We start from the raw sequence: 144,179 nt of genomic DNA on the forward strand, positions 1-144,179 counted from the left end.
ATGCGCAGCTACGGATCCGTACCCAACTGAGCAATCCTTATCCTACAAACACTGCCTAATATTTGAAGCAGAAATGCGAGCGGATCAAACTGGCCCTCGGCCTGTCCGTACTTAATACACCCCGGGTTTAAAATTCACCTGCCACCGGACAAACCCCCCCCCAATAGCCTTGGCTTTCCTCCTCTAACACTCCTTTACCCCTATCTAAGGCTGCACTATCCCCGCGCATGTGCTATGGAGGAAACCAAAAAAACACTCATATTGCACAAAAACCCCACAAACGGGCTCAGTAAACAGAGTGTGCTGCCTTGCGGGCTCCTTACCCGTTTTTTTCTTCTTTTCCACTCCTACCTCAGCGACAACACCATAGAGGGGGGGATAGAGTCCTGGACCGGTCCCTCACAGCTGCACTGGCTTCGTGGGACAAAACACCAGCTAAACCTTTCTCCCTATGGTCCCCAGCACCGGCATTGGTCGAGCACTCAACGCTGTGAAGGAGAGAGCGAGCTGCCGGGCCGGAGAAGGGACCGCCGAGGAGGACGTCCCTGTTCTGTTTTCTTCAGGGAAAGCACAGCTGTCTTTCCAATTCCCTCATCTCTCCCTCTTGTGTTCTCCCAGTGCATTCCCGCCCGAGGCTTCCCTCAGGGCTCTTTGCTCCCCGGGGACATTCCACTAAAGTTCACCAGCAGGGGAGTTCCCGCTGCCGCTGAGGTAAAACTACTCACGGCACGGCCATCTCCCCCTGCTGGTGGATCATACCATGTCAGCCAGAAACATAAGCTTGGTGCTGAGAGCGCAAAACTTAATGACAGGAAGAAATAGAAAGGGCAACAGAAAGCAAATGCTTGACAACAGTGACACCATGCTCATTCATGCACATAAACCCACAATAAATGCTGGTTTACACTCACCCTCTCACCTTTACAAATCCTTGCCCCTAAGGGTTTGTCAGCTCCGGAGGTGCATACGATATAATTTGACATTTTTACATTGCATAACAACGGCACATTCAACCGTTATTTAGTATAACATATTGGTTCATTTGCATATGCCTCGGTACATGTAGTAGCATGAACAGGAATCCCCTTCTGATCATTTCAGTTTGGGCCCCAGGGGCGTCATAGCTCAGCATTGTAACTGGCCTGACCTCTCTGCGAGATCGGCGGAGCTCCCCATATACCTCAGAGGGATCATCAGAAGCAGCTTCTTGAGGGCCCGACTGAGGCAGGCGGCCTGTCCATAGTCACAGAGTCTGGCTTAGGTATGCAATCCTCTTGGGTTGGTAAAAAAATATCAGTGTCCCTAACAGGGGATACCTCTTCTCTGTTCTCAGCTTGTCCTGAGGGACCTGGAGGTATATCCTCACTTTCATTCCAGTAGGCTATGGCTGAGCCTTCAGACCCTTCATCTCCTTCCTCTTCTTCCTGACTGGACTGACTGTCTGCAGGCCTTTGGGCTCCTTCAGTGGTGGAAGTCTGTTGACCTGCTGCACTTTTCTTCTCTCCCGAGGTAGAAGTTACAGACGGCACAATCCTTGGGTCTGCAGGGTGTAGGCCTTCCCCGTGGATCGACTTCTGTGAATGAGTCCTGGTGCTGCTCTCACTAGGGGAAAGAGGAACTTCAGCAACAGTCAGATCCATTTCTACACCATCCCCTATGGGTAGGAGGTGGTTTCGGTGGAGGGTCTTGACATCCCTCGGGGTGCCTTCCCGTCTCAGTCTGAACACATGCAACCCTGTCAACTGTTGCTCAATAGGGTATGGCTGCGATTCCCAGCGGTCCCCCAGCTTGTTTCTGCCTCTCTTCCCTAAACTTCCGGATGATCACCCGATCACTGGGTTCTAGGCTGTGGAACCTGACCTTATCATCATACCTTTTCTTGTTTTGCTGTGCATTCAGTTCGCCAGCGGCTTGCGCTAGTTGGAAAGCTTGAGACAATTGGCCTTGAAGGTCTTTTACGTACTTGCAGTAATTTTATACACCTGTTCCATCAGAGGAGACCCAAAACTCAAGTCTATGGGTAGCCTGGCATCCCTTCCAAACATCAGCTGATATGGGGTGAACCCAGTGCTGACATTCTTTGTGCAGTTGTATGCATGCACTAGGGTGGACACATGTTGGCTCCACTTCAGTTTCTCTTTGGCACTAAGCGTCCCCAGCATACCCAACAGTGTGCGGTTGAAGTCCTCAGCTTGCGCATCCCCTTGTGGGCGATAGGGGGGATGACCTGGTTTTCTTTACCACAATCAGCTGCCTGAGTTCTTTGATGAGTTTGTATTTAAAATCTCACCCTTGATCGGAATGTAGGCGAGCAGGCTAGCCATAATGCACAAAGAATTTGTTGCAGAGTACTTTTGCTATGGTAGTTGCTTTCTGATCTCTGGTGGGATGCTTGGGCATATCGGGTAAAATGGTCTGTCAGTACCAAGATGATCTGGATCCCACTGTGGTCAATTTCAAGGGTCAGGAAGTCCACACAAATTAAGTCCATGGGACCAAGGATCTGTAGATGTTAAAGTGCTGCAGCTGGACAACTGAGGGTTTTCCGGGCAATGCTCAGGCACAAGTGCAGCAATACTCTTCTACTTCAGGGCCTAGGTGCGGCCAGTAAAAGTGGCTTTGTGCTAACTCTATTGTCCGTTCACTTCCAAGATGTCCATGTTGGTCATGAAGGGCGTGCTGGGCCAGTGGACGTAAAAAGCCTGGCAGCACAAGGTGGTGTATAAGTTGCCTTTGGATTTGACTCTCCTTGTACAGCACTCCTCCCATCATCACTAGCGATTTCCATTCTTTGCGATAGATCTGTTGATTGGGCAGGTTCCGGTTGTCTGGTGGCCCTGTCATGCCATTCTCCTTGTCTTGCAGCATTTTGCGTAGTTCCCAGTCTTGCAATTGTTTTTGTCTCAGGTCCGCCTGGTTCAGGTGCGGCAGTTCCGGAGCCATTAGACTGGTTGTGTCGCAATAGCTCACGGGACCCCTTTTTCGGTCCCCCCAGGCAGTCGATAAAACATGCTGGTTCAGCAGATAGACCAGTTCCTTTCCTGAAAAGGGCTTTCATCGCGGCCACAGAGGCCATCTCGATAGGGAGGGACTTGGAGCTGTCGTCCGTGGGGGTCTTCGGGACAGTGCATCTGCATCTATGTGATTGACTCCAGGGCGATATTCCACATGGAAGTTGTACATGGACAAAGCTGCCAACGATCGATGACCAGTAGCATCCAATTTGGCAGACTTGAGGATGTACGTCAGTGGATTGTTGTCCGTCCTCACTGTGAACGTAGCTCTGTATAGATAGTCATGCAATTTATCGGCACTGCCCACTTCAGGGCCACAACCTCCAGCTTGTGAGTGGGGGTAGTTCAAGGGCTCAGTCGGCGGCTGGCAAAAGCCACAGGTCGGACGGTTCCCGCCTGTTCTTGGAAGAGTACGGCACCCAGCCCATCACAGCTGACATCCACATGTAAGATATAAGGCAAGTGTGGATCAGCATACGCCAGGACCGGCGATTCATTAAGATTTTTTTTAGCTGAGCAAAGGTGTGCTCACACTGTGAACCATCGCAGGCCAAAGTTCTCCTTGGGATGGTACTGGCTTTTGGACTGAGTCTTCTGCTGGGCTGGATAACCCTTAGTCAATTCAGTGAGGGGTCGGGCTATGTTGGCAAATCCTGGCACGAACCTGCAGTAATAATTGCAGAACCCCAGGAAACTTCTCATCTCTCGCAGATTCTGCAGACAGGGCCAAGTCTTCAGGGCTTCCATCTTGGTGGGTTCTACACACACTCCTTCAGCCGACACCACATGGCCAATATATTTTACACTATTGCAGCAAAACTGGCATTTTTCTAAAGATACTTTCAGTCCCTGCTGCTGTAGATGATCCAAAACCTTCAGTAACCTTTGGTGATGTTCTTCCAGGATCCTCCCAAATACAATCACCTATCTCAAGTAAGTTCATATCACCAAACATTCTCTCCATCAGGTGTTGAAATGTGGCTGGTGCTCCCGATGTTCCCTGGGTCATTCTAGTGAACTGGTAGAACCCCAAGCGGCAGATGAATGCAGTCTTCTCCCTATCCTCGGGTAACATGGGAATCTGACAATATCCACTTTGGAGGTCTAAGATGGAGAACCACTTGCTCCCAGCCAGACAGTCAAGGGCCTCATCCATTTAGAGGGTAGTATATTGGCCTGGCATCGTTCTGCTGTTTAATATCCTGTAGTCAATGCTGCCATGACCTCCCCCAGGTCCCAATCACTGGTTGAAAGCACATCGGACCTCATGGACAGCTAGTCTTACAAATTATCTTTTTCACGTTCTGACAACAGGGAAACTCCAAAAGTTATCTTTCCCACATCCAAAGGAGGATATACGCCTCTGCTACCAGCTGCCTGTGCCACCGAGTCATCAATGTGAACCTGTGCGATTGTCCGCCCCCCTGGCAGATGCATGGTTTTGTCAGTAATATTAGTGATATGGACTCTAATATGCATTACTCCTCGGCCAGTGGCACTGACCAACGTGCGTTGGACCATCAGACCTCCAGGCAGTTCCTCACCTTCCGGCGCCTCCATCACTAACCTCCTGTATCGGTTTCAGATAATCACATAATCAGATAATTTCTCTCCCAGCTTCAGGGAGGTGGCATGGAACCTCATCATTAAGTCTTCCCCCAGTACGGTTGTGCCAAAGGCTCCTTCCAGGGTGCCCATCACACTGCTCGAGCATTCGACCCTGTGAAGGGGAGAGCGAGCTGATGCCCCGGAGAAGGGACCGCTGATGAGGACATCCCGGTTCTGTTTTCTACAGGGAAAGCGCTGCCGCCTTCCCAATTCCCTCGTCTCTCCCTCTTGTGTTCTCCCAGTGCTCTCCCGCTTGAGGCTTCCCTCAGGGCTCTTATGTTCCCTGGAGACCTTCCTCTAAAGTTCGGCAGCAGGGGAGGTCCGGCTGCCGCTGAGGTGAAATAACCTCACAGCACAGCCCGCTACCCCTGCTGGTGGATAGTACCATGTCAGCCACAAAGATATGCTTGGCGTTGAGAGCGCAAAACTAAATGACAGGAAGAAATAGAAAGGGCAACGGAAAACAAATGCCTGACAGCAGTGACACTGTGCTCATTCATACACAAACCCACAATAAATCCGGGTTTACATATATAAAGATAGGTGGTAAAAAATCAAGACAGTCGATGGTTGGAATTATAGGAGGCAGGATAGGTTCAGGTTTTTTAGGGAAGGGATTTGTTCTATAGTTAGGTTAGAGTAGGTTTCCATCAAAAATAGGGCCTAAAAGGACTAATGGAATTAGGTTGGAATTTTGTTTGCAAGGGGTTTCAGGGAAACTGATTTGTGGTGCTTTTGGGTGTGACTTGTGGGTGGAGGCGAAGGAAAATGCACAGGATGTCTGTAGAAGTCCAACCCTCTGCGAACCCCATGTGCAATTACCAGGCATATGAGAAGGCCAAAGCAATGAGGACCCCCATGTGAATTTACTATGTATCGAGAAGGCCGAAGCACTGACAACCCCATACATGAGTATGCCAAATCACTGAGAGCCCAAGGTGCATTCAATAGGCTGTGAAGAAGGCCATCACACATAGAACCGAATGTGCATGTTGAAGGCACAGAAGACCAAAGCACTGAGAACCCTACGTGCATTTGATGGGTGGAGGTGAAGGCCATAGAAGTGAAATCCACACATACATGTACTACGTGTAGAACAAGGCTAAAGCACTGAGAGCCCCATGTGCATTTAATAGGTGGAGGAGAAGGTTATAGCGAGAATAACCTCCTATTCATTTACTAGGCATAGAATCAGGTTAATGCATTGAAAACCAAATGTGCGTTTACTGTCAGAAGAAGAAGGCCATATCACTGAAAATCACATGTGCATTTATTAGGGAAAGGAGAAGGCCATAGCATAGATAACCATTTGTGCATTTCCTAGACATAGGAGAAGACCAAAGAACTTAGAACCGTAGGTGCTTTCCTAGGCTGAGGAAACACGTAGAACCGAATGTGCATGTTGAAGGCACAGAAGACCAAAGCACTGAGAACCCTACGGGCATTTGACAGGTGGAGGTGAAGGCCATAGAAGTGAAATCCACACATACATTTACTAGGTGTAGAACAAGGCTAAAGCATTGAGAACCTCATGTGCATTTTCTAGATGTAGGTAGGAAAAGATTAAAGCACTGTGAAACCAATATGCATCTACTAAGCATAGGGGAAGGCATACGCAATGCAAACCCCACGTGCATCTTGTAGGCTGATGAAAAGTTCATGGTCCTGAGTATCCATGTGCATTTAGTAGGAGACAGAAAAGTCCAAAGCTACGACTATGGCTAAGACTATGCACATTTAGTTTGCAGAAGAAAAGGCCACTGGGAAACCCTAATACATTTATTGAAGCAAAGTGCTGAGTTGAATTAACATGTCTGAATCTACTACAGTACCCAAACATGGTAGGGAAGTGTTGGATATTTTTCATCTGCTACAGCAACATCTGTTTGCATTTCAGAAGCCATTTCAGAAGCCAAGATAGTGTGTGGATCTCTATGCCAGACATGTTTTTCTAATAACAGCGGCAGAGCTCTCCTTCATCAAAACAGGGGCATCTGTCCCAAATAAATCCGATATATTAAGAAGGAATGTAATTTTGCATGCAGTGCCTTTGCACATGCAACATATGCCAGAGGATGGGGAGTGCACCAGAAGAAGGCAGTTGAGCCACACAAGAGGGAGAAGATATGACATCAGCTCAGCAACGAAGATAGAAATCCACAGATGAGAAAGAAGAGGTGATTCCTGAAAAGTCTCACCTCTGATTTCTCTGGAAACAGATGGTAATGAAGAACATGTCAAAGATTATACCCCATCCCTTTGTTCAAGATCGAGACTGAAACACCTCTTCCTTGACGATAGCACAGATAGCAATAGAGACTAGACAGAAGAAAGGGGTGCAGGCAATTGTCAAGTGAAAGCAAAATGATGTCCAAGTCACCTATAAGGATGCTCTACAGTGATATTTTAAATCCTGACTTGAACAAGACGAGGGAGCAAAAGATTGGAGATCAACAACGAAGCTTAGAATTCCACCACTGTAAGGAAGTTCGTCTGACAATGCACACCCCTTCTCCACAAGTCTTGACCATAGTTGAGACTGCAACAAGGCAAGCTTTCAGAGAGTGGAAAACCGTAAGAGGCTGTGGGATAGACTCCTCACCCAGTCTGGATTGCTATCTGCATTGGGGTCACCACAAGAATTCAGCAGGCCATTTGACACACGCTGGTTGATGGGAAATATACAAAAATGTTGCCCTCATTTGTGCGCCCCAACAGTCACTGCGACTTTAGGGGAGCACAAAATACTGACTCCCATTACTTACCATTGTGGTAAGTGGGGGAAAAGAACATTAAAAAAAAGAAAGAATATGCACCCTACGGCATCAACTGTGACCCATGCAAGTGGGAGGAACCGACACCACTGGGATAGCGGAGAGTTGGTGACGCAAACAGAAGTGTGCTGCCCTAAAGGTAAGTGGGGCGGTGGGGTCTGGTAGTAGGGGACGTGGATAAAGGGATCTATTTTATCACTGCGCTGCGCCATAAATGTCGATATTTTAGTTGGCCCAGTTATGGGCGGCGCAGTGATCACATAGATTTGGTTGATGCCTAGGTTACTGACAAAAGACAACTGGTTAGTGATGAAGATTTGCGCAATGTTAGGTTGGGAAGCAGTCAGTGTGACCATCTATACTTGTTCCCTTAGCTATGGAAAGCCTAAGTTGCTTCCCACATAGTATTCATTTTAGCACTGCTTGGTCTCTTATCGAAGGCTACTCAAGATGCCTCAATGGCACACACCTGGGAGAGCTGGCTTTCATAAAAGCGAAGGCGCATCTTATCGCCGAAGACTAAACCGGAACAATACATCCAATAGCTTGTAAGATCACACATCAGATTGATCAGATAATGAAAATGTGTGTGCAAGGTAGCTCCATCACATGGGTGTAAAAGCAAGAGGAAAGGCTGTGCACACTTTGGGCCTCATTACGAGCATGGAGGTAATGAAAATAGGAAGGCGGAATGGTATTACCGGCATCGTTAACGGGTTCGGGCCATTACGACCTGACAAACCGCCAATACCGCCACGGCCCGTACCGTGCTTCTTCATACCGGCTTGCGCGCGTACACGCGCCCCTTCACGGATGAAATACCTGGATGCTGGTAATAGGAGGACATCACAAGTTACACGGGCATGCACTTACCGGCATCCCAAAGGCACTAAATAGGGCCTGCACGACGGCAGCCATACAGGCATCGCGGAACACCCGTAAATAGCAACCTGCAGTCAAGGCAACTGCCACAGGTGCACACAATCACCACAGGTGGAGTCAATGGAGCCTGTACTAGTATACAAGGAGTACGCCCACACACCACACCCCTTCCCACACCAAAATGATACCACTAGCTGTTGCAATCATGGGGCTGGAGGACATGCCTGTACTGCTACAACTACAGCAACAACAGCAACTACAACAACTACAGCCACAACAACAGGCAGCACAGAGGAGACGCAGGAGGAGAAGGAGGGTGAGGCAGGCCCAGCAATTACCATCAGTGCAGCCAGTAGTACCTCGTAGGCAGCCACCAATCCCTTGCATCATACCCAGTCCATTCAATCTAACCCCTGAGCAGATAAACACCCTGCACCGGTTGGACCGGGACACTATCACCACCATTGTGGACATGATAAATGACATTGTCAGCCTCACTGAAATATGCACTGCCATCCCCCCGCTACTAAAGGTGGTGTCTGTACTCCACTCCCTGGCACAGGCACTTATCAGCACACAGTGGTCCAGCTGCATAGTATATCACAACCACTCTTTTCATGCTTGCTGACCCAAGTGCCCGATATCTGTAAAGACTGGAGGGGGGGTCTGTACTTCTGCTCTCTATATGGTAGAGGAGAGGCACAGAGGACCCCAGCCAAGATTCTCTATTGCAGTAGCAATGGACGAGCAATCAAGGCCTAGCTTCTTAGGAGGTGATGCAGGCTGGTTCTTAAGTACATTGTAGTCCCCAAGAACCCACAAAGGAATGTCCACACACTGTATCGGTTAAAACACAGTCTTTATATAATTAATATTCAAGGTTATGTACAATATCACAATAACTCACTTTGTACTTAGTTATCTATAATGGCAAATATATACAGTTCAACGTGGTACCACAATCACTATTGGACCTCTTTAAAGTGCATCAACTGTGCAGTTAAATGGCACACAAATCAGTTCATAAAGGAAACCAACAATAGAGGTAAGAGGAAAGCAGTTGGTGAAAACCATAGGCAGAATACTGGCCCCTACCACTAGACACAGTTCTGTGTGGAGATCACACCCACCTGCGCAACCTGTAGAATAAAGATATATCACAAGCCCAGTCCATATATTGTTCACAAGAGACTTATCAATAGTTCTGCAACCCCAAAGTACCTGGCGTTGTAGCGTTCCTCGTCAGGGAATCGACGGCCCCTCTTGAGTGCCCTCCCTTTAAGGCAGGAGTCATGGGTCGTTGAACGTCTGGCGAAGAACAGGGTGAACTACGGCGGTGAAGTGGCAGCTTCTTTCCTAGCGGTGCTCGTCGACGGGGAAGCGTAAAAGTCCTGCAAGGAAGAGGCGTGCGGGGTACCTCGAGGCCGATAGTTCTGGATCGCAAAGAGTTTGAAGAACTGTGGCCCAGCAAGGGCGTTGAGTCGTCAGTGTCTCTGCGGTCTTTGGGTGGCGGGAAACCCAGCGGATACTCCTCGGCGCGTCGACGGTCTGGCCTTCTCCAGCGGGATCAAGCGGGCAACAATGCGGACTAGAGCGTCTTTGAATCAAGAGTTCTTAGGCAAAACGGGAGCACGGCGGCTCCGGTCGGCGACAGCGGTCCTCGACGGTGGCAGACAACAGTCCGGGCACTTCTCCTTGTGATTCCATGGCGGACCCCGTCTCGGGTCGGCATCCTGTCGAAGGTCTGTCTACCAGGGAGCTTTGGCAAAGATCAGCTGGTGCACGATGGTCCCTCTTAGCTCGGGAAGAGGGCGCCTTACCAGGTCCTCTCTGGGTCAGTCCTTGGAGACACAGCAGCTTTCAGATTGATGAAGGAGAGCAACAGCAATTCTTCTCTTCCAGCAGGGCTTCAAGGTTAAGCATCAGTTACTCCAGTTACTCGTTGTAGTGGACTTCAGCTTCTGAACACAAATTCTAGCAGTGAGAGGCCCCCAGATATACTAGTTGGTCTCCCATTCATTCTGCTGGGTCACACTCAGGCAACTAATCGGTCAGAAGGGCATTCATGCAGGCAGGCAGCCAATCAGGTGCATAAAGCATTCGGGCCATTCACTTCTCTCCAGACACTCACAACAAGTTATGTGTATTGGTACAAGTACCCAGCCATTCAACACTCCACACTGCATTCATACCAGTTTCGGGCAGGGCTGTCTCAGTCATTGTGTCAAACATCAGATACTAGACATCCACAACACGGAATGTGTATTCGTCACACACTCCATTCACCCAGGTCCCACCCACAAGCGTACCCACAACATACAGTCATTGGGAAGGCTCCAGCCAGTCTGGCCTGGACTTCACAACAACAGCATATATGGAACTTCCACCCAACAGCCGGTCAGGGGGAAGGGACAGAGTCAAGGCTTCCCAGGACTTTGGGAAAACAAGGTAACAGGCAATAGAACGCAAGAGGCCATAGGGGCCATCTTGTTTCCTATCAGGAATCAACTGATTCCAAAGGCAGGGCCTGGGTATCCCAAAATGGAGGATGCTCAGGGCGAATTCAGCATGGAGCTGCCACCAGCCCATACCCTGCTCTGTGGGCCACCCACAGGTGCCCAAAAACATACACTAGGGGCACAGGGTTGTACCCCCGACCCATGGGTACCATAAGGGTATCCCATGGGTTTGTTCACCAACAAAAGAGAGAGCTGCACCGCCAAGAGTCCCACATGAACTCCTGCGTGGAAAAAACGACAGAACACACAATAAAAAGCAGTAAAGGACAAGGATACGGAGGCCCTGTCCCTCCGATGCATTTCCAGCATCACAATGCCCTCCTGAAGCACGCTAGCACACACATATCCCTACCACAGACTGCCCAAGAGATTGCTGACACCAAAGTAGGCTTCCATGCAATGGCAGGCATGCCCAATTGCATCAGTGCCCTTGACTGTACCCATGTCGAATTGGTAGTCCCTCATGCCATAGAGGCGGTTTACCGCAATCGCAAGCAATACCACTCCATCAATGTGCAGATGGTATGTGACTCCAACAAGATCATCACACATTGTTGTGCCCGATATCCTGGATCCACACATGGTGCCATAGTGATGCATAACTCCACGCTACCCCGTCACATGGAGCGACATACTGGACGACGTGCCTGGCTGCTTGGTGAGTTGCCTGACTGGCCCATGGCAGTGCATCAGGGTTGTGATGTGGGTGGATGGATACTCCACCTGGGTGGGAATGGGCGGTGAGTGGACAATGCGCTCAGAGCTAAACAATTCTGACCTGAACCTCCCAACCCAAACATGACACATCACTGCCACACATTGGTCCAATGCCGTAAATCCATGACAACATGTAAGATGCACAACCAGGTCACCATGGGTATGCCAAGCGATGCATGACTGAACATGATTACAACTGTGCCAATGTCACTAGCGTGACAAGGCACAGAGTAGCATACACTGCAATTATGTGAGGCAAGACATCGTTCTGCATCCACAGTACATCCGCATCAGCATGCTAGCAGACCATATTGCAGTACACTATGCATCCAAATAATCTTTGTGCATACGTACAGGGACATGTGCATGTCACATGTCAACAGCAAATAGCTGCGGCCATGGCTGTGAATCCTGAAGGTGGCAGCTCAGAATGACGCACACATACCTCTTTGTACTCCCATACAGGTGACGGAGGATATCCCTTGAAGCCGTGGCTACTTACCCCTGTGCGGAACCCGCGTAAAAGGCATGAAGAGGAGTACAATCAGGATTGTGGTTTCGCTGCCTAAGCAGGTCTGGTGGAGCACTCCTTTGTAGGCCTGAGAAGGTGGCAAAGTTCACCATGGACTGTGTCATGCTGCACAACATGTGCATCCGGAGAAATGTACCACTGCCACCTGACATTGACATGCATGCACCGGGTGAGGATGATGAGGATGACGATGGAGGAGAAGCAGCACCCCTGCCAGTACGTAATGCACAAGATTGCTGTGCTGTACGCCAATCACTGATTGACGAATACTTCTGAACCACAGGGACGTTGATGGATATGTGTCAGTGCTACACTGAGCACTGGCTCCATGTGGACATCCACACGGGGTATGTGGGGAGTTGGGCACTGTGAACTGTCATGAATAAAATGAATACACACGAAATGAACAATGTCCAGGCATTAAATGATTTTTTACACAACAGGTGTATTAATGAAAACTACAGAAAAGTGCCTCACCCCTCCACCACTCACATGCCCTCACCCCTCCCCCCAACACACTAAACATGCCACATGTATTGCGCCTTCTTGGTCCACGTACTCCTCCGCTCCGATGTCAGTGTCACTCAGTGGGGCTGTGGCTGCTGCCTCACCCACTGAACTTGTTGCAGCAGAATGGGTGCCACTGGCCTCCCCTTCCACTGTTGTTGACAACTCTGTGCTTGCAGTCTCATCCGCTGCTGTGGGGCCCTCATGTGCCGGCATGGCCTGTACACTCGCCCTGGCTTGTACTGTGGGCCGCGATGCTGCCCCGGAGGTGGTTTTGCCAGTTCCAGGTGGTTTGGCCCGGGACGTGGATGGCCTTGTGGCTGGGTCTTGACTGCCATCTTCTCCATCGGTACCTGGGGGGGAAGGAGAGATGCAGGGCATCAGTGATGGTGTTACATGCAAGATGCATGAGATGGTGCTGTGGAGTTTTTCATTTCTCATGCATTTATTTCTTAAAGGTGTGCCACACAGAGTAGTTTGAAGGGGGGGCATTTTGGCATTAGCCGTGACGTCTCAAGTCGGCAATGCTGCATGCCAGGTGGCATGCAGTTGTATTGGGGTTTGTGTGATGTATGACATGGGAATTGCCTTGTGTGTTGGCTGTATGTTGGTAATGGGATTGGCACTCTGCGTGCATTTCAGTGAGGCAGGGTTTGGGCCTCCAACTGGACAGGGATATGTTAATGTGTGTGTGTGATGGGACATGCATTGCCTTGCCTAGGCTCTATTGCACATCACTTGTGCTACATCGTGGTTTGCCCTACTGGGGTTTGCAGGGTCACTCTCCTCCATCTCCAGATGTTGCAGCACTTGTCTCCTTCTCCCCGAAGCCCTCAATCAACTCCATCTGGATGGTAGCGCTGCATTTCTCCTCTCAGTGCAGTAGTTTGACCAGGGAGTGGGCACCCCCGCCTGTGGCCATGGCCTCCCGACAATTGCTGGCCAGAATGTTGCGGACCCTGAGGTGGAGGTCATCCCACCTTTTCTTGCAGTCTTTGTGCGTGGGGTGGTGCCGACTGCAGACACCCTGCGGGCTACCTCCTCCCATATCTCCTTCTTTCTCTGCTGCGCCTCCCTTTTGAGGTTATGGGTATTGATCACATCAGCATGGGCAGCAAGGGTGTCTGCCAACATGTTCAATTCATCATCTGAGAAACGCTTCTTGCGCAGGCGGGGGTTGGTTTTTTCGGGTTGCCTTAGACATGTTCTTTTCAATGGCCCTGGTCTCTCCTATGCAACACAGGTGGTTTGGGAGGATTGCAATAGATTGTGTTTTTAAAGATGGCCGCCGGCACATTTCCCATTCCGACACGATGACGTTACTTCAGGGTCTGGTATTACGAGCACGGTATTTACATGGTGTTATTACCGGGTCTATATTAAGGGGTGCCTCCTGGCGGAGGCGGTATCGGCAGGTCCCGTGATGCTGCTATCAGGGGGTTGGAAGGCCTTTAGCGGTATGGCCAGTAACGGCATGGGGGTTCGCGCGTGCTCGCGCACTCGTAATCAGACGCTATTAGCGGCATTAAACGAGCACGGGCCTGTTACTTCCTCCATGCCGGTGATGGGCCCATTTTTAGCGGGACTCTCGTAATGAGGCCCTTAGCCTCTGATATCAGAGGTTGAAAGCATTGCACAATTAAATCTCTGGTTTTGCCAACATCATAATTTTATTTTGCTCTATCGGGTTAACCACTCCCAAAGTCCTAGTACCATTTCTCCCAACTGGGAGTTCTGTCTTCATATTTTTGGCTCTACCAAGCAGCATAGCCTTTTTCTGTGTCTTAGTATCACACTGACAAATTTGAGGTTCTGCTTCATTTTATTAGGCTTGTCAAGGATTTCAATCAGGCGACACAAACCTTGGTCTCGGCCTAGTATGCAGCGCACGACTGAAATGCTTATCTTTTTAATATGATTCAATATTGAGATGGTACACCACTCACATCACACACCCTTTTCAAATACCCCAGGTCACAATGGACCATGAACCAGGCTGGTTGGTAAAATACAATATTTATTTATTTTAAAATTCAAAAGAAATCATACACGTTTTAATATAGGGCAGCAATCACCAATGGGGTGATAATTACAATGAAAATGTGAGCAATGCACTGGGTGTAACTTTCATGGGGAACATATACACATCACAGCATAATAGGAGCACTTTTCGATTTAGGACAGATAGCACCTAAGTTAGAATTTCCCCCTGCAATGTCCCTCAACCCACAAATAATCAATTCTGAGTGAATAAACAGAAACAGCAGGTAATCAGGAATGAGAAATAGGAAACAGAATCCAAATCTGATCTTCCCTCCCCAAATAAGAGAGAAAAACAGATCTTAAACCCCTTGCAATGTTATAAAATGACACTCGAAAATTGACAAATAAATAATGAATGTGTGTTGAAAACCTTGAAGCAAATACAATTCCTCACTAAAGTAACAATGCAAAGACACTAACAATCACAAAGAATGGATTACCAAAAGCATACAATTTGAAAAAACAGATTGCAGCAAAATGACATGTGTGAAAGTTGCATTTGTTTGGTTTGCAAGAATGTTATCAGGATAAGGATAAGGATAGGATGACTTAAAGAGTGAGATATGGACAAATGCAGGGCAAGGTATACTATGGGTTTCTATGGGGTGGTGATACATACAGTCCACTTTTAGCTTGGGATTTAGGGACCGTCAAGGGTTCTGGTCACTACATGGCAGGGCCCCTGGCAAACAGTTGGGTCAGTTCTGGTCACTGGATGGCAGTAGACTGGAATTCTGGTCACTGGATACTAAAGATCAGCTGGATGGCAGGTTTGCAGGATGCATGCAATTAATGGGATCAAGATGCTTCCCAAAACACCAGAGCTTTCCCCTTTTTAACGGGAGATTAGTGGGGTTTGAGAATTGAGGCCTTGCTGAAGCAGGATCAGCAATGCTTGGGTTTTGCAGTGGGCCATGGAATAGGGCCAGCAATGTTTTGGCCTTACAATTGGGATCTGGAATCTGGTTGGATGGAACAGGACGCCGGCGCAGGAAAATCAGGAAGAGCGTGTGTCATTTATAATGCCTAGTGACATCATCAAAGTATATGACTGGGGCAGGCTTAACTAAACACGCCTCTAACAACAGAATTGGACAAGGGTGATAGTCTCTGCCTCGCTCTCAGCTGTTTGGATTTCAAGAAAATGATGTCAGATTCATGGTGTGAGTTTTACAATGTCCAAAAACCTCCCATAGTTACTTTCACTAAAATCTGATTTTGCCACAAACATACATTTATACAATTGCAATCTCTTATCAAATTATCTACACAGGTTACACATTTTGTGCAGCACATTGCAGTCGAATCCTCCAGTCTGTGAAACCTTGTTTCATCCTTCTACCAGTTTTTCACGCTTTTCAATGAGATTTATATTACTCAAAATTCTAGAAGTTTCTAAATGGGTGTGGATTATTATAAGGGATATATGTACAAAAATGTGCATTTGCAACATGGCTGCTTTTCTGGTAATCTGCCATATTTTGCCATTTCTGTCCCCAAGGTTTTGTTTGTTTGTTTGTTTGTTTGTTTTAACATTTGTTGTGCGAGCCAGAACCAGGGGTATCAGGGTGCAATAGGCATCAAGAGGGTTGTTAAGCTTAAGTTACATTGCTGTAGAGTATCATACATTATATACAGACAGTAGTGAAAGGGCAATTTGTACAGGATAAGCATGAGACTGGCCAGTTACATATTGAGAGACACAGCCAGAGCCAGTTACACAATAACAATACAGAAGACAGTATATACAGTATGTGCAAGAGAAATGAAAATTCTAGTGTATATATAATGAGAAGTTAGATGTAATTTTCCTTGATCCAGTGGATGGCTTTAGATCTGAAGCGAGGGTAAGGTTAGTCATCCCTCAGGCCGATGGGAGGGAGTTCCAATATTGGGCAGCTTTGACTGGGAAGCTACTCCAGTTCAAGGTGTCCACGAATTCTACCAAGTCTTAAAAAAAAGCCCATAAAATTATATTTAAAACTGCAAACCTTTTTACATTTTTACTAATTCTTGCTGCAGAGATAAAAGTATTTACAGTTAATTTATAAAATAGTCTTTGGAAGCAAATGACAGTCCATGTCACTGGATCATTTTTCTTTTCTTCCTTCAACTGTTACCAAATGTCATTTCCTTCAAAGCAAGGTTAGGGTTTCTCAGCTTAATTGAAGGTTTTATTGCCCCTTCACACTTCAGAGGTTAGTGCCCCAGGACTTCTATTGTCCCAGCCTGGAGAACAGACGAATTAATAACTTTTTTTTGGGAGCTTGCAAATTCAGCCCATGTGATTTAAATCTTTATTTTCTTATTTTGGGTCCGGAATGAAAACCTGTGGAATAAAAATAGCCCCTGTATGTATTTTCACCAACCACAAACCCCTTCACATTGCTAGGTAAAGGCAGGCTTTCCTTCAACAGTTTACCTTTTAAATGGGCATTTTTCTCCTTTAGTTTTGCAAAAGGCCATTTTAACACATGTGTTGAAAAATGCTAGCATTTCCTTTCAAATTCAATTTTGCCATCTGCCTTCCCAATAGTGCCTTGCAGTCATAGTTAGTTTCTTGTACCCAACAGTCTGTAGAAGGCAAAGGTCTCCTAGAATGGACATGTGCACAGAGCTATGATTTCTTTTGCAGGGTTCATTCCTTTGACACTTTATAGCACAAAATAAAGTGTTTCCGGTGCCCAGCAGAAAGTGAAGTTTCTTGTTGATGTCTCTCAGAGTTGGTTTGACAGGGCCTGTCATTCAGGGATTATGCCTGGTTTTGGTGAGGCACAATGAAATATCCTGGGCATGGCAGGGCCTTTTTACTCACAGTGGTTTCGAAATGAGCAGATGGAATTAGCGTCAATGCAGCATTTTTAAAGGGTGAAAAGTTTCATTTTGAAGGGGAATTTTGGGTTTTCAACAAAGCAGTGCTGCCTTTTCACTTTATTCCATTTATATGTTTCAGAACACACTGGCACGCTCCTTTAGTGTGGCCACTTGTTCCATCCTGCCTGAAGTGTGCTTGGCAGGACTGTGCAGCCATCTTCTTGTTGCTGCAAAACGCAGTTTTGAGGTCCTGGTGTGCACTGGAGCCAGCACAGCCATTTTCTGTTTTCTGCAAGCAGGCGGCTTGGTGATGTGGTGAAATACTGTGGATTGGGTCAATATATCCCACAGGCTTTACCACACAACAAACACTTTCTGCTGTATAAGCGCCATACAAATGTTCAATAAATAAAAAAAAGAAAACAGGGCTGCTAATGTATTTTTCAGCACTCTGTTCCCCCTTTCTCAACCCTCTGATCCAGTCATCTAGAAGAGGATAGGGTGATGGTGCAGGATCATGTGCACCTTCATGGCATTTGCTACTACTTTGTCATCCAGCTCACACCAACTGATAGAGATCATGCATGCATACAGTGTATGCCTATATTCCTCGTTGCTCTGTCTTCCCAAAATGGCACCACACCCTGAATTCTCCCACTACCTGCTCATTGATGGTGCAACTAGGTCAGGCTGTGTTGGGCCAGGCATTGACATTCTGGAGATGGTTAGGGTGGCACAAAGTAAAGGGGAAATGGGGGTCACTTGCTATAGTCTGCCTGGTGGACATCTGGAGTGTCATCGACACTCTATTGCAGCCACCATCACTGCTTGAAAGGGGTGCTGAATAGCTGCATCTGTGGCACGCAATGTGTGCTCCTTGAATGCATCATCCTCTTGCCATCCACCTCCAAGTTCAACTTACTCACCCACCTTTAGCAGGTACTCCTCTAGTCACTCTGCAACTACCACAACATTCCCCACATTGGTAGCAATATCCTCCTCCTCCCCATGCTATGCCTCCCCATCTGGTGTTCCATCTCATTATGCTCTGTCCCCATTCTACAACCACTGTCTCCCTCTCCTCAGCCACCATTTTCTCCTCTTCAACCACTGTCTCACCCTTCTCTACCACTCTCTCCCATGCCACAACAACTTCACGCATTACTTAACTTATATCTTTGCCTCATCAACCAGTGTCTCTGCTAACCCATGCTTTATCTCAACCTCTGCCTGCCCCTCCTCCTCTTCATACTATGTCTTCCCCTGCTGACTGATTCACTTAGCCTCTGACACAGAGGAGGAGCATCCCACCTCCTCTTTTTCTCCCCTCACCATTACCACCAAATTAAATGATATGATGCCTAAGGTCCTAAAAAACACACATGCTCCTAATGTTCCTAATGTTCCTAGGGTGTTCATGTTCAAAACTCAAAGCAAGTGATAATAACACACCAAGGGATTCTCACAAGATTCCCATGATTGGGAAGGTTTCTTGAAGCATACAAACAGTAGACTAGGTGAATGAGCACAGTGCTGTAAATCTTTATGGGTTCACACACATAGGTAAATCTACAAACACAGGTAAGGAAAGTTGTTAGGAAACTTTTGGTTTGGTTATTTTTTTGGTGAGGCACAAAGACAACAGTTAAAAGTACAAGAGGAACCTTTTTAAATTTTAAAAGGTAGTACGGCAAAACGGAAAGATTGGGGAGGAAATATAAAGATCACAGGATACATGTAGAAGAGTATTAAACAACAATCAACAAACACTCAATTGTCAGAACCTCACAAAAACACTCCAAAACCACCAATTTGTGAGTCTGTTCTGTTCACTCCTAACTTGACAGCCAATCAAAAGCCACAAATGGAGTATGAAGAAAATGTGGTCTTTCATAGACTCTCGACCCTGCTTTAAAATGGAGCAAGACCTCTGCTTGTCTAGTCGAACTCTCCTCTTGATTCTTGGGACAGCTTTGAGACTCTTGGCAGGGTTAATCACTCAGGAAATCCTGCCAGAATACCACAGGGCTGTTCAACTATGGCTAGAAAATCTTGACTTTCCCGCAAGGCACATTTTGGGAAATTCAAATGCCTGTACCTGGTGCAACAGTGTAGACATGTTGACAACTTCCCAAATGCTCAGGATTTAGCCAAGGAAGCATTATTCCATGGCAACAGAGGGAAACCATGTTTCAGTCTCCCGGCATGTCCAATGTAAACATTGAAATGGAGCATTCAGAAAGCATACCAAATGTTTTTCTGCTTATAATTCATAAACTTGAACCACAGAAGTCTTCCGGTGAGTAAATGAAGCACCAAAGGAGTCCAACTGACATGCAAGATGGGGGCAAGGGCAATTATAGGCATGTTACAGTCCCTTGACATCACTCAGGGATAGAAGCCAATCCAAACCACACCCTCTTTAAAAAAAACACAGGTGCAGACTCTCTCCTAAAGTCCAACCTAGGGGGAGGAGAAAACACAGCATAAACATGTTCTGCGCCATTGCTCAATGTGGGTTGCAGAAGCAGATGGTTCACATTGTGAGACAGCTGGAGACTGGAGAGTGGTGGAAGGAGCAGAGGGTGAGGAGACAGAGGTGTTTGGCAAGCTGGCCGCAGTGGGAGCAGGAGGCGATGATGAATGGTAAGAGAGTCCATGAGCATGCAATAACATCAGAGGGTGAGAATACACCAAAGGAGGTGGTTGAAATTACTAAGGCGAAGGAGATCACAACAACAAAGAGAGGGGGATAATAGGAGAAGGCGGTGAGAGTAAAGGGAGTGAAAGAGGAGGTAATCACATCATGGCACAGGAGTAACGGTCAGGGGGAGGTGATTGGAATCAGTGTGAAAGAGCAAGTGGTGAAGCCCAATAAAAATAAGGAGGTGATAATAGCAAAGGCTGACACAGAGAAGGTGGCACCGGGAACAACACTAGGTGAAGGTGGTAGTCAAGGTGGTAGTCAAGTGGCACTGAGGAAATTAAAGTGGTAACTTTACAGGGAGAAGATGATAACTGAATACAGGTTGTGACTCAGAGATAAGTGGGCAGAGAATCCAGAGGGGGAGAAGAGATTACACTATCAGGAGGTAAAGAAAAGATTGATTTGATGGGAGGTTACCAGGTCCTAGATAGCTAGATTTGGAAGGTCCTGGTTGTGCCCTTTGGCTTTAGGCAGGGCCAGGTGGTGGTAGGAGAAACAGGACAGCATCAGAGAGATCACAGAGCTGAGGGGGAGAAATCAAGAGGAAGCAAATACAAGGCCTAGGGAGTCCTCTAGTGCTCTCCCTAATGGCTACATTAACGGACCCATCGGCTCACAAAACATTATAACCGGGTGAGTTATGACGACTGAACCCCAGAAAGACTCAGGTCAGTCTGAGAAGAAGCATTCAAGTCCTCCTAAAGCCTGGAAGTTTGATGTAGCCCCTTTCAAACTGAACAAACTTTAACACTTGTTTCAAATGCCAGGGAGGCTGTAACAGCAAAAAAGTCTCTAGACAGGATTAGGGTTTCAGAGGAAAAGAGCAAGATTTCGGAAATGAAGTGTTTTCTTGGGCTCACCGGGAAGTTCCATTTAGCATTATTACTTATTCTTAAATTAAGTGAGGTAAGCTCAGCAGGAACAGATCTTAGCAACAGACACTGGCTCCCATCACCCAGGCAGGAGCTCTCCAACTGCCTGGGCTAGAGCCTTCATCACAAGCATTCCCTCACTCACACCATAACATTCCATCTCTCATCCCGGACGTCTACATTCACTGCCAAGCACATCACAATCATTTCCTATAGAAAGAAACAATTCAAACTAGGTTTTGTTTGGGCAGATCTCATTTTCTTCTGAGTTGCCCATTCTTGTGAAATTATTAGACCCTAATAAAGATAGGTTATATGGTATTTTCATTCTTCTTGGTCCTAGTAGGAACCCAGGGACACGTCTAAAAGGTTACTCTAACACCTAACATATAAACAAGCTTCACGAATACATTGGAGCACGACTCAATCTCATCATACAATCACCGTCTAAACATGTCAGCACCCTTTAAAGTTCTCAAAGCAATCATTCTTAGAGCATTAGGCATTAGCCCTTTTTCTGATCAACCATATGTTTTGATTGTGCTTTACTGATGTGGCAGACAAGCAGACAAGCACAATCTTCAACCCTACCTTTCATCCCCTCACTAACCTCTACAACGTGTTCATATTTCTTTAACCCTACTCCCCCTTCATCCTACCTGTATTCTGATGCCATTTTACATTTCTTTGCAGAGTAACACCTGGATACCCATGGCGGGTGCACAATATGCTACTTTCTAGTAAAATCTTGGCCCTGTTAGAGCACTCTGGTGGTGACTTGTACAGTATAAAAGGCTAAAAGGCTCTGGGCCTCATTACTAAGGCTATGGGCCTCGATACAAGCATGCCGGTCTGGTAAAAACGGTGCCGGTAAGCCTACCGGCACCATTGTTACTGGACCAGCAAACCCCAAGTCTGCGGGCGGCTGCCGTCCCGCCCACCAGGTCTGACCTGGCGGGCGGGACGGCACCCGCTCGCCGACTTTCCTGGAAGCACCGGTGCGTCTCTCATCCCACTTCCCATTTGAGTCCTATTGGACTCAAATGAGAATGGGGATTAACATTTTTCCGCCGCTTGACTTCCATGAACACCGGATCGTAATCCCCCGGTGTTTCCGTAGAGACAGGCGCCAGAAAAATTGACAAGTCTGGCCGCAGCCTGCCGGTTTTACTGGCACGGCTACCGCCGGACTCGTAATGAGGCCCTATGTATCATGTCTATCTGTATGTATCGGATTTACACTAAACAAACCTAGCTATGAAGCAATAGACAGTTTGAGGAAAAAGGAGGAGACACCAGAGAGAACACTGAGGAAACTAGGGGGCAGTGTAGTAACTTTGCTGAACATGTTGCGGGGGACATGACACCTGGCGGAAAGGAGCGGGGTGACAGTGGTGCTGAGGGATATCACTAAACTACTACACCACAAGAGTCAATTGCTGACACTCTGTTATAACTATCAAAATACTGGTGGGTTTCTTTAAAATGAAATTCTAAAGACACGCCCGTCGTCTGAAACTTATAACACCACAGTTGGTCTTTAGAGTTCAATGCATTGACAACAGTAAAAACGCCAGAGCCCCCTCTAGCTAAAGAGGGCCTGCAAGCAGGCTAAAAGGAGATGGTGTTTGATTATTGCCACCAGGGCACTATTAGATATTGATATTTGGATTTTCCTTCACCATGTTAGGACCTGCTTTTCCCCTTTCTTCGTGCTGTGTCCCTTTTCCCCATGGTGTTTGTATTTGTGAGGTCATCAGTGGAATGTTGGTATAAGTGCTGGAATGTTTAGTATGCTTGAGACCCTGAGTTTTCCCCCTTTGGAAGTTACCATGATGTAGCCTGGGTGATGGGAGCCAGTGGGCTCTATTCCCTTAGCTCCCTTCTTATCTCCAGTACAATGCACTTGATGCCACCTGAATGTGAAGACTGTGAATAAAGGAGCTTTCTGAAACTACCGTAGTCACCTATATCAGATTAGGCTAACTACTGGCACAAGCTGGTCTTGAGAGTGAGGAAGGAGATAATGAACTGCTGCGGGGGTGCAGGTGGAAGGAGCTGCATGAGTGAAGTATGGGGGTGGCTCACTGCCCCACAGGCAGGCTTCTGCCCACCAAGTGCGAAGAGATGGCGCTATGCTGGCAGTAGAGAGACTTACCTGTCTCACAGTGTTTGGGCCCATCCAACTGAACTCACACAGAGTTTGTCAGCTGAGCAGTGGAGCTTGGCCCAGGAGAGATAGCCCTATAGTAACTGCAAAGAGGGACTGCTGATTTTGCAGTATATGCATCGCAGACTGCCTGGGTCCCAGTGCTCCGTCGGAAAATGACCTCAGTTTACATGTGACTGTGTGAGAGGGCTGAGTCACGTGGACAATAGTGGCTGGTAAACACTTTCCACGCTGTGTTAGTCAGCCCAGGGAGTACTGTGACCTTGGAAGTGATTGCAGCTCATGGCTGTCGTGATCCCACCTGCGATGCCTCAGGAAGGCTGGGACCATTGAATCCGCACCTCTCCTAGATCTCTTTTGGAATGGTGACATCATCCGGGAGGCTGGGAGGTATGGCGGACAACTGAATGCCGAGTCCAAGGAGTATTCTGTCATCTGCAGTGTGACAGAGGCATTAGAAGAATGGCCCTTCAACGTGCATTGTCAACGTGCAATGCTGGTCCGATAGCACAGCGAGTAGAGCCCTCGCTTTGACATCTGAGTAGAGCCTTCTGACGCAGGTTCGAATCCTGGCAAGTGCCAGACTCAGCCTTTCATCCTTCTGAGATCGATGAATGAGCACCCCACACCGTGGGTAATAATAAGCAGCTCTAAGATACCTGAGGGTTCATAGCGCTATATAAATGCTAAATTATTATCATTTTATCATGATTCACAGTGATGCCGGTTTCCACGTTGTTCAAGAATTTGTGGGGTGCTCAGAAGTGGATATGAAGTTCGGAGCAGTTCTATGAGATCCCTGCTGGTGATCAATAATGCGGATATTCAAAGGCTCTGCGATCGTGGTTATGTTTTGCGCAATGGTTCCTGCTGAAACGAGGCTCCGGCAAGCAGGGACATAGTATGCTGTGTCGGGTTGCCATGGTCGCTGATGACCTAATTCTATTCATATAGATGAAGCAAGGTACTATGGTTACAATGTGTTTCACAGAGTGTCAGTAACCTTGGGGTAAAGCTGGCAAGGGGAATGTGTTAAATTGTGGGTTTCACGGTTCAATGAGATGCGTTGGCTCGGTATTATGAGTTTAAGGCTTTACTCAGTTTCAAGGTCAAATCACAGATGTAAGTACACAAGGAGAAACAGATAGGTACATTGAGGGGAGGGAGACATCTACCGGCCCATCATCTGCAGCATTCAGGTCCCAACTGACTATGTTGGAACATATCACCCATCTCACAAGCAAACATTCCATGCAAACCTTCTAACCAGCCAGGCTCATGCAGACTCAATACAAAGGGCAGGATTAATACAACACAACACATCTTCCCCCTCACACAAACCATACAGCAACCCTGAGAATTAACACAATGGGGAAGAAAATGACAATACCAAAAAAAAAATTACCACCAATACCCATTCCAAACACAGCTCACAGCTAAGAACTAGCAGCTCACCACACTGAACCACTTCTAGCTTCATACAGTTAACACCATTAAAACACTCAACTAAGATGTGGTAGGCCATTACCACAACTACCATTGCAATCGAAAGGAACCAGTCCTAACAACACTCTTCACGCACTTAAACCACCATCACAACTTCTAATCCACCGTCATCATTCTCTTTCAATAAATATAGCAAGAACACTATTCTGAGGTTAACAACCCCTAACCTACAACATCCAGGAAATAAACTCCAAGCTAATTAATTGAAAGCTAGAGTTAAATTTACTCCAACCCCCAAACTTACTGCACTTTAAAACAGGAGAACGAAAACACCAGAACTAACATCCTGTTATAGTGATGGTATTTCGACTCTGAGTTTCACCACCAAACCCCCGAGAAACTTCTACACAAAGTGTCACATTGGCGCTACTGATAATGCATCACTTGACACCAAATTTACAATATGGCGACGAACACTGAGAATCCCTCTCAGCAAATCCATTGGTGCCACTGGTAAACTTCCACAAAATTGTCACGTTGGCGCCACTGATAATGCACCACTTGACACCAAATTTCCATTAAAATCAACGCCCACTGAGAACCTTCTCTCAGCAATTACGTTGGCGCCGATCGTCTTACACTACAAGACACTATGGGTCTCATTACGAGTTTGGCGGTAGCCATGGAGCTGGCTGCCGCCAAACCGTGCTCTTTTACCGGGTTCCTTCAATATGGAATAACCGGGTTATTCCAACATTGGAGGACCCGGTCATTCCTCCTTGCAGGAACCATTCCCCATTCCCATTTGAGCCCCCATAGGGCTCAATGGCAATGGGGATGGAGGTAACAACGGGCACATTATGAGTGCCCCGTTGTTACCTTCTTATTCCCCTAGCGGGACCCGGAAAGCACGCCTGGTTTTACAAGTGTGCGATCCGGGTCCCGCGATGGGAAGCTTGGAATCAGCCCTGTCGGAATGAAGGAGGCCGGTCCCGTACCGGCCCCCTTCATTTCGTAACTGCACGGGTCATAATGAGGCCATATCTATTCAAATGTCTAAACCTTCCAAATAGCAGTCACAAATTCATTTTTTACCAAAGATCACCATACTCACTCACATGTATTCATCCACCACATATCGAACAGCAAATTGAATTTAAACATGGATGATAAATAGCAACATTTCCCGAAATAAATGTCCATAGTTTAAATCGCAGAGCTGAACTAATAATTTGCCTGTGGAAAAAAACAAGATTAGAGTAAAACATGGCATACCTCACGGCTAAATGATCTTATTATAATGCAGTGTAAAACAACACATCACTCTTCCAAAGTAGTGTCACACACACATCAATCACACATATGCGAAAACCTAGGCCATTTTTAACTTAAACACAATAGTGCCATAAACTATGTCTCAAGTCATGTACTGCTGGACCCTAATGCAAAACATCAAAAATAGTGAGACATCCCTCAATTCATACAGTCCAAAATGAGTAATTTCCATATTTCACAGCAACCCACCACAAGAACTAATTGGACCCTAAACATGGTATAAAATTATAATCAAAACACCAGAGTCAAGTCCCAAGTCCCATAGAATAAAGCCAGCAGAACTCTTATGATAAAATCCTGTGGAAAAATGAATAATTAATTCTGCACTATAATACCTTAGTACTAACCTTGTACTTGTATTGAAACATCACCATAAAACATTAGCGGGAAAAACTTTCCCCCAACATTGGCCACAGCATATCGCACTACATTTAATCTGTGTCTTATCTCCTACCGACTTTAAATGAACATTCCCATTTCCAAACAACATTGCAGCAAGTGATGGCTTTCGCATTTTCAACATTAAAAAAATGTTGTGTCGGTACAAACTCATAGATGATCAATGAAAAGGATCACTTCCCTGATGATCCAAACGGAAGAAAATAGACTGCTAGTAGAAAAAACAAAGCACCCGCGACCCTCAAGTGGAAAGCATTGAAATCCCTCAAGATACACAAGTGCGTATTTCCGACATTTCCCTTAGACTACTGGTACACGTTGATACACGTCAGAAGGTCTGTTACTCTGAACTGCCTCCTCTTGTCATTGCAGTACATATAACGTTCCAGTATTCAAGAACGTTAGCATCAACATTCCTTTCAATCTGTGTCCATCGCCGATAACCCACGTATCCAGATGACGTCACTATTTCAGTGAAAATTGCGGCCACCAACACATCTCTCCGCACCAGGGGAGTTTATAGGTCTGGAAAAGACCCGGGGCTACGCTGATGTCGGAATTGTTGGGACTGGGGGCTAGCTAGTCTTTTGGCTGTAGCTCCTGAAATTCTATCCGGGTCTACAACCAAAAGAACAGGGGCTATAGCCCCTTTAGCCCCCCCTAGCAACGCCCCTGCTCCGCACCAACCATCACTCGTGCTATTAGGAACGTGATGTCTCCAAGCCAAAGCAGGCTGAACTTAAAACAACACCACGTTCAAGCCGTCACCCATGAGAGTTTTTCAATAAATACTTTACTGGAACTGCGGATTCATTCAGTTGCTTCAATGATGTTGTAGGCTTAACTCTAACGCCCACGCACATCAAACACAAATTGCTGGTACAGTCTTTACGTATCTTTAACAATGAATGCTCTTCATCTGCTCCTCTTAATTGTAGCCATCACGCTGACCGCACACAGTCATTCAACTGTTCCCCGGCCCCATTAACACTGCCAACCGCCAAACCCCTCAATTGCGCACTCTCGCAACTGCTTAGCAGCTCACATACACGTTTTCGCATGCTCGTTGTGGGGAAAAGAGTTTACTGGTTCTGTGACAGCACGACAATTGTGCGCAGCGCTGCCCTAATAAGCTTCAGTTGTCCCTACCCACTCCAATTATGCAGGGCACGTGGCGCGCTAAACAGGGTGCCAGGGGGGGGGGGCGGGCTGTGGATATCTCTTATTCCTCTTAGCTTCCTGGTTGGTAACTTGCCACACTTGTCTCCTGGTCCCAGTATCTTTTTAGTACTCCTTGCTCCTTTTCTGTTCGTGCCTCACCACAGTGTCCAAGAATCCTCGTCGCCATTGTTAAATCGTGGGTTTTCACGTCAATGAGATGCGTTGACTCTGTATCATGAGTTTTAGACTTTACTCAGTTTCAAGGTCAAATCACAGAGGTAAGTACACAAGGAGAAACAGATAGGTACATTGAGGGGAGGGAGACATCCACCGGTCCTTCATCTGCAGCATTCAGGTCCCAACTGACTATGTTGGAACGTATCACCCATCTCAAAAGCAAACATTCCATGCAAACCTTCTAACCAGCCAGGCTCATGCAGACTCAATACAAAGGGCAGGATTAATACAACACAACAGAACGCAAATATCGTTTTTTAAAACACAAAATGGTTAGGTCAGAATAAGGTCGTCCTTTCAACTCCACGAAAGGAAGTTTGACTCCACAGTGTCCGTTTAACCATTTTCCTCGCAACGCACACCAGCATTAAAAGGTACTGTACTGTGGAGCAGTATCCTTGTTTTGGTGGCAGTATGCTTGCCGTCTTGCAAAGAGCTGCTCATTCTATTGAAGATGGTATGCTGAAGACGGGAAAAGGGTTTCCAACAGGTCTTTCAGGAACACTTTTATTATTGGCATGCTGGCCTGCTATGACACAAGGAGATGATGACTGTTATTGTTGTCTGCGAGGTATGAGAAAGGACCTCTAACACATTTTCAGCATTTTCAGCAGGAGATCAATATTATTGGTTGCACATTTTCAGCAGGAGATTCATTGTAATGGTTGCTCATTGATACATTTGGGATGGATTAGGGCACCTTTTAGATGCTAAAAAATGTGAGGAAATTTCAGTGCTGAAGACGTTCCAAAGGCAACAAAGACCTATAGAAACTTTTTTAATGCTATTCGGTGAGTTAAAGTGAATATGCTGTGTTTGAACATACTGTATCACAGTAATAACGTTTCAAGGATTTTGCAGCACATATGAACCCAGAGAGCGGGTCCTTTAAGATGAGGTAACAGTATCTGAGATGGATGGGGATGCAGATCTTACTCAAACATCAATAATCAGACCGACGCAAGAAGTTGGCAAAAGTTGGAGCTGTTTTAATAACTAATCCTTAAAACAGGGAGTACAACGGACATCAATGGACACCGCACAGACTTATCTTGACATAATTCATAAAAAACAATGCCTTTAAACTAAATATTCATCATGAGTGATGTCAGGATACGTGACAAAATAAGAAAACCTACTAGGGGTTGTGGTTGGTCAATGGGGAAAATCTACATATACTTCCTATGGGATACAGGGACGTGATTGGATCTCTAAGGTTAGGTGGGCAACTAGGCCAATCCCAAGTGCGAGTCATCTTCCGTGTCATGAAAATATACAACATACTATTGGTTTATCAAACTATAGGGTTGTTTGCTACGTGGCCCTTTATAATTGGTTGGCACGCTTGTACCCGTCTGGAAGATTCCACACGCTAGAAGCACGCAACTGGGACTCCAGGTGCTAGGGGGGTTTGGCCTGGTCATGCCTCCCCCACCCAATTAGCCGAACATCCATCATCACTCCTGCGGTCTGCCATTCAATTACTACCTTTGAACTCGGCCTTGCAGAGGCTCACTGAGCCTGGGAATAAAAGGGAGTCCCAGTCTTATCTTCTGGTCTCGGTGTAGCTGGATCCAACGTCTATTCTCATCTGATCATGTGACTGGAGACCACGTTTTCGAGCTCTGTGTTGTATTTTAATACCATTAAATGAAGAAATATTGGCACCCTCAATGGTTTTCATTACACCTCAAACAGGAGCTGAGCTAGCTTCTCACGTTTTTGTATCTTCTCGAGTACATGGCAAGGCTCTCTGCGGCCTGACTCTTGACTCTAGGCCAGTTGAGCCTTTCTCAAATCTTCCTTCACCGTCAGCTATTATTCTGCTGCACCACACCTCCAACTCTTCCATTCATGGGGTCCAAGTTTGCTAAAGTGCGTTTGTGGAACATCCACATTCTATATATTCCTATGTATATACATTGGCACATCACTGCCATCTATTCACTACGTAGCCAGCTTTATGATTATTTTGTCTACTTGCGTTACTGCATCTGTACAATTGTAAAATGGTTTTGCATTTCCTTCGGTGCCTATCCACACATGCAATGTTCATTTCAGGGGCGAAATGTTACATTCTTCATTACTTCGCCATCAGTTCTATAAGGTCTATGTTCTTACTTCATTTATATTTCTTCTGTATACGTCACCTCAGCTTCATGTGACGTCACCAGTTCTTTCTTCATTCATTTTCACATTTCTTCCAGAAATTCCTTCAGAAAATCAACATTTTTTTGTGGATACATATACAGCTTTCTCAATGGATACCTTATTTCAAGGGCTTTGCACGGTAATGGTATTCTTATTGTATTGCACATGTTGCAATTTCTGATTGCCAACATATAGGCAGAATAGGGGCGGAACTTCTGGTAGAGGTACCTGGCTCCTTCTCTACACTTACGTTACGCAAACCAACATACATTTTTAGTGCTGATGTCTTTATAAAAGTATTCATGTTAGAACTAAGAATTTTCAGGGGATTTTGCAGCACTTGCATTGCACAAAGCAACACAGACCTTTGGTGCTGATGTCTTTGTAAAAGTTTTAATGTTAGAATTAGCCAAAGGTTTTGAGGTTATGCAGCATGTTAGTCCCCAAATGCTACATGGTCTGTTTAGGATGTTTATGGTCAATGTTTTGTTACAGTGGGCATTCGCGGTTTTTAGTGTTTATTGATTTGACACCCCATGTTACTGAAATGTCTGGTATGGCTGGTGCAGGAGGGATGCCTCTTGTATGGCTGGTGTGGGAGAGACGCATCTTGCAGAGTAATTGTGTAGTAAGTGTTCTGTCCTCTTGTGGGTTTGAACATGCCTAGTATTCAGGACCAGCTGCGGCTGACTGAATTTGTAGTTTTCAGTACTTTGGTGAAAGAGGACAGGGTTTGGTCTGGTCACCATTTGTTGTCCCAGTGTGGATGGTTGAACTAATTTAATTCGAGTGTTGTTATGATTGGGTGTCTGGTTTGATTTCCAGTGAAGTAGGTTGACCCATTTGAACTTTTACCAATTTTTTTCAAATGTCACAGTTGTGATGGAATATCCTTCAATTTTCCCTGTAGTGAGCCTAATCTGGTGTAGATGACAACATTTCTTTCACCTGTCATCATCACAGTGCATCTGGTTGCTGTGGGGCTTTGTTTTGGACTTTGGGTTTGAATGGTCTTGTGAGTTTGGCCAACTCATTAGAACTTGATTGTGGCACCATAGTCCCATTGGGGGGACCTTTTAGATGGCCTGGGCAGTGTGTATGAGCTTTGTCACTGATTTATTGGGTGTGAGTGGCAGTGAGTGTTGCCCTGTGAGTGTGGTGTTGTGCGCCCAGCCTCTGTTCGTAGTCACCAGTCCCCTGAACTTGGTTACTGGAAAGTTAGTTTGGTTCTTGGCCTGATGCAGTTGGTTCCCCGTCATGTCCACTGTGGGGCAGTCTGTTCTCAAGGGTGACAGCAGTGAGCAGAAGGAGTTGTGTCTTTTTTGATGGCCTGGATTTTTGTGTTGGCAGTTCTGTGGTCAGTTCTCAAAGATGGCAGCTTTGAGACTCTTCTGTTGCAGGAAGAAGCAGAAGGGGTTCAGTTCCCTGTGTTGGTTAAATTGGTAGGATTGTGTTGAGGGTCCTGCCCATGTTTGTTAGTTATGCCCTATTGGATACTTGGTTCAAGTTAACCAGGCTGATGCGGTGTGAGTGTCGCCCCTGTGTGTGTTTCCTGCCGGATGGTGAGTTTGGTTTAAGATTACTGTAATTTCTCTGTGCTGTTGGAAGGGAAGTAGGTGTTGGGATTTGGTATTTGGATTTCCCTTCACCTTGTTAGGACCTGGTTTTCCCCTTGTTCCTGCTGTGTGCCTGTTCAGCATGATGTCTCTATGTGTGAGGACATCAGTGCAATGCTTGTATGAGTGCTGGAATGTTTAGAATGCCTGAGACCCTGAGTGTTCCACTTTTATCAGTTACCATGATGTAGCCTGGGTGGTGGGAGCCAGTGGGCTCTATTCCCTTAGCCCCCTTTCTATCTCCATTACAATGTACCTGATGCCACCTGAATGTGAAGACTGTGAATAAGGGAGCTTACTGAAACTAGCTGATGTCTCAAGCACCTACTCTCAAACATAACAGGCACTGACTCAAACAAGCATGCAGACATAATACAAAATGGATGCCTGCAAGATATTAACCAACACGACAATAGTAATTCATGCCCTTGAAAACCAACATTTATAGTGGAAGCTTGCATAATTTCATGTTCACACTGCAGCTGCTGTGTTGAGCACAGGGGACATGGGAGATCGGCTGCTACGTCCTCCCACTAAAGCATACACAGAGAAGGTTATGCTCAGGGCTGTCCTTATCTCATTTAGCTCAGCTTCTGTCTTACCTGTTTCTCCTCTGCCCTTTTTTCTTTCTTGTTCAATAAAGACGTTCTTGAATGTGCACAAAGAGGTGACTGTAGGACTTCTGCAAGCACCCGTTCTTTCCTCCTCACCTAAAGATTATTAACAAATAGATGTGTGAGCTACTTTAGTGCTTGTGATTCAAATGTACTTCAATCCAAATAACATTGTGTAAAGGGGCACCTCGTGAAAGAAAGGGGCCAGTATCAGGCATTAATAGCTCAGCCTGGTCTTGTTTTTGTCACAGTTTTTTCTTCAAAAAAGCAAAGTAAGACAACATGAAATCTTGCAGGGTACACACTTAATATGCTAAGTCAATTTGCTGACATTAAGCACCAAAGTCGTTTCTTTAGGCAATAAAACCACTCTTTTACCTTTGATGGCATACACCTTTGGCCGTGGATGTTACTTTAATTGCCCATTTGAATTGTAGCTATTCCTGTAGCCAATTCATCAAACTCAAAACTTTAGGATGACTAAGTAAACTCAATCGGAGTCAAACATGTTCCTCGCAGATTACTCACATGTTTATGCAGCAGAACGCCAACACCCACTGAAAAAAGCAACCACCACCTAATCAAATGGCCCGGAAAAGGGTTTCTAAGCGAGTCGGAGGGATCATAGTGACAGTTAAATGAACACTTTGTGAGCACAATGGAATTCTATGTGAGTCGACAGGCGCAGTTTGTGTGGGAACACTACTGGTAATATTCATTACACCAATACATTACAAGGTGCCAGACTTGGAAATCCAAGAGGAGCTTTGAAAACATTTTAAATTGCTGAAACCAGCAAACATAGGTTTCGCCAGAAACACTGCCACGTGTATTTTCACAAAAACAAGACTAAAAAACACTCTGACCTAGAGTTGCTTTGGGAAGGCACAACATGTGTGGCAACGTACTGGAAAAGAGGGCTGATCCCCTGATCTCACTATGCTACAGGGGCCCAGGCTTTGTGCGAGGCAGTGGGCCTGCCCACAGGCTCAGACTGGCCTTTAGGGCAATAGGCTCGTGGCTGAAACAAAAACGCAAAAGGCTGGTGTGGGCCAGTTTCTTTGGTCAAAGTGGGCCAGTTTGATGAGCTACTTCACTGTGGGGCTAAAAGTTTTATCAAGTGTTGCTGAATAAATATTCTTTAAAATGCACAATTTTAGTACCTGCACACTCGCACAGCAGGAAGCTCACTCACGCTCACCAATACTTAAAATTCCCCGACATTCTGTTCGCTGCACCCACGGTACTACATGCACATGATCATAATTAATATTATGCAAATGCAATTTGACTGGAAAACACAACAATTTGAGGACCTGAAGTAGCGTAAGAGATAGCCACAATCTATTTTCAACGATAGTCACAACAAAACGATTTAAATTTTGACAGATTTAGAAGCAGCTACTGGACCCATGTTGTAATAGCAAGAGCAGGTTCTGGCGTAGTACGTGCTCAAAGAATAAGTAACCCGTCATGTACATGCAGGGATAACGCAATTACGTATGTGTATTACATTCAGAGAAATTATCCCTGGAGATGAATATGTGCACTAAATTCTGCGGGCTTGTTTCCAACATAAAGGGTATTACAGAAAATCAAGGGCGCATCTGTCACTGAATACTCAATGCATTACACTTCTGCACAGGTCAGCACAGACATGCAAGGGCAAATTGTTCTGGGATGATAGAAGTATCTTTAAGAAATATATGATGAAAGCGACATCCGTGATTGCAAACAAAATGAACAGCCAGGAGTGAGCAGAGTGTTACATGTTAAAAATTGTCAAAAATGGGCCACAATTGGGTATAAATGAACTGACAAAGGAGAAGAGTCTGCCTAGAGGAAAGACGTTTGGTGGGCACTAGATACAAAGGTCAGAGCGCCGGAAACGGTGTGATGGGAAGAATTCCTACCTGAGTTTTAAAGGCACCCCGTTAGAATGCACAGGGCACAGTGGGCAAAGTACTGTGCAGCAGTCTGCCAGCTTCCGAGGTGAGATTCTTCTGTTGTGCTTGTGAACCTCACTCTCAGTGACCAATGAGTATTAAATTAGGTCTAGTGTCACTGACCAATGGGTAACTGCCACGTTAGTGTGAAAAAGGCGCAACGCTTGTATTTGCTTCTTGTTTAGAAATGGGCAACGGACGGTATTTATAATAATCAAGTATCACATGGATAACACTACATTTCATAATTCGGAACATGAAGAATTCTCAAACGATTCTTGCAAAAAACGTTATAAATAATGGATTGGTAATTGCATGATGAACACGTGGGAGACTGAGAGGTTAGAAAGAGCTAAGCATGAAGTAAAAGGTGTATATCTGTGTGTGGAGTCAAAGTAAAACTAATTTGGTTGGAAGCAATTTATTTCAAACTCTGATCACTGGACAGGAAAGGTGAATGGGAGCTTTGCAAAAGCATCACTCATCCACGAAATCACCAAGGAAGAGCCTACTTAGCTACTTTAAGATGCACTGGCGACCCATGAACATGGTACAACGGCAATACACGAGGGTGAGATCCCACACCCATGATGTGACTGAGGGTGTACCTGCTTCGCTAAAGAAAAAAAGATTAAGATTATCTCAAACAAAGGGGCATGGCATGAGTGCATGACAACGTTTAAAGTAAACTAAGGCGTACTACAAAAAAAATGTTTTCACAACTAACACACTTGATTATATTTCTGTATCAAAGATGAAATAATAAAGAGCGGGCCATGCACAAACTAGGATTACAATCGTACGTGCTGTGATTGTGAATCTTCAGCAAGCCAAGGCAAGGCTTAATTCACTTAATTCAACTATTTAAGAAAGGTGACAAACTAAATACAGCAAATTACCGACCAATAGCACTTTTGGACTCATCTAGTCAAATCTTTGTGCCTTGATTCTTGTAGAACTACAGTGGCCTGCGAGGAGAAGAAGAAACGGACACAGGTTAGCTTTAAATGGACAATAAAAGAATGCTGATCTTCACACTATCTCTTACCTAAATCGTGCATCTCCACCAGGCACACTTGCACCAAAAGACATTCACACCTGCAAAGAAGGAAATAAAGACATTAATGAAACTTTTGCAAACCACCATATAGGAATAGACAAAGACTGATAAAACATCAAACTCAACTGTCTACAGCAGACTTGGGGTCACAGCAGGCCTTGACCCGAAGGAAGGTGCACTGCACCAGTGAAGTAACTCTGTCGGAGCACCAGCAACCACTAAGCGCCACTGCACAAGAAACGCAGGACGGATAGCTCACCATGCTCGAAAATAAGGTGAGAAAGACTCAGTGAGAGGGGAACCAGTTTGAGGGAGGTGGGAGATTCACCCACTAAAGACAGTTATTACAAATCCTCGGTCCTGTACTGCAGATCCATTGTTTCCACATTGGGCAACTACTTATCCAGGGTTCCAGAACTCAGAGCTTCCTAGACTCCCCCAGGAATTATCACGTGAGCGTAACATGGGGCCCCATTTCATGGAGATCCTCCACATCATCAAACACATCAAATAATGGATTTAGCGTAAATGTCTGGAGCCTAGTTCTTAACGGTTCTCTGTATGTTCTGGACACAGGATTACCGGGTGCAAATGGTCTGGATTCATCAATCACAGAAAAGGTGTGAACTTGCAGCTGTGTAGCTGGGCCATTAAATGTCTTAAACAATGACACCCACACCTGACCCATAGTTAGAAAAAACATTTGTATTGAGGCTGGAGTTCCTGGCTCTTCGAGCTCTCTTTTCTCTAACATGTGTGAAGAACTTTAAGGCTTTAGAACAACTTCTTTGCTTGCAGGTAGAGTGGAAACCTTGCTCAGAAAATGCCCGGAAGTCAGTGAGATGAAGAATAAAGTGAGGCTCAGCCATGGTAGGAGAAAATATACTGCCAGCATTTTATAACACTGTTTCAGAAAGTCTTTCCAAAATAATTCTTTCATTACTTTAGCAATTGGAAAGGCTTTCTGTTTCCAAATTGGCAGACCTGCAGTACTTCCCTGAATTGTGGACGTGTAGTCAAGGGTGGCATATTCTTCCTCATCTTGAACGCCTATCAGCATAATTTGACGGATCTCCATCTCTTCATCTTCTGTGGACTCCTCACTTGGAAGCGGAGGATTGCGTGTGGAAACATTGCGGTAACCATCTGGAGCGGGTTTCAAATGGTCCACAGAAACTTGCCCAGTATTTCTATTGGTTGTTAATGCAGGTAGGACAGCAGTTCTGGAACCTTTCACTCTGATTATTTGCACTGCTGGTCTGTTAGAGAGGCCAAACTGAGTTCTATCATGGATCTTCTCCAGGACCCAATCTCCTGCTTTGAGAGTGGTCTCAGGACTGGCCTCAGCAGCTTCCAGCTGGAGGGATTCCCTCAGCAGCATTGTCGCCAGCAGTTGCTCGTGCCTGGAGAGGAGGCTGGGAAGAGTATGCAGATCAGGCATAAACATCTTTCTCCCAAACAAGAGTTAAAATGGAGTCTTACCGTTGCATAGAGACTGGTGTGGTAAATTATTTAAACTCCTGATCACTAAGGGCACACGATCTATCCAGTTACCTCCAAGTGACAGAATGACAGAATACATTTAGTCAGGCTCACTTTTATGGACTAGTTCGCTCTCTCCGCAATCCTGTTCGTATGAGGCGAAAACAGGTGTGAGAATTTCAGCTCTGTTCCCCGTGCTTCCCATGCCTTCTTCAGAGCCCGCCCGAAAAAGCTGGACCATTGTCACCATGGAATGATTGAGTTTCAGTCATCGCTACTACACCCCTAAGCGCCTGGATGACTGATTTGCTTTCTTTTGAGGAATCATCCAGGTAAACCTAGTGCAAGAATCAACTATTACTAACATATACTTGTACTTATTTATTGCTGGTAGTGGGCCTATATGATCCATATATTATCTCAAAAGGTGAGGTTTCCTTTCTAAAAGGAACCTCCTTAGGTTTTTTGCTGTTATCCACAGTTGTCTTCAAACATGTATCACAGTTTGCTATATATATATCTTCACCTCTTGGCGTAGCCCTGGCCAACAGTAACGGTCAAAGAGGAACTGTGGAGTTGCACTCACCCCAAAATGGTCAGATGCAAGTCCAGGGTTTGTGGCTGCAATCAGCTTTTCCCTGTCTACTCTATTAGGGATTCATCTTTGAATAGGATCTCCTTGTTTCATAGGAATGGTAACTATTGATTTGTTATTTTCAATGTCATAAACATAATAACCTGGGGAAACCTTTTGGCCTAGGTACCACACCTAAACAAGCCTCTTTTATTTCCTCATCCATTGCAGTCACTTAACAAGTTATGGCGGCTATCGTCTTTCTCACTGTGTGCTCTTTGGCATATTTATCTGCCAATACATTGCCTGTGCTATGAATGTGCGCTTTAGTATGTGCTCTTGGTTGCATCACCCATAGCAAGAGGCAAGTCTGTTTAAGATCCCAAACCTGCTTCCAGAGTTGTCTAATGCCTCTGAAGTCATTTTGAATCCACCTGTGCAAATCAATGTTATAAGCTCTGACAATTTAATCTGAATCTTAGACTACTAGTGTGAGCTTCCCTGAATCTGCTTGGCGCAATGCAAGCAGTAATCCATGCAATTCAGCAGTCTTCCAGATGCTTTGTTGCAATATCAGTGTGCTTCTTCATGTGAAAAATGTCCTAGAACTGCAGCGCAGGCGGGAGCACAATTGGAACGTGCCCCTACGCCGGTATTGCGAACCGTCACAGTAAAGTAATAAGAATAAATCAAAAAATGGTATGACAGGCCATTAGGTGTCAGGCTCTGTGTCCATTGTCCAAGTCAATCCACTCAGTCTTTGCAATTCTGCTTTATAATGGTACTTTACATCTGGAGCATGGTGAGATGCTGACCATTGAATCCATCTAGTATGTAATGTCTTTGCATTGGGCACGCTAGCTTTTGTGGCAGCCTCAAGTTGAGCTAAAGGTGTGTTTTTTGTGTATAGTTCTATTTGCTGCTAATGGTCTCTCCTTCTGAATAATCATCTGAACAAAAGCCAGAATTTTCTCCTCAGGTGTACATTTTAACACAGGTGTAGAATATACATGTGACTTATATGCAATTGGTTTAGTTTCACCTAGATTGCACACTGTGTATGTGAAAGCATTATCTCCCACCAACAGGTTTATCTCTAAATCGTTATCTCTATTTCTGTCCTGCAAAGGACCAGTTTGAGTCATTAATGAATACACATGGTGCTGTAAGAGGATTCAATTCAACACTACAGCTAAGTCAACGCCTAGTCTATAATACTGAATGAAAACCCTTATTGATATATCTTTAGGTCCAGTTCATGCGTTCTGGATGACTACCCCTATATAACACCCCTCTCTTGGAATCCCCCTGACCCCACTGAGCCAAGAAGTAGTTCTGTTTTGCAAGTTTAAAAGGTTTATTTGATAAATTAAAATATATATCACACTTTTTAATAAATTAAGAATTGAATATCACACTTAATCTGATATGGTAAATATTAACAACGGAGAATCTGGCACTAACACGCTTCTCTATAATCAATAAGGAGTTGACAAGAAATGGATAAGGTAGCACACTGGTAAATAGGTACAGAAGTATAATGTGGTAGAGGATGCTTTATGTAAGCTCAGGTGGATGCAATATTCAATGAATGCAGTACAGAAAATACTCAATATGATTTCAACCAAACAATGTAATCACTTTTCTCTGGCTATTCACTCCCCCCCTCTTTATGCAATGCAAGGGAATGGGAGGAAAGCACACAGTTCTCAGAAATGCAATCAATGTAATCAGTTCAATCCAGCAAGCTTAGACAACAGAAAACAGGTAGGAGTTTTGAAAACACAGGCCCAAATGCTTTTATATGTGTTAGCAATGGATGAGAAATATGCTGGAAATGCTGTTAATTCCCTTTCAGAGGTTCAGGGTGAGTGGTATCTAGTTAATATTAGTCCAGGCTCACACTAGCAATGATGCAGGGATAGTTAGCAGGTTAAACGAATTTCTGGCCAATGGAAAGCAAACAGCAGCAGTTTTTACATGTGAAGAAATTGCAAATCGCGGTAAAATTCGCGGATGCGCCGAGCGCTATTACAAAGGAACCGCAAGGACTATCTCTACCGTTTTGGGGTCCTAGAAAAGCCTGGGATCTCAGCTTCCAAATGAAAGTTATTGCAAGTCTCTAGCCCAAACGGTTGCGGAGATATGAGTAATTTAGTAAAGGTCGTTTTTGGTTTTGTAAATTTTAAACGCACACTTTTTCAAAATGACAAGTGACAAATTTTTGCAGCTAGAATGACAGGTGACAGCTAGGAGGCAGTTCTACTTAGGTTAAATAGATTGAATTAGATGAATTTAAACTAAGAGATGTGTTCTGAGTTTTGCTAAGTACTCACAAGAGATTTTGAACCGGAAAGCGGCTTTGTCACGATCTGGTCAACAGTCTGGTCAGGTCTTTCCGGGTTCTGCTCACAGCGCCTGGTCTGGTCTCTGCTAGGCACAGCACTGCTTTCTCTCTAGTCTGGTCTCAGCTGGGCACAGCACTGCTTTCTCTCTGGTCTGGATAGATTGAAGTCTCTAGTTTGGCTTTCTGGAGTTTGATGGAGGTAAGTATGGATTTTTCCGGCAGGGCTTCCAGCGGCAGATGGATTTTGAAGGGCCTATCTGTCCTGTCTGTCTGCTTTTATCTGTTTCTTGAGAGTGGGTGTGTGTGTTACATCACTAGACTCGCCCCTCTCAATCGTCATTGGTCAGATTTCATTCGTCCCCTTGATTGGGGGAATGAAATGAAGTGTCATCATGATGAGGTCTGTTTATGATACAGAGAACCCACCCCTGTCAACTTTACACACAATCTATATCTGACCTAAAAACATATTTGCACAGGTACACATTTGTTTAAAATTACATATACATGGTGTGGCTGAATTTAGCCATGTCTATGTCCAAATCTGCTCATTCTCGGAGCTTGCATTCAAAACTGGCACATATTTCACTTTTTAACTGCTTTTTCAATTTCCGACATGGACCCAACTTTACATACATGTGTGCAGGGGGTAGGGACATTAACTGATGAAGTTTCAGATTTTTAACATGCACACATTTAGAGTAATATCCACTTTTCCGCTAAAACCCCCCTGAACATACCACCGGTTCCTACCACGTCTTAAACTGTGGGCAGAAAAATCACAAGAATTATGGTATCATTTATAAAATTTTCACATGTCCGCACTATGAATTATCCCCCTTTTTATAAAACCATATCCTTGCTGCAGGGGTGTGTCTTTTCAGGTCACATGGTACAGAAACCAGTCTTTCCAGTTTCTGCCAAGCCAGCTTGCTTCTCACAGGCAGTGCTCCTCCCAGCTCCTGCCAAGAGGAAGCTACAATTTACGACTGCGGTAATAAAAAACCTTTGCCTGAGTGGAGAGGGCTTTGTTCACTCTCTGGCAGAGCACAGGAAATTCAATTATCAGATAGATGGCATATCCTTAGCCTGGGCAGCAAAAGGAAGGTTGGCCTGGGAACACAGTGGTGACTCAAGTTTCACTGCTGATGGGTAGTTGCTAGGCAAAATCAAGTTCCTTAAGCCAGACCTTCAGCTAACTTTTTGTTGCTTTTAAAATAACTTGTAATTTTGCACATGCAGCTAGAATGCTGATACTAAGCGCAAAACTATGACATTTCAACAGTTACAAAGGCATGTGACACCAAACATAGGTCACTCATTTAATTTAACATTTTCGATTTTGGTGGTTTTAAATCCAGTTGCAGTTAGGCTTAAGCTGCTGACTCCATAGCATTTTTGTTATAAGCATTGTTTTTGGGCTCTTCATTTCCCAGATTTTGTAGGCACACAAAACTCCATTCTGCCAAATGTCTGCTGGTGTTCAGTGAATATTTTGCACATGTTGCAAGGTTTGAAATAGGCATTTTGCTTGCCTTCAGAAAAACACACAGAGTGGTTTTAAAACGCCGGCTTTTGGATAGTGGTGAGTACTGGTACTGCACCCATTTTTGGGATTTAAGAAATGAATTCCCCACAATTCTAGGTTGCATTTGGCAATCAGCATTGCCATTCCCAATGGTTTCAGACTACTGTGCGGGTAGTCCAATGGTGGTTTTAAAGCGCTTTGAAGCTAACCGGCGCTACTGTTTTTCCTTTGGCAACCCATTTCCCTCATGGCAACCCGGCCTTTCATTCTCGCACTGGTGGGTGGCAAGTGAGGCAACCATTTTGGTGGGCGCACAAACTGCGCAGCTTTCCTGGATTTCAGCGCACATGTGGGTTTTCCGCCATCTTGAATTTTCTAAGCCCACAGCACCAAATGTTGTAGCAGGGTAGCTTAAACGTGGGTCAGGACACCCAACAAGTCCCCCCCACGCGACTGCACTTTGAATTTGAGTCGATGGGGAGTCGCGTGCACAAGGGTTTTGACCCATGCACCGGTCTGTCCGCATAATCTTCTTCCTCTTCTGTAGATGACACAGTTCAGCGTTTTCTTCTCCATCCGGTACTGATCGATCGGTTCTCCTCGCCGGTCCTGATGGGAAGATTGGGCGGTACCCCGGGCCCGTTGTGTCTTTGCTCCCGGTCTCCGGATCGTCCTTCTTGGTCATCCTTCATGGTTTCATCTCTCCTAGGATGATAAAGCAAAAGCGGCAATATCTACTCATAGGCGATTTTCCACCACTGTTGAGGTAGTGGGGCGGCATATGCATTTCATCATAACGAAACATTACATTCTTATTTTGAAAAAAAAACAGTATCACTAGAGACAGTTTCATGTAAATCCCAGTATGTTAGAGACTAGATGTGGTATGTTTTATGATTGGAACTGAATTAGTCTGAGACAGTACCCGCTAGGATTCCAGAGGATTCCTCCAGTTGTTGCAGAGTGTGCCTGGGATGGCAACATTTCAACTGGTTTATGTGGACCCACTTGTCTTCCCCCTCTGCCGAACCGCCTTTGGGGATGCGGATCTTGTAGGCCACAGGGGAGATCTTATCGACGATCTCAAAGGGTCCCTTCCATGTAGGCAAAAATTTGCGCTGCTTGGCCTGGTTCCTTTGGAAGTTGTATAGATAGACCCGGTCTCCCACCTGATATTCCTTCCTGGAAGTTTTCAGGTCATAATGGGTCTTCATGCTATCAGCTGATCTTTCTAGATTCCGCTGAGCATAAGCAAAAGCATGTTGGAGGTGTTTCCTTAAATTCTCTACATACTCATGAGTAGTGGAGGCATTTATCAGTGTCTGCTCCTGGGTCCTGTAGAGCAAATGCTGAGGAAGCACCATCTTGCGCCCAGTCATCAACTCAAATGGTGACATTTTGGTTGCAGATGAAGGGGTAGATCTGATGGCCATTAGGACCAGAGGTAATCGGATATCCCAACTTGGCCCAGAATCTGCCACAAACTTCTTTAATATGCTCACAATTGTCCGGTTATATCTCTCTACTGCCCCAGAAGAAGCTGGTCTATAAGCAATATGCAGCTTTCTCTGGACCCCCAGTATCTCCCACATCTTTGTCATTACTTCACTGGTGAAGTGGCTACCTCTGTCTGACTCAATCCTTTGAGGTAGACCAAAACGGGAAAAGATGTGGTTAATCATCAAGGCAGCTGCAGTTTCCGCCTTGCAATTTGGGGCTGGGAGACATTCCACCCACTTGGTAAACAAGCATGTCACAGTCAACATGTACTTATTCCCCCTAGCCGAGCGAATCACAGGGCCCACAAAGTCGATTTGTAAATCTGACCATGGCAGTGTCATTCCCCTCTTTTGTAAAGGCGCCCGGTGCGTGAGGGATGATGGCTGAAATTGTGCACACACAAGACACCCCTTCAAGTATTGGTCGAGGTCCTGCCCCATGTGTGGCCAGTATGCAACCTCTCTTAAGATTTCCAATGTTGTGTGAAACCCCCTATGACCGGCAGTGGCCGCATCATGGGCGTGACTTAACATCAGGCTTCGGAATGAGGTAGGAACCACCCACTGATCGTGGCCAGCTTTGGATTTCCTTACCAACAAACCGTCTTGGATCCGGAACATTTTTGGACATTTCATCAACACTCTTAGGTCCTCTTTCCCAATGTAATCGGTATCCGTCAGGGGAAAGTTCTCAGGGTCCTCAAGGTGCTGGTAAAATTTACCAATTATTGGATCCCCCTTCTGAGCGGTAATCAAATCAGCATCAGGGGTCTCCTTACTCCATTGTGCAATTGAAAGGTCGTTGTGAGCATTTGTCTGGGACCTAGTGATGGCAGTGACCTGGATTTCCCCCAACAGGGACTCAATCTCAATTAGGTCCCCTTGGATGGCCCCGGTTTTGGCCAGCTGATCAGCTAAGTCATTTCCAGTTTTGTCTGGTCCCTCTACTTTGGAATGACCCTTGATCTTTTTCCAATAGATGGTCATCTCATTCGAGGTGACCAGATCATCAATGTTTTGGATCAACTTCCCATGTTTCAAGGGTTTGTTGTTAGCACATAACATGCCTCTGGTTTTCCAATTAACCAGGTGCTCCACGAACCCGTTCCGTACATAATCCGAATCTGTGATTATGACCAGTTCGTGGAGTTGATGCTGGACAGCAGTGAGGATGGCATGATGCACAGCCATCAATTCTGCCACCTGACTACTTCGGGGACCAATTTTGTATCCAGCGGAGGGTTCTGGTGCCTCATTCACCCATGCATTCCCTACGCCGGCCACCAGTTCTTTCTCCCCGTTGTTGTCAACATGGTAAGAGCATCCATCCACGTACACAGTGGGCATTCCCTCACACTTGTCTTCTTCAAAGACTTTGTGGGGGGACTTAAGGTATGCCTCCATGTTGTCCTTTATTTTTAGACTTTCGTCCTCGAGACAGTTTTCTCTGGCACAATCATGCAAGTCAGCCAGACCTTGCGCGAGGGGACTCTTCTTGTTTTGGCCATATCTGACCTCCACAGGAAAGCCTTGCATTGACAGAATCCAGGAAGTAATTCGGGAATTACTCACATTTCCGGCCCGGATTCTATCACTTTGGAGATATTGCAGAGGCTGGTGTGGAGTCTCCACTATGATGTGTTCCCCCTGGATAAACGGGCGGTAATTCTTCAATGCCCACACCGTTGCCAGGAGTGCCTTCTCACAATCGTTGAATTTTTCCTCCACAGAGGATAAAGTTTTGCTCGCATAGGAGATTACTTTATTGACCTTGTCATGCTTTTGATATAATACTGCCGTCAAGCACGTATTAGAGAACCCCGTCTCCAGGAAGAACTCCTTGTTTCTGACAGGGTAAGCTAGGCAAGGCGCTTGTGAGAGGCTTCTTTTGAGTTGTTTTACTGCCTCGGCTTGTTCTGGACCCCATTCCCACTTGACCCCCCCCTTCAGGAGATGAATCAGGGGTCTGGTGATCTCTGCGTAGCCCTCAATGAACTTTCTGCTGTAATTAGTCAGTCCAAGGAGGCTCCTTAGTTCCCGCAGAGTTGTGGGGTCTTTCAGTTTCTGAAGTGCTTCCACTTTCTTTTCCTGGGGACAGAGACCCTGAGGAGTAATCTCATGCCCCAAGAAATTAACACGGGTTCTACACCACTGTGCTTTCTGAAAGGAAAGTTTTGCTCCGGCGGCCCTCAACTGTGTCAGAACATAACGGATCTCCGCTATGTGTTCCTCCACAGATGAACTTTTGATGAGGACATCATCTACATAAGCCAGGTTACCCCTTGCACCCAAGTCGGGCATGGCCTTGTGTAGAAAAATGTTGAATTCATTGCCGGAGTTGAGGTATCCGAAGGGAGTCCGTGTCCATGTATACTGCTGGCCCCCAAAGGTAAAAGCCAGTTTGTATTGGTCCTCCCTACTGACAGGCACAGTCCAGTATCCATTGGTCAGGTCTATTGCAGTGAATACCTGTGACCCCTGGATCTGGGCCAGCCCTTGGTCAATGTAGGGCAGAGGCCATCGGGAAGTATGGACCCGTTTGTTGAGCTCCCTGAGGTCGGCGCAGAGTCTCCACTGGCCGTTCGGCTTCAATATTCCCAGCACCGGATTATTGAAGGTGCTGTGGACTGGACGGATTATTCCCCGGGACTCAAGGTTCTGGATTATTTCAGTAAGGGACTCCATTGATGCGAGAGGCAAGCGATATTGCTTCACAAACACAGGAGTCATGCCAGGGTCCGTGGGGATTGTTGTTGTGTGGATGTCAGTGCGACCACAGTCATATGAGTCTACCGCAAAGAGATCTTGGAAATCCAAGAAAACTTGTTTCAACTTTTGCTTTTGTTCCAGAGTCACACAGGCATCAGCTAGGTTGACCCTCTCTTCCACCATCTGCCTGAAGCCTGGAAAGACTTCTGGTTTGGCTATCTCAGCGGCCTCCTCCAACTGGGTGGAGAAGTCCCTGGTCAGAGTGCTGATTTGGACCGGAGGCTTCAGGTGGGAAAGGCAGCCCTCATGGACCTGGAAAATCACCTCATCCCTCCTGAAGTCACAGGTCACATCTTCCTTACCATAGGGGCAGGAAGTGTACACCAGGAAGTTCCCCCCATGCCGGGTAAAAATCCTGTCTGGTGTTGCGTTGTCATCACTGTCACTGTCAAAACAGTCCTTGGGGATGGGTCCTAACAGTTCATTTACAAGATCAATGGAGAAATGTCGGTCATCAACCGCCATTCCAATAATGGTGCCTGCGGCTAGAGTAATACTCTTTCAGTCGCTGTTATCCACCTCTATTAGAATGGGGTCATGTTCTATGTTGACTAATGGAGTCGGGTTTACCCCCAACCCTTGCTGTTGGAGAGAAGCATTTAGATGTATGTAAGCATCAGGGTTTTTCAACTCTTGTCCCCTTTTAACTTTCACTTCCAGGGAGAATTGTCGGGTCCTTTCTGGGATGGTGACTTCCTCTTTAACCTGAATTTCAACTGCATAAGGTAGCAATTGAGCCGACCTAAATGCTTTTTCTGGATCATCAAAGCCCATGGGATTATCCGCTAATCGGGACCAAGCTTTGAAGTTTATTAGGTCCAAACTAATGGCAAAGCGATTGAGAATGTCACTGCCTAAGTAAAAGGCGGCAGTGACGTCTCGCACGACCCAACAATTATGGACTATGCTCTTGTTGCCAATGGAGATTTTGAGCATACACCTGCTTGGCAGGAGATGTTTGGAGTCAGGTGCTTCCAGGTCCATTTCCCATTTGTCTATCAGTTTGAAGGTGGGAATGGCTGGATCTTTTGGGAGTTGGCGGAACATGGCTTCGCTGATGAAGCTCTTACCGTTGTTCACACACACTCGAGCGAGAACAGAGTCCTTCCCATCATTTAACTGAACAGGGATGAACAACTGCTCTCCAATTTGCTGAATATCAGCCAGGCTTTGAGCTGATTTCACATCTTTCTGGACTATAGGAGTGGGGGTTTCTGATTGTGGATTAGTATAGAATTTCAGAGTGTTTCCTTCCAGCGTGGAATACCACTTTAGACTGGAAGGAAGGTTGATTTTCAGAAATAGAGAGGACCCCCCATCACCAGTCTGTTGTCCTACTGCTATTACTGTCACGTCTGGAATTTGGTTGTTCTGGAAGTGAAATTCTACTTGGTCAGATTTTTGTTCAACCATGTGGCATGTGCCGTTTAAACTAACATGGTTGACACTCTGTTTTAATTTTATTGGTCGGCTAGTCTGGGTCCAGAGGACCTTGTTTACGCAATCTATTAGGGGTGACAACCTTCTCAGGAGGTCATTCCCTAGTAAACAAGGGGTGCCCTCTGGGGTCACAACTATGACCGGGTGTTTCAACTTGTGTCGCCCAATTTTAATGTCCAAGTCTGCAGTCCCCTCAACGGGAATTTCCTTCCCGTCAAAGTTCTGTAGTTGTCCCGGAAGAGAGGTGAGAGGAATTTGGTAATCCTCTCCCCTTCCTGCATTCAGTTCATCAAAGGCCCTTCTGGACAGAAGGGTAGCTTGAGATCCAGTGTCCACCAGTGCCGAGATTGTACCCTGCCCCTGTACTTGTACCGGGGCATAATATCTTCCCTCCTTCTCCTCAAGGGGGCACAGATAATGTACATTTTTGGACAACTGGTGGGCTAACTTTCTGGTTTTGGACATCGCGAGAGAAGAATTTTGGGCAGAATTCTGTGGAGAGCCTTGGGAATCTGAAAGAAAGAGTTGGCAACTGGAGATCAGAGCCATTGTGGGTTCCCCTGGCTCCGGTTCCGGGCCGCCCCCCCCTTTTTGGAGGCAGTCACCAGGATGGGTTTGAACCAGGGGATTTTCTTGCTGTTGGTTCTGGGATGAGATGGTGGGCGGCGGTAGCTCAGTCTCCACATCTCCCCAGTCTGGATTTGCATCCCTAGGGACCCATTTTTCTTTGGGAGGAGTTCCCCCCTCTCTGAAGGAGAAGATCCTTTTCCCAGGATCCTCTGAGGATCCCTCTCCCTCAAATTGGAAGATCTGTACCTCCTCCTCAAACTGAGTCTGTTTGGGTCTTTTGTTTCTCCTACCCCCCCTCTGCTCCTTAGGAGGCAGACTTTCAGGGGCAAGAGATTTTGTTTCCGGTTCCTGGGTTTCCAGGGGCTGTTTACAAGTGAGGAAGGAAGCTTCCTCCAAGGCTTTACACCCCCCTTCCCTTTGTGCCTCCTCCCTGGGAACCGGTGATTTATCGGGGTGCTGCCCCCGTCATTGTTCTGGAGCACCAGGTCCAGAGTTGGGTGCGTTCTGCGCCGGCATGCTGATCTGAGGGTTCTGCTGTGCCCTCAGTATATGACCCATATCCCGCGCCATGTTTTGAACCTGGCGCTCTAACTGGGAAACCCGCTCAGGCTGATACGGGGCCCTGTTTTCTCCCCTGGGCTGATCCCGGGAAGGGTAGCTGTCCCTCCTCTGGTAGTACCCCTGGTTGGGAAGATTTTGGTACCCCTCCACCCTTGGCCTCCCCTCTCCCGGATTCAGTGGTCTGGGCTCAGGGAATTGAGGAAAGAAGGATGGATGATTTTGGGGTTGGAAGTCGGGTGGATATCTGGGGAAAAAGTTCTGCCCAGGGTTTGGTAAATTTCTGCCCTCCTGTGGGAAGTTTGGAGGGAAGTTCCCTGGGTTAGGTGCTTGTCTGGATCCCCCCCCTTGGGCTGGAGGAGTCCACACATAACCCAGGATGGGTCGATTACCTTTGTAGCGAGGACTTACATAGTCAGGAGAGCGAGGGACCCCATTTGTGGGGCTGCCTCCCTGGCTCCCTGTCTGCGACTGGCCCGAGGACCTTCTGGGCCTAGCATTATTAGGTGCAGGTAGGTTTTTAGGCCCCCCCATCTCCAAATCCAAAACGGGGGTGACCTTTACCTCTGCCACCTTGGCAGCAGCAGGGGTGCTGTTGGCTTTGGGATTTTTCTGGGCATTGCTTTTATTTTCTATGGGCTTCTGCACCTCATAGATGCGGGTAGCCTGTTCAATGACCCAGTCTAAAGATCTTTTCTCGTGAAAATCCCTCACGAGCTGGGTCATGATATATTTGGGCAAGGCATGGAAAAACGTGTTTATAAATTCACGGCTATCCGTGCGCACCCTTCTTGTGGTCTGTGCAAAAGCCCGCTTTAACTCCTGCACAAATTCTTGTGGGGCCTGATCCTCCCCACATTGCAAATTGTAGGCTGCCTTGCGAGCCTCTTGAGGATTTCTGTGAACAGAAAAATGTTTCAGGATGGCCGCCTTATAGGTGGACCATCTTAAATGATTTTGGTCCTCCAGCCCCGCAAAGAAACTGGAGTATTCCGGGGAGAAGGTCCACTTTACATATTGAATGCAGCTTTGGCTGTCCTTCAAATGGAAAGTCTCCATCATTTGTTCAAACAACTCTAAGTGCTCCCAAACAGAATACTTAGCGTTCTTATGGTAAGGCGTGATGACGCTCCTGATCGCCTTAATCTGCTTTAAGGGGTCCTTGAGCAAGGCCCTTTTTGCCTTATTGGCCTTTTTGGTTCGGGTAACCCTTGTCCATTCTTCGTCGGACTCAGAGGCACTGCTCCCAGAGGTTCCCGTCTGTTCTTCCAGGTTTTCCCGGATTCTGCGAGCCTGGGAATGGCTGGCAGAATGTGGGGACCTGGTCTCCTGTGTCCTGCGCAGTTCAGAGGAGTCTTCAGATTCCTCCTTGCTGTCAGGATTTGATGGGTACCCCCTCCACTGACCTAACTGGGCAGAGGTTTTCAGGATGCCCTTAATGGGCCTACTCTCCTGGGGTTCCCCACTGAACTGTATTGTACTTGGGTGCCCATACCCGGATGCCCACCCCTCCATTCCTGGATGGTACCGGCCTATGAGCCCCATACTCTTAGCTGGATAGTAATCTGCCATCCCTGTGGCCCTGTGCTCATGTGCGCCAGGGGACATGGGGGTGGCAGAGTCCAGGGACTGGGGGAGATGAAGGCCCCTGGGGTTAGGGCTCCTGCGGTTATGGTCAGGAGTCTCTCTTTCCCAGCGGACCTCATCTCTATCCGCCCCTGCTCCCTGTTGCAATGCAAGAGCCTGCATTTGTGCCTTCAGTTCCTCTGTTAAGGCCTTACTCGACTCTATCAGTTTCTCCTGCATCGCTACCTGTTGCTGGAGCCTATCATTGTGTTGACAGAGGGCCTCATTCTCCCTCTGTGCTTCCTGGTTGGTCCTGGAGAACTGGGCCAGTCTTTGCTGCAGGAGGTTTACCTCCTGGGCAATGTCCCTATTGGCCTGCTCCTTTCTTGCTAGAGCATCTTCCACCCTTCTGGTGTGCTCTACCAAGTTCTGGTTTTCTTTTTGGAGATCTCCCAGCCCCTGGAGGGCCAGGTGATTTTCTTCCATTTTTCTTTTTAAATGGCAGACTTCCTGGCCTAAGGCGTCTCTTTCCTGACTAAGAGCCTGCATTTGTGCCGCCAGGTCGTCCCTTTGCCTTTGGAAGGCACCAGCTTTTTGGCGCTCCTCATCAAACTCTGCCTGGGTATCCAGGTCTTTCAAGATCAGCTTGTTGCTCTCTACCTTCACTCTATCTAGATGACTTTGCAGGGTGGCTACCTGCTCCGTGCATGCCCTGTTAAAGTCTAATTGTTGCTCCAGCTTTTTCTGGCTCTGCAGTAAGGAGTCCAAACTGTCTTGGTGCTCCTTCTGCAGGGCCAGAAATCGGGTATCCTGGTCTGTCTTTTCCTGTTGTAGGATGCCCATATCCTCTTTTATTTTAATGATATATTGCCTACTATTATTTTCTGCCTCCTGGCTCCTCTGCAGCCTCTGCTCAGAAGAGTCCAGATCAGATTGGGCCTTCTCTAACGCCATCTGTTGCCTTTTTGCCAGATCATGGCCTTCAGCACATTTATTCTGTATGGCTCCCATGTATAAATATAAATATGCCGCTATCCTAACAATCTTGTCGTGCTCATCTTTGGCCTTAGGAGCCATATATAGTTCACTCAGGGCCACGTGTAATGGACCCTGATCTCTATATATATCTGACCCTGTTTCCGTGACCTGTTGCATGATGGCCTGCAACCAGACTGTTTGGTCCTGGTGAGTCCACTCACCTCTCACAAATAACTTATGTAAGAAGTGCTCTCTGGCTATTTTCATATCTACCAAGGTCGTCATTCTAGAGATTGGTCTCTGTCCTGACTTACAGAAGTTAGTATTTTAGTTTTGCAGAACAGAACTTTTCTTGGAGTGTCCCTTTTGAGGAATGCTTCACAGCGTAATGCAGCGTGGTGATCCGACTGGATGTATGTATCCCGTCAGTTAGCACACTGTATTAAGCTGCACAAGTGGTATTCTAACCCAGAATCCCGGATACGAGCCCCCACTTTGTAAGAGGATTCAATTCAACACTACAGCTAAGTCAACGCCTAGTCTATAATACTGAATGAAAACCCTTATTGATATATCTTTAGGTCCAGTTCATGCGTTCTGGATGACTACCCCTATATAACACCCCTCTCTTGGAATCCCCCTGACCCCACTGAGCCAAGAAGTAGTTCTGTTTTGCAAGTTTAAAAGGTTTATTTGATAAATTAAAATATATATCACACTTTTTAATAAATTAAGAATTGAATATCACACTTAATCTGATATGGTAAATATTAACAACGGAGAATCTGGCACTAACACGCTTCTCTATAATCAATAAGGAGTTGACAAGAAATGGATAAGGTAGCACACTGGTAAATAGGTACAGAAGTATAATGTGGTAGAGGATGCTTTATGTAAGCTCAGGTGGATGCAATATTCAATGAATGCAGTACAGAAAATACTCAATATGATTTCAACCAAACAATGTAATCACTTTTCTCTGGCTATTCACTCCCCCCCTCTTTATGCAATGCAAGGGAATGGGAGGAAAGCACACAGTTCTCAGAAATGCAATCAATGTAATCAGTTCAATCCAGCAAGCTTAGACAACAGAAAACAGGTAGGAGTTTTGAAAACACAGGCCCAAATGCTTTTATATGTGTTAGCAATGGATGAGAAATATGCTGGAAATGCTGTTAATTCCCTTTCAGAGGTTCAGGGTGAGTGGTATCTAGTTAATATTAGTCCAGGCTCACACTAGCAATGATGCAGGGATAGTTAGCAGGTTAAACGAATTTCTGGCCAATGGAAAGCAAACAGCAGCAGTTTTTACATGTGAAGAAATTGCAAATCGCGGTAAAATTCGCGGATGCGCCGAGCGCTATTACAAAGGAACCGCAAGGACTATCTCTACCGTTTTGGGGTCCTAGAAAAGCCTGGGATCTCAGCTTCCAAATGAAAGTTATTGCAAGTCTCTAGCCCAAACGGTTGCGGAGATATGAGTAATTTAGTAAAGGTCGTTTTTGGTTTTGTAAATTTTAAACGCACACTTTTTCAAAATGACAAGTGACAAATTTTTGCAGCTAGAATGACAGGTGACAGCTAGGAGGCAGTTCTACTTAGGTTAAATAGATTGAATTAGATGAATTTAAACTAAGAGATGTGTTCTGAGTTTTGCTAAGTACTCACAAGAGATTTTGAACCGGAAAGCGGCTTTGTCACGATCTGGTCAACAGTCTGGTCAGGTCTTTCCGGGTTCTGCTCACAGCGCCTGGTCTGGTCTCTGCTAGGCACAGCACTGCTTTCTCTCTAGTCTGGTCTCAGCTGGGCACAGCACTGCTTTCTCTCTGGTCTGGATAGATTGAAGTCTCTAGTTTGGCTTTCTGGAGTTTGATGGAGGTAAGTATGGATTTTTCCGGCAGGGCTTCCAGCGGCAGATGGATTTTGAAGGGCCTATCTGTCCTGTCTGTCTGCTTTTATCTGTTTCTTGAGAGTGGGTGTGTGTGTTACATCACTAGACTCGCCCCTCTCAATCGTCATTGGTCAGCTTTCATTCGTCCCCTTGATTGGGGGAATGAAATGAAGTGTCATCATGATGAGGTCTGTTTATGATACAGAGAACCCACCCCTGTCAACTTTACACACAATCTATATCTGACCTAAAAACATATTTGCACAGGTACACATTTGTTTAAAATTACATATACATGGTGTGGCTGAATTTAGCCATGTCTATGTCCAAATCTGCTCATTCTCGGAGCTTGCATTCAAAACTGGCACATATTTCACTTTTTAACTGCTTTTTCAATTTCCGACATGGACCCAACTTTACATACATGTGTGCAGGGGGTAGGGACATTAACTGATGAAGTTTCAGATTTTTAACATGCACACATTTAGAGTAATATCCACTTTTCCGCTAAAACCCCCCTGAACATACCACCGGTTCCTACCACGTCTTAAACTGTGGGCAGAAAAATCACAAGAATTATGGTATCATTTATAAAATTTTCACATGTCCGCACTATGAATTATCCCCCTTTTTATAAAACCATATCCTTGCTGCAGGGGTGTGTCTTTTCAGGTCACATGGTACAGAAACCAGTCTTTCCAGTTTCTGCCAAGCCAGCTTGCTTCTCACAGGCAGTGCTCCTCCCAGCTCCTGCCAAGAGGAAGCTACAATTTACGACTGCGGTAATAAAAAACCTTTGCCTGAGTGGAGAGGGCTTTGTTCACTCTCTGGCAGAGCACAGGAAATTCAATTATCAGATAGATGGCATATCCTTAGCCTGGGCAGCAAAAGGAAGGTTGGCCTGGGAACACAGTGGTGACTCAAGTTTCACTGCTGATGGGTAGTTGCTAGGCAAAATCAAGTTCCTTAAGCCAGACCTTCAGCTAACTTTTTGTTGCTTTTAAAATAACTTGTAATTTTGCACATGCAGCTAGAATGCTGATACTAAGCGCAAAACTATGACATTTCAACAGTTACAAAGGCATGTGACACCAAACATAGGTCACTCATTTAATTTAACATTTTCGATTTTGGTGGTTTTAAATCCAGTTGCAGTTAGGCTTAAGCTGCTGACTCCATAGCATTTTTGTTATAAGCATTGTTTTTGGGCTCTTCATTTCCCAGATTTTGTAGGCACACAAAACTCCATTCTGCCAAATGTCTGCTGGTGTTCAGTGAATATTTTGCACATGTTGCAAGGTTTGAAATAGGCATTTTGCTTGCCTTCAGAAAAACACACAGAGTGGTTTTAAAACGCCGGCTTTTGGATAGTGGTGAGTACTGGTACTGCACCCATTTTTGGGATTTAAGAAATGAATCCCCACAATTCTAGGTTGCATTTGGCAATCAGCATTGCCATTCCCAATGGTTTCAGACTACTGTGCGGGTAGTCCAATGGTGGTTTTAAAGCGCTTTGAAGCTAACCGGCGCTACTGTTTTTCCTTTGGCAACCCATTTCCCTCATGGCAACCCGGCCTTTCATTCTCGCACTGGTGGGTGGCAAGTGAGGCAACCATTTTGGTGGGCGCACAAACTGCGCAGCTTTCCTGGATTTCAGCGCACATGTGGGTTTTCCGCCATCTTGAATTTTCTAAGCCCACAGCACCAAATGTTGTAGCAGGGTAGCTTAAACGTGGGTCAGGACACCCAACAGTGCAGAATGTGAGTGTGTTCTGGCAGCCAGTGAGCTGCTTTGAAATTCGGTTTAATCAAAGCATACAATGGTTTCACTAGCTCAGCAAAATTAGAAACATACGATCTACCAAAATTCAACAGCTCTAGAATAGCCTGTAACTGCCTAAGCATTGAGGGTGGTGGTATCCTGGTGCACTTCTCAAGAAAACCTGCTGCCAAGCCTCTGCCCTCATCTGAAAGAGTGAATCCTAGAAAGGTAACCTCACAATGAGCTATTCTTGATTTTTTGAAGTTGATCAGGTATCCTTTTGCAACCAATGAGTGAATGACTATGTCTACTTGTTGCAAGTGTTCACTGAGATTCTCATGGTTAATGTAAATATCTTCTAACTATTGCCAACAGTTAGGAATGTCTGCAAGCAAGATCCGTATTCTACTTGAGAATGTGCTAGGTGAATTTCTATACCCCTGCATTATTCTAGTGAATTGGAAATGTGTTCCCTGAAACGTGAATGCAGTTTATTTCTGGCTCTCTACACTTAAAGGTTGTGTGAAATACACATTGACTAGACCAAGGTTTGTTTTATATTTACATCTGTGTAAGTTGGCTAGCAATCCAGAACTGTGTTGGTTTTGGACCGCCTCTGTTTTACAATGTGCATTCAAAATTCGAAACATCCACAATAAAACGGTAAGTACCATCAAGTTTTAAAACAGGAAGCACTGGACTATTATGTGGGCTAGCTTGCTTTATAATCATCCCCTGGTCCATTAGCTGGCCTACTATGGTTTGCATGTGGGCAGCTTCCTGTGGTTTAACTGGATACCGCCTCTGTGGCGGAGGTGGTTTCAGTACTGGAATCACATGCGCTGGACATTTCCTATTATGTCCTACATGATTTTTAAACAGCTGCACTGCTGCCAGCGCTGACCAATTTCTTGCATATTTTTGCATTAGTTCCCCACTCACTTCGTTTGTAAAAGCAGGCCTTACCAGCTCTTCACCTCTTGGCGCTTGACGCATGTATAATGGTGGCCAATCTTGAAATGCTAACAGTCCTTTATTTTGAATGTGTAACTGTGTCCAAAATAGTGCTTCAATCTTTTTGGGGTGCTCACCTTCCAGCTGGATTATTACAAAATACACTTCATTATGTGCTAATGTCTGCTCAGTGGGTGAAGTGATTTGCACATTTCTGTGTGCCCTTGTGTGCTCCAATAGTGCCTTGTGGCTGCATTCAAATATGGAAATGTCAGACCCGGAGTCTAATGGGACCTAGATCAAATTTGTGTGTTGCTTAGTCTTGGCAACGATTTGATGAGTGAGTGGACTCTGCATTCTGTGAAACCTGTAGGGCTGCTGTGTGCTTTTTCTTAGCCTTCACCTCCTTCCCCTCAGTTTTAGAATGATCTGGCGTCCTTGCCTGTGGGGAAGGAGACGGACCCTCATCAGTGCCACACTTCTGTGGACTTTTCATGTGTTTCCGATCTCTAAAATCATAGTCACTAGGTCTGAAATGGGACTGCCCACCAGGCTTACCCCATGATCATCTATCTCCTGTAGCTTTCTCATTTTTAGGCCTGTGCTCAGGATATTTTTCTTCCTCTATTGGCGTTAACTGTCACCTCTGTGGTCTGTTGCCGTTTTTACCATGGAACGATCCTTGTCCTTTCGAGGTCCTCCCTTCGTGGTGTGTTTCGTTATCTGGCTTACCATCTTTGTTAACCTTTTTCTGTGTCTCTGCAGGTCTCCTGCCTAAGTGATAGATAAGTGGATGTCACTATTTCCCCAAATTGCTCCCTTTCTTTTCCTCTTTCAATAGGGACAATTTCCTATGGACTTCTAACCTTGCAGCCTCTCCTTTTAATAAGGGTAGAATGATGCTCTCAAACATTTGATAATTATTAGATGTACGGACAGGCCTAAATTTAAGGCTGCTGTGTTCCCATGATGTCTGCTATTATCAGTGCTAGCGATGTGATGGACAGTGTGCCTATCAGCTGTAAATAATGGCAACTATAAATTGAGATGCAGCTGTCACAGCTCGCTAAAGGCGGTGTGCAGCCAGGTGGAAGGAACATGGCTAGTGCCCTATGTCTGTGCTGTGGGGTAATTTGAGGGTATGCTGCTTGCAGTTGTCCTAGTTTCTCTGAATACCATTTGGGTATGTCTACATTTATGGATGGGCAGGACCCTAATATGATTCTTGTACCCCACCTGCATCCAGCTAAACCTGAGGCTGATGAGCCGGTGCTATACCCTGCTGTGCCGCATATTGTAACGCAATATTGCGCTCTGTGTCAAAATGGGTGGCTAGCAATTGGTAGTCAGTCTGCAGATATGGACCTTCACGGTTTGGATGAAACCTGGCCAAGAATTCTAGTGACAGATTGGGTATGGCTAACAGTCCATGCCTAACACTTGTTTGTGGCTAAACTAGATTACCTCCAAAAGAGTTGACTTGATTTGTATGTGTGGAAGCCAATTCAGGAAACTGGTATGGGCGGTGCTGGATGGTGTCTAAATCTCCCCTCACCAGGAGAGTTGTATATACATTATTTGTCTTATTGGCTGGGGTCTTAAAGTAAGTAAGAGCGATTCTGCTGGCAATCCATCTAATTATGCTACTGCTACTGTGAAGTTGGTATTCACTGCTTGGCAGTGCGCCGATCGAAGCCATTCATACAGTGCCATTCTACAATGGATGGGAATATTGATTTCCTGATGAGCCATCTTCTGTACTCACTCTAACCTCTGATTTAAAAAAAAAGCTTTTTCGCTTTTTTTGTCCTGTCCTTTTATCGTGGCTGGGATATGAGGTTATTTTAACTATTAGCAATGCTATGGTCATCTCTAAGATGTCCCATATGTGTGAATGCCACCTGACTTAATTGCTTGTGGTCAAGCTTGATTCCTGCTCCTCTCCTCCACCTGAGTTGAAGCTGTGGGAAGTGGACATGGAATAAGAAGTCATGTTTTATGATAATACGCACCTCAGGAGGTGACCTAGCACTTGGGACAGCCTTCCAGAGTGTTTGTGCTCATTAGCATAATTTAACAAATACAGCTAGGAAATGTGTGAAGTTCTTTTGGACTCAAAGAGACACCATTATGAAGCATTACTCAGAAATATGCAATTGACGATGAGGAAAGTAGGTTCATATATTTTAAATATCACATCTATCTTCTGCAAGCTCTAATTTGCATTGCACATGCTATTACAAAAGCATCTGCGAAATAGCACATTACCGTACATATGAAAAGGACTGCTATGTAACTGAAGAGCATGGTTACATTTATCTAGAAAAGGACAAGTGATCATTTTTAGTTTAGCAGCTTGAGTGACCTGGGATTTATACTATGTTCAGCTATGCTATGGAGTGGTGGAACATACCAAACGCCTTTAGTCTCAAAATGCACACAGCAAGACTTCCACATTCAACTCACACTGTAGGACAAGATGTGCTGCACACGAATCGACCATGGCTTCCTGTCCGTCGGGACCTGCTTATCTCTCTCTCTCTCTCTCGCCTCTACTCTAGGATCTGAGATGGCCAATCTCTTCCCAGCCCCCAAGATCTGAGTCTGCTGATTGCTGTGTGTACCCCCATCAGCTTGTGCTTTATATCTAAGATGGGACTTAGTCTGTTTAACATGTGTGCATCATTTCTGCCACCTGGAAGGTTAAGGCCTAACACTTCAGAGTGTTCCTTTGCTTTGCTTGAACATACAGTGTCCAATATGTACACTGTAAAGACATGTCGTGTCTGTTGTTCACTGACTATTCCATTGCATTCAATGGTTTTTGGGTCAGCTCAGGACTAAAGCCTGTCATCTGCTTCTTGGCGAGGACGGTCTATTGGTGTTTCCTGTCCTTTGACTGCTTATCAGCTCCAAGTGGTGTAAAAGGCATCTCTTGACCTTGCTACGTGCCATTTAAGGCAGGAAGTTGTCGCTTGCGGGTAGGTTTCGCTGCTGGAAAGGGGAAGCTACGATTTCCTGATCATCGCCTTTTGCTAAAGCCAAGAAGCAAGTGTTATTATAAACACCTTCGTTATCCATTCAAGGAACTATATTATCTGAAGCAAGTGTCTGCTTTTGTCCATTGTCACCAGTCCTTTGTATTCAACAAACACTTGTAGTCTCTTGCTGTTGCTATTAACCGCTTCCTCAATAAAGTTGGCTGATCTGTGACCAACTGTCTTACCAGGCTCATTGTCAATTATCTATAATCCACGACAGGACCACAATACTTCCAGGCAAGGGTGATCCCTCAGCCTACTCAGTATATATCTATAGGGGGCCCAGATTAAGTACCTCACTTTGGCTGGGTGCATGTCCATATCTTCCAAATATGTCCAATACGTCTCTAGGTTATCTCGCATATGTTCCAAGATCATTAGCAGTTGGGCCGCCTTGTGATATAAAGTCTGAGAAGCCGAAGCCTCCCTCTTCCCTAGGAAGGGAGAGGGTAGATCTTTTGATCCTCAGGGTCTTTTTCTGCCAGACAAACCTCTACACGCTGCGATGGAGGTCATTGATTTGAAGAAGCTCTCTGGAATCCTTTTGGGTAGGGCCGTAAACAGGTATAGAAGCTGTGGGAGAATGTTCATTTTTATTGCTGTCATGCGCCCATGCGTGGATAGTATCATAGTAGCGGTTCAAGTCAGCTTTTATGGCCACCAGAAACAACTCAAAGTTAACTGCTGTGAGTGTCGATAGGTTTCTGGGGAGCTGTACCCTGCAAGTACGTGATAGCTTATTTCTCCACTCTTACCCGTAACACGCGATTCCTTTGGTCAAGGGCTGGGTCAGTTGCACGGACTGGCATCAGTACCGACTTAGACTTATTAATTCGTAGGCCAGAGAAGGCCCCAAAGGTATCGATAAGAGAGAATAGAACTGGGAGCGAGGAGGGTGAATTTGCAAAGTATCCCAGTATGTTGTCCGCAAATGTGGTAAAGTGTAAACTCAACTTTCCCTCTCCGAATTCCATGTATTCCCTGGTGTTTTCTTATTGCTATTGCCAGGGGTTCCAACATGAGTGTGTACAATAAAGGGGACAAGGGAACCCCTGTATTGTGCCTTTAGATATCTGAAAAGGTGCTGTCAGTTCGCTGTTGACCTGGACCCATGCACATTGAATCCTATAGAGAGCACCCACCCATTTCTGATGTTTTTCCCTATTCCCATTTATTCTACGAGGATAGCCATGTACTTCCACTCCACCCTATCAAAAGCCTTCTCCGGGTCCAGCGAGAGGAGGCACACATCAAGGTTGGTCTCTTGTGCATAGTGCATTAAGTTGATTGTCTGATCCCTGGTGGCTTCTAATAAAGCTGACCTGTTCGCCGTGGATCAGGGATGGCATTACCCCCTCCAGCCTCTTCCCCAGTGCTTTCACCAGGATTTTTACATCCATATTGAGTAGGGAGATTGGTCGGTGTGATGAACATTGTGTTGGGTCTTTACCCTCTTTTGGGATTACCACTATAATGGCCCCCACCACTGACTTCGTTAGTGCCCACCCCCTCCAGAACCACGTTAAAAACTCTCACCAGATATGGAGCCAGTGTGGATCGCTATGTCTTAAAAATGTAACCAAGAACCTGTCTTCCCCCGGTGTTTTGCCCCCTTTCCTTGCCTTGATTGCATGGGTAAACTCCTCCTCTGTCACTGGGGCTTTCAGCTCAGAGGTAGTATCCCAAGCTAATCGTGATATGGGTAGCTGTGCCAAAAAATCCACTATGTGAGATTTGTCTCCGTCAAATTCTGACCTATATAACAGTTTGTAATATTGTTTAAAGGCCGCTCCAATACTCTGTCGGTCCTCACAGCCCTGACCATCTGACTTTTACCAATAATTTGTCTTACTTGTCACCCTTGTCTTAACATGTTATACAAACAATAAATTCTTCTCAGTCTTGCTCAACAGCGTGTCTTTTAGTTGGGCTTTATAGCTCTCTAGTTTTGTCATCTCATCTAGGGAGAGGGAGCCTCCCAGGGCTCGTCCAGGTCGAAGCTCAGCAATTTCCCCTCTCTCTTCTTTTGGGACCCTATCCATATTAACACACTGTGAATCGTGGCCTTAAATGCATCCCATAGGATGTGGGGGCCCACCCCCCTGTTGTCCTTTAGTTTGAAGTATTCTAATATGTCAGTGAGCACCATGCAGGCTATCCCCTTATCTTTCAGGAGGGAGTCATTACACTTCAACCTCCCTCTATGCCGGAATCCCCAGCCCCCTCCCATTGTTAAGCGCACTAGATCGTGATCCGATCACTGTACCGGGTCTACTCGGGAATCCCCCATGGGACCAACTATAGAGCTGTCAACTAGGACATAGTTGATCCTTGAAAAGGATAGGTGAACACTTGAATAGTATGTGAAGCGGGTTCTCCCAAGGTTGGAGGGTCAGTAGATCCTTCAAACCCAGGTCTAAGTTAATCCTATGAAAATTCCATAATGTAACTTGGTCTAGCAGGGGAGGTCTCTGCGAAGCCACCATCTTCCAATCCTTGGATGGGTCCAAGACCATATTGAAATCTCCTCCCAGCATGAGAGTACCCACCACAAAGAGTTGCAGCTTATCCCTACCTTTCTCCCAAAAGGGTTTCTGACCTAAGGACGGGCAGTAGACCACTCCGAGAGTTAACGGGCTTCCCTGGATATCACCTTTAACAAACAGTTATCGGTCCTCCGGGTCCCTAAGGGTGGCATCCACCTTAAACTCCAGGTTGCTGGACATGATTATTGACATCCCTCTTTTGTTTTACGTGAACAAGGTTTGATAAACCACCCCACCCCCACGGAGGGTTGGCTCCTTCCCCCTCACCCAATATTTTTCCTGTAGGAAGAGCAAGTCCAGCTTAGCACGAGAGAATTCTCGGGCCATGAGCGATCTTTTCATCAGTGAATTGACTCCCCTAGCATTCAACTAGCCTAAAACCAGGGCTGGTAACATATAAGCCATTAGGATTTAAGAGACAATGGCCCTCATTACAAGTTTTCCGGTCCAGAAACAACAGTGCCGGTAAGCTTACAGGCACCGTTGTTTCCGGACGAGCAAACTACGAGTCTGTGGGTGGGTGCCGTTCCACCCGCCAGGATCAGACCTGGCAGGCAGATCGGCACCCGGCCGCAGACTTTTAGGGAAGCATAGGCACCATTATTAACAATGCCGGTGCTTCCTTGGTCCCTACTCCCAATGGGAATGGGACTCCATGGGAATGGGGATCAACATTTTACCGGCGCCTGACTTACCAGACCGCCGGGGTTCTAATGCACCAGTGTTTCTGGCAAATCAGGTGCTTTTAAATCATTACAGGTCCAGTGGCTACCTGCCCGTTTTACTGGCACGGTTACCGCCGGACCCGTAATGAAGGCCAATCTCTTCCTGTGTACACCTTGAGAACCCCACAGTTGTTCCAGAATCTATCCATTTCTAATTGAGGCCCCAAATATGGACCATTCCTTGTGCAAGAAACTACCTAAACCATAACCCACAACACCCTGAGTTCCCCTAACTGAGCCCTCAATCCCATTTCCTGTAATCCCCTTTCCCCTTCCCCACATGAGGAGTGAAACCCCATCCTCTCCCCAACTACCTCCCCAATTCCGTCCCCAACACCCCCACTGTCTTCCCACCTCCCCCCACCCCAGGCATTCAGTAAGGAAATCTCACCAGTCCTGGTACCCGACTGGACCACCAACCCACCCGGCCCTCCCGGGCTAATCCTCACCAATGCTCTGTGGGTTGAGCCCCCACAACCATTCTGCTAAACAATAAACCTCATTCTCCCCCTCCCTTCCCATCATCCCTTGCACAGCACCAAATAGCACTCCTTTTCAATCCCTATTTCCACCGCTCAGTGTGCCCCCACAGGTTGCCACAAGTACGGGGGTACACCCCCACCTCCACCCCCAGCACCCAGTAGGCTGTGCAGTGACTGGGACAAACCAAAAGAGTCATCTTCCCCTAGTTGGTATCAGGAGCCACTGTGGTGCAGAGGGATGTTCAGCATCTTAAATTTCCTCGAGCCCAGGACCCCTCTCCTGTCCCTCGGGGGCCTCCACCTGGTCCTCCCCTCAGTAGCTTCTCCAGAAGGCTATCTCTGTCATTCCGGAATGTCCACATATTCTTGGATTGCACTTTAATATCCTCTTCAGACACCAGTTGGGACTGCTGGCCCATATATTCAAATGTGAGTGAAAAGGGGAAACCCCAATGATAACATACTCCCTTTTCTCGTGGGCATTGCATCAATGGGGCACACATCCTCCTCCTGGCCAGGCTGAACGGGGAGAGTTCATGAAAGATTGTGATTACTGCATTTTTGTAGGTAATAGATGAGGATTTCCTGGCTTCCTCCAAGATCTTTACTTTTTCTGCATAGTAGTGGAAGCTGACTAGGACAGAGCGCGGCCCACCGGCTCTACCTCCTGCCCTTTGCGCTCTATCTATTGTGGGTTCGTTTGTTGCCTCATCGTCGTACAGTAGGCAGACCACATCCTTAACCGTGCAGCAGATATCTCTTTCTGTCTCCCCCTTCACCTCTGGAATACCGAAAAAACTAAAGTCATTCCTTCGCTCTCTATTCTCAAAATCGTCCATTTTCAGGGTCTTCTCCGCTTCCCTTTTCTCCAGGGCAGACAGTTTGGTGTCGATCTGTGCCTCTAATATGCCCACCAAGGATTCGTTGGTTTCCAAACCCTGAATTCTATCCTCCATCTTATCCATTCTTTGGTCCTTCTTTTCCAGTCTGGCCAATGTTGGCCCGCATTTCCCTGATTTCTTGCATCACTGCTGCAATGTCTCTCTTTGTGGACATGGTGTCATCTGCTTGATCTGCCATTTCACAGGGGGTGACGCTTTCTGGTTTGATTTGATTTGATTTTTTAATCAAAGAGAACCTGGCAGCTAACTGCATTTAGGCGCTGATGGATTAATATAGTGCTAGCAACTTAGATTATGCCAAATAGGTCAGAAAACTATGCAAACAAATAAGTTTTCTGATGTTTACAAAAGATAGTTAGAGAGTTTATTTGATGTAGGTGTATCGGTAGAGAGTTCCATGCTCGAGGGCCTGCAATGGAGAACCGTCTGTCACTCCAAGTGGTAGTTCTAGAAGAGGGGACTACCAGCAGAACTTTATCCATCAAGCGCAATGCAGAGGGGGTCGGTGGTTTACAATTTTGGATGCTAGATAGGCAGGTGCAAGGCCATTAATGCATTTAAAAACGAGGCACAGCAATTTAAACTGTATTCGCTCCTGCAAGGGGAGCCAATGAAAGCTCCTCCAGAACCCTGATATCAATATTTTCCAAGGCAATGAGAATATCAATCAAACTGCGGAATTCTGTGTAACCTGAAGCTGCTGAAGTTGGTATTCAGGTAAGCCAACTAACAGGGTATTACAGTAATCCAGCTTGCTGTTTGTAAGGGATCCCACCACAATAGGATGGTCCTTCTCAGAAATGGGCGGGAGTAGTGGTTTGAAAAGTTTCATCTGATAATAACATGCCTTAGGTTATCTAGTTTACCTGTAAATTACAACTCATACTGGTGTGCCATTCTGGTCTCTTTGGGTTTTCCTGGAAGCGAAATTCCTGCAGGGCTTCCTTCCAGCTCATCTAGACGGGCCAGGGGGGTCACGGGCACTATCCCACGTGAAGGGCTGCAGTGCGTCCCCTCCTGGATTTCAGGGCAGCTGGTGCTCTATTCCCCTTTGTCTGGGCAGTGCTCTGTGCTGTTTATCCTCGGTTTCGGACTCCCCACCACTGGTTTATTTAGGGCATTGTGAGGCACTCTGGTGGGGCTGGACCCAGTCATCCCAATCCAGCGAGACCCATGTGTCACCAAGCCCATCTGACCCACCTTCTCCTGGTCTTGGGTGGGGGCAGGTGTGCATTTCTGCTAGACGCACGGGGGCAACCTCCTGACTCACCCCCTGGCCCTCTGGCTGTTTCAAGGGCCAACAGGATCACAGCTTCCTGCCATCCTCTCCTGCGAGGTTGTACGGATCCTCTCCCAGTCTCCATACCCCGGGGGGGGCTTTCCCACCTGATCTTCAGGGACTGAGTCTCGAGGGGGGGCATCCTCAGGAGTGGGGGTCTCACAGCTGTGGTGCTGAAAATTCCCGTGTGCGCCACATTGGGGGGCTTTCTTCTCAGGCCCAGCTCACCCATCCACCATACCCCCACACTTTCTACCCTCACCTACCCATTCTACCACACCCTCTGTTGCCCCATACACTGTTCCCCATCCTCTATATTCCCATGTACCCACTACATCCCCACTATCTTTCTTCCCACCTATCCATCTTACCTGCACCCACTGTGGCCCACACACTGTGTTCCTATCCACCCTACCTCCTTCATCTTTACCTCTATCTATCCCATCACCCTGTCTGTACTATGTGTACATCCACTGTCTGTATGCACACTAAGGGCCTCATTAGGACCCTGGCGGAGAGGGTATTACGCCAGCGTAGTGCATGGCGTACCTCTCCGCCATACTACGAGTTCCCGTAGCGCCATGGAGGTTTTCTCCGCCTGGTTTTACCAGCCGGAGAAAACCATGGCGCTACGGGACCTCGTTGTTAATTACGCCACCGTATTTTACGGTGGCGTAATTAACTCCTTCCCCACTCCCATTATACCCTATGGGGCGAAAATGGGAATGGGGAAGGGCAGAATGGGGATTGGGGATTTACCGCTCCGCCGAGGTCGGAATGGGGCGGTAAATCCGCCAACCCCCATGGCGCTATCGGCGGCTTTCCGCCATGCTTCGCGGTGCATTTAGCACCGCGAAGTCCGCCTGGGTCGTAATGAGGCCCTAACTCTATTTCTACCCCGTCTTCCTCCACCAGGTTTATACAACACCACCCAATTTACACCCTCTCTACCTAAACCTAATCTGAAAATGTGTGTGTTTTAAACATAGTTGTTCTGCTTCAGTGTATGTTACCCTATTTTTATCTATGAGAGAAAATAGATTGCATTATTTGTTCTTTGTTGTAGTTTTGCTAAATAACTTGATTGATTAATTCTTTTTTTTCCTTTACGTCAATGTACATGTAATAGTGATGTGTATTCATTTACACATGTTAATGATTTTGGATTGATACAGTGACTTAATTTTGACACTTTGCTGCTTATAAACATGTAGGCTTTTACAACCTGGATATCTGTAGCACAGGAAAGGAATTCCTGACAAATGTAGACTTTCTGCATATGTATTTTATTCATTCTTTGTATCCCTGTGCAGGCATTCTACCCTCAATCTTTGTACCCCATTGATCCACCTTATCCCCACCATTTGTTTTTGTCTATATGCCACCCACTCAACATTTCCTATTGAAAGTACTGTCAGAGAAAATATAAAAGTAAAGACAGGTACTACACTCAGTGCAGATTTAGCTTTTCGAAGCCTGTAACACCAGTTGGTCGAGCAAATAGTCTAATGTCATCTGTTTGACACCATGTTACTGGTAAGTCCCCCAGGAGTACGTACCATTAAAATAGATAAGGAATACCAATTCATTAATGATTACAAACCTGTCATAGCTCAGCTTTGGAATGCAAATACTGATTTACTGTACTTTACAGATGATACAACAGATGTTGTTCATGTTACAACATGCATGACAAAAGCTGAAAAGAGCAATGATGCTGAAGTATGGGCAGACTTTGTCAGAAACATCTCAGCTTTGGTCTCAAGATGCTCTCATAGAGAGTGTAGAAGCTACGAAGCTACAGATTGGCTAACTAAGCCTCTCAAAAATGGCTGCCAGCAATCCCACTTTGCCTCTATGATGCTCTCATAGAGAGTGTAGAAGCTACGAAGCCACAGATTGGCTAACTAAGCCTCTCAAAAATGGCCACCTGAAATCCCACTTTGCCTTCATTGTTGTGAACTTCACTATCAGGTCCCATCACCTATCTCCATTGGTTGCCAGCCTTTACCATCCAATAGTGAGCCGGCAGGCTCGAGTCGGCATACACACGAAGGCACTCACATCAAGGCACCTACCTGTCATGAGCCTATCTGGAGCCGGATGGGCTGTGGGCCAGTTATTACCTTACCTTAACCATCATCGCCGCCTCATCCCGCGGCCGCACGCTTGTGGACAATCGGTAAGACCTCGCCTCACATCTATTCTGACTCTCTCTTGCCCTCCGAACGCTCTTGTCACATGGTCCCCGCGGGCTTTGATGCAACGTCTCCCCTCCTAGACACGATCTACGCCTTGGCCTAACACGGTGTGACTCTGTAATGTGCCCGTGATTTGACTGCTGCCCTATTTTCCTTTGTAATGCCGTCTCACGGAGCTTAACCTGCAGTCAAATGCACGCGTTATCTAATGCCCTGCACATGTATGCGTGTTCTGTTCATTACGAAACCCCTGCTACTAAACTTTCTCTCGCTACTTGCACATGACTCTCTATGCCGTGTGATGTATGATATCAATACCGCTATAGTGCAATGTGTGGCCTTACATCCTAACCCCTCTGTACAATGCCCTATACACCACTCCTAGCGTTCTACAAATGCTGTTCCAAAATGTTCTTGCATCTGCTGTAATTACTGATTAGGCGTTTATGCCAATATGATTCTGCTGCCTGTAATGTTACTTAGCAATGAGTGCTAACCCAGCCTGATTACTAGCCTGCATTATAGACTACTGCGCCCATGTTTACCCTAACCCTCTGTGAACAAGTTGTTAAATCTAGCCCACTGTGCCTTTGCTCAACTTAGCCTACTGTGAATATATTGAATCTAGCCTACTGTGACTATATTACATCTAGCCTACTCTGCCCATGTTGGATTCTAGCCTAGTGTCTAGCCTACTGTACCTATGCTTAACACAGCCTACTGTGAATATATTGAGTCTAGCCTACTGTGAATATATTGAATCTAGCCTACTGTGACTTTATTGCATCTAGCCTACTCTGCCCATGTTGCTGATTCTAGTCTAGTGTCTAGCCTACTGTGCCTATGCTCAACTTAGCCTACTGTGAATATACTGAATGTAGCCTACTCTGCACATGCTAAACTCAGCCCAGATGAATCATTGTGCCGAATCTGAACATAGACTATCGTAGCCTACCATATATACTCTAATCTAACCTGACCTAGCTTACGCCAACTAGGCTTTAGCTTTAGCCCACCTGAACTAATCTACTGTAGCCAGTACTAACTGCCGCACAATGTATGTCAGCAAAACCCTGCTGCTATCTGTAAATTTGCTGTTTATACAAATGATCTCAACAAACATGGATCAAATTAAATATGTACTTTGTATTACACTGAACAGAAATACTAGGCTTCGAGCTAGACTCTCTTCCCTCTACGAACCTAAAATGACTAGCAACATCCGCTTAAACCACCGTACCGACCCTAAACATACCACTCTGGATATGGCACAAGCCCATATGCAAACTACTTCAGTTGCCAAAATGAAAGAACACATACCAGCCACCGAAATAACCGATATTCTAACATCTGACAACCTCGACCTCCCAGAAACCAGGCTGAATGAGGCAGCAGGCCACATTAGCGATTCTAGAAGATTATCAACTTTTAGGAATGGACAGACCTAATTCCACAGGGTGCGGTTTAGCTATCATTGCTAAAGCTAACCTGGACTTAAGACTACCCACACTACCCCCACTAAAATCTTGCAAGATACTCTTGGCAAAACTGCCTATATCCCCATGCCGCACTCTAACCATCTACCTTATATACAGGCCACCAGGACCCATAGGCTCATTTGAAGAGGACATATCTAGCCTCTTAGCTAACAATATAAAAGACTCAGATAATTATCCTAGGTGACCTCAACCTAGGATTCAACGATCTGGATGACAAACAAGCTCAAGCGATAGCTACCATGCTTGCTGAGCATGGCCTCATCCAAAAAGTCCTCGCCCTTACCCATAATAAAGGCAGAACCCTAGACTGGGAAGCCACCCTAAACGGCACAACAACAATAACTAAAATTACACCCCAACCTTGGACTCACCATTATCTAATTGATTTCAGTTTAACACTTAATAAACAAACAAACAAAGAAATAATTCTGGCACCGTCTCTTCCCACTAGATCGAAGAAAAACATCACACCAGACAACATCCTACTTCTCTTCCTGCTATTAATTCCTTGCCAAGCAATACCGATCCAGATACGCTGCTGGACTCCTATAATGACACTATGGCTAAGGTCCTAGATACCATTGCCCCACTTAAGGTACGTAAGAGTAAACAACAGACTCACCTTAACACCTGATTCACACCGCACCTTAAAGAACTTAGACTGTAAAAAGAAAGCTAGAAACCACATGGCAACATTCCCCAACGGAAGAAAATAAACTAAAACTTTGTGCCAATAATTACAAGAAAGAAATTATCCAAACAAAAAAGAAGTCTACAATGAAAGAATCTCCAAAGCATGTTCCAATACCAAGGAATTATTTGTGATCCTACGACAATTAGAATCACCCATACCTCCACCGGACAACGTACCTTGAGACAAGAAATGGTGCACTACCATCCAAAATGGCCTAGCAGATAAAATAAAAACATTGCAAACTAAAATTGCAGTGAAAAAATCCTCTCTCCCCTTTGTTAAAACATCTAATACTACCACTCCTAATGACAAGCCTGACTTAGCGCCATTTAAATTCTCCAAAGTCTCCATTCAGGAAACTGAAAAAATCATTGCTTCCCTAAAACCGTCAAACTGTAAAGGTGACAGCTGCCCAGTCCAAATAATTAAGGATGGGGCCAGAGATTTAGCCCCCTTTATCTCTAAACTCATTAATGCCTCCTTCTCATCCAATACTGTCCCAAGTAGCCTAAAAGAATCTTGGGTTCTACCCCTTCTCAAAAAACAAACTTTAGACCCCTCCATCCCAACTAACTACAGGCCTATCACAACGGTCCCATTGCTCCTTAAAATAATAGAGTGACCTATCTACAAATTCAGAAGTACCTTGAGACCAACCAACTTCTAGGCTCCCGCCAATCAGGCTTCAGACCTCAGCACGGCACAGAGACAGCACTAATAGACCTTAAAGCTCAAATTGACGAGCTCAACGACAAAGGAAACACAACTATGGTACTCCTTGATCTGTCAGCAGCATTCGGCTTGGTGGACCATGCAGTGTTATGCAAACACCTAGCATCGGCTGCCCACCTTTCGAGTGAAGCTATAGCCTGAGTCCGGTCTTTTCTAGATAACAGAAGCATGCAAGTCCTCTCCACCTCAGCATCAGCAGACCCTATTCAAACAACATGTGGCGTCCGTCAAGGCTCATGTGTCTCACCAACCATGTATGATATCTTTACTAAGCCTTTATGGGACAAATTGGACAGACTGGGTGTCACCTACACTAATTACACAGACGACACCCAGATCCTCATTCCCCTTTTGGGCAATTTGACCTCAGATACAGCCTTAGTAAATGAAATATACATCCTCATTCAGGCATGGATGGCAACCCATGGTCTCTGCCTGAACGACGATAAAACGGGGATCTTGATTCTTGGCTCGGCCAGTAACCTAAAAAAACTTGACACTAACTACAGTGCCTTCAATATTGATGGCACCATAATTTCAGTTGCAAAAGAAGTGAAGACAATGGGCTTCTATCTGTACTCCAAGCTAACTCTAAAAAAAACAGGTAAACTCCTTGGCCTCATCTACGGCTTACACTGGCAAACTCATCAGAGCATGTAGACCCTTCCTCTCTCTAGCAAGCTGCATTATTTTAGCTAATGCCCTCATCTTATCAAAACGGAACTATTGCAATGCACTGTACTTAGGAGCCAATAAATACATTATTAACAAACTATAAACTTTAAATAATGTGCTAGGAAACAGCCCTAAACCTCCCCACCAGAGAGCACATATCTAATGCTAGGAGAAACCATCACTGGTTGACAATTAGCGATATGATCCTCTTCAAAAATGTGTCATTAACCTTCAAATGTCGCAACAATGCAGCCCCTCCATGCCTGAAGGAAAGAATAATTAGAAAAACCTCTGTACGACCCACTAGGTCATCCAATTCCTACTGCCTCCAAATACCTAGATTCAGACTTAAAAAAAACAGGAGGCAACAGCTTCTCAGTAAAAGCATCCCAGCAATGGAATGTGCTACCAGTTGAGCTCAGAAGGGATCAGTTTTATTACAGTTTCAGACGCAATACCCGCACCTGGTTACGCCTTAACGACGCCTAGACCAATGACTGCAGTTCTATGTTTACGTGTATGCTTCCTACCTACACCTGCCGACATTTGTAACTAAGCCTCCAAGTATTCTCTGTATCTGTCTATTCTTGTAACTAAGCTTTAAGTATTCTTGTGATGTTGTGCACCCAGCTACCTAAGCGTTTGGTGCCCCCTACAAATAAACAAACAAATTAGTTTGCCTCATTATGGATGTAGCATTAATTTACTATGGTACAGTCTTGGCCCAGCTACTCCAAGAAATCGGGTACTGAAGCCTTTGAGTGAATTTCAGGAGTTAACAGAAAGAGTACCCATAGATCCAAGATTCTCAAAATCAACTTGATTGATACCTATTATCCAAATAGGTCTGCAGAGTTGGAGGATGTTTGTTTGTATAAAGTAGCAGAACACTACTCATATCGAAATATTGAAGCAAACAATGACTTGTTAGAGTAGTTGATGTGCTGGTTGTCTAGTGAGACGTGAAAAGCCAAGTCTCATCAACCACATGAAAATGTCTTGCGAGACTGCAGAGAAAAAGGAATGATTTTATTTTTGGCTTTCAGAGAGTGATTTGCTTGGAAGTTTTGAAACATTTGAACAATCCTTTCTTGCACAAAAAAAAGAATTAATGACATATTCAAAATGTGAACAGTACTTAGAGTTTATGGAAAAGGAAATACATCAAGAAGTACTTTGGCAGCAGAATTGGCAAAAGAGACTCCTGAGGGCACTCAAGATTCTGCACAAGGAAGTCAAAATGTTTTAGGCAAAAAGATTATTCAAACTGATGTTGAGCTCGCCATGGAAGAAGTAGAAAGTGCAATGCAACAGACTAAAGTTGCAGGTGCAAATTATGATATATTAGTGAGTGAACATAATATAGAATAGAAGGAACTGTATTGTAAATTCAAAGATAGGTTTTTACATGGTTTACACCATGACAGACCTCTATTGATGTATGTTAGTGGACACGTGGGAACTGGAAAATCTTTTTAAAATCATGCATTGAGAGCAATGATACAAAATGGAACCGATTGCACTCTGTAATGTATTGTAACTACTCCAACAGGTTTAGCAGCATTCTGCATATGGGATATTACATTGTTTGTTGATTCTACCAGTGGAGCATGACAATACACTTGAGTATCGAGAACTTGTATCACATGCAGCACAAGAAGTAGGTCAAGTTCTAAGCAAATGAAATACCTTCATTGTAGATGAAGTAAGCATGGTGTCTAACCTCATGCTAGCTTTCATTCAATTGCAAATACAAGGGGTCTTCAAGACCGACTATGATGTTTTGTTTGGAGGTAAACATATCCTTGTTTTTAGAGATTTTTTACAATTAACTCCTATGAAATGTCAACACATCTTTAAGATGCTACAATCTAATGATAGTAAATAAAAAACCTATAGGTGTCATGGCCACTGGACAGGAACCCCAGTTCACATCCCCTAAAAGGTCCAGTTGGACCCAGTCCTGGCGACTTTGGCGTCAGGCTCATAAGAAAGTGTACTCGGCACACTTTTTCCCTTGGACTTGTGTCATAGCATCTCACATCAGTCAAAACCATTGTGTGGAAGCATCTTACCTGTCGTCCAGCGAAACCATCGCGGAGAAGCATCGCCAACCAAACCATAGCGGAGGCGCTACTTACCCATTTTCTCCATCAGAACCAGCTGAATCATCGCTGAAGCGTCTCTTACCTGCTCACAGTGAACCCATCCGCGATCGTCCAGGGTGCACTTACCTTGCTCATGGAATACAACCACCGACTGCACACCTTGTCTGAAGTTCTACACGGCCAGCTTCGTCGCGGTCGCAGGCATCCTTCAACGGCCGCCAGCTCCACGCACTGCAAGACTTCTCCAAACACCGCCAGACTACACCTGCAGGAGGAAAGTACAAATAAGGTTAGCAACCTAATAGAGACATTCGCAAAGGTCACATGCCATTGCATCTAGCGCTTACCTTGGGATTCCAACTGGTCATCTTCTTGGGAACACTTCGAAGTCCTCCACCGGCGCAACAGCTCCGCTGGGCTGCCATCACCTATAAGGGAGAAAGAGACACTATTAAGAGTACAAACTTAAATCATGTGACAAGACATTAATACTTATATGAACAATAATCATCATAAAGACTCCTACCTTCAAAGTGGTTCGGTCACAGCCGGGCTGGTCCACCACATCTATGGACCAGTGACGCAACTGGGTCTTCTTGAAGCGCCCCTGCTAATGAGAAGCAGGACGGAGAGCTTGACCTAACTATATATCAGGTGAGCCTATATGGTTAAACGCTTACTTACCTCAGTTTGGCACGAAAGGTCAGAGGGGAGTCACAATACCTCCACACCCTCCTCATTGCCTCTCGTGTTCCCGCAGGGGCAGTACCAGCATCCAGAACAGCATACTTGGCAGCAGCTGGGGGTGAGAACCGATTCCAGGGAGCCGAATCCAGGGAGGGCTCCAACCGTGCCTCAACATCCCCAAAGAGACCAGGTGAGCGTAACAATAGGTTGCATTGGTAATTTCAACCTTTGGAATTTTTTGAATTCCAGGAACTTACCAATAATATGAGGCAATCTGCAGACTTAGAGTATGAATAAATGCTTGATAATATTTGTATAGGTATCCTTGAGGAGAATATGAAAACAGTCTTAAAAGGGAGACTGATTTTTAACATGTTTCATGCAGATTGCACTGCACCTGATGTCGTGTTGACTCATCAAGAAAATAACATGTCTTGTGTTGCTTTGATGTGCACAAGTGTGACAAGTTCAGCACTACAATGTTGCTCTCTGAGAAGCAAGACATTGTAGGGATATAATTGTGCTGTGTTTTAAATGGCGACCCTATACATTTAGAGTTAGATAAAAGAGCAAATGCATGATTAATTCAATTATACAGTTCAATTTCTAAAACAGCAGGTCTAGAATTGGTTTTAAAACTGTGCATCAATGCATGAGTAATGTTAAAGAGGAGCTTGAATGTAGATATTGATCAAGTCAATGGAGCAATGGGAAGAGTGGATGCATTTCTCATTTTTCCTCACAGTACACATATTGAACATATTCAGGTAAAGGTTGATCACGTAGAGGAACCTCATGTGATTTCTCGGACCTCTGCACACTTTATGCTTTTTAAGGATACCTTTGGGGAAAGAGCAAAATTCTGCATATGCAATTACTATTCATAAATCACAACAGTTGACTTTAGAAGCAGCACCGATTGACATTGGTCATACAGTGTTCAAAGAAGGAATGTTATATGTAGCACTGTCATGTGTAAAACATATTGAAGGTTATTTTTAATAACTTTGATGAATCGATATTGACAGCTGACATTTCCTGCATTTAATAATATAATAGTTTAAGTGTACTGAATGCTCCTCACCTTGAACTTATACCTCTTCCTGCTAAGCAAGAAAACATTTGCAAACAGTAAACCTACATTCAAAGAAAGTACTTCCTCTTAAGTCTGCAAAACAAGAGAATCTAGCAGTGTTAGAAAGTCAAACAAATATGATATACTCCCATTGTAGATTTAGTAATCAATCAGGAGTTGAATGCTATTCAAATGCAGCTTTGTACAGGCTGTTTCAAATGACACCACTGATGCAAGAAATAGCTTCAACATTAGAGAAACAACCATGTGTCTAAGTTGCAATTCATAAAGTATCTCTTTATGATAGACCACACAACACATATTCGGCAATGTCAATCTGAAATATAGTACCTGTTAGAAGTGGAAGAGAACATTTCTCTCATAATACACAGGAAGATGGTCAAGACTTTGTCATGAATATTTTTGAGGTGCTAGTTTGTGTAGATAGATATGTAGGAATGTCTTACGAGTGAAACCATGAGTGTCCACAATGTTACAAAGAGCACATTACTTGAGATGTTACAGAAAGGTTTTTACACCTTCCTGTCCCTGATCAGGAAAGAGAGATTTAGTTTTTATCTTGTAACAAAAGCTTTTCATGATATGCAATGCAGTGACTGTGTTTGTAATTTACAGTCAGCACTGCAATATCTAATTTTTAATAAGTACATTTTAATAATGATTCAGAGATATAGTATAGATGGTAGGAACATTAGCAGGTTGGTTATGAATTTTGTAAACAGTCAGGTTATCATTTGCAACACAAAATTTAAAACACGCGCAATTATGTTTCATGAGGGAGCATCCATTTGCTATGGTCACTTCATAACATGGGTGCGTACAGAAGTAGATTGGCTTGTCTGCAATGCCGCTATAGTTACACACCAAGCTAGATTGCCAAAAGGTTTAAAGAATGCTTACTTAATGTTGCTAGAACCAAAGTTATAACATGTGTTTCATATTCTTTGTGAATATAAGCATGCAAAATTGATGTTTGGTAATAAGTCTTTTATGTGAACTAAAGGATAGTAATTTACTAGGTTGAAATATAAAATCACTGCACAACAAATGTATATATTAGATTGTTAAGAGAATATACATTCCAAAAAAACAGCAGTTTTCAATCTTCTACTTCTGTTTTATTGTATAAAACACTGTATATTTTAATATGTACAATTGTTCCCTATAACTACTGGGTTATATATGTCTTTCCAAGTAGATTATTTTTAGTTCTAGTGAGTACAGATAATGATAACTGTTTACATCAAAAACAAGTAAACAGTAGGAGATACAACAAAAAAATGAAAAGTACAGAGTTTAAAAAAAAAATTAGTTCTCATCACTACTAGAATTCTATGGGGAAATGTGGATGTATTGTCATTTACTTCGTATGTGTGTAGGATGCATACCAATTGTACAAGAAATATTGTAATTAAATCCAAAAGGAAATAAATCTTCTTTTAGTACTAGTTGTGGATACTCTGAAGTACTGTTCTGACTTGAGTGTCGTGTAGACCGATGAGACCTCCGTCCCCAAGTGACGCACAGGGGAACGAAATAGAAACCCGCTGTGCGACCCTTGAGGCCACAGGTGAGAGATGTCTTCCCAGATCCACGGAGCCTCTGGAACACCGATGCTGCTGTCAAGAAGGAATGAGGTTAAGCACCAGGCAATCACAATACAGGCAGGTAAACAAAATAATCTAAAGTGTCTTACCTATCTGGTGTAAGGGAGACCCAGGTAACCTAGTAGGGAGGTTCGAGGCTCAAAAAGATGCAGCGGTCCCTGGAGTGGTAGAACCGCAGGTAAGCGTGGATACCGGTAGGCCACCTGTAAGAAAGGGCTTGACTTGGGCGTAGAAGTACAGCAAGATATTCAGGGATGATCCAAAGACAAGTCGATATGCAGTCCAAAAATCCGGCAACAGGTAAACAGTTCCGAGCAAAGGTACAAAGGGGTGTCCAAGAGAGTCCAAGATAGAGTTCCGTGGTCGAGGTAGCAAGGAGCAAGTATAAACGCCAAACAGGGTCCGAAGCCAGCTGAGAAGCAATGATCGTCCTGCCTCTCAGTTCTTTATACTGTGTGTCCCTGGGTCATGTGACGTCTACCAAGATCACGTGCGGAACGCCACACTGTATCACGTGACCGACGTGATGACGTATCGCCGTCCCTTCTGCGATACATCCTCCAAGGCAGTTGCCAATGCAGGAAAGGCTGTAAGCGAGCCCGTACACCAAAGAAGGAACAGTGTTTTCGGTTCTGTGGGTTCACCGAATCCCTTGAGCCTCGAAGCTGGGGTGGAGGTGTATGGGGAAGGTGAGCAGTGTTCTGATGTGCTAAGGATCGCCTAACATAGCCCCTCCCCAACGGCCCACGACCCCGTGGGCAGGATGGATGGTCTAAATGGAAACGGGCTACCAAGCGAGGGGCATTCAGGTCAGAGGCGGAAACCCATGAATGCTCCTCCGGGCCGTAACCCTTCCAATCTACCAGGTACTGGATCCCTCCCCTAAACCACCTGGAGCCCAAAATGGCCGACACCTCGAAAACATCAGGAGAGGACAAGGATACCGGCGCAACAGGGGTACGAAGACGGACAGAGTCGGGACAAGGTTTGAGGAGGGAGACATGAAACACAGGATGGATGCGCCAAGAGCTGGGAAGCACTAGACGGAAAGCCACCGGATTGATAACCTTCGAAATCACATAGGGACCGACAAAGCGAGGTAGCAATTTCCGGCAACCCACTAGGCGAAGATGACGGGAAGACAACCAGACCCTGGAACCCACCACCAGAGGGGGAGCAGCCCGGCGCTTGCCATCCACACGGGCCTTCATAGCAGCCTTTGCTTCAGTGAGATGAACCACTGTACTAGCGTGTAAGGCAGAAAGATCCCTAAGACATGTCGTGGCCGCAGGGTTCGCAGAATCAGAAGCATCAGGGACCGGCAAGACCTTGGGATGTTGGCCATAGAGGGCGTAAAAGGGAGAATAACCAGTGGCTGAATGAGCCGCATTATTATATGCGAACTCCGCAAGCCGCAAAGCGGCCAACCAAGAGGTCTGGTGTTGCAACATAAGGCAACGAAGGTATTGTTCCATAGATTGGTTCGTCCTTTCGGTCTGTCCATCGGTCTCAGGATGGTAGGCCGAAGAATACCTGGTATCAATGCCCAATAGCTTCGTCAGGGATCTCCAGAACCGGGAGGTGAACTGTGACCCTCGGTCAGATATAATGACCGAAGGAAGGCCGAATAGCATGAACACATGTTCAAAAAACAAATCCGCTAATACAGGAGCCGAAGGGATACCTTTGCATGGAACAAAACGGGCCATTTTAGTGAACGTGTCCACCACCACCCAGATGGAGTCGAAGCCCTTCGACTTGGGGAGATCAGTAACGAAATCCATCGTCAACGTATGCCAGGGCCTGGGAGGTACCGAAAGCGGAAGCAACAACCCAATTGGTCGACCCCTTTGATGTTTAGCCTGAGCACATACTGCGCATGATCTAACGTAACATTCTACATCGCGCTTCATAGAAGGCCACCAACACCAACGCTTGAGAAGATCTAAAGTGCGCTCTTGTCCGGGGTGAGCGTTAAAGGGAGCGTCATGAGACCACTCAAGGGCCAGATTACGTGTGTCAGGTGTGGGAAGGAACAGGCGTTCATGTACGAACGGTAATCCATCAGAGAACACTGGGTCCCATTCTCGCAACTGGTCAGAATGATCGCTAGCCCAGGATCGAACCGAGTCTATCAGTGACAATGAGGGAGTACAGAGACAAATCACATGAGTCTTTCCGAGAACAGTGTCGGGGTATGTAGGCAATTGGACCCCCCCCGGGGAACGTGACAAGGCGTCCGCCTTCCCATGTGCCGTTCCAGGACGGTGCATAATACGGAAGTCAAAGGAGGAAAAGAAAAGATGCCATCGGACCTGCCTGCTATTAATGCATTTCAGAGAGGCCAAATCCTGTAGATTCCGATGATCGGAGTATACTGTGATAGGATATTTAGCCCCCAAAAGATGATGACGCCAAACACGGAAAGCGTCCTTGACAGCCAAGAGTTCTTTTTCCGTAACGGTATAATGAGACTCAGTACTGGAAAACTTACGGGAGTGGTATGCCACTGGATGTAATTTGCCTGTATTAGGACATGTTTGTGACAGTACCGCCCCGAGGGCAAAGGAAGAGGCATCTGCCTCGACTATGAACGGAAGATCCGGATTGGGGTGTTGGAGTACCGGTGCGGTAGTAAAGGCGGTTTTCAAAGTCTCAAAAGCCTCCTGCTGTTCTCTCTGTCACTGATATGGTACCCGAGGACTAGTCAGGGCCGTGAGTGGGGCTACAATCGTGGAAAAGGAAGATATGAAACGCCTATAGAAGTTGGCGAATCCTAAAAAGGCCTGCAAGGACTTGAGTGTTTGAGGTACTGGCCAATCTAAGACTGCTTTGACCTTAGACTCGTTCATGGATAACGCCCCAGGGGTGATGTGGAAACCCAAAAACTCAACAGAGGTCTTATGGAACTGACATTTCTCAGGTTTGGCAAATAAAGAATGTTTGCTTAAACGGGTTAATACTTCTCGGACGTGTTTTACATGGTCATCCAGATCACGAGAGAAGATCAGGATGTCGTCCAAATACACAACCATGTACACATCCAGAATATCCCTGAAAATGTCATTCATGAATCGTTGGAACGTGGCCGGGGCGTTACATAAGCCAAAGGGCATGACAAGATATTCGTACAAGCCGTAACGAGTACAGAAAGCGGTTTTCCACTCGTCTCCCTCGCGAACGCGTACCAAATTGTATGCGCCGCGTAGATCGAGTTTGGTAAAAACGGAAGCATGTGTTAAATGATCTAAGAGTGGAGTGATTAGCAGGATGGGATATCTATCCTTCTTGGTGATCGCGTTAAGACGCCGATAATCCACACAAGGACGTAAATCCCCCTCCTTCTTGGGTACAAAGAAGATAGGACTTGCCGCTGGTGAAGTGGAGGGGCGGATGTGTCCTAAACGCAGGGCGTTCTGTACATATTCTTTTAACACCAGTTCCTCCGAAGGAGACAAAGAGTAGATCCTGCCCGAAGGAACAGCGGAATCAGGAAGCAATTCGATTGGGCAGTCATAAGTTCTATGTGGAGGAAGTACCTCAGACGAGCCACGATCGAATACTGATTCGAAAGCCCGATATTCTGGCGGAATCCCAGACACCAACCCCCCAACAGTATGGGACTGTATGACTTCCGGATCGTCAACTGTCAGTGTGAGTTGTGCTAAGGCTCCCAAGACCCGAGAGGGTGTGTCAGGGGCTTGAGGGATCGGGAGACAATAAGTTTGACAAATATCGGACTCAAAGAGTACAGTGCCTGCTTGCCAATTGATCAGTGGATTATGTTCATGTAACCAGGGAATCCCTAGTATGATACCGAATTGAGGTGCGGTGATCAAATCAAAACACAAGGTTTCTGTGTGTATGTCTTGTATGTTCAACAAGAGGGGTGCAGTTTGGTGTCTAACAGGACCAGAAACCAATGCGGAGCCGTCTACGGCTTGGACATGTTCCGGTCGTGTTTTTACCACTAAGGGTAGATTGAGGGAATGGGCCAAATCAATATCTATGTAATTACCAGTGGCACCGGAATCTATAATGATATTGACTGAATGTAGAAGGCCAGTAGAGGGACATAGAGTGGCCTTTACGGAGATGGGTTGAACACGAGCAAAGGCAAGAGGGGTTCCCGGAGAAGATGATGGGACACTCGACCTGGTCTCCGGTTCTAAGGTCGAGCCATCCGAAAAACCTGACTCTTCTTGGGACGTCGAGGACACTCTTTCACGAAATGTCCAGTGGTGCCACAGTAAAAGCACGCATTGTCTACCCTTCTTCGTTCCCTCTCAGATGTTGTAATAGGACTGCGTACCCCTCCCACTTGCATAGGTTCTTCAGTACCGGAAGTGGGAGTATTAACAAGAGTATGAGAGGAGGAGGCCCCCAATTCAGCTCTACGCTCCGATCGGCGTGCATCTACCTGCAGGACGAGATCAACCAATTCCTGATACTGAGTAGGCATAGAAGGGATCACTGCTAAAGCGTCTTTCATGGTGTTACTCAACCCCCTATAAAAGACCACCGCCCGCTTGTTTTCTGGCCATGATGTTTCCGCAACTAGCTGATTGAAACGGGTGATGTAATCTATCAGGGTTCTTTTGCCCTGAGTCAATTCCAACAACTCCAAATCCCTAGACTGTGCCTTGTGTCGAGTATCGAATACTCGGGACATCTCTAGGACCAACAAATCAAAGTCATATAGAACCGGGCTGTTGTTTTCTAACAGGGGATTAGCCCAAGTGGCAGCTGTTCCAGCTAAATGGGAAAGGGCGAAGGCGGCCTTAGCAGTGGACGTGGGAAAAGCCAAAGGCCTGCATAAAAAATGTAACTTGCACTGGTTAACAAAGGTTCTGAAGTTCTTGGGATCACCCTGGTATCGTTCAGGGGCAGCCAGGGGGGAAGGAGTTGGGAGGATTATTGGAGCCGGGACTGGGGGTGTAGTGGAGGAGCTGCCATCTCCAAACTCCGGGTCTGCAGGAAGGGAATGCTGAACGCTCTGTATGGTATCCAACCTTTGATGGATCACTGTGTTCGCGGCGGCCATATCTGCCCTTAATATTGTAATTGCCTGAACTAGAGCAGTTATGGGTTCGTCCGTGGATCCCTGCATCGTCTAACACGACTATACGGCTTCTCAGTCTGTTCTGACTTGAGTGTCGTGTAGACCGATGAGACCTCCGTCCCCAAGTGACGCACAGGGGAACGAAATAGAAACCCGCTGTGCGACCCTTGAGGCCACAGGTGAGAGATGTCTTCCCAGATCCACGGAGCCTCTGGAACACCGATGCTGCTGTCAAGAAGGAATGAGGTTAAGCACCAGGCAATCACAATACAGGCAGGTAAACAAAATAATCTAAAGTGTCTTACCTATCTGGTGTAAGGGAGACCCAGGTAACCTAGTAGGGAGATTCGAGGCTCAAAAAGATGCAGCGGTCCCTGGAGTGGTAGAACCGCAGGTAAGCGTGGATACCGGTAGGCCACCTGTAAGAAAGGGCTTGGCTTGGGCGTAGAAGTACAGCAAGATATTCAGGGATGATCCAAAGACAAGTCGATATGCAGTCCAAAAATCCGGCAACAGGTAAACAGTTCCGAGCAAAGGTACAAAGGGGTGTCCAAGAGAGTCCAAGATAGAGTTCCGTGGTCGAGGTAGCAAGGAGCAAGTATAAACGCCAAACAGGGTCCGAAGCCAGCTGAGAAGCAATGATCGTCCTGCCTCTCAGTTCTTTATACTGTGTGTCCCTGGGTCATGTGACGTCTACCAAGATCACGTGCGGAACGCCACACTGTATCACGTGACCGACGTGATGACGTATCGCCGTCCCTTCTGCGATACATCCTCCAAGGCAGTTGCCAATGCAGGAAAGGCTGTAAGCGAGCCCGTACACCAAAGAAGGAACGGTGTTTTCGGTTCTGTGGGTTCACCGAATCCCTTGAGCCTCGAAGCTGGGGTGGAGGTTTATGGGGAAGGTGAGCAGTGTTCTGATGTGCTAAGGATCGCCTAACAAGTACTTCTATTTCAAGTGTGGGTGTTTCTACAAAAGTCTGGGCATGTGTTCCCTGATTACACTGTGGACTGTTTTTTAAAAAAAAATGATTTTTTTAAATTATTATCGAATAGATTAAACAAAATTGTTATTAACTTATTATGTGTGCAGGTGGCCAAAAAAAAAAGCACACAGATTTGAAAAGAAGTATTTTAATGACAATTTAGAGATAATTAGAATATTTGAAAGTGAACATTTGGTTAATAGAACAAAGGGGATTCCATACTCCATGTTGGGACTCTATTGTTGTAGAAACACGTATTTGCATTTTTTTGTTAGGTCTTTTTTTAACTGAAAAATCAAGCTAACTAGAGGTTATGATGTTCACTTTAGATGGCCCTTTGACCTACCCCATTTTTGGCACACTGCATAGTTTAAACATCAGTTTGTGGTGTTCCTGAGGTATTTCAAAAATGTAGTTTACTATTTGACTCACAACTTGAGGATGGTATAATGCAGATATAATCAAGCCTCCGTACAAATAGAAGTATTAAAAAACTAGAGAATTTTTAAGAAAATGTAAGTGTGGATTAGGAAATGTCCTTATTAACTTCTTATGTTTATAGGTGGCCAAAACAAGGACACAGACAGATTTTACAAGAAGTATTGAAATTACATTTCTAAGATACTTAGGGTCTCATTACGAGTAGCGCGGTAAAATCACGGTCATTACCGGCATGGCGGAATGAGCGGGTCCGTGCTCGTATGACGCCGCTAATAGTGGGTGATTACGAGTGCGCGAACACGTGCGAACCCCCATGCCGGTAATGGCCATACCGGCATGCCACAAAAGGCCCTCCAACCCCCGATAGCGTCATTACGGGACCCGCCGATACCGCCACCGCCTATGAGGAACCCCTAAATACCGACCGTCTGAACGGGAAATGGGCCGGTGGCCATCTTTAAAAACACAATCCATTGTAATCCTCCCAAACCACCAGTTGTTTCCTGGAGAGCTCTGTGCCAATACTTCCATAATGTCCAAGGCAACCCGGAAGACCACCCCCCGGCTGCGGAAAAAGCGCTTTTCCGACGCTGAATTAAATATGCTAGCGAACACCCTTGCTGCACATGCAGATCTCATCGAATCCCAGAACCTGAAGCGTGAGGTGCAGCAACAGAAGAAGGACATCTGGCAGGAGGTAGCCCGCAAGGTGTCGGCTGTAGGAACCACCCCACATAGTGTCAAGGACTGCAGGAAGAGGTGGGATGACCTCCGCTTGAGGGTCCGTAACATCATGGCAAGCAACAAGAGCCACAGGCAGGGGTCCCCACTCTCCTGCCAAAATGACCACCTGGGAGGAGACCACAAGCACCTTCATTAATCCAGAGTCCATCGAGGGATTTGGGGAGATGGAGACGGGTGCGCCATCATCACCAGAAGGAGGTGAGTGACCTTGCAGATCCCTGTAGGGGAAACCATGATGTAGCACAAGTGAGTTGGAAGAGAGTCTAGGCTAGGCAATTCATGTCCCAACACCCACATGAACACATCCAAGTCCAGATCGCGCGCCAAACCCTGCCAGACAGAAATGCATGCTGAGTGCCAATCCCATAACCAAAACACAGCCAACACACATGGACCGTGCCCATGTAATACATCACACAAACCCCAAATCAACGGCATGCCACCTGCCATGCAGCAAATGCCAAAATGCCCCCTCAGACTACCCTGTGTGACACACCTGTAAGACATGAATGCATGATTGAATGAATAATGAACAGCACCATAATGTGCTTCTGGCATGTAACACCATCAATAATGCCCTGCATATCTTATACCCCCCTAGGCACCGATGGAGAAGATGCCAGCCAAGACACCACCGCAAGGGCATCCACGTCCCGCACACAGAAAAGGGCTACCGCCACCACCACCTCCGGGGAAGCCAAGCAGGCCACACCTTCAGCCAGTGTGCCTGACACAGCCGAGACACAGCTGACAACACCTACTGCCAGTGTGCCTGGCACACTCGAGACCCAGCAGCCCACACCCACACCAGTGGAAGGGGAGTCCCTAGTAGCACTGGCCACCACTGAAGATGACTTGGAGGAGAATGTGGACCAGGAGGTAGTCACGGAAGTGACATGTCCACCCACCCCAAGCCCCGTGTACACCCACGCCCCAAATTCAGCCCTCACCCACCTACAGCAGTGCTGATCCCTGCCTCCATGATTCGGACCTGAGCCCCTTCCTAGAGGACAGCACTGAAAATGCAGGCCCCGTGAGTGCACCACCCACCACTCCTGCTCCCACCAACACCCTCGAGTCACGTCTGGCGAGGGTGGAGGTCCGACAGGAGTCCATGTTGGAGCTCCTGCGGCAATACATAGCAGATGGCGAGGACACCAGGCGGGAAATAGCCACTGCCATAGCGAGGACCACTGCCGCTATTACCGCCAACACAGCCGCAGTGAATGCGTCGGCAGTGCTGATGAGGGACTGTCTGGGGCAATAACACAGGTACTAACATCAATCCTGCTCCACATGCAGCGGCGACGCCTTGCAGCAGGCGTGGAACCTGCCACCGACTCCTCATCAGCCACCACCCCTGCTTCCTCAGTCTCCACGAGCCCTGTGCGTTCTACCAGAAGGAGTGCAAGGCACACCGAAATGCTGCCCCCGGACAGCAAAAAGTCCAGCATGTAGTGTGGGCGGACAATGGGAGTGGGACACATGGTTGGGGGTGAATGGGAGCATTTGGTGGAGTTCATTAGGGGGTTTGGGAGTTCACTGGGGGGTTTGAGAGTTCACTGGGGGGTTGGGAGTTCACTGGGGGATTTGGGAGTTCACTGGGGGGGTTTGGGAGTTCCCTGGGGGGGGGGTTTGGAGGGGTTGTCACATTTCTGCAGTTTGATCCAATACACCCGTTGTGAGAAAAAACATAATGGCTGGACATTGGTGATTTGTGTGTATCCATTTATTGTATGACGGTGTTCAGTGCCCAAATCCCAACATTCCCTGTGTGCATGTCCACATGGACCGCTTGTGTCACTGACACATGTCTGTCAAAGTCCCTGTGGTTCAGAAGTATTCGTGAATCAGTGATTGGTGTACTGCATGGCCATCCTGTGCATCACGTACTGGCAGGGGTGCTGCTTCTCCTCCGTCTCCATCCTCATCATCCTCACCCGGTGCATGCATGTCAATGTCAGGTGGCAGTGGTACATTTCTCCGGATATACATGTTGTGCGGCATGACACAGGCCATGGTGATCTTTGCCACCTTCTCAGGCCTTTAAAGGAGTGCTCCACCAGACCTGCTTAGGCAGCGGAACCGCGCCTTCAACAGGCCAAAGATCTGCTCAATCACAACACGGGTACGGGTGTGTACCCGATTGTACTCCTCTTCAGGGCTGTTCTGTGGGTTGCGCAAAGGGGTAAGTAGCCACGGCCTCAAGGGATATCTTCCATCACCTGCAAGCAAATACAAATAGATGTGTGTCACTCTGAGCTGCCACCTTCAGGAATCAAAGTCATGGCCGCAGCTATTTGGTGTGGACATGCACATGTCCCTGTACGTATGCACGAATGTCATCTAGATGCATACTATACTGTTATGAGATGTGGTAGTCTGGATGGCGTTCAATAGATGATGCATGGTGAAATGGTGCATGCTGAGGGGGATGTACTGTGGTTGTATGACAATGTTTAGCCTCCCATTTATGCTGTGTATACTACACTGTGCATGGACACAGTAGCCACATTGGCACAGTCGCAATCCTGTTTAGTGATGCATTGCTTGACATACACATGGTGGTAAGGTTGTGCGTCTTACATGTCGTCATTGATATGCTTTAATGGTCCGATGTGTGCCAATGATGTGTCCTGTTGGGGTTTGGGGGTTCAGGTCAGGTGTCATTAGTTCTGCGTGCATTCTCCACTCACTGTCCATTTCCACCCAGGTGGGGTATGCATTACCCCCATTCCCTCCCAGGTGGGGTATGCATCGCAACACATCCCTACCCCAATGCACTGCCATGGCCCACTCACGCAACTCACCAAGCAGCCAGGCACATGGTCCAGCATGTCGCTCCATGTGACGGGGTAGCATGGAGTTGCGCAGCACCATGGCATCATGTGTTGATCCGGGAAATCGGGCGCAGCAATGTGTGATGATCTTGCTGGAGTCACATACCATCTGCACATTGATGGAGTGGTATTGCTTGCGATTGCGGTACACTGCTCTACGGCATGGGGGACAACCAATTCGACATGGGTGCAGTCCAGGGCACCAACACAATTGGGCATGCCTGCCAGTGCATGGAAGCCTACTTTGGTGTTGGCTATCTCCTGTGCAGTCCGTGGTAGGGATATGTGTGTGCTAGCGTGCTTCAGGAGGGCATCCAGCACTTGGGTCAGCATGCATGAAAATAGTGGTTGTGAAATGACATGCAGCTGGCCCACTGTGTGCTGGTAGGTGCCTGTGGCCATGAAGTGGAGCACAGACACCACCTTTAGTAGCGGGGGGATGGCAGTACGTATTTCTATGAGGCTGGCAATGTCGTTGCCTATCATGTGCACTATGGTGGTGATGGTGTCCCGGTCCAACCGGTACAGGGTGTGGATCTGCTCAGGGGTTAGATTGAATGGACTGGGTCTGATGCAAGGGATTGGCGGCTGCCTACGAGGGACTAATGGTTGCACTGGTGGTAATTGCTGGGCCTGTCTCACCCTCCTTCTCCTCCTGCATCTCCTCTGTGCTGCCTGTTGTTGCTGCTGTTGTTGTTATTGTAGTTGCTGCTGTTGCTGTAGTTGTAGCAGTATAGGCATGTTCTCCAGCGCCATGATTGCAACAGCTAGTGGTAGCATTTTGGTGTACGATGGGGTGTGGTGTGTGGGTGTACTCCTTTTATACTGGGACAGACTCCATTGAGTCCACCTGTGGTGATTGTGGACACCTGTGGCAGTTGGCTTGATTGCTGATTGCTGTTTACGGGTGGTCCACGATGCCTTTATGGCCGGCATCGTGCAGCACCTGATTACCGCCTTCGGGATGCCGGTATTTGCATGTCTACGTGAGTTGTGATATCGTCCTATTACCGGCATGCCGGTATTTGCTCCCCGAAGGGGCACGTGTACACGCACATGCCGGTATGAGGGAGCACGGTACGGGCGGTGCTGGTATTGGCGGGTTATCAGGTCGGAATGCCCCAGATCCGTTAACAATGCCACTATTACCATTCCACCTTCCTTTTTTCATTACCTCCATTCTCGTAATGAGGTCCTTAGTGTAGCTTATAGTAAGCGTGCATGTATTTAAATTTGAAATAATGGTAAAACTAGACATGAAAAAGATTTCCACTCAAAATAATTGTACAATGTTGGCATGTGTGTATATTTTGTTTGTAAAACTGATGATATAGTTAGGTTAAATGTCTCAGTTTCCTGGTTAAGGTTACATAAACTACTCTGTACATTTCATATGTTTTAAAATTAAATAAAGTTTTTACACAAATGAAAAATAGGCTTTGTGTATATAGATATTTAATTTTATGACACTCTTATTGTTTATTGTTTTGTAAATAGAATGTATTAATTCACCTTTCTAGGTGCACGAACCATTGATTGACATTGCTGCAAATGTGCAAGTGAGGAATCCATTTTTTTCTATTATATATTTGGCCGTACCCACTGTATATTGTACAACACTAACCAGTCAGTAGCCATGGCCTAAATTGTTATTTAAACTAAAAACTGATGATATAGTTAGGTTAAATGTCTCAGTTTCCTGGTTAAGGTTACATAAACTACTCTGTACATTTCATATGTTTTAAAATTAAATAAAGTTTTTACACAAATGAAAAATAGGCTTTGTGTATATAGATATTTAATTTTATGACACTCTTATTGTTTATTGTTTTGTAAATAGAATGTATTAATTCACCTTTCTAGGTGCACGAACCATTGATTGACATTGCTGCAAATGTGCAAGTGAGGAATCCATTTTTTTCTATTATATATTTGGCCGTACCCACTGTATATTGTACAACACTAACCAGTCAGTAGCCATGGCCTAAATTGTTATTTAATTAATACAAGCTTTTATTAGGTAAGTCATAAATGATGTTATGTCTGATGCCATCACAGATGTAATCAGTGGTGTCATATATGATGCAATTAGTGATGTCACCAGTTATGTCTTCAATAATTCCATCAATGGTGTGATATGTAATGTAATTAGTAATGGCACTAGTAATGGCATCAGTTATGTAATCAGTGATGTCATCAGTGATGCCATAGATGATGTTATCATATATATACATTACACGGCCCACGGTCGTGTCCGTGTAGTTATGGTTACGTTTCTAATCCCATAGGAAGAGCACTTTTTGGGTGGCTTATAACTTCACTCTCCCTGGACGAATCCTCACCAAACTTTGCAAAAAAAGTATAAGACCCACTCTGAATTTTGCAAAGTTTAGTGAGGTTTGGTGCAGGGGGGGGGCAAGGTTATAAGGGGGGTCCCAAAATGTATTTTTTTCCCATAGAGTGAATGGGAAAAAAACTTTGCTCATGCCTACAGCTCAAACCGCTGGACGGATTTGCACCAAATTTGCGGCAGGAACAGCGGCTTGGTCCCAAAAGTGGTGTAAATCTGTCCCGTAGTTTTTTTTAAAACAACCAAAAAGTAGGTCTAAAAAAATGTGTGATATCTATGTCCACTCCGCTGACAAATATTTCCTGTTCGCTCCGTGGACAGGACACCGATTGGCTAATCGGCCTGCGTCATGTCCGCGGACATACGATGTGTTCGCTGATTGGCTGGGTTGAAGCGTGAGGTGCGTCGAATTGTTTTGATGCGTCCTCCATCTTGGATCCGCTGACATCTGCAGACAGCGCGGTGACGACCAGGGGAAAAATACAACTTTGGGGAGTGTATTGGTGTGTAAGAGTGCTTGGGGAGGGTGGGGGAGTAAGAGATGGGTCAAATTATGTATTTGTTTAGGTGGCAGGTGCCCCTGATGGGTTCGCCATGTTTGCGGTCACCGTGGCTGTCCGCGGACATACAAAATGCACTTCTGACTATTTTACTTTAGTATGATATTGGTTTTGGGTTGTTAGTAAGTGTTGATTGTATTTAATATCCTGTGTAAATAGCCAATATAGCACAGTTAAAATGTTTGATATTATGGGTATGTTATGCTGCAGTGGTTGTGGCCAGGGCCTAGAGTCTTGGGTGCATGGCTGAAGGCCATAGGCCATGCACCCAAGACTCTAGGCCCTGGTCACAACCACCGCCGCAAAACACACCCATAGAATTAAACATCCATCAAATATCCACAAATCTACAGTCTGTGTACTGTTTCATTTGTATAGTTTGTATGTGAAGTTTTGGCTACGTCATGCAATTAAGATTGTAGAGTTTGGTAACAAGCACTGCAGTATCACATATCCATGGAAGTAAACATTTTGGATTGTGGTGTATGGTTAGATGTTTGCTTCAATGGTTGTGTTATGGAGCAGTATTTGTGAGTTGAATTATTATATACTTACTGTTTGATTTTTTTGTGATTGCATATATTTTTTTCATGTCTTGGGTAACTGGAGCAGACATTCTTTTTCAATTTCTTTGATACAAGAAAAGATCATGTTAGTGTAGGTAGTTCATAATGAGTTATTGCATTGCATAATAGACAGCATTATTTCGACCCTCATATTTCGTAGTTTACAAACCAGTGTACTGTGCAATTTGCTCAGTTTCTGTGTTTGTTTAATAAATCATTGGGTCTGTGGGAAAAAAATCCATGCTGGATTAAAAAAAAAAACTTTTTTGTTATGGTACAATATATTTCTTTCTTTGTTTTCAGTGTTTATTTGTTGTTTCTGGCTAATGTTCTATCTGTTGGCTTGTTGCATTTGTTTTGGGGCAGTTAGATACCTGTTGCCGTATTCTAACTGGTTATAGTTTTTATGTTTATATTTTCAAGTTACTCATCTATCTGTTGGGTTGTTGCAGATTTTTGGGGCAGTTAGATACCTGTTGGCGTATTCTAAGTGGTTATAGTTTTTATTTATATTTTCAAGTTACTCATCTATCTGTTGGGTTGTTGCAAATTCTTGGGGCAGTTAGATACCTGTTGGCATATTCTAACTATTTCTTCTTATATTTTAGTGGTATTGATTTATCTGTTTGGTTGTTGCAGAATCTTGGGGCAGTTAGATACCAGTTGGCGTATTCTAACTGTTTATAGTTTTCTAATTGAAGTTTTGTTAATGTTTATGCACAGATTAGTTATTACATTTTGGTTTTAAGAATATTAAATAAGTGTTTATAAAATTTGCTGGTAATCTCTGCTTTAGAGTAATGGTACTATCATTACATTCAAACCATCCACAATTATTTTTATATATGCAGTGTAGTGACCTGCATTGGTTGTGGCTCCTGCATGGTAGATTATACCTATTGTTGTGAAGGTTTCCTTACCAAGTGATACTTGACCATGTGTGAATCCAGTCAGCTTGCAATTGTTTTTGGTACCATTTGCATTGTAACGTAAAAGCATTAGTATTACATATTTACTATGTGTTTGTATTTGTAAGGTGGAGCGATTATCTGAATTGCAGCTAGTACATAATCTGCCATGGTTTGCATTTTGTACATGTTGCTGAAATTAAATGGATTCACAGTTAGGTATTGATACATACACAAAGCGTTCATTAGGGATTTGTTCCTGTGCCACATGGTTACAGAGAGTGCATGCATGTTTCTGCATTTATGAAATCTGGAAGATTTCATTTATAGGTATGTTTATGTTTTCCAGTACTTGTAGTAAGTACATTAGACATTCTTGTGAGTTTATAATGAATTTCACCATTCCAACACAGTAGTCCAATTCTTGTCTTATTCCATGAACACTGTATGTGTTGTCAGGATTGTTGGTTGCATTTCTATGAAGGACTAACGTTTGCAAACACAATTGGTCTGTATTGTGTAAGTAAATGTTGTCAATAATTGGTGGCAATTGGAATATAATATTTATTGCTACATTTGCGTAGCAATTTACCCCAGTTATATTTGAACATTTGAATGGACCTGATAGTTCTGTGTCCAAGTGATTTCTTCGGAGTGTGTGTTGCTTCTTTGAAGAAGTGCCTGAGTTACTTTGAGTAGTAGATTCTTCTTTGGTTGTAGTAATTGATGATGTATTAGCTTCTTTTACTCTCTTTGGAGGATTTGCAGTGAGATCCTGTTGTATTTCTGTATGAAGTAGTTTTCTTTTACGTTTTGCTTTTTGTGGAACAGGATAGGTTTTTAGATGGGGCGTACAGTGAACGTAGTCTATTGTATTCTAAAATGCAACGAATATCAGCATTTACTTTACTCAAGTTTATTGAAGTTTTTATTGATATACTTATAGCCAATGTTGGCTTTGTATAACACATACACAATACATCAATTTCCATCAATTACAAGTTTAAAATTACAAGTTTAAAAATACATATTCCACACCATCTTAAAACATCTTAATGAAATATTGCGTTATGCGAGACATTTTAAAATCTCAGTGATTTTCAAATTGATATCATTACCTATAAGAAAGTTCTCCCATACACCTATTAAATTATCCAGATCAACTGTATTACAATAGGCTTTCATATATTTAAAATTAAGAGATATCAAACTTTCACAATGTTGAACTGATTCCATCACATTAATACCACACAATTGACAACAGCGTTGCTCATAGCTAAGACCTATCCATGCACCTTTAGCCTCCAATGCTTCAGAGACATTGAATTTCATTATTAAGTACGTACGAAAGGTAGGCACGCTGGGGTATGACTTAAGATAATCAGGTGAGTGCATGCGCACGGCTCTCATGGACCAATAAGACCCACTGTATTTCTTAGCAATTAGAGCATTCAAATTTCTCTCGTAGCCATAGCTATTCAAGTCCGCTTTTAGCTTGGTTTTCAAACTTAGCTTAGGTAGTGGATAAGTATATTCCGCTGTCCATTGCATAAAAAGACAGTACAAAGTCCAAATTAGCCCATGAGGTTGTCTTCCCTCCAAACTCATTAGCGCTTGTGAAAAAGGTAGAAGAATCGTATCAGTCTGGAGAGAACATAGGTCATAGAATAACTTTACCGATTGACATATACAACCCTCATTGGCACCAAATAGTTCTAGTTCTAAATAGATATATTCAACAGAGACACACTGTGGGAGTCTCAGTACTTTGTGTTACAATTTGGCCTCAAAAGCAACTAAACGTTTACCATACTTATGGCCCCAAATAGCAATGGCATACATTAGAATTGCTCGTACTTTTGCCAGATACAACATCAATATTGCCTTAACCGAATAGCCTATTTTCTTTCCAAAATATACACTCAATGCATTGTTTGCTAGAGTACAGCGATCTTTCACATTCGCCCACTGGGCTACCCAGTTCAATCTCTCATCTATATTGATCCCTAGGTATTTATATGTTGCTACTTGTTCTAACCTGGTATTATTTATTTTCCAAATTTACTTTTTTGGAGTTTTCTTTACAGGGAAGACCATTATTTTACTTTTAGTTATGTTTATAACAAGTCCATTTCACTCGCATACTTAGCCAGGGTATCTAGCATATTTTGCAGACCTTTTGGTGTGTAATCCAAAATTAATAGGTCGTCGGCGTATGCCAACCAACACATAACCACTGTGTTTATTTTGATGGGGTTAGCTGCAGTGAGTGCAAAAGCTGCCTTCATGTCTGCCAAGTAGAGATTAAACAGGATTGCAGCAACTATTCAACCCTGTTTTACTCCAATACTTCATCAGCATTTTCAGTAGACCCTGTGGTATACCCCAGTTACTCAATTTACACCGAAGCCGGTTACGCAAAACCGTATATAAGGCAGCTGAAAAGTCAATGTATGCCCCATACACATTCAGCTATCTGTTGCCTTTTCCATGTTCAATTGCCGACGCAAGTATGAATAGGTTGTGGGTAGTGTTAGGCTTTGCCCGAAACCCTTTTTTATTTGGTGGCAATATTTTCTTGGTGGTGATCCAAGTGTTAAGCTCAGATAGCAGAACGCGTGCAAAGATTTTAGAAGAAATGTCCAACATTGCCAACATGTGGAAATTCAACCGATTGTCTCAAGCACCCTTTTTGTGCACTGTCAATATATGACTCGTATGCCATGATTGTGGTACTGCTCCGATATCACCTATATGTTTAAACAATAGGTGCAAAGCTTCTGCCCACACAGAAGGGGCTTGTTTAATAGCACATTACAACTACCATCTGGGCCAGCTGCTGGCAAGCTGTTTAGTTTTTCAATTATGACTATAATATCTAAAACCGATGCTTGACATTCCTATTTGTCCTCAGAAATGGGAAAGGTCACCCCATCTTGTACCACACGACCAAGTGTGCTTTTAATATGGTCGCGCCATTTTTCTTCTGGAATGCAATTAATAGGGAGATCTCTTTGCTTCCCATTACATAGGATTTGCCAGATATCGGTGGTGTGATTCGAATGGACCAGATTAGCAATCTGTTTCCATTTCTCAATCTCACATACCCATTTGTGTTGCCTCAGCCAGTCTCTATATTTCTTTTTAGTATTTTTTATTTGTGTAATCACTGTGATCTGATCGGATATGGATTTATTTAGGGATATTATGGATTTTATCTCCAATCTCATCAACTTTTTTGCTTGGACTATCAACTTGTCGTGGCCTTCTCTTAACAAGATTTTCTTATTTGACCTCTCAGCACCTGACTGATTTATAACCACAAACATCAATTAGTTCTTTGAATATTGCTCATCAACAAAGTGTAATTTCCTAATATATCAAAGGTCTTTGATGGAGTGGAGGAGCCCTTGATAATGAATTGTGGAACTAATTCCATTGCAACCCTATTTGCTTTTGCTACATTCTGAGGGTGCCATTGGATTCTATTCTGTGCCTCATTTAAATATGATGCATCATTATCATCCCGTTCTATCTCTGATAGACATGGGGTAGGAAATTCAAGCAGAACGCAAAGCGGAAGGTGGTCACTTTCTTCTCGTCCGACAATGCCCAAATCTTTAATGTATTTCATACACTTGGTATTCACAAACACATAATCTATGGTAGTTGCAGAGTGGCCTTCAATCCGTGTATGTGCTTTCCCTGCATCACTTGGTGTTAAACCGTTAAGTTGAACTATATCATATGAAGCCATGGACGATTCCCACATCATCCCTTGTTTATTCACTTTACCCTTTTTTACTGTACCAGATTTTTGACCATTTAAACTAACATCTTGGATCTCCACCTGGTTAAACATTGCATTAAAATTGCCAACTTTACTTTACTTGCATCAAAGTTGACTATAAATAGACCGTCAAGTGTACGTAAGCGTGATGGTGCTAGGTAGCTCATGCCTTCTTTAAAGACTGTGTTCCAAATATCTATCAATGCTTTATCTAGGGTAAGACATTGTGATTTGTGAATGGTGACTGCGTATGCTAGAGTTAGAGAAAATTGTTCTCTGCGTACATACATGTCTTTGAAAAGAAGGAATCGGGCTGTTGAACGTCCTATCCTTTTAACTTCTGATAGTTTGTCAAAGAGAATATTGACAAACTGAATGTTGTTGTCACGTGGGTATGTTTGAAAGCCAACAACTGCACTAAGTGCTCCATTAACTAGTCCTTGCTCTACATCAAGGTTACGTTTAAGCATTACTCTACATTTTGAAGATAATTTTTATATTTTCTCCAAACCAGCTGTGTTGGAGATAGAGTTTTCTAAGGTATTTAGTCTTGTTGTGGCTTGTTGACACATGGGTAGTGTCATACCATTTACGTCCAGTTTTTCTGTGGAGCAAATTTTTAATTTTTGGTTGCATTTCTTTTTTCAACATTATTTCATTGAATTTTGAACAGCTTGCAAGTGTTGGCATCAAGGACATACAATTGACATTTTTGTGTGCTCATTTTTCCATGACATCATTAGCACATGAGTTATGGCCATAGAGTGCATGGATGTGCCAGGTTTTTAATATTGATTGTGCTTCTTGAGATAGTACACCAACTCTAATACTTTTAAAAATATTGGCGTATGTAAGGTCTGCAGACTGGCGCATGTTTTCTTCTTTGTATTAGAAATGTTTCCAAAGGTTGACATTTCCTATGCTGCCAACAGTTTTACGGCAGAGTTTGTGCCCTAAGGTTTTAAAAATAGGTTCACATTTCACTGCTGTCAATTGAAGAAGATCTCCAAAAACAATAATGTGTTTTCCTCCAAAGAGCTCTTCGTAGTCTGTTTTGAGTACTTCTTGTAATCTGAGGTGAATCAAAGCCAACATTAGGTTGGAGACCATGCTCACTTCATCTATTAGTAGCATTTTCATTTGTTTTAAAACTCTGCGTTGTTCCATTGCAGCTTCTGTAGAAAGTTTGTAATAATCTAATTTGTTTTGGTGTTCTACTGTAAGGAGTAGTAATCGGTGTAAAGTGACACCACCTATGTTGTAGGCAGATAAACCTGTGGGGGTAGTTACAACAGCTGACAGTTTGTTGTTTGTCAATTGTTGAAGGAACTTGCTGATGATTTTGATTGAGAATGTTTTTCCTGAACCAGCTTGACCACTGACATATAGTAGTATAGGTTTGTAATTTTGGCAGGTACACTTTTTATTTTCATGTTGTCACCATGTGCAATTTCTTTGGTTACTTCTTGAAAAATGCTACGCTGCTCATTGTTCAGTTTTGATTTCAGTACAGTTAAGTCTTCTGTATCTTCTTCATAGTGACACATGGTGTTTTCTACTTCTGTCATAGCCAATTCTGCCACATTTACTATTAGTGGTTGTCCCAGTGGTTCTTGGCTTCCTGTTGTAGAGGGTTTACTACTGTCGGGAGTGTTCTTATCTAGTTGGGCCTGGAGTTCTTCTTCATGTTGCTGTTCATTGTGCAACATTGTTTTGTACTGTGTAAAGTTTACATCTGTTATAGTGCTTTCATTTGCTTTGAAAGCGTCTTCATAGTAGTCATAGATATCTAGAAACTCTTCTTCTATTCTCCATGGTTTAAAAAGTTGTAGCAGGGACATGTAATATAGTTCTTTATGTTGAGGAGTTTTTAATGACAATTTGATATGATTAATTAAGCTTCATTTGGTAAGTTTCACTAAGCTGTCTTCACAATTTGTCACTCTGTTTCTACCTTTGTTTTCATCTGGTTTTAAATTATTTTTGTATGTGACGTTTTGGGCTGTGTGGTATAGACACATGGTTTCCAAAGTGGTACTCCTGTTTGAGTAGTATGTGTCCAGTAAATTGTTTTTCAAAGTTTCTTGGCTGTTGGGATCATTTGTGGCTATTGGTTCTATGTCTATGTATGATTTGAGAACTCTTTTTCTAGATTTAGCAGGACCAAGACTTAGCTATACTATATTTTCAGATTTTCCCTACAAAGCAGTACCGGTTAAACGGTCTGCAGCTTCATAGCAGCCACATTCTCTATGAGAAAGCATTTTTATGCCTAAGCTGTACAATTTCCGGGACAGTGTTTTGTCCGATGATAGGTAATTCCAGAGGTCTTGAAGCTCTGTTTTTTCTGCTTTGGTTTAAGTAGACTGTAACATATTGTGCAACTGCAGTGGAATTGTCTGCAATGTACTGGACATCTATGTTTGCATTCCATAAGAGGGCACTGATTGCATTGTAAGCATTGATATATTTTGCTTCTTTTGTTCTTTTTATGTAATGTGTGTTCTTTTGTGATTTACCTTTAACACTATGTCTAACTGAAGACATGAAGTTGTTTACTTGACCTGTTGCTTTAACTGGTCTAGGGAAAACAAAGCGGCATTTGGTGTAGTATTTCCCTTTGTTTTTGTATTTGCGACGACAATATTTCCCACATTTGTGTCTTTGAAATTGTAAAATTTGTGCATGAAGATCACTGTTGTTTGTGAAGGAATTTCACAAGTGACATATTTTTCGATAAATTGTAAAACAGTGGCATCACTGTCTTAACCAAATTTAGGAGCATCTTTAATCCATAAAAGCATGTGGATATGTGGTGCTCCTCTGGCTTGGTATTCTTTTCTCCAAAAGAAGTGCTGTACTTCTCCGAGGGGAGGAACAGTTTTATTACAAATAAAGTGTAGCATAGCAATGAAGCGATGATGGAAATATCTTGAAACATTAACAGGATCTAGAGAGCAGAGTTCTCCAGGTGTTAGTATATCTATGTTTGTTTTGTTTTTGTGTGATATGCGTAGGAACTCATGTAAATCTTCCCATGCATATTCTGCACAACTTAATGTAACAAACCAAGTGGGTGGACCAAGGTTTCTTATCATACAACATACATCTCCATGACGTTGGAACCAGTATTATTTTGTACCACGCATGTTTGCTAACAGATTTGTAATGCTTGATTGTAGAACCTCATCTTTTTCTTGCACTTTTTGTAATAATTGCGTAGCTGACATATTTTAAAAATGGGTGCCTGATTTCAATGTGTGTGCAACTCTGTAGCATAGAGTTTCTAGTTCAAAGAGTAGATGAAATATGGATTCCACATTTTGTCTAAATCTGGGATCTTCAGAATACATTCGTACCGAGCGGTATTCTCATGCTGTTACCTGAGTGTGTCTACCATCGTATCTTCCTCCTTTCCCAGTAGGAAAGAGTAGAGGAAAAGCACGTGCTTCAATCCTCTGTTCCCATATGCTGATTGGTGATCCTTTTGTTTGTCGCATTTCGTATGTTTCTAGTGCATCATCTATGGTATCTTTAGAGTGTAATGGATGAATTGTACAATGGTCTAAAATATTGGATACTATCGCAGGATTTAGAAGTTCAAATTGACCAGTTTCTGGTGACTCTTGAATTATTTCATTGTTTCCCCTCAGGTTTTTATCAATATTAATTTCTTTGTAGTATTAATTATTGTCTTTTAGACATTGCAAGGCTTGTCTAACTTTATGTAAGTCTACGAGTTGTTGCCAATATTTTTTGTCTTTTGTAGTTACACCATTTACTAAGACAATTAAAGATTGATCTGTTGGATGTTGCACTCCCAGTGTGTGTACATTTTCTTTCAGATCTAATGGTAAATAAACTACTTTGCCACGAATGCCTTTCACTAATTCAGAGGGAGGTCATTTTGCTGTTTTTTGTTGAAGGCATATTACTACTTGAAATGGGTGCACTGTTTGAATTATGATGCTCTCATATAAATTGAGTTGTTGGAGGGGTTTTGGTAGTGGGAATAATTCCAAGTCATTTGTGATAGCACGTGAAGGAGTTTGGTTGCTGTCAAGTTTTCCAGTGCAGTAACTGCAAAGTATTAAAGGGTCATTTATTTTGTATTTATTTTCTGCTATAAGGTAGAGAGCTAATTCAAACCATTTGGAATCTTCATTGTCTTCTATTTTGTATGTTATGTCTACAGTTTTTGTGCTACTTTTATAAAAAGTTCTCCGGCAACACACACACACACACATGGATTGGTACTTCAGCGGATGTACTTTTAAATGTTAGTATTTCTTTTTTGTATGTGTGTAGTTGAAGGTTGCCATTTGTAGAATTGTTCCTAGTCTGTTGTAAAGCTGTTGCATGTTGTAAGTGGCTTTCAGTTCCAAAATATTTTCTCTGGATATGCTCTATTTTTTTCGAGAAGGCCTTTGGCTGTACCATGTAGAAGATTGTTATTTAAATTGCCTAATGCTAAAGCTGGACTTTTAGCGTAGTACAGTTTATGTACTCGATTTCTTATAGTTGAATGATGTGTTGATATTATTTTGATATGATGGAAGGTGCTTTTGCAAATAGGTCCTGAAAAGCAGGCTAATGAATGTCCTTGTAGTTCTGTGTATTTGCGCACTGGACAGGTATCCATATTTTGTAGTAGTTTCATTTTTAATTTGTCTTTGCCTTTCACATACTGATTGAGGAACTGTCGTAAAGATTTTAAAGATTTTTTGACGTGCATGGCCATTTGTACACTGGACGTTTTGGTTCATTCGGATTGAGAGGTGATACTGAGGTTTCTGGGGACATTTTGGAAGCAGCATTTCTTGTTCCATTATGGTATTATTAAGTTTTTCATACCCTCATCCGCTGCTATGTATGGCAATTGTGTTTGTTTGCTTTTGTTTGTATGCTTCTTCATTGAAATATGGTTCTGTGCTCGTGGTGTGACTCCATTCACCTCCACAGATATTTAATGAGTTATTTTTGTTGACATTCCGTTTATTGAGAAGTCTTTTTGTAGTTTAGTAGTTAGTTTTGTTAGTGGTTTCATTCTGTTTAACACTAAAATAAATAACTTCCTTTTGAGAAGGATTGCACTGTCTATGAGAGCTTCTAAGATTAATTTTCTACTGTCGGTTTTAAGGGTTGTGCATGATTTCTCTCCTGTTTTTATAAGATTCTGAAGGACTCTGTGGAGGAACATTTTTTGTAAAAATACTTTTTTTAGTATGGTTACTTGCCACTACATCAAGATTTATAGGAGCACTGTTAGCAGTAGCGGTAGCTGAATTCTTGTTAATCACTTTCTGTTTCGTTTTACATTTTGAAAGAGGAGGCAACGTTTTTGTACTGGAAGCTTGTTTTGTTTTGCTTAATGACTCTATTAGACCTTTTGTTTGAACTTTTTGTACAAATTCTGCTAGAGATGGATGCTTATTTTGGACACATTTATTTTCATTTGCTCTACTTCTGCGTTGCTTTCTACAGACTTGCTTTTTGGTAGCCATTCTTTGGGGTCTGTTAAAAAAAGAAGGTATGGGTTGGGCTGTTCTGCAATGTATGTGTGCTGTGTGCATGAGTGTCTTAGTATGATGGTAGGGATGTATGTGGAGGTGTGTGATTGTCCATTGGTCAGCTACAACTAGGCTATTCTTGTATTTGTGTGTTACTATACTGGGTTCAGATGACAGTACAAAGTAAGCTAGTGGTGAGGAGAAGCACTAATACTAAATCTAATGGTATCAAATTAAAACTGTTCTTTTTTCTGCAATTCTAACATTCTAGGGGCTGATTTATGGAATATGGACGCCGAAAAATGGGGATTTGTGTGCCATTCTGCCCACAAATCCGTGTTTAACAAATGGGGATTTGTGGGCAGAATAGCGCACAAATCCATGTTTTTCGGTGCACAAATTCCATGAATGAACCCACAGTGTGTTTGAGTAACTGTTAGAACATTATGGTAGTATTGTACTTACTTTTTTTTTGTTTCGAATGAGCAGGTTTCTTCTGAGTTGTTGTTTGTACTTCAGATGCTGATGCTTTTCAAGAGAGTGGTCTTCACTGCAATTGTAAAAGAAAGAAATTAGTAATTTTGTGTGTTTATAGCACTGTTATTAATTTATATGTTGATTTTTATGTTTTTGTAGTAGTATTGTTGTTTGATAACTGAACATAGTGTGCGCATGCAGTTTCCTTTGACTATGTGCAGCCTTTATATTTTACTCACAATCTTTGCAAATGAGTATAATACTAAGTGTATGAAACTCACTTGGTTTCTTAATGCTGTGTTATTGGATGTTAGTAGATAGAAGACATTATGATATATTTATTTTGCTATTTGTATAAGGTAAATGGCAGAACTGCACAGAAAAGCATGGAATGTATGCATTTGTGAAGGTGTGGGTAAAAAAGCAGAAGGATGTGATGTACAGGCAGTGGTGTTATTTCAGCTAGGAGCTTTTCAATGATAGTGTCTATCTGTGTGAGTGTATAAAGATGCATGAACTTATCCTGGCTGTGTGTAGTTTTATAATACACTACTACGTGTTTTTCTACAATTATACTGTTATTTCTCCCATCTTTTAATATTAAATTAGACTTTTTTAGATAGCTCTGTGTGTAAAAAAATAATTTAGATAGGAGACAGGTTTGGAAGTGACAGTTGATTATAGCAGATTGGAAAAATAACAGTAAGTTCATTTTATAGGTTATACAGGTTAAGTGGCCGTTACTCTGTTTATATGCATTTATAGGAGTTGTACATGTACCGAGCATAAAATATGCATACCTGTAGTTTGTATTCATGCATGTGGATATGCATGCAGCGACAAGTAGAAATCTTGGAGACTTGTACAGTAGTTGCTGTAGTAGGTGCTTTCCAATGATAGGAGACTTGTACTCAGAGTGATCAACAGTACATTTGAAGTGCTGAACTATGATGATGGAGTTAGATGTAGAGATCTTGGATGAGATTGGTGGATGTTGTGTGACTGCTTAGCTGTATCCAATGAGGGAATGGCACAGAGAGTGAAGTGGAAATGGTAGAAGGGCTGTCTAAGAGTTACGCGCTCTGCGGACACTGCGGCTGTCTGCGGACAGGGCGTGCCACATCCAGGGTTTTCCAGCAAATCCAGCATGGAAAGGGGACTGTAGGGTTTAGCCAATTAGGTGTTGAGGTTGTGGATTTGTGTTGAAAGAGGCTGTGTGTAGTGAAGATGGCAGAGGTGGAGAAAGTCAGGGTATTGGTGGTTGGAGATATGTTTGTGCATGGTTTACAGCAGTATGCTCAATGCAGGAATGTAGCAAACAATTTTGATGTTAAAGGAGTGAGGTGGTGTGGAGCACTGTGCCTGATTGCAATGTACAGGGAATTGTACAAGTTTGTGAAGATATGGGTAGGATGAACAGTCCCCATGTGGTAGTTTTGCACTGTGGTACTTTGCATTTGGGCTATGTCAGTGCCCTTACTTTGTTGGCAGATTTGGAACACTTGGTTCAAGCAGTAATGAATGTCCTTCCAAATGCCAATGTTATTTTTTCTGGTTTAGTACCTAGGGCAATATGGGACAATAGTTCTGTTTTTTGTCCTCAGCAAAACATTGCTAGGTGTGCAATCAACCGAGGCATGTTTGCTTTCATGCTTAGAGCTGGTATGTTCTTCTGTAATAATGAGAATATTGATTCCAGTAATGCTGTTTATTTTAAAGAAGATGGCATTTCTTTATCTTTTATGGGAAATGCCATGCTGTTTTGGAATGTAAGGGTTGCTTTGGAGAAGCTTATGTGAAGATTTTAGGAGTAGAGTAAGAAAAACAAATACAAAACAACAGGTTTCTGTAAAGCATCTGCAAAAAAACAAAAAAAACTCTCTTTTCAGAGCCAACTTCAAAGGGGAAACGGGGCACACTATTTGAATTTAAATTCATCACGCTCAGATTTTCAAAATGTCCGCGGACATGGCGGTAGTCCGCGGACACCAAGTATTACATACAGGGATTTTGGGGTGGAGAGGCAAGGGAGTGGTCAATAAAGTTTACTGTGTGTGCTGTGTAAGGATAGAGTTTGTCAGAAAGTCTTTTTCCTGAGAGAAGAACAGATAGCCATGGCTCTGTGTTTCAGAAAACAGATTATCTGGATTTTGGGAGACTCATGGATACATTGGTTGGAGGTGCATGCAGAACGCTGTGGAGTAGCTACACATCCTGGATTCCCTCATGTGGAAGTGCACTAGCATGGAGTGCGTGGAATGAAGTGGCTGGACCTGGTACCTCTCTGTGCTACTTTGGAGACACAGAATCATCCAGACATAATTATAATTCATATTGGAGGGAACAGTTTAGGACATGTGTCTGGAATTTCTTTGCAATTTGCAATGAAAGAAGGACTTGGGAAGGTCATGGGCATGTTTCCAAATTCCCAAGTAATTTTTTTCTCGTATTGCGCAGAGACAAATGTGGCTGCGTTCTTCTTCATTTGGTCCACAAATGGAGAAAGCGAGGCACAATGTCAATAAGGCTGTTCGCATCTTTTTAAGAGATGTTGGCATGTCCTCTTTTCAAAATGAAAATGTTATGTTTCATAGCACATACATTTTTCACAGAGATGGAGTCCATCTTACCTATGCAGGCAATCAGATTTTCCTGAGAAATTTACAAAATGCATTGCAACCTTTTTTGGAATTACAGCAGTCCATTTTGCAGCAGGTGTTGACTATTTGAAGTTTTTCAAACACCAAAAAAACACTACCAAAGAGAAGTGCAATGGTTGTGATAGGGCAGCACACCCAAAAAATAAATGTCCGCGGACTGTCTGCGGACTCCTAAAAAATGCACAGGGCCCTGCACTATTTATTTGTCACTTCTATTTTTAAAACTGTAAAAAGTTGGCTCTGAAAAGAGCATTTTTGTTTTTGGTTTTTGTTGTTTTATATATTTTTTTGGTTTTTTAAACACGACACACAAGGAAAGGAGGGGAAAGGAGGGTAAGGAAGGGACACCAACCTCGGGGATAAGAAAGGGCAGGTGGAGAGAGGAAGATGTAGGGTGGGCCTTATTTAGGCAGGTAGCAGACCTTCTCATGCTCCTTGACCGCAGTCTCGAAAGCACTCCAAAGGTTCTCCCCTCTGCAGAGTACTGCGTTGCAGTACATATACAATATTGTGACCCTCGAAAGATAAGGGTCAACAGCATCATGAATGGCTTGTGAGGCAGCTGGAGGGATGTGCTGTCCCAAAGGAGTGTCTTTTGTGGTGACAGGAGCGGAACCAAAGGATGTTGTAGAGGAACGCAACCTACTATGTTTATCACAAGGTTCAACCTTGCGAATAGCCCCAAAGCTGTACGAACCAGGCCTCCCACAACTCAGCACCATGTGGCACTGATTGCAGGTGGCCTTATTCACACATGCTTTTGGCACTCCACCAAGAGTGGTAAACAACTGCCACACCCAAGACTCACGGCGAGTGCTGGTATTAGGGACTTCCACTACCTCATCCTCTTCATCCTCTTCATCCATCTCCTCTATATCTTCATGCCTGTTCCCCTCTGCAGGCCCTTGGGAGGTGGTGGTGGTGGAGGGGTGAGGGTGGTGCTGAGGCAGAAGTAGTACCAACAGGAGCAGCAGCAGCCATGGATGCCATCAGGTTTGATGAAGCAATTCGCAGCAAGAGCAACAAAGGCAGCAAAAGCAGGTCAATCTTCAATAGTAGAAAGACAGAATGAAGATGAGCTCTAGAGTGTGGCCTTTTATAAGGGTGCTGGTGCGCGCTCTGCGGTCAGCCGTGCTGTCCGCGGACAGATCGAACACCCAAAATAGGCTCAAAAAGTTCCAAAAAGTATGGAGATCACCAGGGACATTGTCTGGGACATATGCAATGGTAAACCTTTACTGTAAAATACTTTGGATTGTCCAAAAAAGTACTTTAAAAATGTTTGGGGACCCGGACAGTGTCCGCAAATCAGGACACACACACAGCATGGGTGCGGTCACATGATGACATCGCACACATTCGCAAATGGGACGGCTGTCTGCAGGACACCAAATGTGCAGGAACGGTTGTGCGCATGCGCGCAGGTGTTCTATGGACAGTGTTCGGATCCTCAAACTAATTAAAAGTGTGACACACGTGCGACGGACAGTTACGGACATGCGCAATGTTCGTAGGACCTATGGGTGTGGTGCGCATGTGCGTAGATGTTCCAAGGACAGTACGGACACTCCCATTTTAATTACAAATAGTACGAACAGGTATTGTGTCCTTAGGACACCTCCATTTTGGTTAATTACGGATATCCCGGACATCAAGTGTGTTCTAAGAACAGTTCCATCTTGATTGCGGACAGTACGGACAGGTATAGTGTCCTAAGGACACCTCCATCTTGGTTAATTGCGGACATCCCAGACACCGAGTGTGTTCTAAGAACAGTTCCATCTTGATTGCGGACAGTACGGACAAGTTTAGTGTCCTTAGGACACCTCCATTTTGGTTAATTGCGGACATTGCGGACACCGAGTGTGTTCTAAGAACAGTTTCATCTTAATTGCGGACAGTACGAACAGGTATAGTGTCCTTAGGACACCTCCATTTTGGTTACTTGCGGACATCCCGGACACCAGGTGTGTTCTAAGAACAGTTCCATTTTGATTGCGAACAGTACGGACAGGTATGGTGTCCTTAGGACACCCCCATTTTGGTTAATTGCAGACATTCCGGACACCCGCGCTGTCCGTGGACACCTCAACTGCCTTTTATATAAAAAAAAATAAGACACAAAGGACTGAATTAAAAAACACATACTATTTTTTTTTATTAAGGGGGAAGCAGAAACTGACACAAATACAGGGGAATTAGGGGTTTGGAGAGGATGGATGAGAGGGGATGAAGGGATGGAAGTCTCATCATAACATTTTTCTAGGTACTGAGGCTTTGGGGATAGTTGACTGGGACATGGAGAGGGGGAGCAGATGTATGTGGGACAATGATATTTAATTTTTACTTTTATGTGGTCCTCCACAAAATGTTTTTAAAAGATTGAAATTTTCCATAAGCATATCCATTTTTGGTTCCATGCGCTGCACAGCATTTTCTAATGTCTCTTTTGCTATATTATTTTCACTGTTTGTATGGTCTGTTAAAAAAATGTGTTAAGTACACATAAAGTAATGATTATTAATTTGTTATTAGAGAGAAGTGTCTATCATTAGTATCACTGTGTTGACTCATTTCATTACATGGGAAATTTTCTTCAAGCCATTCCAAAGTACTGGACATTTCTGTGTAAAAAAAAATATATTACTTTTAGTGTACCTAATACAGAAAGTTTAGAAATATATAATAAAAATGAAGTTTACTTACTAGTTTCTGGTAAGTTTTGTTGTTACTGTTGTGTAGGTCTGCTGTTGCTTCTTGCTGTGCAGTTTCTGTGAGGTAATTATGTTGGAGGCATATCTTTTTTGTTTTGGTATATTCCATTTCAGTACATATGCTATTTAAATGGACGGTTGATGTGTTACATATATAGATTCCACTTCTTATTAATTATTACATATAATGTGTTCATGTGCTGATTTTTTAACGTGTTCAATGTTTATATGGCATGATAGAACAATCTAAGATACCCCCTGAGATTTTTGGGTAGTGTTGATGTTGTTCGTGTCCATCCGCGGACATACGCACAGTCCGCAGACATCAAAATCACTAGCAAAGTGTTCAGTATATTCTATGTTACATGTATATAAAGTAAGGGAATCCTAGTAAACATCTATCAAATTCACACTATGTATATGTATATTCAGTAAAATAAACTTTGATAAAGGGAGGTTATGGTTAAGTTGCGCTATTAAAAACCTATGAAATTCAGTAAAAAAACATTGTTAAAGGGACATTATGGTTAAGTTGCGCTACTAAAAACCTATGAAATTCAGTTAAAAAACTTTGTTAAAGGGATGTTATGGTTCCAAGTAAAACTGAAAACCCCCTGAAATTCGCTAGTTATGGTAAGCTAAGCAACCATAACTCGCGCCACCACAGTGCATTGCTAGGACTAACACCCAGGACATCAAACATGACATCACAAATGTCATTGATGACATCACTGATGACATCACATGTGCATTTACTTTTCATGAAAAGTCTGTACAAGGGATTCTTATTATAATGTTGACAAAAAAGTGTCAAGGATCATTGGAATAGATGTCATGGGCTATGTAGTGCTTTAAGCAATGCATTGACATAAATAACATTGTATTATGAAGTTCTTTACAGTATAATAAGCTACTCATGTATAAACATAAGTATTGTGTGCAGCATACATGATGGAGGTGCAATATTCATAATCTTCCCATGTTGAATAGTGAAATGATAAATGCTTTCTTATTAGAGTTTTGTGTACTGTGCAACATGTAATAAGTAGCTAATAAAACCCACTTCCTATATAATTTCATTATTGCATACAAAACACAAAGACACAAGAACACATACAAATATGAGTATATACAGGGAAAGTGAAGTACGCAAAAAAGCAGCAGTAGAACCAGAAAGTGTTCATAACCTAACTGATTATCTTTATGCACAGAAATTATTGTTCTGCTTCAAACCTACTACTTCCCTATGCATAACTATCACATGATGTGACTGCACCCTAAAGAAAGTAATGTGAATACAAATATGAGCATATCCAGAGACAGTACAGTAATAAAAAAACAGCAGAACAATAAGAAAGTGTTGATAATCTTACTGATTGTCTTCATACACAGAAAGCATTGCTATCTTTCAAGTGTGTATTCTCCCTATGTGTATGTTTCATATGCTGTGAGTGAACCCCAATTGAATTACTGTAAGAACATATTTGAAGTAGAAGTCTATAAATATAGTACTTTTTGATTTTTGTGTTCCTAAGTATTACTGGACAAGATATATCACTAAAGAAAAAAAAGAGGGAGCCAGACATATGATGTCATCAGTGATGTCATCAATTACATTTGTGATGTCATCTTTGATGTCCTGGGTATTAGTCTTAACAATGCACGGTGGTGGCGCGATTTATGGTTGCTTAGCTTAGCATACCAGCGAATTTCAGGGGTTTTTCGGTTTTACTTGGAGCCATAGCATCACTTTAACAAAGGTTTTTTTACTGAATATATATGTAGTTATATTACAGGCCTGTGCTAGCGGCCCTGTGGTTATGGTTAAGTTGCTCAACCAATAAGAAGAGCACTTTTTGGGCGGGTTATAACTTTGCCCCCATGGGCTATTCCTTAACAAACTATGCAAAAATATTTCTAAAAACTGTAAAAATAAAGTATATGGCCCTGTCAGATTGATCCTGCAAAGTTTGGTGAGGTTTCGTCAAGGGGGGGAAAAGCTATGGGGGTGTCCCAAAGTTTTGCTCACATCTACAGCCCAAACCACTGGATGGCTTTTCACCAAATTTGCGGCAGGAGTGGCGGCTTGGTACCAAAAACGTTTGTAAATTTGGTGTAAATTCATCCAGTAGTTTTTTTTAATACAGGACAAAAGTAGGTTAAATCAAATTAGTGATATCTGGTTTCGGTCCATGGACTCACTTCCCTGTTTGCTCCATGGACAGGCTCTCGATTGGTCCAGGGAACAACGTGATGTCTACAGACATCTGACGCGCCCCCTGATTGGATGGTGAAAAGTGTGAGATGCGTCATATTTTCTGAAACACTCACCATATTTGGATCCGCAAACAGCCGCAACTGACTGCAGACGGATTGTGGGGAAAAAGACTGGAAAACACATTGGGGGTAGAGGTTGAATTTGTTGTACATGGTGATGAAGGAGAAATCTTTGCTTCTTTTTCTGTGAAAAAAACAGTATAATATATTTGGTAGGATAGTTTACAATGTCTCATTGCATACACCCTTACATACTCATATAATTTTTAGACCCTCATCATTAGCACATTCTAAGAACTATGTTTGAACCAACATTGCTGTGTGTTCTGCACAGTTGCTGTTTCTGATTGCATAATCATTGGGTCATTGAGAAAAAAAATCAGTACAGGATTAACAAAAACTACTACATTTATTTGACTTCTTTAAGTGTCACAGTACGTTTCTTTGAAGTGTGCAGTACTTAAGGGAATGTTTAAGGTGCACAATAAGTGTTGTTACAAGCAGTGTTGCAGTAGGAAGTAATGGTGTATTTGCAGTGAATTGCAAGGAAGGGTATTTTTGAAGTAGTTAGATACCTGTTGGTGCATTCTAACTGCTTTGCTTTTCAAAAGTGCTGTTGTACTCTTTTTTTAAAGGTATTTTTGAAGTACTTAGATATCTGTTGGCGTATTGAAACTGTTTTGCATTTCAAAAGCAGCATTGCAGTACTTTAGATGTAGTTAGATACCAGTTGGCGTATTATAACTGTTGATAGTTTTATAGTTCTGAAAGGTATTTTCTGAAGCAGTTAGATACCTGTTGGTGTATTATAACTATTATGCTATTCAAAAGTAGCATTCCAATACTATGGATACCAGTTGGTGTATTCTATCTGGTGATTGTACAACAGGTCAGTGACTAAACTTTGTAGACCCTCATAATCAGTACATTCTAAGTACTATGTTTTTAACAACATTACTGTGTGTTCTGCACAGTTGTTGTTTCTGTTTGCATAATCATTGGGTCATTGGGAAAAAATCTACACAGCATTAGAAAATGTACTACATGAGAGTTTAACTTTCACAGTATGTTAGCGTGAAGTGTGCAGTACTTAAGGGAATGCTTAAAGTGCTTAAACGTTGATAGTTTCACAGGTCAGTGACTAAATTTAGGTTTAAGGAATGTTAAGTAGGTATTTGTTAGATTTGCTGATAATCTCTGTTTTAGAGTAATGAAAGTGTTGTTGCGTTCAAAACAACCATATCTTTTTTTTAATGTATGAAGTAGAGTGACCTGCTTATGCCTACTGTTGTGAAGGTTTTCTTGCCAAGAGATACTTGCCCGTGTGTGAAGCTGGTAAACTTGCAGGTGTTTTTGGTACCATCTGTGTTGTACCTTAAAAGCAACATATTGGCTATGTGAGTTTATGTGGAAGGTGGTACGATTGTCTGAATTGTCTGAATTGTAAAAAGTGCATAATATGGCATGATTTGCATTTTGCACCAGCTGATGAAATTGAATGGATTCACAATTTGGCATAGATAAATACACAAATCGTTCATTAGGGATGTGCTCTTGTGCAACATGGTTGCAGAGACGCATGTATGTTTCCACGTATTTGAAATCTGAAAGATTTCATTTATAGGTATGTTTTTGGTTTCCAGTACTTGCAGTAAGTACATTAAAACATCTTGTTGATCTTCCTGTGTCTTTATGGTGAGGTTTACCATTCCTGCACAGTAGTCCAATTCTTGCCTAATTCCCATGGCACTGTAAGTGTTGTCAGGATTATTTGTGGCATTTCTATGAAGGACAAGCATTTGTAAATACAACTGGTCTGAGCCGTTCAAGTAAATGTTTTGAACAATTGGTGGCAATTGGAACAGAACATTGATCGCTATATTTGCATAGCAATTTACACCAGTTGTGTTGGAAAATGTTAATTGACTAGAGAGTTCTGTCTCTGGGCATTTGCTGGACCTCCACTTGTTTTTTTTACAAGAACATTTCTCTTTATATCTATTGATGGATGTGCACTAGTGTTTGCACTAGATAGCTTTATGGTTGTACTACTTGATGGAGTAGCAGTTGTTTTTAGTTTCTTTGGTGGTATTGTTGGGAGATCTGTTATAAGTTCTGTTGGCATTACTTTTCTTTTCAAAACATTATTTTTTTTAGGAACAGGGTACATATCGAGATTGGGGGTGTATAGTGCATGTAGTCTACTTTACTTTAGGATGCAAGGAATGTCAGCCTTGACTTTGCATCAGAATTGACTAATAATAGTCATTCTCGTGTACGTAGATGTGAAAGTGCTACATAACTCATACCTTCTTTAAAGACTGGGCTGCCAATGTCAATCAATGTCTGATCTAGGGTTTGAACTTGTGATTTGTGAATAGTGACAGCATATGCAAGAGACAGAGATAATTGCTCGCTGCGTACATACATGTCTTTGAAAAGAAGGAATCATGCTTTTGAGCATCCTATCCTTTTACCTTCTGAAAGTTTGTCAAAGCAGATGTTGATAAACGGAATGTTGTTGTCATGTGGATACTCCTGGAAGCCAACAACTGTACCAATTGCTCCATTGAAAAAACATTGCTCCACGTCGAGGTTATGTTTCAGGATTACTGTGCAGTTTAAATACAACATTAACATTTTCTCCAAACCAGCTGTGTTGGAGATACATTTTTCTAAGTTATTTAGCTGTGCTGTTGCTTGTTGACACATAGGGAATGTCATGCCGTGCACATCCAATTTGTATGTGGTGCTAATATGCACTATTGGTTGTATTTGTTTTTATAACATTGTCTCATTGAATTGCGTACAGCTTGTGTCATGCCAATATAGCTCATGCATGAGTCTACTATTTACTATAGATTGTGCATCTTTAGAATGAAGACCAGTTGTAATGCTTTTTAAAATGTTAGCATAGGTGGAGGTCTGCATACTGGCGCATGTTTTGAGTGTGTTCTCTGTATTGGAAATGTTGCCAGAGATTTACATTTCCTGTGCTGCAAAGTGTGTTAGGGCACTGTTTTTGTCCTAAGGTTTTTAAAATAGGCCCATCTTTCACTGGTGTCAATTATAGTAGATCTCCAAAAACAATAACATCTTTTCCTCCAAAGAGTTCTTCATAGTCCGTTTTAAGGACTTCTTGCAATATGAGGTGAGTTAAAACAGATTTTAGGTTGAAAACCATGCTTACCTCATCTATTAGGAGCATTTTCATACATTTCAGAATTCTGCGTACTTCAGTAGCAACTTCTGTTGATAGTTTGTAGTAGTCTAATTTCTTTGATGTTCTACTGGAAGCAGCAGTAGTCGCTATAAAGTAACACCTCCTATGTTGTAGGCAGCTAAACCTGTGGGGCTGTTACAACAGCTGAAAAGTTGTTGTTTGTTAACGTTTGTAGGAATTTGCTGACGATTTTAATTAAAAATGTTTTTCCAGAACCAGCTTCACGACTTACATAGAGGAGTAAAGCTTTATAACTTTTACAGCTACAAGTTTTACTTTCATGCTTCAAACCATGTTCAATTTCTTTAGTCACTTCTAGGAAAATGCTAAGATATGCAAGTGGGTATTTCCCATCTGTGAAAGGTACAGTGAGTAAAAGGCGATGGCTGCAAACTCTCAATGTGGGGAAAAACCACAGAACAGGTTATCATGCCATGTTCTTTCTGGAGTGGGGCACCTGCTACTTTTTTAGAAAATAATTTCCTAAAAAACTTTTGACTCCTTTCACTGACATTGCGGGAGACCAATTCAGAACTGCGTCAACTTTTCGGTTATCTGTTTGGATTCCCATAGGTGACAGGACGAATCCCAGAAATTCCACTGAGGTCGAATGAAAGGAGCATTTCTTTAGTTTCACAAATAGCTTGTGTTGTCGCAGTTTCTGAAGTACTACATGGGTTATGTGTTCTTGGATCGAGTTTGAATAGATGATAATGTCGTCAAGGTACACTACAGCGCAGACATCAAGAAATTTGCATAAAACATTATTCATAAAATTCTGGAAAGCTGCTTGGGCATTGCGGAAGGGCATGACTTGGTACTCATATAAGCCGTATTTTGTGCAGAAAAGGAGTCTTCCATTCATCTCCTTCTTTGATTCTCACTAAGTGGTAAGCTCCTCGAAGGTCTAGTTTGTCTAGTTTAGTAAAAAATGTTGGCATCCTTAACTTGATCCATTAACACTGGAATGAGTGGAAGGGGGTACCGGTTCTTGACTGTGATCTGGTTGAGGGCAGGGTAGTGTATGCAAGTACGAAGGTCCCCTTCCTGCTTGGGCACGAAAAACAGAGGACATGCCATTGGGGACTTAGAGGGCCGAATAAAACCATTGGCAAGGTAATTATCCAAATAAGTCTTCAAATTAATATTTTCTTGTTCAGTTAGGGCAAAAATTCTGCTGCATGGGGTTTTTGAACCAGGGATCAAATCAATTTGACAATCATATGGCTGATGAGGAGGCAACATGTTAGCCTGTTCTTCTTCGAATACTTCTTGAAAATATTTATACTCCGGTGGAAGGGTTCCTGTTAAGCCCGTTGTCAGCATCATCCCCATTCCCATTGAGCCCTATGGGGCTCAAAAGGGTATGGGGATTAATTTTTACTGGGTCCATGGAATGGGCGATTACCGGGTCAGCCAAGGTCGGCATGACCCAGTAATTGCCCATTCCTAATGAGGCACTTGAACTTCTTTTTCAAAGGTTCTGTCTTGAGCATGGCAGGAATACCTGCATTCCTCAGTAAAAACTAAAGTTTTTGCACGCCAATCAATCTGTGGATTATGTTTCTCTAGCCATGGAATTCCTAAAATCACTTTAAACTGTTGAGCACTAATTAGGTCAAACAAGATATTTTCTTGATGTTCCTCCTGGCAAAGCAAGGTGCAAACTTCCATACACTTCGTCTCTGGTCCGGATATCAGTTGAGTACTATCTACTGTGGTGACATTTTCAGGGTAATTCATAGAATCCAGCGCACAAGTAGCGCACGCGGCTGGCGCACAGCGTGCGCCTGCGATAGTCTGCGCCAGGCACGTGCGCTAAAACTGATTTCCGCGCACAGCGTATTCATGGATTTCATGCTCCCAAACCAGCCGTGGCGCAGAGAATCGCAGCGAGCCTGCAGCAGCGCCAGTAACGCCCCCAAGAACGCCCTCGCGCAAGGAAAAGCCATCAAAATCGCTAAATCATCGCTAAGGGCTGCGCTAACCCTGGACCACTTCACAGGGCAGGCAAACAAGGAAAGCAAAGCGGGCAATCTTCAAATCAGGAGTACGCGGGAAGTACTACACGCGACTAGGCAGGGAACGTGAATTACAGGGGTACGCGGGAATTATCACACGCGAACAGCCAGGGAACGCGTATTACAGGGGTACGCGTGAAGTAGAACACGCGATAGGCCAGGGAACGTGTATTACAGGGGTACGCGTGAAGTAGAACACGCGATAGGCCAGGGAACGTGTATTACAGGGGTACGCGGGAATCATCACACGCGAACAGCCAGGGTGCGTGTATTACAGGGGTAGCGGGAAGTTCAACACGCGATTGGCCAGGGTACGTGTATTACAGGGGTACGCGTGAAGTAGAACACGCGATAGGCCAGGGAACGTGTATTACAGGGGTACGCGGGAATTATCACACGCGAACAGCCAGGGTGCGTGTATTACAGGGGTAGCGGGAAGTTCAACACGCGATTGGCCAGGGAACGTGTATTACAGGGGTACGCGTGAAGTAGAACACGCGATAGGCCAGGGAACGTGTATCACAGGGGTACGCGGGAATTATCACACGCGAACAGCCAGGGTGCGTGTATTACAGGGGTAGCGGGAAGTTCAACACGCGAACAGCCAGGGTACGTGTATCACAGGGGTGCGTGGGAATTATCACACGCGAATAGGCTGGGTGGGCCCTCACAGGTGTACCCTGTACACCCTCCACGGCCCCTGCAGGCAGCCCACAAAACAGGGGACTACCCTGCACACCTGATCATGTCCCCCTGCACCCCCATCCACCAGGGGCACCCTCCACCAGGCCCCCACCCATGTCTCCCACCACCCCCACCCCCAGCAGTGCAGGGGCACCTGCCATCAGGCCCCCACCCATGTCTCCCACCACCCCCACCCCCCATCCACCAGGGGCACCCTCCACCAGGCCCCCACCCATGTCTCCCACCACCCCCACCCACCAGCACTGTGGGGCACGTGGCCAGCAGGCAGTCAGGCAGCAGCAGATGGCAGGTGGGAGCGTGCTCAGGGCTCTGGGGGACTGTAATTCGGCCTCCTGGCCAGGAGCGTGGTCTTTCGTGTTTGGACGCGTGGACAACCTGATAGGGAGTGATTTTGCACGTGAAAACCCCACACTCAGCGAATCGCGCGAAAACCCGTCACCAGCATATGTGCGTCTATAGTTACCTGCACGTGCAGTGTCAAAGCGTGTGATTGGTGAAAATGGATCTACACGCAGGAGTGACAAAGCGTGTGATTGGTGAAAATTGATCTACACGCAGGAGTGACAAAGCGTGTGATTGGTGAAAAGTGAGCTACACGCAGGAGTGTCAAAGCGTGTGATTGGTGAAAAAGGATCCACACGCAGAAGTGACAAAGCGTGTGATTGGTGAACATGGGCCAAGCACGTACACGCCGTAAGTGACGCTGTACGTGTGGGCCTGTATATAAGGTAGTGTTGAACACCATTTCCTTGTACGTGCTTTTCGTGGAGAGCGAGTGGGTGAATTCTGTACTTCTTGTCGTTCACACGCGATTTACTTCACGGCGTTTCCAGTTCGTACTCCCTGTTACCTCTGACAGCTTTTTCTCCTTTTCCTCTTGTACTGGTTTACCTGGGCCTGTTCCCTCAAACAGTGTCCCCTTCTACTGTTGTCCTGTCTCCTCAGACAGCGTACACATCTTCTTTTGGCGGGGGTGTTGCCAACCAAACGCGCTCATTTTTCACGCTCTTTTACCTGGCAGACGGTGAGTCACGCACGTATCTAACTTCTGTGCTTGCCCCGTGTGTAGCCTACCCCTTCAGAGGTCATTCTAGGCTGCGTGTGACACGCATACGTTCATTGTGTTACTGGATGCCACAGCGTAGTGCAGGGTTTTCCATCAGCACACGTGGTCTAGGAGGGGTATTGTGCACGTTCCTTAACTTTTCTGGGGTGCCTGTGCGTTGCGTGACCCGTCATCTTTCCCCAGGGGTGTCATATAGCCTTGCCACTGCACTAGGGTACGAATACCATCTGGTACCCAACCCCTTTGACACCCAATTGCCCAGGACAATTGTGCACACCGACTCCCATACGCACAATAACATCAGTGCCATGGTTGGGAGGCGTGCAAGCCGTAAGGGTGGCAAAGGTGGCCGAGCCACACGTGGTGGCCGTGGAGGATCCACTAGGGGACGTGGTTGTGACTTGCAGGGTGCCCCTGTCCCCCCCAGTCTGGAGGACCAGTCAGGGACACCCATGCCCCCCTCCCCCCCCCCAGTTGAGGGTCATGTGGCTGATACCAACCCTGATCAGCCCTTGTTGGACCAGCCCATTGTGGCAGCAGACCTGTCCGAGGGTGATCCCATCGCTGACATCCAGGTCAGCAGGTCCACTGCACGTGCACCGGTGCACATTGGTGTCATCAGGGCACGCGCATCTATGCCAGATAGGTCATCTGCTGGCCCCCGTATCCAGGGTGTGGCTCCATCCACCCCACCTCTCATACACCCTGCCAAGACTGTGTCGGTCCTAGTTCATGCACCTCAGATCAGGCCTGACCCCATCCCACTACCCCCAATGCCTGCACCTACTCCCATGCTGAGTGTGCAATCCCACACACCCAGTACTGAGTCCACCACGGCTCCTGCCCCTAGTGTCCACAGCGGCGTAGGACACTCTGGATCCCCACCCCCTTCCAAGCGCAAGAGGAAGAGTGCACGTCCGGCACAGGCTGATTCCCCAGGCACGGCTGCACAGTCCGGCCCATCAAGGAAGCCAAGCTTCACAGACGCCGAACTGAATGCACTTGTTCAGTATGTGTCAGATCATGATAGGGAAATGGTCATCGTTGCAGGGTCCAAGACCACACATGCCAGACGCCAGGCACACTGGCAGACCATTGCTGACAGAATAAGTGCCCTTGGAGTAGTGAGGCGCACAGCTAGTGATTGCCAGAAGCGCTGGAATGACCTTAAGCGCAGGGCAAAGGATAAGCTGGCCTCAAGTCATGCCGCAACCTTGGTGACTGGAGGTGGGTCCCCAGCACAGGAAATAGAACTCACACCACACGAGTCCGTAGCTGGATCCTACGTCACCGAGGGACAACTCCAAGGTGTGGGAGATCTCCCTGATTACGAGGCATCATCCGGTGAGTGCACATGCATGTGTGTATTATCCATGTGCATGGTGTGTGTGTGAAGCATTCATGTTGGGTGCCTGTCAAGGGGGTGTGTGGCAGAGTAGATAGTGGCACCCATGTGCCTCATCCAGTATGTTCAGTGCAACACCATCTGCCCACAGCACTATCCCAACTGGCAACAGTGCACATATGGCCCTACACCATGGAAGTTGCCCTTGAATTGTCATTTTGTCACTACATTGTTGCTCATACTCCCCTGTCTATTCATCTGATGTCTTACATACCATTCCTATACTTTCCCCCAGCCAATCAAGTTTCATCTTCACATGCCTGACATGCAATGATACCACATGCTAATGCGTCCTCTGTATATAAATGCCAACCAACATGCTGTCATACTGTGGATGTTGCCTTGACATCCACCTCCTACCTGTGTGCTTTGGTACCGTCTGGTTTCGAGCCCCATTCCCTCACACTCCATGCTGCTCTTCATGGTCTATCTTCCCTGACTTCTACAGTTCAGACCATCGTGCCCTACTCACGACACCTGCTTGCTAACAGTCAAATGAGGGCACCCTGCCCTCCAATGCGACCCACCCTATTGCTGACAAGTGCATCTGAGCCTACTCAAAGCCAACTCTCACTGACATCTGCTCATACATGCCTTTGCCTGTCCCATAGACCCTTCACATGGTCCCTGTCCTCTCTCCTTGCTCCTCTTCCACCATCAATGGTGGGACCCGTTGGGGTGTACTCCTGGCCTCCTTCCAATCCTCAGAGGCCACAATTGATGTGCATGGTAATGGGAGCATCTCAGTCCAAGGCCCTTAGGCCAACCTCATTCTCCTTGAGAAATGCTAGCCACATCTCATCAACTTCCTTACCTCTCCTGCTGTCCCCCCTCCTCTCTCCTCATCAATCCTGCACTGCCTCCCTGCACCCTCCCATGATCCTTCTCCGCCTCCCACTCCAACTCCTACACATGCTGCACCTCTGATCTCTAGCACTCCCCGTAAGTCCTCCAAGGCTGTCAACCTCCTCCACAATTACACTCCTTTCACTGCGGCTGCATCAGGCATTCCTCCGATATCTGTCACTTACATGAGGTTATGCACCTTGACATCCTTGGTCTCATGGAAACATGTCTGACGGCCAGCTCTGTCTGCATCCTTCACACACTCCTACCTGATGTTCAGGAGACCCTCTCCTTTGCCCGCCACTACTGTGCAGGGGGGGTGTGCCCTTGGCTTCCCTGAGGGTATTCCTGCCACTGTCACTCCTACTTAGACCTACTCCACTCTGGAATGGCTTGTGTGACGTCTCTCTCTACCACACCTTAACATTCACAAACTGTGCGTACTGTGTCTGGGAAAACTGGTCAAATGTACTACTTCCTTTCTGAGTGTCCTCACCTCTCCTCCTCACTCATGTCCCCAGATACAGAAATCCTCTTCCTTGTTGCTGTACGCATCCACCTGCATGCTTGTTGACCCCCCCACGTGACCTTTCTGTGACCTCAGCAACTCCCTCTCACCCTCTAGACTCCCGTCTGTCCCTACTCATTCTGCAGGGCACACTCTTGATGCTCTGATCTCATCTGACTTTCCCCTCTCCGTCCATCTCTGCACTCCTCTCTCCTGGAGTGATCACATTCTCCTCTCCTCCCAGCTCACCCTCACCACACCACAGGCAAAGCCACCCTCACCACTGTCACACACCTTCTTGGTATTCCAACCCATGAAGTGTGTGTCAGTCGAGGCTCATGCTGCCAAAATCTCCCCCCCATCCAGCTCCCCCTTAGGCTCACTCCCATCCTGACAGGGCCCACTCCATGCTCCACTCTATGTCAGGTACACTGGATGTCTTTGCCACGGTCATGACCACCTGTCTGAAGCCCCATGCCAATGCAGAGTCCTGGCATGACTCGGATCATGTGAACCCAGACCACAGGTGCCGGGTGGCAGAGAGGGAATGTCCTGCATCATGCTCATCCTCTGGCAAACTGGCCTGCCACATGCTCCAAAGGCAATAGCGCCTCACCCTTTTCACCAAGATGAGATCCCCAATCCAAGGGCACATATCTGCGGCATGTGACAACTCTGCAGGACAGATAGAAATCTGCAAGGACCTTGCCGAGCCAGATGCAGTGTGTACCTCCCCTGTCCCCTCCGAGCCCACAGCACTGCATGATTGTCTCTGTACCCTATAGGCCAGCCCCCCAGCACTTGTCTGCGCCTAACACCATCTGCCCTTGACGTTAAGTCCTACTTACCTTGTACAGCACTTTCAGCCGCCACTTCCCCTTGCACATCATCGTGCCACCCACCCCTGCACTTGCGTGACATGAATGACACCAGCACCAGTAGGATTGTTGACTGGCATCCCCTACTGCCCCACCACCCCTCAGTGCTCCGCTGTACCTTCATACATTTCTGGACCGGTGCTTCACGAATGCTATATGATTCCTTTACAGGTGATGGGGAGGTGGAATCTCATTGTTTACTGCATTTTGTTGATGTAGACAAGGCACTGTGCATCGTGGCCAATTTGGACTAGCAGATCCATGTACAACATGTCAACTTATTGATGTGATGATGCAATGTCAGGACCAGAGTGGTAGAAATCCAAAAAAGTTGCCCTCCTCTCCCTCTTCACTTGGTGGCTATGTCACATGCCATGTGTGTGATGGCATGTGCCTTTGACATGGCAATCACCGGCCAATGTGTGATGGCAGTGCTAGGCAGCATGGTGAGCAGGCGTTGCTCTCCAATCTGTACATTGTATGCCCTGAGCCTCCCCTACAGACCCAGTGATGGTGAATGCATAGGAGGTCTCCCAGTCATGTGGGACATGTGTCGTAGAACTACTGCCTCTGTTGTTCATCAGCCCTTGTTGCATGCCATGGTGCTAATGCCTGTTTCCATTTTTCTCTTTCATGTCTTTGCAGGGGACGAAGCACTTGTTGATGCTGGGGATGTGGTGGTTGAGCCGTCCCAGGAGGGCAACCCGGGCCGACCTTCCACAAGTGAGGGACGTGGTGTGTTTGTGGGTGAAAACCCACAAGTGCTGCAGGTCGTGCTGTCGAGGGGTGTCTCTGGGGGTTCCTCCCCCGAGCAGTATTCAGGTGTAGACTCGGAGGATGACACCTATGTGCAGTCGCAGGTGAGTGTTCTTGGGAGAGAATCTCCTCTGTCCGACCCACCTGCAGCCGGGCCATTTCCCTCAATGGGGATGTCAGTGTCGGCAGCTCAGCCTCCGGTGGTTACGGATGCAGGGCCACACCACACAATCTCTGATCCTGTTCCTGGGGCTGCAGATCAGAGAGGGAATGCAGTCCTGCAGCCTGAGGCCTTGCCGGCACAGCAAGGCGCAGTCCGCCTTGCCCCAGGCAGGTGTGGTGCCCGTCAACGTGGTGGCCGTATGCCACCTGGCAATACCGCTTGGGAGCAATCCATCTACGGTATGGCCAACCAACAGGCAGCATCATCCGAGATGATTGCACAGGCCATGGATAGGGTGGCCACTTCCATTGTCCCCCCAGAAAGGCATGCACACAGGGAGGATATGTTGGCGTCCAACAAGGACAGGCGGGCGGCACTGGCGACTCTGCGGGAATCACTTTCCATGGAGTCCCAGCGCCACAGGGAAGGCCTGAGGGAAGAATTCCGTCACCTCAGGTCGACCCTGTTAGAGCTTGAGGCTTCATCCCATAGAAGGACAGAGGAGCAGCTGGAGCGTCTGACACGGACGCTCTCGGCCGAGATGCAGGCAACTCGTGCGGAGGTCAGGTCATCCCGGGAGTTACTGCATGGGGACCTCCGCATGATTATAACCCAGAACCAGAACTACCAGACCCGCCTGCTTGCAGCCATGGAGGAGCAAACTCGTGCTTTGCGTGGGCTGCCTCCCATTGTCACACCATCTTCTGAGGCAGCTCCCCCACCTCCTGAGTCAGCTGCAGGGTCTGGCCAGAGCGATAGCGACTCATCTCCCACAACAGAGTAGCCGTGTGGGCCACGAGCCTATGGGGTGTTTTAGTTTCCCATGATCCACACAGGTGGATTGTGGCGTGCATCCTGTCCTCGGACCTCATAGGTGCCCCCCCCCCCCCCCGCCGGCCCTTTCATGGCCATTTTTTCTCAATTTTCTTTTTTCTTTTCAAAGAGTGTTGCCTTGTGTGGGTACCTGGGCATACACTGTATTGTGGCTGGGCACATGCAGGCTTGTCCTGAGTTTGGTTTAGATGCTTGGGTAGCAGACATCCACACCCCTCCTGCTTCCCTTTCCATGGGCTTGCAAAGGGTGTGCCCAAGTGACAGCAAATTACACGGTGACATTGGACTCCCATGAGCTGTTGGCCAGTCCATAGTCAATACTGTGTAGACATTCATAGTGTACATTGTTGTTGCACCTAACTATGCATGATGGTTTGATATGTGCCTCTACTTACATATGTTGCTCATGTTTTGCAGGTATTTCACACAGTTCTTCACACGGGCATACTCTCTGGAGTCAGACTACATGTCGGTAGATGTGCACTGACACTTTTGCGTGGCGCCATCACTGTACATCTGGACGGTGAGGACATACCAGCAGAATCAGGTAATGAGACTACCATTGATTACATGCATTGTGTCTTGTTTGGGTGGGCTTCAGGGTGGGTTGGTGTGTAATTTGATTGAAATTACTCTTACACAGGTGTGTAGTAGTGGCTCCAGCGCGGTTAGCTGTTCAAGTGCGGCTATGTACCATTTGGGGCACTGCTATTTGTGACACCGGTGTCATGTTGTGATGGCCAGTTTGTTTGCTCTCACATACCATGACATGGTGTCCTCAGTGGCGGGACTGTGAAGGGAATGGGTGACATGGCAATGTTGTCATGTAGTGAATCGCCTGTGGCAATGCATATTTGATTGATGGAGTTGTGTCTTCTCGTTGTGATGCATTGCTGGTGTATGTGTAGGTAGGGGTGCACACATAGTGACACTTCCATGTTAACAATCTCAGGCTGATGTGTATCTGACAGTTTATTGCCGAGTAATTTTGTGACATTGTCAGGTAGTGTCATCATTGATTGTCAGATGGTATGTGCCAGAGCAGTGTGCACTAGCCAGCACTGTGATTCCTAGGTGAAGAAGTTGGCCACCAGTTGCGTACGGGCTGCCACCCCCCGTGCCCTTTCCCCTCCCATGCGCAGTGGGCGTGCATGTGGTTGTGGATGTGGGGGCACCACCATGTCCACGGGCAGGCCCCGGCGTGTTGCAACGTTGTGCAGGACACATGCTGCCACTATGATCCTGCACACTATTCGGGGAGCATATAACAGCTGCCCGCCAGAACGGTCAAGGGAGCGAAAGCGTGACTTCAGCACTCCGAATGTGCGCTCCACTATGCCCCGTGTTGCAATGTGGGCTGTGTTGTACCTTACCTCGGGTGGCGTGGTGGGGTTCCGGATTGGGGTCATCATGTGGGGGCTGATAGGGTAGGCACTGTCCCCTGCGGAGGTGGTGATGGGTATCATTAGTGGTGTTGTGTCATGACCCAGTATCTGACATGCATGCATGTGCAGTGGCATTCATGCTCACCAAGCAGCCATGTATCTCCATGCTGGCCAGCCTCCAGGTCCCGGCATAGTGTAGACATTCTGTAGATGAAGCTGTCGTGGGTGGACACGGGATAGTTGGCATATACTGATGTGATTATTCCCTTGGCATTGCATACAACTTGCACGTTGATGGAATGCCAGTGCTTGCGGTTTCTATAGATGTGCTCTGTTGCCCTGGGTGGATGTAGAGCCACATGTGTGCAGTCAATTGCACCAAGCACTTTGGGGAATTGAGCCACACCATAGAATTCCTGGATGCACGTCCGCCTTTCTGCATGAGTCCTGGGGAGATATATGTGCCTGCGGACTGATGGCCGTGCAGTGATGATGTTCAAGACCTGGTGTAGGCAGCGTGACTGCGTGGCCTGTGACACACCACCCACTATGGCACTTGTCCGCTGAAAGGATCCAGTGGCCAAGAAGTGCAGTACATTCAGGACCTTCTGCAGGGGGCTGAGTGCTTGGGAGCACAGGGTGGGTGATGTGAGGTCATCCTCCCACTCACTGACCAGGTCCAGTATGATGTGTGCTGGAAACCTGTACCTCCCATACACCTGGTCATCAGGCATCCCGAATAGGCTGGTTCTGGGTGTGAATATTCTGGCCCTGACTCTCCTCCTCCTCCTCCTTTGGTAGCCCACTGCCACTGCTGCTAGGAACGGTATGTTCATCCTGGCATCTGGCTTGTTTATTGATAAGTGCGCAAATTAATGCCTTGCGCGTGTTCTAGGCGAGCGTGTGACCCTCGCACCCCTGGAATCTAGTTCCCACTCCAATAGCGTGTGGAAATTCCCACGCAGCAGGCATACAGGTGCGCTGACGTACTTGCGTGTGTAAGTGCCCGCGCACCCCTGTAATACACGTACATAGGCCAATGGCGTGTACGCGCACTTTTGGCCAATTACACGCGATGTAATACACGTACATTGGCCAATCGCATGTACGCGCACTTTTGGCCAATTACACGCGATGTAATACACGTACATTGGCCAATCGCGTGTACGCGCACTTTTGGCCAATTACACGCGATGACACTCTGACGTGCAGTATTTCCACGTGTGCTCCGTCATCACGTGCTGAGTGGGGAACGCCCGTGCGGATCACGTCAGACGCGCTTACGCGGTGAGGGACTCTGGTCCAATAGAATCGCGTATGCGTGCTGATGCACTTACGCGCTAAGGCCCTTTCCTCGGATTTCACGCTGACGTGCAGGAATTTCACGTGCCAAATCACTCCGTATCAAGCTGGCCACCCGAAAACACACGGAACACCACGCTCCTGCCCAGAAGGCTGAGTTACTGCCCCCCCAGTGCCCTGAGCAGCCTCCCACGTGCTATCTGCTGCTGCCTGCCTGCCTGCCTGCCTGCTGCCACCGTGCCCTGCCATTTGGTGCCTGCACATCAGCCATCTGCAGGGGTCCAGTTGCTGTGTCCACCCCTGCTGGAACTGAAGACTCCCAACTGGGATTACATCGCTCCACAGCCCAGCCCCAGGACCCAGTTGCCCACCCACACCTGCCTCTGGGGTTGCCATGTCGGGCACTTCCACATCTGGCACCAGTGGCAACCCCAGGCCAGAGGGGCAGAGGGGCACCAGCTTCACTGCCACCGAAGTTGGTGTCCTGGTGGAGCATGTCCTGGGGCAGTATGATGCCCTCTTTGGATCGTCCCGCGCCAGCAAGGAAGGATGGGAGAGGATCTGGGCCGACTGTGTGGTTGCCATCAACGCGGAGGGGGTGGCAACCCGCAACGTCCAGAAGATCAAGAAGCGCTGGGAGGACTTGAGGTCCAGGACCCTTGTGAAGGCCCGGCGCCTCGTGGAGGGGGGCCGGGGCCGCATGAGTTCCATCCAGAAGAGGGTCCTGGAACGCGTACGCCCAGCGCTCCACGCCCAGGTCCTTGAGAGGGAGGCCCGTCTGGAGTTGAGCGGTAAGTGTGCAAGCATTACTGTGTGAGACAGGGCATGTTGCGGTGTGCTGGTTCTATGATACTTGCCTGTATGTGTGCCATGGGCCATGTATGCATGTATGTGTGCAGGGACATCATGGTAATGCATGTGCGACCAGTGATGTGTGACCCACATGGTTGTTGCATGTGTTGAAATGTGGCATGGGGAGCCCTATGCAGATTTAGGACATGAGAGCATGCCAGTCTCTGTACCTGGACATGGATGGGGGTGAAGGATGGGTGCTGATGCCAGGTACATATATGGTAGCCATGTCTGTGTGCCTGACCTGCGTGTCTGTGACTTGTGCATGCCATGGATGCATGACACATGTGTGTGACAATGCACAGATTCTGTGACGCACCCAACTAACCCTTGTTTCGCCTGTGTTCGTTGTGTTTGGGGCCAGATGGATGTGACTGAGGTGAAGTGTGTGCATGTGATATGCATGAGCCATGATGCATGTGAGTCACATATCATTGAATGTTTCAAGAGTCAATTGGACATGCATGGAAATGTGCATGGCATGCACCATGCCTGTTACTGTGTGTGTTTTGCCTGGACTGACCCATGTGTTGTGGAGGGACATGATGGAAGTGTACTTTGACAGGGGTGCTCATCTGCTATTGCTTCCTGTCTAGGGGACCATTTTACAGTAGCCTGATGCTTGTGTCCTTTGTCTCCCTCTACGCAGCGGCTAGTGAAGAAGAGGGCGGAGACAGCGCTGTGGAGCAAGGCGGCGGGGATGCCCCCACGGCTGCAGCGGAAGGGGTGGGTGAGCCCCCACAGGGGCCTGCTACGGCGGGAGACGGTGAGGAGCCATCCAGGTTGGTGGTTTGCACAGAGGAGGAGGAGGCCGACACTGGTGCACACATGGGGCCTGGTGGGAGCATCCCTGCTGGTGCAAGTGGTGCAGTCCAGGGCCAGGGGCAGGAGGCAGCACAGGTCACCGTGGAGGTGCCTGTGCATGTCGCTGTCCCTGACCCTGTGAGTGCACCACCATGCACCAGCAGGGATGCCCCGTCCCAGGCCCGTCCGCAGGTAGTGGGGATGTCCATGTCAACTGACTCCCCTCCACCTGCGGCCGTGGGAACCCCTGGCCGCGTGGAGCAGGTCCTGATTGGGGTCGCGATGCGCACGGCTGTGATTCGTGATGACGTGCGTGCTTCCCGGGAGGAGCAAGCACGTCATCACGAAGTGCACCGTGCCGACGTGGCCCAATTGGGATCGGCCATGTTCGGGGGGTTCCTGCATGTGTTGGCCAATCTGACGGCCCTCTCCTCCTCTGTGCAGGCTATCCAACGGTCGTTCTCCTTGCCGTCTTCCAGCCCAGATGCCACCATGGCCCCCTGTGGACCTGCCCCGACCAATGCAGCCAGCTCGGTGGGGATCCCATCCCTGCCACAGTTGGGAGTCGGAGGTCCAGCAGGGGTGGACGACACAGCAAGTGGACCCCAGCAGATGGAAGATGTGCCGGCATCATCGGGCAGGGCACGTGCACGACGGCGTCGGTGGTTACCATCAGCCTGGATGCCGTCGTGCTGGCAGAGGCAGTGGCGTCGGAGGCAGCAGCGGGCTCGACGTGGGAGGCATCATGGCTCAGGGCCATCAAGATCAGAGGGGCAGGCATCGGCCGGAGGGCAGGGCAACCCTGGCATGGCGGTGTGTTCCGTGTGGGAGGAGTTTGGCCAGCGGATAGGTGCGGAGCGGCAGCGGGCGGAAGAGGAGCGGCTCGCCATGGCCAGGGCGGAGATCTCCATGCATCGGGCATTGAGGCGGGCTGAGTGCCTCGAGGAGGCTTGCAGGGATTTTGGTGAGCACATGGGGTTGTCCCTGCGAGACCTCGGGGCCAGGACAGAGTCCCGCCTCCAGGACATTGACATGGAGTTCGAGGATGCCCTGGCCAGCATCACCAAGTGAGCCGCAGGACTAGCCCGCTGCCTTTGTATATAGTTTTTTAGTTAGTTAGTGCTAGGTTTCCTTTATTTATTTTTATTATTTTGGACCGCTCGGACAATGGCCACTTTTTTGTACATATTTATTTTATTAGTTAGTATTAGGTTTCATTTGTGCTGTTGGGCTCATGGACCCTGGAACATTCCTGTATATATTGATATATTTTGGGAGATACATTTTTTAATTTTTTTATTGTTTACACCATGACGTAATGGTTTTTCTTTGATTTCCTACTACATGGTTTTGCTTTGGACAAATTATATTGATTTTTTAATCCTTTGTTTTTTGGTTTATCATTTTTGTTCTCGGACATGGACCTTTTATTTACTTTGCCACATAGTTGTATGTTTTATTGGTTTACTTGATTTGTGTTTTTAATACATTTTTATATTATCTTACACTTGTGTTATTTTCTCTTTGGTTTCTTACATGTCATGATATGGGTTTTGACATTCACTTGCACCCATTGTGTATGTGTGTGTGACAGACATGTGTTCTTTTGCATACTTGCCTTTGGGGTTGTGTCATGTGATTGCATTCACTATGTGGGTGCATGCAATCCTTGCCTGGGTGTTTGTGCTGGGTATGCTGGCCATTACTGCCATGATTGTGCATCGTCAGGACCTGGGGCCAGGGGGACATGGGTGGGGGCCTGCTGGCAGGTTCCCCACAGTGCTGGGGGTGGTGGGAGACATGGGTGGGGGCCTGGTGGAGGGTGTCCCTGGTGGATGGGGGGTGGGGGTGGTGGGAGACATGGGTTGGACATGGGTGGGGGCCTGCTGGCAGGTTCCCCACAGTGCTGGGGGTGGGGGTGGTGGGAGACATGGGTTGGACATGGGTGGGGGCCTGCTGGCAGGTTCCCCACAGTGCTGGGGGTGGTGGGAGACATGGGTGGGGGCCTGGTGGAGGGTGTCCCTGGTGGATGGGGGGTGGGGGTGGTGGGAGACATGGGTGGGGGCCTGGTGGAGGGTGTCCCTGGTGGATGGGGGGTGGGGGTGGTGGGAGACATGAGCAGGTGTGCAGGGTAGTTCCCTGTGGTGTGTGCTGCCTGCAGGGGCCGTGGAGGGTGTACAGGTAATGCCTGGGAGCACACAGCCATATCGCGTGTGGGACTTCCCGCGCACCCCTGAAATCCACGTACCCGGCCATATCGCGTGTGGGACTTCCCGCGCACCCCTGAAATCCACGTACCCTGCCATATCACGTGTGGTACTTCCCGCGCACCCCTGAAATCCACGTACCCTGACTAATCGCGTGTGGAACTTCCCGCGCACCCCTGCAATCCACGTACCCGGCCATATCGCGTGTGGAACTTCCCGCGCACCCCTGAAATCCACGTACACGGCCATATCGCGTGTGGAACTTCCCGCGCACCCCTGAAATCCACGTACCCGGCCATATCGCGTGTGGAACTTCCCGCGCACCCCTGCAATCCACGTACCCGGCCATATCGCGTGTGGAACTTCCCGCGCACCCCTGCAATCCACGTACCCGGCCATATCGCGTGTGGTACTTCCCGCGCACCCCTGAAATCCACGTACCCTGACTAATCGCGTGTGGAACTTCCCGCGCACCCCTGCAATCCACGTACCCGGCCATATCGCGTGTGGAACTTCCCGCGCACCCCTGAAATCCACGTACACGGCCATATCGCGTGTGGAACTTCCCGCGCACCCCTGAAATCCACGTACCCGGCCATATCGCGTGTGGAACTTCCCGCGCACCCCTGCAATCCACGTACCCGGCCATATCGCGTGTGGTACTTCCCGCGCACCCCTGAAATCCACGTACCCTGACTAATCGCGTGTGGAACTTCCCGCGCACCCCTGCAATCCACGTACCCGGCCATATCGCGTGTGGAACTTCCCGCGCACCCCTGAAATCCACGTACACGGCCATATCGCGTGTGGAACTTCCCGCGCACCCCTGAAATCCACGTACCCGGCCATATCGCGTGTGGAACTTCCCGCGCACCCCTGCAATCCACGTACCCGGCCATATCGCGTGTGGAACTTCCCGCGCACCCCTGCAATCCACGTACCCGGCCATATCGCGTGTGGAACTTCCCGCGCACCCCTGAAATCCACGTACACGGCCATATCGCGTGTGGAACTTCCCGCGCACCCCTGAAATCCACGTACACGGCCATATCGCGTGTGGGACTTCCCGCGCACCCCTGAAATCCATGTACCCGGCCATATCGCGTGTGGTACTTCCCGCGCACCCCTGAAATCCACGTACCCTGCCATATCGCGTGTGGAACTTCCCGCGCACCCCTGAAATCCACGTACCCGGCCATATCGCGTGTGGAACTTCCCGCGCACCCCTGCAATCCACGTACCCGGCCATATCGCGTGTGGTACTTCCCGCGCACCCCTGAAATCCACGTACCCTGCCATATCGCGTGTGGTACTTCCCGCGCACCCCTGAAATCCACGTACCCGGCCATATCGCGTGTGGTACTTCCCGCGCACCCCTGAAATCCATGTACCCTGACTAATCGCGTGTGGTACTTCCCGCGCACCCCTGTAATCCACGTACCCGGCCATATCGCGTGTGCAACTTCCCGCGCACCCCGGTATGCACGCACACGTTTATTTTTTCTCTCAGCGCGTGTCTGTGTTTGTGGGTACCCCTTTGTACGTCATTTGTCCTGGAGGGCCACAGTATTGGACATTGATCATGTCTGTATATAGGTGCTATTTGTTGGCGCACCTTTTAGCGCACATTTCTTGCAGGCGCAGAGACGCTACCGCCTGCTTTCTTGTGGCGGTCGTGTTTGTGCCTGTTTGTGCCTGTGCGCTGCTTTGAGCGTGCGCTTTTTTGCCCTATTCTATTCCATGAATACGTGTTGTATGCGAGCGTGTGGGCGTTCCGCGCACTTGCCTCCTATACTTTCCCGTGCCGCCCACATTCTTCCCCATTCCGAGTGTTGTGCCCCATTTTATTCCCCATTCCGAGTGTCCCGCCTTGTGTTCCGCCTACTTTAGAGCTGTGCGCTGCGCTCGGAGTGATAGCGCAGTGGCCGTGGCGCACGACGTTGGTTGACCTGTGCGCCGGCCTGCGCCGCGCGCTTTTTCGGCGCACGTCCTCTGCTTTTCTTGCGCACGGACTTCCATGAATCGACGTGCGCTGGTTTCCCTGCGCTTTTCACTAATTTTCGGCGCAGCGCACGTATTGGCCCCTCTGCGCCGGGATTTTCGGCGCACATTTATTCCATGAATTGGCCTGTTTGTATCACAGCCTTTGGGTGCATACCAATACCCATCTTGCCTGCAAGTTCGTAATCCATATAGTTCCCACTCGCACCACTGTCCACATATGCTTCCAGAGCATATATCTAGGAAGGTTGAAGGTCGCTACTTAAGATGACTGGAACAACGAAATGAGAGATCTGAATTTCCTTCTTCTGGCTCGACAAGTCGACCTCTACACTTGTCGGGCGTTGGAGTTTTCCGGCTGTTCATTTTCTGTGATTTTCCTGTCTGCCTTTTCTACTGCTCCTACTGGTTTCCATGCTGGTTTCACTGGACAGTTTTGCAAATGATTACCCGCCGAACCACAATAGAGACATACATTCTGTTGTCTTCTTTTGTCTCTTTCTTCCTTAGATATGGGACCCCGAACACCTCCTAACTGCACGGGCTCAGGGTGACTTTCAGTCATTGGACGAGTTCCATGGTCTTTTGAACGAACATAGAGTGATCTGGTCTCTGATCTGGCCGTTCTGCAATGGGTGATCCAGCTGTATTGTTAGGTCTATGAATTCGGCACAACCTGTAGGAGGATTCACTACTTGTGCTAATATATCTTTGAGTTCTCCTCGTAATCCTCAATAAAAGAGTGTGATTCTCTTCTTCTCAGGCCAATTGGTCTCTTCCACTAATCGATTAAAGGAAGCTATATAGGCCAACAATTCTTCGTTACCTTGGTGTAAAGAGAGCAGCTCAATATCTAAGGCCTGTCCCTGTGCAGGATGAGCAAAGAGTTTCTCTAACTGCTGCCGAAAACCAGGGCAATTCCTCCGCAATGGATCATCTCGATTAACTAAGGGTATGGACCAGTCAGCAGCATGTCCACCCAGATATGATAACACAAATGCCACCATGGCCTGGTCTGAAGGGAAGACCCCGGGTCTACACAGAAAGTGTAAATTAAGTTGGTTCAGAAAAACTGCAAAATGCCTTGGATCCCCTGTAAATCTCTCTGGGGCTGCTAGTGGAATCGTCCTAGGTAAAACTACATGTAGAAGAGGATTGGGAGCGGAAATCTGACACTCTGGAACCCCACTAGGAAGTGGTGCTTGTCCTGCTTGGGACTGTAGTAATTGGCGACCCAATTCATCGGTGCGCTCTCGGTTAACCACCAACTCTCTCCACAGAGAGTTGGTTTCAGACCTCGCTGCATGGACTTCTGCCATTAACTCTCCCAAAATCTGGGATAAATTGTCAATTCCTGTGTCCTCCATTACGCTCAGGTGGAGTATTTTAAATACTGGCTTCACATTCTGTAATGCTTACCTGGACTCCTCGGGAGCGTAATGCCTTCTCAACCTGTGGACCTGTTACTTGGGAACTTTTAGGATTCCTTTTCTGTATAAACAACAAATTCAACAATAGAACTGCTATAATACCTGATTTCTGGGAAGTTACTGTATAACTGTGTGCAATTGGTAATCCCTCCCTACTCACCTGTGTTTATGTTTTGTGGATCTCTCCATCTTGTTATTCTACAGGGGTGTGTTGGAATGAAGAAATTTAACCTGGAAGGCTGGGGTATTCAATAGACTCTTGCCTTTATAATGTCTTTGCTTTTACAGAATTTGTCTTGCGTAAGTATCTGGAGAAAATACTATAGTCTTTTAGATTTGGAATAATTCCTACATTGGAGAGATCTCTCTTTCTAATATTTTCCCTTCTTCTTGCAGGTTCTCTGAATTCAGAGAGTCTAATGGCTACAGGATGACTGTGACGTTACTCAGGATGGAGAAACGTTCAACTAGAAAAGGTCCATCTATGTGGAGTAACTGCAGCCTTTTGGGGAAGAGAGCAGCAATAACTGAGCAGTGAAAACTTGAAGAAACTTCAATTAAGTAAACTTACTTAAACTTCCTCCTTTCTATATTCTATGAAGTTTGTTCATTAATTAAGGGGCCGATTCATGGAACCAACGTGCGCCGAAAATCTAGGCGCAAGCATGCGCAAGCATGCGCAAGCGGAAAAAAACAGGCGCACGCGCACGCGTGCGATTCATGGAAGTCCCTGCGCGTGTTCACCGCGGGATGTGCGCCAAACCCGTGCATGGCGCACAAGTCACTGCAACATCGCGAAAGGCGTGCGCGACGGTGCGCGACGCGCACAGTGAAAGCGCACAACCTCAGCGCACACAGCAGAAAGTGGGCGGGACATGGGGCGTAACGCGCGGAATGGGGAACAACACGCGAAAATAAGGGCGTAACTGGGGATGCACTGCACGGAAGCAGAGGTAACGCCCACACGCACACGAACCACACGTATTCATGGAATGGAATAGGGCAAACCCACGCACAGCCAAAGCCGCGCACAAGCTGAAACACGTCCGCCACACGAAGGCAGGCGGTAGAGTCCCAGCGCATCAAAAAAGTGGCGCCGCGGGAAGTAAAATACGCGATTGAGCGGGGTACGTGTATTTCGGGGGTGCGAAAAGTGACACACGCGATTTGGCCGGGTACGTGGATTCCAGGGGTGCGCGGGAAGTTCCACACGCGATTGAGCGGGGTACGTGGATTCCGGGGGTGCGCGGGGAGTAGCACACGTGAATTGCACGTGTGGGTCCTCCCAGGTGTACCCTATACACCCTCCACGGCCCCTGCAGGTGGCTCACACCACAGGGGCCTACCCAGCACATGTCCTGCAGGCACCCCATCCACCATGGCCATGCCCACCAGCCAACCCACATATCAACTAGCACTACTGCCCACCAACGCATGTCCCCCTGCACCCCCAGCCACCAGGGGCAGCCTCCAGCAGGCCCCCACCCATGTCTCCCCCCACCCCCACCCCCCACCAGTGCAGGGACAGCCTCAAACAGGCCCCCACTCATGTCCCCCTGCACCCCCACCCCCTAGCATCCAGGGGCACCCTCCACCAGGCCCCCACTCATGTCTCCCACCACCCCCACCCCCCAGCATCCAGGGGCACCCTCCACCAGGCCCCCACACATGTCTCCCACCACCCCCACCCCCCAGCATCCAGGGGCACCCTCCACCAGGCCCCCACACATGTCTCCCACCACCCCCACCCCCCAGCAGTGCAGGGGCACCCTCCACCAGGCCCCCACACATGTCCCCCTGCACCCTCACCCCCCAGCATCCAGGGGCACCCTCCACCAGACCCCCACTCATGTCACCCATCACCCCCACCCACCAGCAGTGCAGGGCACCCTCCACCAGGCCCCCACACATGTCCCCCTGCACCCTCACCCCCCAGCATCCAGGGGAACCCTCCACCAGGCCCCCACCCATGTCTCCCACCACCCCCAAACCCCAGCCACCAGGGGCAGCCTCCAGCAGGCCCCCACCCATGTCCAACTCATGTTCCCCACCCAACATGTCATCACAGTCCAGATCCCTGGTCTCTATGGTCAGCCCCCAAATGCAAAACACCCACCCGAGTATTGCATCCACCCACTCATATTCTGCAATTACATCACAGAACACCAATTGCAAGTTCCAAAACAAACACATGTCCCCCACATACACCCAATGGGTGTCAGTGATTCTCTAAACACATAACATGAAATGCATGAAAACAATGAGACACCACACATTGAAGTGCAACAAATAAATAATGTATTAAAGGAAAGATGAATAGAAACAAAAATGAAGAAACAGAAATGTGAATGGAAAAAAATGAAAAGAAGCATGTCCGTTCAAAAAAAGAAAAAAATTAAAGAATATAGAAATCCAAAGTAATGTAGTACAAAGTCAATGTCCACCAAACAAAATCCAATGTGAAAAAAAAATTATAAGCCATTGATCCATGGATAATGTCAAAAAAGAAAGTATGTACAAGTCCACAACTATGTACAATGCAAGAAGCCAGGGTCCATCATCCCAACAAAATAAAGGAAACCTAACTAACTACACTAAATAATAAAAAAAACTATATACAAAAATGTGGCCAATGTCCAAAAGGTCCAAATGAAATAAAAACAAAAATGAAACTTAACACTACCTACATAACTATGTACAAGGGCAGCGGGCTAGTTCCACGGCTCACTTCTGGATGTGCCGGGCCAGGGCATCATCGAACTCCTCCTCAATGTCCCGGAGGCGGTCCTCCTCCATGGCCCGAGGGTCCGCAGGGCCGTCGACGTGTCCAACTCCAAAGCCCTGCGGATTGCCTCGAGGCACTCGACCCGCCTCAGGGCCCTCTGCATGGAGTTCTCCGCCCTGACCATTGAGAGCCGTGCCTCTTCCGCCCGCTGCCGCTCCGCATCTATGGCGTGGCCCAACCGCTGCCACACGGAAGACACTTTTTGTCCTGGGTACTCCTGCCCTCCGGCCGATGCCTGCCCCTCCGATGTCGAAGGCCCCGAGCCTTCATGGCTCCCACCATGGTGCTGCTGCTGCTGTGCCTCTGCCCCTGCACTGCCTCCTGCTGCCTGCACATCCTCCGCCGGCTGGGGTGCAGTCGTTGACGTGGCCACCCCTGCTGGACGTCCGACTCCCGACTGTGGCAGGGATGCCTCCTCCACCAGCCTGGCCGCACCGTCAGAGGCAGCTCCACAGGGCACCCAGGTGACTGATGGGTGGGAAGATGGCACAGAGGACGACTGGCGCGTAAGGGGTCCAGCTGAGGAGGGGGTCGTGGCAAGCCCCATCAGACGGAGGAATCCGGCCTGGGTGACCTGTCCCAGCAGGCTGACGTGGTCAACGAGCCATTCGAGATGACCTGCAGTCTCTTCATGAAAAGACTGCAGGTCACCTCGCATGGCCCGTTGACGCAACGCCACTCCAGCCAGGACAGGCTCAACCCGGGCCTGGATAGCCACGTCCGCAGGCAGAGGAAGGCCAGTTGACGTCAGCTCATCCCCTGCCTGAAAACTGGTCTGGACATGGGCATCCCTGCTGGTGCAAGATGATGCAGGGACAGGATCAGGGACAGGATTGCACACAGGCACCTCCGCGGCGGCCTGTGCTGCCTCCTGTCCCTGGTCCTGCACTGCACCACTAGCACCAGTGGGATCCCCACCCCCAGACCCCGTCTCCGGTGCTTGCACGGCCTCCTCCTCCACCAAACCCCCCACCAACCTGGATGACTCTGTGCCATCTTCCCCCGTTGGGCCCTGTGGGGTCCCAGCTGCCCCTTCTGCTGCCGAGGAGTCCAACTGCAACCTCCGCCTCTTGGACCTCCCCCCGGCAGCTGCGGCCTGGGACGCGGCACCGGACTCCTCACTCCCCGACGAGATGACAACCTGGGAGGGGAGCCGGGCCTTGCGTCTCCGGCTGGCGGTGGGATCCCCGCCGCTGTGCTCCACAGCACCTTCTCCGCCCTCTTCATCAGTTGACGCTGCAGACAGGGAGAAACAAAACACAGGCATCAGGGCACTGTACAATGTACACATACACACATGACAGTTGTACATGAGTGGCATTGGCAAACCTCTGACATGTCATCACAATCCCCAACACACATGTCATTACAACTTGCACACACGAGCCATACCACAGCCATGTTGCAACTGCCAACACCATCCATACACATACAACAGCATCTGCAGCCAAAGGTGAGCCAGACATCACATGCAACACAGGAAGTGCACCACACATGTACACACCAACCACCACACTTGCATGCATGTGTACACCTCTGCTAAGTGTCGCAGTGATCAGACGGGCATCCATGTCACATCTGCCAATCAGGCTTCCACATACCGCTGTCACATGCATCCATGTTGCATCACTGTTGCACCCTTGTCAAATACACACACATGCACATGTACACAGCGCTGATACAATCAGCTGAAAACAACATACATGCGTGACATCACGGACATGTCTACTCACATACACATTCATACAAACTTGTGTGCCCACACAACTGCATTTGGCATGCAAGCCCACACACACAGGCACCATCCATGTCTCACACATTACAGCCCTCGCATGTGTCAGCCCCACGGCCCTGTACACCCGCACCCATACTCGACCCCATACAAACAGATGTGCAACCTGCACACTACTGAACAATCACCACACGCACTGCTCACAATCAGGATGCATGTACACTCACCGCTCGACTCCAGACGGGTCTGCCTCTCAAGGACCTGGACGTGGAGCGCTGGGGATATGTGTTCCAGGACCCTCATCTGTTCTTCCGACAAGTGGCCCCGGCGCCCCTTGGCATCCGCTGCCTTCAAGAGGCGCCGGGCCTTGGTCAGGGTCCTGGACCTGAAGTCCTCCCAGCGCTTCTTGACATGTTGGAAGTCGCGGACTGCCACCCCCTCCGCGTTGATGGCAGTCACGATGTCAGTCCAGATCCGAGTCCGTCCTTCCTTGTCGGCGCGGCAACTTCCGAAGAGGGCATCATACTGCCCCAGGACTTGCTCCACCAGGACACCAACTTCGGTGGCACTGAAGCTGGTGCCCCTCTGCCTCTCTGGCCGGGGGTTGTCAGTGGTCACAGATGGAGTTTGCCCCGACATGACAACCCCAGAGGCAGGAGTGGGTGGGCAACTGGGTCCTGGGGCTGGGCTGTGGAGCGATGGAATCCCAGTCGGGAGTCTTTGGTTCCAGCAGGGGTGGTCACACCAACAGCACCCCTGGCTGATGTGCAGGCAGCAAATGGCAGGGCACGTGGGCAGCAGGCAGTCAGGCAGCAGCAGATGGCAGGTGGGAGCGTGCTCGGGGCTCTGGGGGGCAGTAGTTCGGCCTTCTGGGCAGGAGCGTGGTCTTCCGTGTGCTTACGCGTGGCCAGCTTGATACGGAGTGATTTGGCACGTGAAAATTCTGCACGTCAGCGTGTAATTCGAGGAAAGGCCCTTAGCGCGTAAGCGCGTCTGCACGCATACGCATTTTCATTGGACCAAAGGCCCTCAGCGCGTGAGCGCGTCTGTGACGTGACGTGCGAGGGAGTATCCCTCATTGCACGTGATGACAGTACACACGTGGATCCCAACCAATCGCGTGTGAAAGTTCACGGGACCCCGGAACACACGTACCCCGGCCAATCGCGTGTGGAACTACCCGCGCACCCCGAAACACACGTACCCAGGCCAATCGCGTGTGGAACTACCCGCGCACCCCTGAAATACACGCGCCCAGGCTATTCGCGTGTGGAACTTCCCGCGCACCCCTGAAATACACGTACCCTGCTGAAATCGCGTGTGAATCTTCCCGCGAACCCCTGAAATACACGTACCCTGCTGAAATCGCGTGTGAAACTTCCCGCGAACCCCTGAAATACACGTACCCTGCTGAAATCGCGTGTGAAACTTCCCGCGCACCCCTGAAATACACGCGCCCAGGCTATTCGCGTGTGGAACTTCCCGCGCACCCCTGAAATACACGCGCCCAGGCTATTCGCGTGTGGAACTTCCCGCGCACCCCTGAAATACACGCGCCCAGGCTATTCGCGTGTGGAACTTCCCGCGCACCCCTGAAATACACGTACCCTGCTGAAATCGCGTGTGAAACTTCCCGCGAACCCCTGGAATACACGCGCCCAGGCTATTCGCGTGTGGAAATTCCCGCGAACCCCTGAAATACACGCGCCCAGGCTATTCGCGTGTGGAACTTCCCGCGCACCCCTGAAATACACGCGCCCAGGCTATTCGCGTGTGGAACTTCCCGCGCACCCCTGAAATACACGTACCCTGCTGAAATCGCGTGTGAAACTTCCCGCGCACCCCTGAAATACACGCGCCCAGGCTATTCGCGTGTGGAACTTCCCGCGCACCCCTGAAATACACGCGCCCAGGCTATTCGCGTGTGGAACTTCCCGCGCACCCCTGAAATACACGTACCCTGCTGAAATCGCGTGTGAAACTTCCCGCGAACCCCTGGAATACACGCGCCCAGGCTATTCGCGTGTGGAAATTCCCGCGAACCCCTGAAATACACGCGCCCAGGCTATTCGCGTGTGGAACTTCCCGCGCACCCCTGAAATACACATACCCTGCTGAAATCGCGTGTGAAACTTCCCGCGAACCCCTGGAATACACGTAGCCCGCTTGCCGTGCTGGTACAGGGTTAGCGCAGCCCTTTGCGCTGGATTGGGGATTTTGATGGCTTTTCCCTGCGCGGAAGGCGTTCTTGGGGGCGTAACTGGCGCTGCTGCAAGGTCGCTGCGCCACTGTGCGCCACGGCTGGTTTTGGTGGCTGGAATCCATGAATACGCTGTGCGCGGAAATGTGTTTCGGCGCACGCGGCTGGCGCAGACTACCGCACGCGCACACTGTGCGCCAGCCGCGTGCGCCACTTGTGCGCTGAATTCTATGAATTGGCCCCAAAATATCTTGTCTGCAGGTTTTCGGAAAGCTGAGGAAAAATACCTTTGGAATATGTGGTGGCTGCTGAGTAAACTTCTGAATGAAGGTACTGCGAACGATGAATGCTGCTTGAAGATGCTGAGGCTGTGAGAGAACTTCTGACAGAAGATGCTGCGGCTTCGAACGAACACAGCTGACTGAAAAACTACTTCGGAGATAACTTCGGTTCGGTAAGTCTTTTCAATAACTATGGAATTCTGTTGTTTTTTTCTGTGAAAACTAATGTCTCTTATTTTTCCTTTGATAGTTTCTGTGAGGGGAGATGCTGGTACTGTTACCCGCTATCAGCAGAGAAGACGTGAAGAGAGCACTCCGGCAGAGGCGGGGGTTAAGTAGATCCCTCTGCAATAAGTATAGAGAATGCTGTAAATTATCAATGGATCTAGCGGTGGCCATGTTTAGTGTATGAGACCACTGTAAGCACTATGAGAGACTATGGGAGCATATGCTATGAATGGTACAAATGCCATGTTTGCCAAGCTTGTACCCACTTTTGACCTGCTGACTGATGTGATGTACCTTGCTTTTCCTGCATGCCTGAATGGAAACTGTGCTCACTTTCTGGGATCATGACACAGGAAGAATTTGGACGGGGCCATATACATTTTTGCAAAGTTTATAAGGATTCGTCCAGGGGGAGCAAATTTATAAACCGCCTAAAAAGTGCTCTTCCTATGGGTTGAGCAATTTAACCATAACTACAGGGCTGCTACCGCACACCCTTTAATATGTATATATCAACCCATAGGAACAGGACATTTTGGGTGGCTATAACGTCACCCCCTGGACGAATCCTCACGGAACTTTGCAAAAAACGTATATGGCCCTGTCAGACAGATGTTGTGAAATTTGGTGAGGATTTGTGCAGGGGGGGGTGTCAAAGTTATAGGGGGGTCCCGAAATGTGTGTTTTGTTTCTCCAATAGACGCAAACGAAAATGTTTTTTGCTCACGCCTACTGCCCAAACAGATGGACAGATTTTCAGCAAATTTGCGACAGGAGTGGCGGCTTTGTCCCGGAAGCGTGCTTTTATAAATTTGGTGTAAATCCGTCTAGTAGTTTTGGGTAAAACAGCCAAAAAGTAGGTAAAAAGTAATTAGTGATATCTGGGTTCGGTCCGCAGACTCACTTCCCTTTTTGCTCAGCGAACGGGCCTCTGATTGGTCCAGAGGGCAGCATGATATCTGCAGACATCGAATGTGTCTGCTTTTTGAATGGTGAAAAGCGTGAGGTGTGTCTGATTTTTGGAAACGCCGGCCATGTAGGATTCGCAGACAGCTGCCGTTGTTCCTGAACACCACAGTGAAAACATATTAAAAAACACAACATTGTGCTTGTCAAACTAATGAAACAATCACTTGTGACACCACTCAATAAAACTGTATGGAATTTTGGAATATCATTTTAGACCTGACTCTGAATAGTTCTGAAAAGTGTGGTTATGTTATGCCAAGTGAGAAGAAAATTAGAAGGGGGTCCCCACATTTTTAGATGGATTATCACTTTACGACCATTTGATGAATGTGACAAATGTTTTTTGAAATATTATAGACCCAACCTTGAATGTTTTTGGGAAGTCTGAATGGATTCTGTTAAGTGGGGGGCTAAGTTATATGACTATTTTATTTACGTCCATTTTGACACTTTTCCAAAAATAAAATATGGGCGGATTTGCAGCAAACTCATGCAAGGAGCATTGGTAAGAACCTAAAAGCATGGTTTTGCAAATGTTTCTCTATGTTTTATTTTTTGAAAAATGCCATAATGCAGGTACAACAAATAGTGATATACCTTTGGTGACCGGAACAATCTGGCTACTGGCCATGACCACGAGGGACCAGCAGTGGGGTTAAAGTGGGCATGGCCACCAGGGACCAGCTATGTGGTAAAGTCTTTCAGAATTGGGATAGATTTGAATAGGAGAAAATAATCTGTTCATGGGTACAGGTTAACATGCTGAATGGGATTGCAGCAGGTATGCACAAGGAGGGTCAGCAAGAACTTCAAAGCATGATTTTGCAAATATGTTGTGTTTTATTTTTTTGAAAGTGCGAAAATGTAAGCACACAACACAGTGAAATAACATTGGTGTCTGGGCAATGGGCCTGGCCATCAGGAAGGAGAAATGTGTACTGTAATTTGCATTTGGGGGGCATGCAACATGGCTGAAGCAGTGGGTATGAATGGGAAAAAAGATTCTGCTTGCAGTTACAGGCTGAAGTGGTGGACTAGATTACAACAAACTTGCGCGAGCATTAGCAAGGACCTGAAAGCATGTTTTTGGAAATATGTCTTGTGTTTTATTTTTCCAAAGTGTAAGAATGTAAGTATAAAAAACAGTGATATAAATGTGGTGTCTGTGTAGTGGGCCTGGCCCTCTGCAAACGCAGATATGTACTCTGATTTGCTTATTGGACAATGCGGCATGGCCAAAGCCATGTTTGCAAGCAATGAGCACTGGCCATTGGTTACATTATTAGGGTATAGTGGACACTGAGCTAGGATACAGGGGTGGTTTGATTGGGCTTGGGTCATGGTTGAGCCTTATGCCGTAGGCAATTGAACAATGATTTGCATCCCTGCATGCACCGCTGATAACGACAGACATACGTATGTGTTGCAAAAAATATGTTTCTTGAAGGAGGTTTATAGTTCTTTCATATATATGAAATGCGGAATTAATAACTTATATACAGTGATGTAACACCATGAAACATTTTCACTTATAAAAACCTATTAAATTGACAGGTGTTAGGGAGAATTCTCATCTTATGGCTGATTTCCCTTACCTATAGAGTCCCCCAGCAGCTTTGCTGGATTTGAAAGTTTTTTTTTTTTCTCCTGCTAAGAGTGAGACTCTTTTTCCCACTCTTAGGCATTTTTTGCTATGTGTGTTCTAGGCTATTTTTGTGTTTAATGTCTATGGGGTTTTTCTCACCCTCATAGGAACCATCTTTATACACATGTGTTACCCAGCACCCTCAGTGCAGTGGCACAGGGGTGTCATAGTGACCCCCAAACATAGACTCCATACCCTGGGACTGACTACTGTCTCCCAGGGCATGTAAAGTCCCCATTGACTTTACTAGCCAATTGTTATGAACTAAACCAGTACAACCCATCTTACTATGGAGGTACTGGGAAGGGTAAATAGTTTTCCCTGGTGTTCATTTTCAAGAGGGTACCATACAGTCCATCTCTCAAAAGTTTCTGGCTGGTGGCAGTGGTTACTACCGTAAATATTCGACTGCGAATATTTTCCTATTGGATTTTTACATTGTTGAAGGCTACCACATTTTCTGACAGCCTCTAACATACCGCCGGTTTATTTTAATAATAACTTTACTCCGGTAGGTTTTATTTGCCAGACTTTAATATAACTTCTTTCTCGTGTCTTTCTCTAAACTCCTAACCCAGGTTGGGGATCCTTTGTTCGTCCTTTTGGTGGGCTTCTGCCAAGAAGCCCTCCTTTCGGCGCCACTGAGTCTGGGGTCGGTCCATTGTGTGGGAGGGGGAGTAGGACCCCTGGACAGGGTTGCCTTAGCAACCCATGTCGCAATATGTCCTGATAGGTTGGAGGGTCTCCGGCCAAGATGACCACTCCACTCTGTGAGTGACAGCTAGACTGTATGAATGGGGATCTTTTTTGCATAAAAGCAAGGTCCTGAGGACTAGAAGAGCAAGACGTCGCCACTGGAACTAAGAAGCCGAAGAGGAGAGAAGCCAAAGACACCTGCAACAACTGAACCACCGGTGAAGCCCTGCTGCAGCGTCTCACCACTTTTCTCCACACGACGAGAGAAGATCTTCATCTGCAAGAGCCTTCTTCCCTTGAGCTAGTGGAGCCAACCAGTTTGCCAATCACCTTCCTGGACCTGCCTTGGTCGAATCGCCAGTACCCTGTACTTGGAGACCGGATAGCGATTTAAAGGAGCGTACCTTTCATTCATCGGGCAGCACTGCGGCTGGTTTCATTCCTGGGTAGTACAGTAACTCGAACCTTCCTCCACGACGAGAGTCTCTCTTCCTCTGCTGGATACCCTGAACTGCAGGAACTTCCAGGAACAACTGCCACCACAGGAGCCACTTCTTTATATTAAGGTATATCGTTCCGCCAGGCCGCCCTTTTCCCGTGGTAGTGCTAAAGGTGTTTTAAATCCTTTACCTACCTGTTGGGTATGCCGCCCCTATCTTCTAAACATTATCTTTCACCTTCTGCATCCACCTTTTCGGAATCGTTAACCAAAGACTTCACTGCAGCTACAAGAATATTTTGCTCCTGGGCCCTTTGCCCTGTACCACTGACTCTGGCACAGGCCTATTGACTCTGGCTAAAATTTGTTAGAACTGCCTTCTCTAGATTGCTTCTCAACTAGAACTGTGTTGGTGCACCTACTTCTTATAACAACCTTTACCTTCCCATTTTTTAAACTTGTGAAGTGCCATTTTGCTCTGTGGTTTTCATTTAAGTATTCTCTATTCTAAAGAACTGCCTTGCCTAAACTTGTTCACAAACTTATGGGAAGTGTTGCTAGGGTGTGTAAGAATGTATTCCTGTATAACTTGTGCTTTCCCTCCATTGTGAGAAATTGCTAGAGTGCCATTTGTGTTTGGTTTTCACTGTGCCGTTTTGCTCAGTTTTCACTATTGCTCAAACTTGTCTGCAATTTAACTAGGGAGTTGTGTATAATTTCCTTGACTGATTTTAACTTGCTTTATTAATTGTGATTAATGTGTTGAACTAGAACTAGAAGTGTGTAAAATAAATATATATATTCTTTTTAATACAAAGTCTTGGTCAGTGTTTCCTTGTGCCATAAGTGCTGTAGCCCTATTGTGTAAACCCTGAATACTGCTCATCTCCCTCTTGAGATAAGTCTGACTGCTTAGCCACAGCTACCAACTAAATCTTTGTGGTACAGACTGATACCAAAGGGGCATTTCTGCTCATAAATGTAGTCTTAATCTTCTGTACTGCTCCCTAAGGGAACTGCACAGGATTCTGCCTAACATAAGGGAAATGCAGATGCAAAAGATTTGTAGAAGATTTATAAGTGACAGTTGGTGTGTGTAAGCTTAATATGGTCATAGGGTTATATGAACAGTTTTTGGAAGTGATTGGTGGATGGATGTGTGACTGTTTGAAAGCAGGCATTGAGGGAGTATTACAAATATATAATTAAAAAAGGTAGAAGGGCTGCCCTGTGTGATGGTGGGCACATGCTGTCCGGGTCTTTAAATGATCCATGGCCTGGAAAGGGGACTGTGAAGACCGCGGATAGTTGAAAAGGTCCATCAATTATGGTCCTTATTGTGTGCTAGAGAAATGTATTTGGGAAAGAAAATAGTTTGTCCTTTTATATTTTATTCATAACATAAAATGCTAATGCAAATGTTGGAGAATCGTATTGAGTCTAACTACTTTAGTGAGAAATGTAAAGAGCCTATAAGATTATTTTTTAGTTCTATTTTTTAACTGTGAAAGGTGCTCGTAACGGAACCTTTTTTTCGGGTTTTTCTATTTATTTATTTATATTTTTGCAGGAGAGGTCAGAAAGTAAGGTGGTGAGGGAAGTGAGGGAAGAGGCACCAACCACAAATTTGGAGCGGCAGGTGGACAGGGGAAGATATTGCGCATGTGTAACCTCTAAGGTAGCATGCAGTGTTTCTCATGCTCCTTGATTTCAGCTTCAAAAGCACTTTGAAATTACTCCCCCCCTTGCAGAATGGTGTGTTTCAGTATATACATAGTACTGTTGCCTTCAAAAGATATGGATCAACATCCTCTTTTATGGCTTGTAAGGTAGCTGGTGGGATTTTGTGACCCACAGAAGTAGGCTGAGTGGTTACAGTGTTGCTCGAGGAAGACAGCCTACTACTTGCTATGAAAGGAATAACCCTTCTGAGAGCATTGCGGTGGTTGGACTTGGTGTGGCAGTGCATGGAGGTGGTCCCGTGGATGTACTGTCCAGGTAGACCATGACTGAGTACAACGTTGCACTCAGTGCATTTCTCATTGGTAGCTTTAGCCTTTGGTACATTCCCAACAGTGGTAAATAACTGCCACACCCATGATTCCCTCTGGGTGCTAAAGGTAGGCACTTCCTCTACCTCATCTTCTTGCTTCTCGTCATTGTCTTTTGAAGTTCTGTGCTTTTTTTTGTTGTGTAGGTCCTCCAGCTGGTGGTAGTGGTGGTGGTGGCTCTAAGTTCTAGATGAGCTGAAAAGTGCAGTTTCAAACTTTTTGTGAAGCACTGACCCATTCGTGAAGTTCAGACGCGTTTGTGAACACGTCATCATGCTACGCGCATGTGCGTGGTCACGTGATACTGTCTGAAAATTCTGCCATGACATCAGACCGTCGTGAATGTCGACGGATACAAAAACGGTGGAAAAAGTTGCAAAACATGTATAGAAGTGTTAAAAATGATTCAGCTTTGTAAATTGGACAAAATGTTGCTACATGGGAGCAAGTATGATATTAGTAAGTTGTAGGAAATTAGCATGCACGGGTAAAAGCCCATGAAATGCACAGAAAAAACTTTGTTAAAGGGACATTTTGGTTAAGTTGCTCTAATACAAATCTATGAAATTCACAGAAAAATCTTTGTTAAAGGGACGCTATGGTTAAGTTGCTCTAATAAACACCTATGAAATTCAATGAAAAGACGCTGTTAAAGGGACGTTATGGTTACAAGTAAAACTGAAAAAACCCAGAAATTTGCCAGTTATGGTAAACTAAACAATCATAACTCGTGTCTCCACTGTGCACTGCTTAAACTAACACCCAGTACACGATGGATGACAAAGATGACCTCACAAATGTTCTTTGATTTGGTTCCTCTACTAACAACAACACTAGAATATAATGATTTGTTTACATGAGTACATTATTTAATACATTAAGAAGTTCATGATAGGTATCCCAATCACCCCTAACATCTTGTTTCCAAAATTATAAACTCAACCACTTGTAGGGACTGTTTATTTAAATTAATGTAATATGTGATGCCATCAATGATATCATCAATGACATATGTGATGTCATCTTTCATGTCCTGGGTCTTAGCAGTGCAGAGTGGTGGTGCAAGTTATGGTTGCTTAGCTTACCAAAACGGGTGAATTTCTGTGGGGTTTTGGTTTTACTTTTAACCATAACGTCCCTTTAAGAAAGTTTTTCATTGAATTTCATAGGTTTTTATTAGTGCAACTTAACCATGCAATCCCTTTAACAAAGTTTTTTCTGTGAATTTCATGGGCTTTTACCAGTGCATGCTAAGTGCATACAACTCCATGTCTTCAGTTAGACATAGGGCCTCATTACGAGGTTGGAGGTAGCCATGGCGCTATTTGCGCCATGGCTGCCTCCAAAATCGTTCCGGTCTGGTGGATGGAGCAATTACCCGTCCATTCCGAGGTCGGCAGGACCGGTAATTCCCCATTCACCAGAGCCATTCCCCATTCCCATTTGAGCCCCCATAGGGCTCAATGGGAAGGTGGCAATAACGGTACCGCAAATTGCGGTACCGTTATTGACCCCGTTATCCCTTTGCGGGTCCCGTCCTCAACGCCTGGTAAAACCAGGCATTAA

Source organism: Ambystoma mexicanum, chromosome 12 (genome assembly GCF_040938575.1).
Source record: "Ambystoma mexicanum isolate Mex_15411 chromosome 12, UKY_AmexF1_1, whole genome shotgun sequence".
In the NCBI taxonomy this organism is placed as follows: Eukaryota; Metazoa; Chordata; class Amphibia; order Caudata; family Ambystomatidae; genus Ambystoma; species Ambystoma mexicanum.